Source organism: Oryx dammah, unplaced genomic scaffold (assembly GCF_014754425.2).
Source record: "Oryx dammah isolate SB20612 unplaced genomic scaffold, SCBI_Odam_1.1 HiC_scaffold_27, whole genome shotgun sequence".
Taxonomy (NCBI): domain Eukaryota; kingdom Metazoa; phylum Chordata; class Mammalia; order Artiodactyla; family Bovidae; genus Oryx; species Oryx dammah.
Window position 1 is genome coordinate 47,058,282 of NW_024070211.1, and position 144,179 is coordinate 47,202,460.

General features: G+C 41.0%; 1 non-coding gene across 1 annotated transcript; it reads left to right on the top strand.

Moving 5' to 3' along the window:
- Nucleotides 1–89,193: 89,193 nt before the first annotated feature.
- On the top strand, nucleotides 89,194–89,265 carry TRNAC-GCA. The gene has a single exon. It is a non-coding gene; the product is annotated as a tRNA-Cys (tRNA).
- Nucleotides 89,266–144,179: the final 54,914 nt, after the last annotated feature.

Genomic DNA, 144,179 nt, shown 5'->3' on the forward strand with positions numbered 1-144,179 from the left:
GATGTCAAGGTGAGCAATAAAGGCTTTTCAGAGAAATTTTTATTTCAGGTTTTTGAATTTGTTTATAAATCAACTATTCATTCATTCAATAAATATTTATTGAGCATGGCTATGACATGCTAAATATAGGGTTTATAAGGGTGGTTAAGGCAGGCATGGTCCCTGCCTTAGTCTAGACCAGGGGTTGGAAAATTATAGCCCATGGGCCAGACCGGGCCTGCTGCCCATTTCTACTCTGCTTGCAAGCTGAGAATAGCTTTTGCATTTTTCAATGGTCAAAAAATAAAATAAAATAAAAAATAAAATAAAGCACAGTAATTTGATACAGGAAAATTATAAGAAATTCCAATTTTAGTGTTCATAAATAAAGTTTTATTTTGACAGCCACACCCACTCATTTACATATTGTTTCTGGTTACTTTCACTCCAGAAAGGCAGAACTGAATAGACACTACTTGGAGCACAAAACCTAAGATATTTACTATCTGCACAAAATATTTACTGTTACAGAAAAGCTATGCCAGCCCCTGATCTGGACAGAACGAATCAAACACATGATCACACAAGTAAATATACATCTAAGCAAAATGGGTAGGTTTTGCTAATGTCTGGTCTCACCCAAGTACATTGTCTCACTACCTTTCACCCCATGAATATCAAGGCCCTTGGCTAATAGTCCCCAAAATATAGCCCTCAATGAATTGAGCTTCCCAGGATTCAGTTCTGCATTATCCTCTCACTTCAACCTGGCTAACTTGTAACTTGCCTGTAACCAGGAACATGCATGCATGCTAAGTCACTTCAGTTGTGTCTGACTCTCTGGGACCTCGTGGACTGTGGCCCACCAGCCTCCTCTGTCATGGGATTCTCCAGGCAAGAATACTGGAGTGGGTTGCCATGCCCTCCTCCAGGGGATTTTCTCAACCCAGGAATCAAACCTTCAGGTCTTATGTCTCCTGCACTGGCAGGCGGATTCTTTAGCACCAAGAGGATATGGCAGAAGTTTCAGGGTGTGGCTTCTAAACTAGGTCAGAAGAAGCCTTATACCTGGTCTTTTGGGAGGCTCACTCTGAGATAAACCAGCCATTAGCCTGAGTTCTTCACACTGTAAGAAAGCTTGGGCTAGCTCTAGGGAGAGGCCAGGTTGGGAGAGAAGTGCCTGGACAGCCTCCAGTGTTTTAGGCATCTCCAGCCTGGGAATAATCATGTGGGTAAAGAAGCCCTCTTGCATGTCCCACTAGTCAAGTTTTTGATGACCAGCCTCAGCTGACATTCTATAGCAGCCCCTCCCCAAGTGAGAACTAGCCAGCTGAAACTCAATTCTGAGAACCATTAAATGTAATAATACATGTCTGTTTTAAGTCATGCGTTTGGGAATGACTTGTTACACAGCAGCAGAAACAAGGTCCTGACCTCCATTTATTTTTCAATATTTTTATTGAAGTATAATTGCTTTACAGTGCTGGGTTAGTTTCTGCTGTATAACAAAGTTTATCTGCTATATGAAGAATCCTGAGTGGCTCAGGGGTGAAGACTCCATCTACCAATGCAGGAGGCACAGGTTTGATCCCTGGGTTGGGAAGATCCCATGGAGAAGGAAACGGCAGCCCTCGCTAGTATTCTTGCCTGGGAAATTGCATGGACAGAGGAGCCTGGTTTTGCAAGAGTTGGACACGATTTAGTGACTAAACCACCATCCTCTCTCTCTTAACCCTCCCTCCCATCTATTTCTGAAAGGACGTTGGAAGGAAGGAGGTGGGTGCATTCCTCATGTTGAAATTTGGATGGAGTTTGACAACCTTAGGGATGGGAAAGGTGGTTTTCTGGCTTATGTACTGAGCTGTTCAAGCCTATCTTGGAATGGAGCTGAAAGACTGCAGATAGGACTGATCATCTATAGGTTCACTGGTTTGACTGTACTAGTTATCAAAATATGGAAGTATTTTCATACCAGTTGGGAAATAATATGAGTAATTGCAATATCCAGTATAACTAAATAAATAATATACATCTCAGCATGTGTGATGAGAAAACCATAAAGCTCATAAAACCGTGAGCATGATTTTATCAGAGAAATTCCTTGCACTGTAGAACTGAGACTTGTTTTTCTGGTTTCGGCACTCGGAGTGCAGATCAGCAGGACTTGCCATGCATTTTAGGTTATTTATTTCAGGTGTTGAAAGGTTGCCTCCAGTTTCGAAAGTTGTTGTTATTGTCATTATGTTAGCTTTATTGAAGTGCAATTGACATACAAAATTGTAAGACATTTACAATGTACATTGTGATGACTTAATACACATACATACACACTGTGAAAGAACTCCCCCTGTCTAGTTAGTGAACACATTTCTCACTCCAGTTCCTAAAGCCTTGTTGGGGGAGGCAGCACCACAGGGCTGAGCTGAGGAGGACCTATTTTGTAAGGTCCTAAGGAATGCCTAACTCTGCCCAAGGGGAGAAGCAGGGTCCAGGTTCAGGTAGAGGTTGAATAGCCTTCTGGGGGCTGTTGCACAGACTGGAATTTGTGTAGGCAACACCACCTCCAGTGGTTTCAAAACCTTTGTTTTATTTGGTACCATATCCTTTGGTTGGGGGCAGCTACTCCTGAACAGCTCTGCTTAGGACCCTATTTATTGGCCAGGAAACTGTGTGCCCCCATAAGTGATGACATCTCTGTCACCTCTCCTCCCCTGAGCAGAGAAACCAGTCCACTTCCTCATTCCCTGGTGGATGCCACTCTCTCTTTCACCAGGGCAGATGTGCAGAGCAAGCCCCAGCATGAGCTCTACTCACCTCTATGCAATGAGAATGGCAAGCTTTTGCCCACCTGTCAATTAAGTGCTATTTGTGTGTTCTTTTCTTTTACTTCTAGTCTTTTGGTTCTCCTCTCTCTGTGTGTTGCATCTTCTAACTGCTCACCCCTCTCACTCCTTCTTCCTCTCCTCCTCTTATCAACCCCTCCATCTGGCTTGCCTACCGCTGCTAGCATGAGAGAGACTGGCAAGAGGCCTAGAGAGCAGTGGACACAGCTGAGCTGAGATGGGGGCAGCTGCACAAACCATCTCTCAGGACCTCAGAGGCTCCCCATGCATCTAACACTTACCACGGCAATGGGAAAGTCTTTGAAAGAGTTTGATGCAATTCCTGATATCAAAACATGACTCATTACAGGATACAATTCAGAGAGCATCTCAGTTTGGGTTTCTCTCCAAAGCAGAACCTTAGACAAGGACTTGGGTACAGGTAAGCTGTTTGGAAGGTGATCCCAGAGAGCAGGAAGGAAGGAGTGGAAAGAATGAGATGGGGAAGGAAGAGAAGCCAGCAAATGGGATGGTTTTCACTGTGGACACCTGGGGCCCGATTCTGCTGGGGACCCTTTGAGAAACCACGTAGAACACACCTTCCCAGAGTAGTCCTCCCAAAGGATGGGTGTCTGGAGCATTGTTTCCCGTTGACAGGTGTTTAAGCATTGTCTGAGATTGTCTCTGCGCTGTTCTCTCTGGGGGTTTCCAGGATATGAGCTGGGTGAACTGGGGTATCAGGGAGAGCCCTGAGGCAGAAAAGTGGAGAGATTAGCAGGCTCTTGTGTTGGGGTGCTGACAGTGTGCATGGGAACCAACTAGCTCAGCTGCAGTTGAAATCAGAGAGGAGCCCTGGGGAAGTGGCATGGGGAGCACGGAAAAGCTTCCTTAGACGGCGACAGCTGCAGCAAACACACATGCACGCCATCAATTGTTGTAACCCAACAAATGCTTTGGGAATTGTTAGAATGGTTTCACAAATGACTTTTGCTACAACTTAGGTTTCATGGTAAATAATTTTATACTCCAGTTTCGATAACTGAGGCAGTAAAAGGGAATCGGTTCTTAATTTTTGATTTTTGCATCAGTTTATATACTACTGAATACTAGTATCAGGTTGCCAAATATTTATTGTACCACCCCTGTCTATGTGTTGCTACTACTCCCTCCCAGGGCTCCCTGATCCCATATTTCTTCTTCACTTGGTCCCCAGCATCTCTTCTCAGGTGACAGCATCACCTCTGCTCTCCACCCGAGTCCTCACAACATGCCCTTTTAATTTTCACAAGCCTCTGTTGGAAGTCAAAAAACTAAACGTTAAATTTTCCTTGCTCTTGTCACTCTCTTTATAAAAATTCTACTTGTCCTTGAGCAAATGGATGTGTCTGATTAGGGAAAAGGTCATATATAAGTTGTGGAGGGAAGAAAACACATTTCGAGTTATTACTGCACTGTACTGACACTTAGGAGAAGAGCTGTGCAGAAAAAGTACTGAGTATTATTATGAAGCATAATGAGGATGGCGGGTTGGGAAATCAGGGAATGTCTCTGAAGAAGTAACTTCTAAATTCAAATCTAAAGCATGAGAAGAGATGAAGCAAAGAGGAAACAGGGAGAAGATTTGAGGAAAACAGCTTGTGTGAAGACCCTGGGGCACAGGAGAGAGAATCTGAAAGAAAGCTAGGGGGCATGTCCCTGATGGTCCAGTGGTTAAGACTTCACCTTCCACTGCAGGAAGTGTGGGTATGAGCCCTGGTCAGAGAACTAAGGTCCCACACACCATGAGATGCAGCCAAAAAGAAAACAAAAAGAGAGAGAAAGAAAGCCAGGAAGTGTGGGTAAAGATGACAGATGTGGCACAGGCATTTACTTTGGTTGCTCCTGAGATTCCACTAAAATGATAAACAAAGGGACACCCCAGCATGACAGCCCCTCATCAGATGTAGAAGATGGAGCAGGAGAAGAAGATAATTTTTTTTTTCTGGGCCTGTATAATTTTTTTAAATTGGAGTTTAATTGCTTTACAATGTTGTGTTAATTTCTGCTGTAACCTCCATCCCACCCATCTAGGTCATCACAGAGCACTGAGCCGAACTGTTGTGCTTTATAGTAGGTTCACAGATACCAAATAGACATACATTTCATTGTTTGCAAGTATGGAGAAGATTTTCACACACCTGAGGGGAAGCTGAGGGTTGACGTAATGATAAGAAAGTCAAGCCAGTGGAAAAAAAAGACAATTATCTAGGAAAATTAAAAGTTAGTCAGGAAAAGAAGTAATCTTTGACACTATATGGCTTAGCTGCAAATATGTTTATGTAGCCCAAATAATGTAAACACAGAGTATTGATCAGTGACAATGAGGAGGTAACTATGTTGGAAAGACAAGCGATGGGCTGGGTGGTGTTGAGGGAGGGTCTGGAGGGGAGGGGAGGAAAACGAATTCCCATCCTCCACAGTGAGAACTCAACAGACTCTGCTAAAAACACGAGCAAAAGTAGCCTTAAAATCATGGTGTTTAGAGATGTAGGGGCAAAATCCCAGAGGATCAGCTGAAATGCTTGCACGCGGTTACCTTGGACAGACGGAAGCTTGGGGAAAACGGATCTGTGACACTTCTTCAAATGGGGGCATGATGGACTTTGCAGAACTTTAAAACTCTCTTATATGCAAGTATTGTTAGTTGGATTGAGAATGGAAACTCATCCATGGCAGGAGAATAGGGCTGGGTGAGGGGAGAGTTGAGTCAGCTCAGGAGGTGGGATTTTCTCCATATTCAGGATTTTAAAGGAAATAGGAAACAAGCAAAGGAAGGATTTTTTCGCAGTTGAATTGCATGTATGCTTAGTCACTCTGTCGTGTCCAACTCTTTGTGACCCCATGGACTGTAGCCCACTAGCTTCTCTGCCCATGGGATTCTCCAGGCATGATTATAGGAGTGAGTTGCCATGTCCTCCAGGGGGATCTTCTCAACCCAGGGATCGAACCCAGGTCTCCCACATTGCAGGTGGATTCTTTACCATCTGAGCCACCAGGGAAACCCTGGTGAATTGTATGACAAGATTTATATTCTAGAAAGATTTTTTTGCTATTGTATGGAGAACGAATAGAGAGAAGGAGGCTAGAGTGGCAACGGGGAGACCAGATTGTCCTCTGAGAGAGGAGGGTGGCTTGGATGAGAGTGGGAGGGTGGGGGCAGTGGGTAGGGAGAGAAGTGGACAAATTCAAGATGCACTTGGGAAGTAGAACCACATAATCAATAACTCTAAAGGAGCTGAAGACGGGGGAAAGAGAGATTTTTCCTTTATTAATAACCACTGTAAGCAACTTCAAAATCACAGCTAATAACTCTAAAATTATTTCATTGAAAATCCATTCAGATTAACGTTGAATGTAATGTTGCAAATTGGCAAGGACATTCATTTCAAGCTGAGTGCCTCTGGAAAATATGCCGGCGAGCCCCTTCGTGGCCTTGCATCCAACAATCCCATTTTCTTCAATTAAGCAGCTATTTCAAAGACATGTCATCTGTTTACTGTTAATACATACTAATACAGCCATCCATGGATCAAGAGCAAAGCCCATCTAGAAGGTGATGTTATACTTGTACAATTTTTATATGCTTCTTCATAAGCATGTGAATTTCAATTCCAAACCAACATCTTTTGAGTGAAATATCACAGTGAAAATAAAATTTAACTCTGCTGGGGGAAAAATGTATCAAACCTTATATTACTTAAAAATCAATGTTCTTTTTCTGGCTTTTGCTTTATTCACATGTTTCAAGTGAAGAGCTTTGCAGTCATCCTAGCTCCCCTCCCCCACATTGACACTCCCCTATACTTTCAGGCCATCTGGCAGTTTTTCCTTGCTGTAATTTAAAATTTTCCTAATATTCGCTAACAAAATTTGGGTGTTATTTTCTTTCCACAGTAGTCCTTTTCATTTCCCTGGGGATGGAAAGAGACTCTGAGGTGTTCTGATAAAAGTTTAATTTAAAAAGAAAAAAAAAAGTAAGTACAAATATCTCCTTCCAAGCTGTGTCTTCTCCACAAAGGCACCTTGAATCTGCGTCCTAGTAACTTGATTTGCTGACTCATGAGGCAACCAAACATGTTAGAAAAACAAGCAGTGGTTTGTGTGTCTGGGATTTAAAATCAAAGCCCACAAGTGATCAGAATAAGATGAATGAAATTTGCTCATCCTTGGTCATCTTATTTGGTCTAATTTACTTTGCATTCATATCTGGAATGTGTTAGTTGCTCAATTGTGTCTGACTCTTTGAGACCCCATGGACTGTAGCCCTCCAGGCTCCTCTGTTCATAGGTTGCTCCAGGCAAGCATACTGGAATGGGTTGCCATTCCCTTCTCCAGGGGATCTTCTCGACCCAGGGAGCAAACCTGGGTCTCCTGCCTTGCAGGCAGATTCTTTACTGTCTGAGCTATGAGGGAGTTTCCAAATCTGGGCAGGGAATGGGATAGGAGGAGAGAGGATGATGGCATCTCCTGGTGTTTTGTAATGGACAATCTGTCCCAGGGCCCAAAATTATTTGCTTGGTTCTTTATAACTGTTTCCTCACCAAAGATAAAGTGTGTTAGTCACGTCTGACTCTTTGTGACCCCATGGACTGTAGCCCGCCAGGCTCTTCCATAGAATTCTCCAGGCAAGAATACTGAAGTGAGTAGCCATTCCCTTCCCCAGGGAGTCTTTCCCAACCCAGGGATTGAGCCTGGATCTCCTGCATTGCAGGAAGATTTTTTACTGTCTGAGCCACCATAAGCACCTCTTCCTCACCAGATCTCCAGATTAATATAAGAAGTATCTGTCTCATCCAGCATTCAGAGTTAGTGGACATTAGTGTTTTCCCACATTTGCTTCATATCTTTTATCTTAAAAATAGATTTTCACAGATACTGCAGGAGGCCACTGTCTCCTTCCATGGTCCATTTGGTCTCTCTTTTTCTCCAGAAGTAGATCACTATCCTGAGGCTTAAGTATATCTTTCTTATCCTTGTTTTACAAGTTTACTATATATGTACATATCTCTAAACAATATGTACTGTAGCCTGGAGCATATGAAAACCTGTCAGAAATGGTTTTATGCTTTACATTTTATTCTGCAATTTTTTAAAAACCGACATTTCATTTTTGATGTTTAGACAGGTAGCTCTGGTTTATTCATTTTCATTGCTGTATAGTCCTCTGATGGATGGAAACACACGCTCTATTTACTCATTCCCTTTTCTGAAGAACGTTTAGCTTCTTTTTGTCTTATTACAAACACCTCTGCAGCAAATGTCACAGATTACATTACTAGACTGTTCTTTTCTGATCCCGGTCACCACGTCCTCTGTTAGGTGACTTTGCAGTTCCTCCCCCAGAGTGTGTTTTCTGTTTGGCCATGTGACTTGCAATGGCCAGTGGAATGTTAGCAAACACAAGTGACCAGAGGCTTGGGAGGTACCTATGTGACTGAGTTGTGCTTTTGGGTCTCTGCCATTGCTGTGAAAAGAGCATGTTTTGGTTACTCACTTGACCCAACAGAAAGGTCCATGCAGGTCAGAACTGGGCTGTCTGGCTAAGTCCAGCCTATAGCAACTGGCCCCTGGATGGGTGGGTGCCACCCGCAGCTAATGCAAATAGGACAACCTAGTTCAGCTACTCGTCAACCAACCTGCAGATTCACCAGTTCCAGAAATGTTTCTTCTTGAATGCCATTGAAATCCTGTGGTTGTTATGCTGTAATCTAATTAATATGAGAAATATCATTTTAAATGAAAGAAAATTTCTAAGACTGTTACCTAGAAATGGGATTGCTGGGTTACAAGGAATGTGAATTTTTCATCGCTCTGTGTTACTCACTGAGTCGTGTCTGACTCTTTGCAACCCCATGGACTGTTACCCACCAGGCTCCTCTATCCATGGAATTCTCCAGGCAAGAATACTGGAGTGGGTAGCCATCCCTTCTCCAGGGGATCTTCCTGACCCAGGGATGGAACTTGGGTCTCTCACATTGCAGACTGATTCTTTACCATCTGAGCCACCAAAGAAGCCCAAATTCCAAAGGATTAGACTAATTTACACTGATGAACCAGTGCCATATTCTTTTTCCTACATTCTTACTAGCACTTGTTATTTTCTGTATCTTTCTCATTTCTTTCTGCATTTCCCTGCTTTCTAGGGAGATATACAGTCTTGGCTGAGCCTGTTCTTCCATGATCCCAGCTCAGGCTCCAGACATGGGAGTCAGGAACCCACCTTAGAAATGAATTCTCCAGCCCCAGCTGCTCCAGCTACCAGCCATTCAAGCCATTCCCGGTCTAGTAAGCTGGCCCAGCTGAGGCCCCAGATACTGTGGAGCAAGGAAGAGCTGTCTCTCCTTTGTCCTTTCTGAATTCCCAATGCACAGAATCCATGAGCAGAATAAATGGTTGTTGTTTTACACCATTAAGTTTTGGGGTAGCTTGTTATCCTGTGGTATATACAAGAGCCCTGGCTCATCTTCCTGACATGGGACCCTTTTAGCCCCATGATGGGGCAGAAGTTGACCCTCCGTTGCCTGTGGCTGCTTGTATGTGGATTGCTTGGCTCCCAGCTCATGGCTTTGAATTAGTTTTATTTCATATTCGAGAAAATTTTTGGTTGTGGTTTGAGCCATGTTCTTGAAATATTCTTTTTTAATTTAACTTGTATTTATTTTTTATTGCACTGGGTCTTCATTGCTGCATGAGGGCTTTCTCTGGTTGCAATGAGTAGAGGCTACTCTTCGTTGTGGTGTGCAGGCTTCTCATTGCAGATCTCTTGTAGCAGATCACAGGCTTCTGTGGTATGCAGGCTTTGGTAGCTGCAGCTCACATGCTCTAGAGTGTGAGCTCAAGTAGTTGGCTCTAGAGCACAGGTTCAATAATTGTGGTACACAGCCTTAGTTGCTCCGAGACATGTGGAAACTTCCCAGATCAGAGGATCAAATCTTAACAACTGGACCACCACCAAAGAAGCCCTCTTTTAAGTATTCTTTTCATATGTATGCCTGGAGTAGAGGTGGCAGGTTTCCAACTAGCAGTCTTACCTGATTTGTACTCTTAGTAAAAGATCTTATCAAGCAGGTAGTCAATTCAAGCTCCTGGATCACAGTCATACATATCTCTTTCACTTATTCCAAGTATTAATTAGCACCTACTTTGTGTAAGCATTTTTCCAGACACAGTGGAAGATAACAAAGAAAAGTTGGAAGCGATCCCTGCTCTCAAAGAGTTTATAGTCTGATAGGGAGGACAAGATGTACATACTTTATGTACATTATGTCGTTACGTATGGATGTTGGACCGTAAAGAAGGCTGAGTGATGAAGAAATGATGCTTTCGAACTGTGGTGTTGGAGAGAACTCTTGAGAGTCCCCTTGACAGCCAGGAGATCAAACCAGTCAATTCTAAGGGGAATCAACTCTGGATATTCATTGGAAGGACTGATGCCGAGGATCCAATACTTTGGCCACCTGATGCAAAGAGCCGACTCATTGGCAAAGACCCTGATGCTGGGTAAGATTGAGGGCAAGAGGAGCAGGGGGTGACAGAGGATGAGATGGTTGGATGATGTCACTGACTCAACGGATATGAGTTTGAGCAAACTCTGGGACATATTGAAGGACAGGGGAGCCTGAAGTGCTGCAGTTCACGGGGTCACAAAGAGTCAGACACAACTCAGTGACTGAACAGCAACAACTATAATAGCACATAGACCCATAAACTATATTAGTAAAATGATGGCGTTATAAGAAAAGTCCTATGACTCAAAGACGGCAAACCAAAATAAACCAAGTTGGTGATAGCAGAGGAGCCAGACTCAACCATCTGCTCCCATGTGTCTGTGTTTCCTTGGAGAGCACACCTCCATGTTGTCTATTACCAGTGCACAGACGACCCTGGTATCTCTGGTCTGGACTTCACATAGATCTTTCTCTCACAGCTTTGCTGCTGGTTGTGTCCTGGCATTCCCCCAAGTATGTGGAGTTGACTTTCACCTTTCCTCTTGCTTTCTTCTCCATCTAGGAAGTTCTCACATCCTATCAAATGTGCCCTCAGCCTGTCTCTGGTGTGTATTTATCCACTTATCTCATGACTACTATCTCAGTGCAGGCTCTTAACAGCTTGCACATGCACAATATATATTTAGCATCTCTAAGTGTTCACATTTCCCATATACACTGCATTCTTGGGCTAGCTTCTTCTTCTTAAATGACACTTGTATTATGCTCCTTCTTGGGCTTCCAACTCTGCAAAACCTCCCTATTTTTCTACTGTATCTCATTTAAACTCCTTGGCTGGACTCCAATACCTTCCTTAAATGAGCCACACTCTCAGTAGGGCATGCTATTTCCTCAGTACTATAGGAACCATCTCCTCTTTGTCCTGAGTACTTATTCTCATATTCATAGCCTTTTCCAATGCTGCGCATTGTCTGGAAGGCCCTTGCTCACTATTACTACTTTGGCATTTTGCTTCAATCAGTTTATATTCCAGCATATTTCATGTCCTTTAAATTTTTCAAGTGAAAAACCACTAAAAGAAGAGAGGGTGCTGTCATATGGCAAAATGTTAAAGGGTGGCCAGCAAGGAGGAGTGTGACGGAACTGCCAGGGAGTGTCCGTCAGAACTCTTGCAAGGAGATCGGGCCGTTGTTATTGTCCTCAATTCTTACTGTAATTGAGGTTCGGGGAAACTGATTTTATTCCAGGTCACAAAGCTATCCAGTGTCCAAATCAGGCCTAAACTCCACATCTTCTCACTCTGAACCCAGGAAGATCTCCGTACCATAGCAGAGTCAGACATTGTATATGTAGCCAAGGCATATACGTTTCCTAAAGATAGATCTCTGCTCAAATGAGGAATAACTTTAACAATTCAAGCTATATAATGGCAAAATGAGTGACTTCATTTAAAAAATGAGTTCTGCATATTACAAGCAAAGGTGGGAAGATGGAGAATGCTCCTGTTCGGAAGGAGGAGATGTGACGTCTAGGATCCCTTTGAAGGATAAAATTCTGTGATTCCCAGCTTGTTTTTAAGTGCTGCTTTCATCTGGCTCAGTGAAGTGGAGAAGAAAGGGGAAAGGGATGGGAGCTATTGTTTACTTAATAAGTATCATAGGTAACATCCTAGGGGATTTACATTTTTATTTAATCATTACAGCAGCCCAGTGGATTAAGTTTTTATTATCATCCCAAATTTGAAAAAAAACATTCAGGGTTAAGATAAGCTAATAAATTTACCTAAGACCACATAACTGATAAGTGGAGAAAATGAGATTCAAGTCAAGTAGAGGGAGAGAGGGATGGGAGTGAGATTGGGTATTTATTTCTCCAGCTCTCTCTATGTGAGGGTCTCGAAGACTGTCTGCTTCTCTGGACCAAAGGGTCCCTGTAAGGGACACTCTCCAAGGTTCATTTTCTTTTCACCCTCTCGTGCTACACATGATGGGACCTAAAAAAATGCTTCTTTTCTGATTACTAAATAAAAGGATCAAACGAACAGGCAAAGAAAAAGATATCTTGAGAATTAAGCTGGTGTACTAGCAGGGAAAAATTGTATTGTTTTGACCAAAGTTTTATTGCATGACTTATAGAGCAAGAGTAGCTGTCAAAGAATATTTAATACAGCATACAGGATTTAACAAGAACAAAGCATAATCATAGAAGACACTTAAATTATTATCATAAAAGTATTCTTGATCCAACATGCAGATATCTAAAGTAGCTTTAACTCTCAGTACAATATAACTAGAGTCTGCAGTAACACAGATGTATGTATATCTGTGTTAAGAGCCAGCAACTCCTCTTTCCTGGCATTATTGTGGACTCAATAGTTCTTAAATTACTTCTGAGAAACTCTGGTTGGAGTCCAGATATGTGGAACAAATTAAGAGATAATGTCAAACGTCTGCTCTTCAAGTGTCTGCGTGTATTTACGTTCACTCGTCTGGAGGCATCCGCGGACATCTGCCTTCAATCATGGCAGTGGGCCGCTTTGGATGTGGAATGCTGGAGAGGTGTGCCTGGCCAGGTGGTTTGATTTGCCGCGATTGCTTTTCCACTTGGAAAATATGGAATCCAAAATAGCCAGCCTGAGGGACATGGTGTTTTGATTGAAAATCCACTCATTGAAACTGATGCATGCTTGAAAAATGACCCATGTGAGACTTGAAGTAATTCTGTGTTTAAAACCAGTTCTTATGATTTTCTGGCTGGATGTCATCAACTGATGGTTCTCCTAGGAAACCCAAACTGGGGGGAATTTTATTACGGTCATATGAGGGGGAGATGGGGTGGAGGGGAATCTCTGCCTGTGTTATGGTGTTGGAACGGGAAGAGAGGTGGCCAACATAAAATCTTTGCAAGTACAATGCTCTTGATGGTTTCCAAGTTTGAATTTCAGGTATCAAGCCAGATTCAAGCCCCCATTCCATAAAGAATATAAGCCCCTCTGGATGAATTTTAGCATGAAATTGATTATGTGGTTAACTTTAAAGAACTAGCATTTTAGCGTAGCTTCTGACTTGGGGATTTTAGTTTTTACTCTTTTACTATAGGTGCCAGGAAAAGTATGTGTGTGTGTGTTAAAGTAAGCCCTAGATATTTATAATCCTAGTAGTGAATGTTTGAATATCCATCATTGTCTGCTGACATTAAATACCAGACTGGTTTTCTAAATGATCATTTTGGTTTGTGACTTTTGAAATAATCATGGAGTTTGGGAAATACGCAAAGTCTTTGAAATTAAAATAAAATAGGCCATATATTCAGCAGACAAAAGAAGAAAGATTCCTTGAAATCTAATTAAGGGAGGGAAAAATTGGGTTCAAAGACATCTTAATTATGTCATTAAGCTAAAAACTAAGTGTAGGGGCTGGGCTGGTGTCTTCTGTTTACCCCTTCAGATCCACTCTCTGTCCCTCTCTGCCCTGGTCTATGCTTCAGGAGTCTGACCTTGCCTCTGACTTGTAGTTGGTTTTGGTCAATGGGAAATACAGAAGGGGGCGGGAGGAAGCAGGTGTTTATTCTGCTAGTTCTCTTCTGGTGGGGTCCCTGAAAATGGAAGGGACATCCAAGGTCCTGTCAGGAGGTCCTCTCCACACAGCCCACCTTGTCTCATTAATTCCTTGCTCTTCTGCCCCTTCAGGCCTAGGGATGGTGACTCCTGGGGCTGCTGGCGCGGGTGACAGTCCTGCATTATTCCTTGTGCTTTTCTACTCTTGTTCATAACCCCTTTCTTAAACTCTCTTCAAGTTATCTGTTTCTTTTTGCATATGCCTTCTGCTTCCTACATAGTTTGAACCGTCAAAATAACAGAGAGGAAAGCAGGGAGCGGGGGGAAGGAGAGAAGAAGGAACCAGAAATCTGTGCTTTGTGGTCTTTGTGTAGTAGCTAAAGTAAGAGACAACTGTGAATGTTAGTGCTTCTGACAATTTCAGAGGGCAGGATAAAGGCTCTGGAAAAACCGCTGAGAAAGTGTCAGGGTGTCTTAGAGGTGCCTTTGGACTTGACCACAGTAAATAAGAGAGGTAGGTGTTGGTCCTTTAATAATTGTCCTCTCCAAAATCAGCTTGTTCGGGAGGTGGATGCTATTGAATTTCTCTTAGGCTCTGTGCTTGTTCGATATCTGTTTGTCACACAATTTGGAAGTTTATTGGGCAGTAGGGGCCTGGCTTTAGTTTTTTGCCCTTTTAATTATTGAGACAATAGTTTTTCTTTTCTGGCTAAATTGGATGTCCAGGATTTGAACCTCACAGAGCAGAGATTTACTAAATAATCCTGGAAGCAATATATCCTTCTGGAAGGCCTTACTTAAGGCAAAAGATCTTTTTGTTTCTTTCCTGTTGAAAGAAGATCTGTGAAGTAAATTGGGTATTTCCATCAAAAAACATAGACAAAGATGAGGAAAACAAAATCCATTTCATAAGCCATCTGTTTAGAGGTCAAATCTTAGTAATAACATTCTTCAAATATGTGTTTTTGACAACTGTTTCATAGGCAATTTGTAGAATGATTTAAGCTCAGTAATTCAGACTTTAAAGCATTCAACAAATTATCTAGGGCCCTTTGGATGTAAGGCCTCTTACTACGTAGAAGAGACCCAGTGTTGGTTAAGACAGACAAGATTCCTGCCCTGAAAGATTGTATGACGGCTGCATATAGAATGGCTGAGCCAAATCCATTGTCCCAACATGTAATGTGAAGTGAATAGAAAGCTTTTTATTATATTTTACCCTCAACTCCAACAGGTCATAGAGGATTGATCAAATACAGTTTTTTCATCATTCTTCCATATAAGAGGCTTCAATGTACCCCTTCTTGCTTCCTCAGCTTTATATATATATATATGCTACGAAGCACTTTCATTTTTTAGATGGTTTCTGTGTCAATAGCAACTTCAGGGAAACCCAGCTATACAGTTAGCATGAAATACTTGTTATACTTCTCCAGACTTCATGCTTGGGGCATGGGGTTGTTTGCACCTTTTTTCTCTGGGTGAATGCTGGATTTGTGGATCCTTCTGACAACAATACCAGGTAGCTAAGTAGCCGGGAATGACAATAACTTTTCAGTTTTCAATGAACAAGACGAGCCTGAAAGCTTTATCTGGTAGGAGTCCTCCGGTATAGCTTTTTTCTTATCTCATTCTTTGACTAGAGAGGCATTCTGCTTTGCCTTCAAATAATTTTTATGAGCCAGATGTTCAGCCCATATTGTATTTTGTAACTTTGGAAGGAAATCTAAGCACCTGGACAAATGCTAGGAGAAGCAAAATGTTTAAAGAATGATAACAAAATGCCCAACTTACACAGACTATTATAAGCATGGGAAGCACTAGTATGTGATGAGTCCTCCATTGTTAGATCAAACAAAGCAGAAAAAAACTTGCTTTGCTTTTGCCACTAATGAGATATTTTTATACATATGGAGTCTTTTAAAAGATCTCAAAGAAGCCACACTTTATGAAAGTGCTGTACACGCAATATCTGTACTTAAAAATAAAAACAAAAACTGAGCAAGATCCCATCATCTTAAAGACACTGAAAATATATCTTATAATTTAGGAGTCAATCATAGTCCAGATGAAACCCCAGTGTTGTTATGAAAATTTTAATCCAATTGTTTTGTGAATATAACTAAGCTGATGGTCACCATCAGCTGCAAGACAAAATTTTAAGTATGCAGTGTTTTGTCCATTCTACACTCCTCTTTTTTATCCTAAGCTGATTTTAGAAAAGGCAGAGGAACCAGAGATCAAATTGCCAACATCCACTGCATCATCAAAAAAGCAAGAGAGTTCCAGAAAAACATCTATTTCTGCTTTATTGACAATGCCAAAGCCTTTGACTGTGTGGATCACAAGAAACTGGAAAATTCTTCAAGAGATGGGAATACCAGACCACCTGACTTGCCTCTTGAGAAACCTATATGCAGGTCAGGAAGCAACAGTTAGAACTGGACATGAAACAACAGACTGGTTCCAAATAGGAAAAGCAGTCTGTCAAGGCTGTATATTGTCACCCTGCTTATTTAACTTCTATGCAGAGTACATCATGAGAAATGCTGGACTGGAAGAAACACAAGCTGGAATCAAGATTGCTGGGAGAAATATCAGTAACCTCAGATATACAGATGACACCACCGTTATGGTAGAAAGTGAAGAGGAACTAAAAAGCCTCTTGATGAAAGTGAAAGAGGAGAGTGGAAAAGTTGGCTTAAAGCTCAACATTCAGAAAACGAAGATCATGGCATCTGGTCCCATCACTCCATGGGAAATAGATGGGGAAACGGTGGAAACAGTGTCAGACTTTATTTTTGGGGGCTCCAAAATCACTGCAGATGGTGATTGCAGCCAAGAAATTAAAAGATGCTTACTCCTTGGAAGGAAAGTTATGACCAACCTAGATAGCATATTCAAAAGCAGAGATATTACTTTGCCAACAAAGGTCCATCTAGTCAAGGCTACGGTTTTTCCAATGGTCATGTATGGATGTGAGAGTTGGACTGTGAAGAAAGCTGAGTACCAAAGAACTGATGCTTTTGAACTGTGGTGTTGGAGAAGACTCTTGAGAGTCCCTTGGACTGCAAGGAGATCCAACTAGTCCATTCTAAAGAAGATCAGTCCTGGGTGTTCTTTGGAAGGAATGATGCTAAAGCTGAAACTCCAATACTTTGGCCACCTCATGCGAAGAGTTGACTCATTGGAAAAGACTCTGATGCTGGGAGGGACTGGGGGCAGGAGGAAAAGGGGATGACAGAGGATGAGATGGCTGGATGGCATCAACGACTTAATGGACGTGAGTCTGAGTGAACTCTGGGAGTTGGTGATGGACAGGGAGGTCTGGCATGCTGCAATTCATGGGGTCGCAAAGAGTCGGACATGACTGAGTGACTAAACTAACTGACTGACCTTGTTTTCTGTAAGCCCTTCTAGCTGTTAAAAATTGAGTTCAGGAAAAACTTTCACGATGAGATGGTAACGAGTGGGTCGTTAGACTTCCACATAATTGTGCACTTTGTTGTTGTTCAGTTGCCAAGTTGTGTCCAGCTGTTTAGGCTTCCCTGTCCCTCACCATCTCCTGGAGTTTGCCCAAGTTCATGTCGACTGAATTGGTGATGCCATCCAACCATTTCATCCTCTGTTGCTCCCTTCTCTTTCTGTCTTCAATCTTTCCCAGCATCAGGGTCTTTTCCAATGAACCAGCTGTTCACATCAGGTGGCCAAAGTATTGGAGCTTCTGCTTCAGCATCAGTCCTTCTAAATAGTATTCAAAGTTTATTTCATTTAAGATTAACTGGTTTTATCTCCTTGCTGTCCAAGGGACTCTTAAGAGTGTTTAGCTGGATGCAAAGAAGTAAATCTCCATCAAGGATATACAATTTCAGGAAAGCAGGAGGGAAGTGGAGGGACAGTGATCCTTTCTCACCATCTGGCTGACTCGCGGGATTGATAGACACCCAACCAGCACTGTCCACATGTGTGGGTGGGGATGACGATGGTGGTAAGTGTGGGATGAAGCTGCAACTGTCATATAAGCCAGTCTTTAAAGAGGTGTCTCCCAGTCCTTCTGGGATGGAACACCAAGTCGTCTGACATAGGTATTTTAGATAAAGAAAAATGGAGTTGAGAACTTCCCAACTCTGCTTCCTATTTCCGGGCTAGGTCTGCCTTTACACCTACCATAATGTAGCACTATTTGGCTCATTTGTTTTTTCCTTAGAGTAGAAAAGAATGTTTCTCCACGGACGTCAGAGAAAAAGGTGCCGAGAGACAGAGGATGAAGACAGATGGCATATAGTTATAAACATGGACTCTACAATCAGCCGTCTGGGTTCAAATCTTAACTCTTCAGTTATTAGTTGTGTGACTTTGGGCAAGTTAATTAACTTTTCTGTGCTTTAGGTTCTTCATCTGTAAAACGGAAAAAAAAAATACTAGTACTGGTGTCATATTGTTGTGAATTTTTTATGTAAAATAGTTAGAACATTGCCTGGCACTTATGCAGCCTTGTATAAGTGATAATAATAATAGTTTTAAAATAATAATATTATTAATAGGGACCACTTAGATTCCAGACCTCAACATTTCAGTCACTCTTTCTCTTAGATTCCCCATGCCCCCAGCTCCAGTCTCCTTCTGCTATATTCCCTTGGTGAAACGCCAACACTAGGGGACCCCAGCTGCCCCCCTGCTGACACTGTAGCCAGGGGTCTGGGCTGCTGAGCTCTGCCAAAGAAAGCATCACTGCGCAGCAGACACTGTCGCCACACAGCTCTGAGCACCAGTCTCAACAGGGCTCCTGACACCACCCAGAAATTCTACTTCTCATCCTCATTTTCCACAAGAACGGTCAAACCGTGCCCTGTCCCTTCCAGTCTCCAGCTCTCTGTTTCCTTCGTTCATTCTCAGTTGATAACCTTGCTTCCCAGTTCATAGGAAAAGAAACATGAGGATAAAATTCCCATGATTCTGTCTCCAAACCTACAAACCCACTAGCAACACTCATGCTGGGAGAAATGCGCTTCTCTACCACCTGCTAGGAGTTTGTTCCTTTTTTCTCTTATATATTTTTTTCTCAACTGCTGTCTTCAATCCACATCTAGATAAGCTCAGGCCTCTTACTATACAAACACAGGCACATCTCTTTCCTTAATTCCATACTACTAACACCTTTCAGTCAAGGCCCAAGCAACCACACCCTCCCTGTTCATAACCAGACTTTTGCTGTTACATTATCCTTAAAAGTATACCTTATCTTGGGGCTTTCAGGCCACAAACTTCTCTGGCTCGAATTTCCAAAGTCTTACATTTCAGGGATATTTTCCAGTAGTTGTTTTTCTCTCTGTTTTCAAAAATTCTCTCCTCTTGTCTTCCAGTTACAATCATCTGATTCTCCTTCTTACCTCTCTGACTGCTTCTTCTTAGATGTCTTTATGGTGTTTCCCTTTCTACTCATTCCTTAAATCTCTCTAGTCCCAAGAAAATCTTCTCTTGGTTATCTGATCTTCTTCACTCAAACTCAGTGAACAATGTCTTCTCCCCTCAGTTTTAGGTACCAGCCTCAAGCTGATAGCACCAAAAGCTACAACACTAGTGTAAACTCTCCTCTTAAGTTCATAGCTATATACCCAATTGCCTTTTATACATCTCTGTTTGGATGCTTAGATGTCTCTCTGATGCCATAAATTTAACATGCCAAAGAACAGATCAACTTTTCTCCTAAGCCTGCTTTCTTTCTTTCTCTCTATACACCCTCCCTACTTTTCTCTCTTTTTTTCCAGATCAGAATTTACTATCTCAAGAAATAACACCACCATTCACCCACTGCCCAATTCAGAAATTTGGGGAGTTTACCTTTAAATCCCCCATCTCCTTCTTTCTTTACTTATTGATTACCTTTTATCTTCCTCCCATCTCATAGATGTTTCTTGAATCCATTCACTTCTCTCCACGTCTTTCTGTTCTACCTGGCCTTTCTTTCTCAGCTGAATTACAGCACTGCCTTGTATCTGGGCTTCCCTTCTATGTCCTATACTCTAACCTGGAGATATTTGAATGGTCAAACTTGATCATGGGACTCTTGCTTAAAATCCTTCATTAACTTTTCATTGCCTTTAGAATGAGTATAACTCCCCTGCAAGGCCTTCCAGGCCCTGGCCCCTCACAGCCTCTCTAGCCTCCTCTCACCGCTTTCCCCTTGACTTCTGTTATTCAGGTGTATAGACTTTCTTAGGCTCTGCAGAGATACCTTGTTCATGCTCATCTCTGGGCTTCCCTGGGTGCTGTTTCTTCTGCCTTGACCACTTTCCTTTACCCTTTTTTCCTGACAGATACATTTTTATCCTTCAAGAGTCTAACCACTAGACCATTTCCACCCACCTCACATCTATACCAACTTTTAGAACAGGGTCTGCTATATGAGAAGTACTCAAAAACCATTGATTGCCTAAGTAATGAATGAACAGACAAAAATTCTGGTACTACACCTTTTCAATTGTCTCTGCTGTCTCACAGCTTATCAGAAGCTTCGTCTATTCCCTTATTCCCATCTCAAAATTCAACTTCTCTACCAACTCCCCATAATTTTCTACACTTTTAAATTTAATGAACAAGTTGGAGTTGGGTAACAGTCACTCTAAAAGCCATAGTTTACAATGGATCTTAACCACACCAGACCCACGTCATCACTAGATTCCTTTGCAGTGCCTACAGTACTTGAAAGCATCTAGTTTACAACACCTGGAATGGATTTGCTCCCCAGCAATAGATTCTCCAGGCAAGAAACTCAATCTCAGTCATGTTTGTACAGTTTCCCAAAGTGTGCAGGAAGGCATACGATGTCTGTGCTGGAGTGGTTCCCAGAGAATGGTGTCAGCACCATCATCATTGCTTTGCCCAGTGTGGGTCCCCTGCTGTCTGGGTGTGTGCTGCCATGCTGCGGGGTGAGCAAGGTAGGCTCAAAGCTATTGCCTCACAGGTTTCTTTCCATGGAACTGAAGACTTGGTGATAGAGATCCTAAGTCGTAGCACTTAAATTTCCAGTTTCCATAAGCAGCCCATAGCCATCCCACCATCCAGCCATCACTCTCTCCTGGGTCCTACATATAAGTAGGGTGCATCTCTGCCTCGCTTAAGAAGCTCTCAACTACCATCTTCTTTCAGTTCTAAGTTGCCTCCTGGGGTTACTCCAGGCCAGCATTCTAAACTAGAACACCAGCCCAAACTCTGGCATCATTTGGCGCCAGCTTACCACTGGCATCATCTGGTTTTACCCCTTTCATTCCTGCCAGGAACACAAAGAATGCTTACTGCCCCCTTGGAAGGTCTGCAAGGGAAATCCAAGACTTTCAGAGACACAGTAACGGCATTGTGCTAGTTTGTATTTTACTCTTCCCTGGTGAACTCATCATAGCAAAACAGTAACAAAATAATACACCCATCAGCATTTTTCTCAACATCTCACCCTGTTATCAGTTATTTCCATTTCCTTGTATTATCTTCCCCACTGAACTGCCAGTTGCTCAAGGATTAGATTTCTTTTATTCATCATTTTTATCTCTAATCCTTAGCACAGGTTCTGCCATATAATATTTACTCAAGAAATATTATTTCAATAAATGAATGAATTATAGGTCAGTCTTCTGAGTCTCTGAGTCATGTAAGTGGTCAATATTTAGATGAATACAAACCCTAAAGCAGTTATCTGCAAAGACCACTTTTCAAAAATAGCGTAGCTCTGTAGAAATCTGAGAATCTATGGAGACAAGCAGTTCAATTTATCCCATTCAAAGTAAATCCCCCCTTCAAACATTTATTGGTGATAACTAGAGATTCCATTTCTGAGTAATTATTTCTCTTTCAGTGAGTCAAGGTCAGGATATTTTCAAAGCTATAATCCAGACTTAGCCACACCGATTTCTGTCATTTAAGATTATCCTTGAAATAGTGAATGCACGTTTCTTACCCTGGGGTTAAAATTCATTTGAAAGTCTAGACATTCTTTGCTTGCTCTGGATGAAAGTTCACGTTTCTCTGTAACACAAGTTACATGAACAGGTAAATTAAAACAAGTTTTGTACTGTGATTTCCCATTAATCATGATTATCAATTCATGAATTCCTGATAAGCCTGTTTGGTTAAATCTGATCTTTCACCTCCATGTTTAGAAGTTGAATTAAGGATAATTGCATGCATTATGCCACTTGTGACAGTATTTGAGCTGATTAGCTCCTGGAGGACTGATTAGGTGAAGCTATAGTAGTATAAAAGTGTGCATTATAATAGGCTATGTAGATGAGCTCGTAGTGATATTGTATATGACACGAAACTAAAAGAACATATTTTTATTCAGATTAGAGACACTCTTAATTGTGCTCCATAAGCATCAAGGTGCATGACAGTCTCTGAATGACTATGTAAATTCAGCCCCACATTTTTATCAACTGCCCATCATAACTTCTTTGCTCTCTGCTAAAGAAAGAAGAAAGCATAAACGGAAAGTTTTGGCAGGTGGGATAAAATGCACAACAAAGAACATAGCCCAAATTGCTCTCCTTGTGAATCCCCACAACAAGGGATACACTTGCATCTAATGCTGAGCCTGTTTATTTTAATAAAGATCTTTAAGAGAACCCCTAGACCGTCCCACAGCATGTAAAGCTTCTTGTCTCATTTTCTGGCAACACCTCCCACTCCCACCGCGATGAAATCTCACTCAGCTCTGGTGTTTCATTTGCTTCATGCTTTTTCTTTTGACCTGTTCATCATTGATAATTTAATCATGGTTGCTTCTGGCAGCCTCTGTGTGTGTGTATCCTCCTTCATTTCTGCATGTGGCAATTACCTGATGTAATCTGGGCTTCTAATTTTCCTAGAGAGCATAAAGCATCAGGAACAGCTACTCTGAAAAGTAATAAAACAAACACGAATATTCCCCACCCCACCTCCTCTTGACAAGCCTTCCATTTGACTACATATTTTAAAATGTCTCATCTTCAGCTGAGGAAATAAAGCAAAATGTGATTCTGGTTTGGTGGTGGTGACTGAGGCCTTTTGAGTTATCTCAGCCTAGCCAACTCAGGCCATTTAGAGAGGATAAGATTTTCTTGGAAAACCACTGAGAACTTCTAACAAAAATTTACCAAATCTGTCAGAAAGGTGGCCTGTTAGAAATATTAACTGAGCTTTCTCTTTTTTGACCACATTTACTTATTTTTTAAGCTTTTTTCCCCTAAATATATATATTTTATAACTTGTATATTTTCTTATACTATAAGTGAAAACATTCTCAAAATAGTAAAACACTCACTCGGGAAGCAGTTTTTAAAATGTAGTTATCAGGTGACTTTCAAAAGTGGCTATTTGATTTTTCTGCAAGGATCACTTATGGGCTGAGGGTATAATGAAGGTCGAGAGATGTGTAACATAGGTTAGCCTGACCCTTGGTTTAGCTCATATTATAGTGGGACATCCAGTTCGTTGCAATACCCTTGTGACCTCAGCTTTTCCATCTATAAAATAACAATGACATATACCACCTATATAAAATAGAATAATGGCCCTCTCAAAGTTGCTCATGCTCTAATTCCAGGAACCTGTGTACTTACCTTTGGGGACAAAGGGGAATTTACCAGTGTGGCTAAGGATATGAACCTGGAGATGGAGAGAATATCCTGGATTAGCTAGGCAGATTCAATCTAATTACAGAAGTCCTTAAAAGCAGAGAATCTTTCCTGGATGGGTTACAGATGAGTTGGAAGAAGGAAGGATTCAGACCATTATTTTGAAGATGGAAGAGAGAGGCCAGGATCCAAGGAATGTGGGTGGCCCCTTGAAGCAGGAAATGGCTGCTAGCTGACAGCCAGTAGGAAGACAGGAATCTCAATCTCCATTTCTGAGCTTCTGTTGCTGAGTTCTGCCATCACACCAATAAGCAAGAAAATAATTTCTTCCTGAGAAACTCCAGAAAGAACGCAGCCTGCTGACACCTAGATTCTAACTCAGTAAAACCCTTGTTGGACTTCTGACCTACAGAACTGTAAGTGAAAACATTTGTGTGTTTAAACCACTAAATGTGGGGTATTTGTTACAGCAGCAATTAGAAACTAACACATCATGTGATGGGGGATTAGGAAGGTCTTAGCCTTAAAAATTTTTTTTCTTCTCCAGACTATTTCCCAGAGAGGGAATATTCTGAGATTGCTCACTTAGCTATCCCCTGCCTTCTGAAGAGCATTCAGGGTTGGTTTGATGTTTGGATCTGGTGAGGGGCTTCCCAGGTGACTCGGTGGTTTCAAAGAACCCGCTTGCCAGAGCAAGAGCTGCAGGAGACGTGGGTTCAGTCCCTGAGTTGGGAAGATCCCCTGGAGGAGGACATGGCAACCCTCTCTAGCCTTCTTGCTGGTATAATCCCACACACAGAGGAGCCTGGCAGGCTACAGTCCATGGGGGTCACAAAGAGTCAGACACGACTGAATGACTGAGCACAAGGAGGAAGTGAGTGAAAGGAGAGGAAAGAGGGAGGCTTAATAGGGACCAAAGTCTCAGAGGATGTTTTTGATCAAAAGACTGTTAGAAAGAAAAGAAACACTAAGTTCCCTATAGAGTTAGGTAGGCTAAGTCTCAGTAAGTGCCCGGGGCATGTGGGAATGTAGAGGGAGGAAGAGAGCTTTTCTAGGGGGTGATGGGCCCAGGTCTAATAGTCTGAAAAGGAGAGAGGCAGGAGGGGAGAAGGAAGAGGGAGAGAGAGAGAGACATAAAGAGAGGGAATTTTCTGGGGTTGAGAGTAGAGGCTGCCAGGAGATACAGCATTTTTAAGAGCTGTTAAGGATTTTGTCATCGTTTAGTTGCTAAGTCATGTCCGACTCTTTTGACACCCCACGGACTGTAGCCCACCACACTTCTCTGTCCATGGAATTTTTCAAGCAAGAATACTGGAGTGGGTTGCCATTTCCTTCTCCAGGGGATCTGCCCAACCGAGGTATTGAATCCAGGTCTCCTGCATTGCAGGCAGATTCTTTACCATCTGAGCCACCAGGTGACCTTGGTACATAGTAATAAGCATTTAATAAACAGCAGTTCCTGTTATGATTAGGGAAACTGGAGGATATTATTGTAATAGCTTAACCCAGGATATGAAAGAGGACAAGTGGATGACAGTTGGTAAGACTTAATAGCAATTTTCTTTGGAATTGTTGACATAAATAAATGCATGAGCCCTTGATTATACATTTTCCAACAACTTCAGTTAATTGTGGTTTCATTTCTCAAACTGTTCTCAACTCCAGGACCTGCACAAGTGAAAAATAATTAGCATAAAATGCAGAGTAAATGAAAGTAATATAGAATCCAACTGCTAGCTCCTCAGCATGCTACAATCATAAATAATGTCTTTGCTTGGAATCGCACTTTCTTTCTTGATTTTTTCCTCCTATTTATGAGAATTCCGATTAAAGCTAGGTTGCAACACAGACCTTAGTCAAAACTGAGAGGTGTTAAAAATTGGTATTTGTCATTTTGTCCCTCTAGTGTGATACTCAGTCAACTATCCAAGGCCTGTCTTCAGGCTGTGGTTGCTGCTCGGGGTGTTGACTGCTCCTACTGCACTCTCCCCATCTGTCACTCCTCTTTTCAGGGTCCTAGAGAATCATCAGTTGAAGTCTGTTTAACATGATTCTGTTTCCTCTGAACATTGCCTGCACAGACACTGTCAACTTTCGATTGAGTTTTTTTTCACTTGTTCACTGCTTACATAATATATCAGTTAGCTACAGCCACAGTTATGCTGTATAACAAATAACTCCAAAACCTTGAGGGCTTACAACAGAAATCATTATTCTTACACTCACATAAGTCTGCAAATGACTTGGGGTTCAGTTGCTCTACTAGGAGGCTTTGCTTCAGGCTGAAAGTCTGTTGGTCTCAGCTCCAGGCTGTGGTTGGCTCCATATGTATCTCATCCTCCTTGGACTAGTGACAACCCAGGGAATGTTCTTCTTCTCATGAACAGTTGGTGTACAAAGCCAAACCACATGTGCATATTTCAAGTCTCTGCTCACAAACATTCACTAACCAAAGCAAATCACATAGCCGTGCCCAGTATCAACAGGCTGAGGAAGAATACACCACCCCCATGGGGTGAGCCCTGGAAAGTGATGTGGCAAGAGGTAAGTGTGCATTAGGTTAAACCCTGTGAAACTGCTAATTTCATCACTTTTCACTTAACCAAAAATGCCAATTATATATAGTTTGATCTTATACTATTATTATCCAAGAAAGTGAAGAATTGAAACTCTGATCCAGTCTACCACAGATGTGGCTATTAAATAGACTTTTATGGTTAACTTACTGACCTTCACCATTGAAGCTTTTAGTCTTTCACATTAAGCATGAGGTTAGCTTAGTTTTCCATAGATGATATCCTATATCAGTTTGAGGAAGTTCCTATCTATGTAGTTTGTTGAGTGTTTTGATCACAAAGGAATGTTTTGGTGTCTTTAAGGTTACTTCATGTATTCTGATAAATGAGTAATGTGTCAGTGTTCAGCTCTTGCCTCTTCAGTCACAATATTGGGAATATGTCTTGCCTAAAATAGCTCTTCTATTTGTTGTAGTTAAACTACTCTATTCTAAAATATACCTATGAACCCTGACACTTTTTAACTTTTAGAAAACATTCAGAATAGGGTGAATGTACACAGACTAAAAATTTCATTAACTGTAAGCCAGCCTGCTCATGGCAAACTCTAATTCTTTCCATCAAAAGCCCCTAACCTGAAACAGGTTTGCTATTCTGCAATTTCCCCATTTTAATTAACTCTCTTTAATGTCAACTGAGGAAATTTTAAATGAGTTCATTAGTCCAAATACTCAACATCTTTTCCTCCCAACAATTGAAATAAGAACTTAAAAATAAAGTTCTTTTAAAAAATAGTTTAAATAAACAACAGAATCCATGCCCTGTGTATTTTAAATGTTTTGACCGAGTCTGAATCGCAATAGTGAAATGAGAAAAATGTCCTTATAAACCTAATATCCTTCACCTCATTGTCTTTCATCTTCTAATATAGCATCTGCTGCCTAGCTTACTTATGCTTCTTTGTGGCCTGTTCTTGGTTTAAGTATTTCACAGAACTTGTCTCCTGACTCCTAATCCCCAATGATGGAAAATGAACCTTTTGCAACTGAGAAAATAAACAGAACAGCAAATACCTTATTGTGCTGAATTTTAACTTTGAGGATCAGAGACCCTTTTTAAAAAAACGTGAGTATTGCTATGGATCCTCTCCCGGAAAAATACACACACATGCAAGGAAATAAAATTGTATGTAATTTCAGTAAGTCTTCAAATGTGTACAGAGAATATAAAAATCCAATAAGTCTTTGAGTCTGTCAGTGCAGTTAAATAAGCAAGTGTACTAGAAAATTCCAAAGAAGTAGGAAATAAGAGTATTTTTTCACATTTGACTGTCATTTTTATATCTGGTTTAGTCTCTTATGTTCCCAACCACTCATCACTCTGGATGTCCCTGGTGCTTCAGAGACCTTAGTCTATTGCAGGCAAATCCTAAAAGCGCTTCTGCCTCATAATGCAGGAGCCAAGTGGTTAATGCTCTGGCGGATTGGAGAGAAAGCAAGCAATACAGACAGGGAAACAGTATTTCATTTTGCCTAGGATCTCTTTTTTATTGAATTCCTTGCCCCTTTGTTCCTTTCTCTCCCAGCTAAGAGCTTCCTGTATTGTCTTGAGGATGGGAAAACACAAGTTGGGGGAAGGAGGAGGCTAATTTTTCAGTGAGGCTCTTCAATGCCAGTGACATGACAGATGGATTTGGAGGTTCATACAATCACTTTTTCCTTAATCATGTTGGCTACCACATGGTGCATAGACACAATTGGAAATGAAGGCTCACCCAGGAGGGATGTTTTCAGAGTACCTTATCTGTGCACAAGCTATGGAAAGTACAGACAGTTTGCAGAGCTATGGAGCAGCCTTGCGCTCTAGGTATAGAGCCCTATTCTAAAACAGTGCATGCACTGATGTGCACACTCACACACACACGCACACAGATCCCCTTCTAGTCAAGCAATTGTCTTATAAAGATTTGCTCTAAGAGAAAACATATCTTTATCTGAAAGATGCTGCAAAGAAAAGAAGACTCATGCCATCCATCAATCTCTGGTAACTGGCATTCAGCTCTCAGATAGACTCCTCTCTTTTAATTTTTAAATCACCTTATCAATCAAAGCACCACATTGTTCTCAGTCTCATTTGAGCTGTTCTGAGTTGATCCTATCTACTTGTCTCCTACTTGCTTCTTAGATTTGCTCCTATTGTCTGTGTTTTATAGAAATCATTCAGAGGCTTCTGAGATACACGCTTAAAAGAAGGTGTTCATTTTTCTTTAGTTAATAAATACATGAATTTTCTTGGGAAACTGTGTTGACCCAGTGAAGTTCACGCTATCAATCTCCAGCTTTGGGTCACTGTAACAAAAGGGCGAGGCGCTAGCAGTGAACCACAGCAAAAGCACAGAGTTCAAGTTGAAGCTGCAACAAGCAAGACCTAGAGGCAGTTTGCAGAGCCTTGGTGCCTCAAGTGTTTCAGAGAATGTCCTGGGAAATAAAGCTTTATGGTGGCTCTGCCATCATAAATCCTAGAGGAAATTAAACAGACGAATACATAAATTTTTCGTAAAACATCTCAACCTGGTTCTGATCCCAGGTGATCCACTTTCCATTCCCTTCATTTCAGAGTTTTCCTGAGCTGGGCTGTGTAGCTCTGGTCCCAGTATACTTTGAAGAAAAACAAGGTGGTGAGTATAATTATTCTCTTTTGTGACATTAGATAGTAAACCCTGTACTACTGGCAGAATGGAGCATTTTTTCCTTTTTTGCTTTTAGAGTAACTGTCTTTCTTTCTGACACTTTTGAGGGCAAGCGAAGAGGAAAAGTTATTGGTGCTTTCTTTTTTCATCTAAAACTGTTATTTGAGGTGATATTTTGATCACCTTTTATGAGCTGCATTGTCCTTTCTAATCAGAAGCCAGATATCCACACTATAGTAAAATCCTTGCCATATTTAGGAAAGCAAGAGAAAGGCAAGGGAAATAAGCAATTCCCAGGATGAGCAGGGTTGAGATACTGGATGCAGCATTGTGAAATTCAGAGCACTCCAGCAAGCCACGAAGTGATACTCCAGACACCTGAATCCGTTAACCTGCCACATTGGTTGTGTCAAACTCACTCTCAAGAAGCAGCTATACAGAAAGATAGTATTTACTGTCTAGAAATCACACTTATTCAGGGACTTCCCTGGCAGTCCAGTGGTTGAGACTTCACCTTCCAATGCAAGGGGATGCGGGTTTGATCCCTGGTTCGGGAGCTAAGATCCCACATGCCTCGGGGCCAAAGAACGAAAGCATAAAACGGAAGCCATATTGCAACAAATTTAAAAAAAGACTTTAAATAAATAAATAAAAGAAATGACACTTATTCAAAAAGGAACTAAGGTATTCCTAATGCCATGTGTGGTATTACACCTGATTTTCTGTTACAGGATTCAGAAAAATATAGAAAACATTATATTTAAAATTTAAATATACTTGATATGTAACTATTAAAAATTATATTTAAAAGCCTATTTAATTTGCTTATGTCAATTCAATATGTATCTAGACTCTATTAGGCCATTGCAGGTGGTTGTTAAGGAGAATGTCATGGTTAAAAAACATAACTCCTGCTCTCAAGGAGCTTCAACTGTGCTTTAATATAAGAATTACAATAACTTGCTTTGTCACCTGTGGTGACAGTGGTTTTCTCTCTGTTCACTGTCTAAAATACCAACGTGGGACAGACTGAACTGTAAATAAACGGTTATAGAAAATGTTCAGATGGACGGTGACCATTCCTCAGATCTTTCTCTTCTGTGCTCGTGTTCTTGTCCCTTGGTCTGTACAGCACAGATCCGGCAGCTTGAATGACACTTGTAGCTCTTGCCATTCTTGAATATGTGTACTTGAAGACTGAATGAAAAATGCTGAGTGTTCAGGCTGGAATGAATGACTTCTAATATCAGGAAGCTACTTGCCAATTGCACATGCCCTACAGGGAAAGACTTGGCTTTCCCACCATCCCTACGGTGTGTGTGTGTGTGTGTGTGTGTGTGTGTGCGTATGTGTGTCTGAAAGTCACTCAGTTGTGTTTGACTCTTTGCAATCCCATGGACTGTAGCCTGGCAGGCTCCTCTGTCCATGGAATTCTCCAGGAAAGAATACTGGAGTGGGTACCTGTTCCCTTCTCCAAAGGATCTTCTGAACCCAGGGATCGAACACAGGACTCCTGTATTTCAGGCAGATTTTTCACCTTCTGAGCCACGGCCTGAGTCCGCATGCCAGTCTCCATGCGCTCAGCATGAGGCCTAGAGAATGTCCTTTGAAATGTTTTTTTTTTTTTTCTCTACTCTTTCCAAGAGTCAATCTTAGCACTTCTGTAATTCAACCCTACCAGTTGTCCTGTGTTTACAGGGACAAGCCTCACAAGGACTAAACTCCAGCAGCATGAAATATGATTTCCCCAGTGTCCTCTGGCAGCTGGGGGTATGGTAACATTACACTCATCATGGGATGACCTGCTGACTACTTTTAAAAACATTCATCAGCACCTAGTTCAATGCCTGGCATGGAACTGCAGATTTTAGTGCACTCTGTCCCATTTAATTCTCACCTCAACCCAGGGATGTAGGCGTAACAATACCCCCACTTTATGGATGGGGGTGAGAGTACTGCGTTCCAAGGAAATTGAATGACTTGGCCGCATGGACACTTAAATCCAGATCTTCAGAGCCATTTAAAAAATATGTATAAAGCTCAACTTTGTCTCCCATTTATAACCCAAGAATAAAATTGAGCCTGAAATATGAAAAGTTAGTCAATCACACACATTTGAACCCATAACAGGAAGGGAGCCAGGGTTGTACTTTTCCCTCAAGTTTTCTAAACAATGCATATATACATATACATACATATATATATAAACTCATCTATTTTAGCCTGAACATTGTAATATAACATTTTAGCATTTTCCATTAAAACCAAGAAATTACCACATATCCTAGGAAACTAAAGAACACTATAATTGTTCATGTTACAGAAATGTCATTGGATATGTTAGCAAAGAGACTTGTCATTCTACATGCCATAAATATTGCTTGAGAGGGTAAAATGCACGGTTTTAAGATTCCTAATAAGTGTTTTTAAGCACTCCTATTGGCTCTTCATGATTTCAGTTTCACTGGGTATTTTGGTTGTTCCTTTCAACTATCAAAGAAACCTGCACATTTGTATTTCTCTAGGGACATCCTGCCAGCTCTCTGAGCTCCAGAGTTCCTGATTTCTGCATGTCCTTCCCTAAAATGTGCTTCCCTGGTGGCTCAGATGGTAAAGAATCTGCCTCAGATGGTAAAGAATCTGCCTGCAATGTAGGAGACTTGGGTTCGATCCCTGGGTTGGGAAATCCCCTAGAGGAGGACATGGCAACCCACTCCTGTATTCTTGCCTGGAGAATTCCATGGACAGATGAGCCTGGTGGGCTACAGTCCATGGGATCGCAAAGAGTCAGACGAGACTGAACAGCTAACACTTTCACATTTTCCCTATGATGTACATATATGTCCCCGCCTTCATGTTTCCAGAAAGGAGTGTCCTCTAAATAATATTCCTGGTCTCTCCCCTAGGCCCCTTTTAACCTTTTCACATGAGAGGAGGGGTAGTTATGTGGTTGAGTTTTCAAGGAATTAATATCTATTGGTTACACTCCCCAAATGTGAACTATTAAAACACTACAAACACTGAAGTATTCTTCTCTCTCTGCCATGAAGGGAGGCGGAAAGTCTAACTAGATGGTTTGCTCTGCAGACCAAAACTTTCCCTTTGGGAGGGAGTGTCTGAAAACCCAACTTGGCCACCAGATTAAAGACATGTTCTCCAGTTGGTTTTAAGTATAATAAAACTAACATTTGAATTTTAATTTCTTAAGGCTTGGCTCTCAGTTGGCTGGAAGAAGAAGGTGTTATTTATTATCTCCCAATCCATCAAAGTATTTTTTAACATACGGAAGTGGGAGCTGCTAGGTTTTCTTAAGGCTTAGACTCAGAACAGCGTTTCTGCCACAGGCTATTGGTGAAGCAGACAGATTCAAGATGAGAGGAACTGGAATTTTCACATAAGGGCATGAAAACTGGGAGGCATGGTTCACTGAAGTCTCTTCTAGAGACCAGCTACTTCATGCAGACTTTACTTTCTGTACAGCACAGGACTAGAGCCTCTTTTTCAAAACTCTTGGAGTCAGATATTTTTCATAGTTCAGATTCTCTTAGATTTTGTGTATGTGTGTGTGTGTGTTAGTTGCTCAGTCATGTCTGATTCTTTGCGACCCCATGGACTATAGCCTGCCAAGCTCCTCTGTCCTTGGAATTCTCCAGGCAAGAATACTGGAGTGGGTTGCCATGCCCTCCTCCAGGGGATTTTCCTGACCTAGGAATTGAGACTGAGTCTCTTGCATTGCAGGCAGTTTCTTTACCATTTTAGCCACCAGGGAAGCCCATCTTAGATTTTAGAGAACTATAATGTGTACACTGTGTATTATATCACCTGTCCAACAGAGTTTAGGGTCATACCCCATAATCAAGCACCTTAATAATTCTATAACAAATATATGACTCAAATGGAGTAACAGCAGAATACAAATAGCCTCATAGAAGGTCAGATCAAGTTTTGGCATTTTCAGAGATTTTAAATTGTGAGTAAAATATTATGAACTGTATTTTGAGTCAAAATAAGCTTTTAAAGGTAAAATAAATTTCTCCTACCTTGGGCATATACCTGTTGTCAGTTCAGGTCCTCTGGGAAGCAGACATCAAAGCAGAATTAAAAGTATGAGCCATATAGGGAGAAATGCCTGTTGAAAGTTACAGGAGAGAGGGAACCAGAGCAGGCAGGGAAGGCTTTCAGACCAAGAGGCAGGTCTGATCTCCATGTAAGGGAAGTGGGAGAGGGGCGGGGGGGGGGGGGGGACGGGAGGCTAAACAGGAAGATTCTTTGCAGCAGAGCAGCTCTGAGAAATTTTGGCTCATCCAATGGGGAGCTCTATCCACAGCAAAGGTTGTCTCTTTGAGGCCTCTTGCGTTGGCTGTTAGAGCCAGACCTAGTCTCCTTGCCCTGGTCAGTCACTGGCTGGGAGCTGACTGGGAAGGGAGGCTGGCATCATGCATCCCTGGAGGCAGTCTGTCAGCTCCTGGCCTTGGGCAATTTCTCTCTCTAAGGGAGAGCTGAACTCCTTCCTCCATGTGTGCCATCATCTTTCCTCCTTGGCTTCCACAGACTTAGTCCCTCTGGTTCTTAGTTTCCAGTTAACACAGTGCTCTTCGGGGATGCATCCTCCATATAACTGGGAGTTCAACTCCCATCTCAGGACTATCCCATTAGTCCATCAGCAACACAGTATTGCTTCTACACCCACTGCCAAGCTTATCCAAACAGAAGCAATTTGTATAAGGCCTCCTTCCTTGGCTTTCCTTTGATGTGAGTGGACAGTAATCTACAGCACAACTCAAGAAGGGACATCTCTGAGAGAGAAGCCCTCCAAAGGCCTAGAAGGACTGTGGGTTTGTGTGTGTCTTGGGGTGGGGTGAAGTGGGGGCCAGGAATGTGACACAGTGCCTGGCAAACATGTGGGGTGCCTTTCAGATCAGTGACTCTTTCTTGTGGATTTTAGGCCCCTGTCCCATCTCTCCATCCCTCAGCAAACCCCTACTGCACACACAGCAGTGGAGTGAGCAAGACATCAACAGTGATGCAACACCAGTTAATCACCTAGCGCATCATAGTGCCAATCCCACGACATGCACAACCATGGGTCCCTTCCCTGCTATTGTGCTCCCTGGAGACAGTCAGCTTAAGGCTAATCAAGCATATCTTACAGAGCAGGGAGCCCAGAGGAAACATGCCCCAAATCCCCAGCTAGTGACGGGATCGGGACCAAATTCCAGCCCAGCCCTTTTTCCATGGCCCCCTTCTGCCCTTCCCCTCCTCATATTAGGAAATTCACTTCCACTTTAGACCTAAGGTGCTAATGGCAGAGCTGTTATTTTAGCTGTTATTTATTTGTGTGAAAGGTCCAAGGGTAACAAAAAATTAAAGTCACACTTCTCTTTAAATAATTATTTCAAAGACCCCTTTAAAAATACATTGGCTTTTCCTGCCAGATTTAAAGTCCTGGGGAGTCTTCCAAAGATTTCTTGGCTGGCCATTGAGCACTTTGCACCCTCCCAGCTCCACACTTCTCTCACTAACTGTTATGAAATCTTCTAAGGCACTCATGCAGCACATGGCTAGGAGTTGAGAAGAGTACAAAAGAGATCTCAGAAATAACACTCACCAGATCTCTGACCAGTTTTTCTGAGATGTGGGTGGATGAGTATCCTCTACGAATGGCTGGCCGTCCAGAGTGCGCAAACTGGCATAACTGCTCTGAGTGTGCTTTTGTAGAGTTTAATGTGATAATCCAATAAAACTTATAGCAAAGTTAATCTGACACATACAGCGGTGTACATAATAGTTATTGTCTTACATGGTAATTAGGCATAAATGAAAGCAGTTCCCATAAATGCCTATAATTAGATTTGGAATCCCTCCATGGGTGGAGGAAATAGAGAATTTAGAAAATGCTATTGCATGCTTAATATACTACAACATTTTTTCTTAAAGAAAAATTGCCTTCAGCTTGTTGCTCTGATGCCCATTTTGTGACAGAGTACTGAGTCTTTCCATGCATGATGGTTATTTTTTTTTCTCTCTCTCTCAGCTGCTTCTCTAGGATTAGAGAAATAAGGAGGAAGGGACTGAAATGCACCATACGGCTGCTTGGAAGCTGAGCATACAGTTCTACTATCACAAGAGAAGGATTTTCAGAATGAGTGAAGGAAAAATGCTTTGAGTATAGAAGAGAATGGCTAAAAAGAGAATTCTTTTTAAACAGTTGAGTCAAATTTCTAGTTTTCATCTTTGGTTCATCTTCTAACAGATTCTGATCAGCGTTAGTGTTGATTGAGTTCTTGATGCTGTGAACCACTCAGTCCCCACAGCCGTACTCAAGACCACACAGGGGAAGACCCTTTTTTAGTTGCTGAGCACCTGCCCCATGCAGTACAGGCTTGGGGCTGGAGGTAAGGGTGAATCAAGCAAGGTCCCTGTTCTCCAGTAGTCTGCATCCTAGATGAGGAACAAGCCAGGTAAAGAGAAGGCTATGACATTCGTGTGAAGAGTCATAGTGGAGGCTGTTGGGGCACAGGACAGAGACTGGAAGACCTGTGCAAGCAAGGTGACACTGCGATTGAACTTGGTGACAGGGTTTTCAATACAGAAAAGGACAGGAGGGCCTCCCACCCAGGCTGAGGGGGCACAGAGAGATGGTGGTTGTCCAAGAAATAATGAGGAGCTGGTGTGGCGGAAGCTGTGGGAAATGAAGCCGGGTAGGAACTAAGCTTGGAACAGCCCTGGACATCTTAGAAAGGGTTTAGGCTTTCCTGTAAAGGTAACAGGAAACAGGGCATGCCTCTCACGATAATGGCCTGGGGCTGGCCTCCAGGAATTGGGCCCATGGGCTGACATCTTGGAGCAGCCTCTTCTGTGGGATCTGTGCAAGAGTCCAGCTGCTCCTGGCTCTCCATCTTCTCCTTTCCACCTGTTCTTCACTCAAACTTGTGTGGCCAGCTGCAGTGGGGAGGAGGAGTCAGCGCAAACAGCCTTCCATGCCAGCACCTCATCCTTCACACCACTGGTTCCCAGGCCAGAATCTCCAGCAGCTGCCACAACTTCCCCATGGAGCCCAGACAGTTGTCGTTTTTGGCATGTGGAGCTGGTAGAGATTTGCTATTCCTTCTGACTCAGGCATACCCAGCTCTCTGGCTTCCTAGGGAAAAACTCAAGCAGACTTAGGGACTGATTTTCTTTATGTCTTTAGTTGTAGAAGATATTTTCTGGGTCGATTCTGGTCTTTTTCCACAGATAGTTATGGCTTTGGCGTGCTCCCAAGAGGAGGAAAGCTCATGGTCTTTCTCCTCCACCATCTTGGCTGATCTCTCAGGAGCTAATTTTGAGGAAGTCTGAGCTCAGAATCAGAGAGACATCCCAGCCTAGCAAGTGAACCCTAATCCCCAACTGCACCCCAGATGCTTGGGATCCTTCTTAGAATAGTCAAAGCCTTCCACAGTCAGGAGCCTGGGGGAACAATTACCCACTATAAATGAGTTTTAGTCTCACCAAATTGTTTCTTTTCATGTAATGTGGAGGAAGAATGAGAATTTTAAAAGCACAGGGCAGTGACGTTGAAGGAAGAGACAATTCTCGATAGATGCCAGGCACCATTCTAGGTAACTTACATACATTATATAAATTGATTCTCACCACAAGCCCAGTGAGATGGGTGTTACTGTTCCATCTTGGAAAAGAAATTAATGCTCAGAAATTTTAGGTAACTTGTTTAAGTAAGGCTTGGGATTTCAGAGTTGTCTACCTAGATGACCCTGAGAGAGAAAAGGAGAGGTTGTATGGGCCAATTTCTATGCCATATAGGCAGTGAGAGACAGGTTGTCCCAAGGGCTTGGGGGCACTGGTGGCCTGATTTAAAGGAGCTTGCATTTCAGTTGGGCATGAAATCCTAGAAGTTAATGACATCTGGCATTTTAGTTTAAGCACAAAACTGTCAAGGACTAATCACAGAATCTTAGAACTAGAGGATTTGTCCTACAAATGATCTTATCTAATCCTTGTTTCACTGATAGGGAAACCAAGGCCAAAAGAATGGAAACAATTTGCTAGGATTAGCTCATTTGTGAAAGAGCTGTGATGAGAGCCTCAGTCCTTACCAGCTGAGTGAAATATTCACTGCCTCTGTGATAGACAATCTGCCTAATTGTACCATGCGGCTTTTATGCCATGTTTCTGCTCCCACTGGTAAAGCCACTGATAGACCCAGGTCTGGCTGGGGTGCCTGGTAGGGGAGATGGTGGATCTTGAGTGCCTCTGGCAAGGTCAGGACAGGGAGAAAAACAGGAGCAAGGAATAACAGCTTTTCCCCCCTAAGTTTTAGTCTTGACCATAAAATTTACACCAAATTAATGCCCTCTAGAAATAGTGGTAACTCTCCTCTGAAAAGTATTTAACATTAACAGAATAATTGATCAAGTTCAATTAAAAGGACTTTTGTCTAAATATTTAATATCTGTGAGGTCTAATGACCAAACTCAGGTATTCCAAGGCAGCCATGGGATATGTGCTAAGACCAATATATTATGTATATCATTAAATTTAATATTTGTATAAATTATTTATAATTGTGGAGCAGGTAAAGTTGTTTTCCCGACTGCCAATTGTCTCATGTTGTTTCTCTCTACCCCTGGGGAAATTTCTCAGAATAAGACATAAAACTCACTCATTCTAAAGTGTAAATAGCAAACAATGCTTAAAGTAATATTTCTCCTAGGAGTATTTTCATTTTAACATTTAAGTCAGATAAATTACACTTTATTGGAGAAACAACAGGCTTTATTTCAAGGTGGAAGAGAACCTTCTAGATTTAGTAGAACATTCTTGGTGCTTCTAAAATCACACTATACTGGTGGTCCTTTAGTCTTTCAGCCAGAAGAGTCCTTTCTGCTTGCAAAAATAATAGCTTCTGATTAGTTAATGTAAATTAAATGTCTAGAGTTTGCCTAATGCTGTAAATAGATAATAATAATGGGTTAAAACCAGGCATTTAAAGAAGCACTTTACATAATGAAATTAATTTCATCCTCCCAAATCACTGTGAGGTAGGTATTATTATCGTCTTGATTTTATAGATAACTGATTCAAGATAATAGAGGTGAAGTGAGCTGCTAAGGAAGTTTTGGTGTTCCCATTTCACAGCTGAGAAAACTGAGGCTCTTAATTACTCTTTGCTCCCTTGCTCCTAGATTTTCTAACAGAAAAGAGTATTTACTTCCTTTTATTGTATATTGTTTTGAGATTCTGCATTCTTTGTTATGTTTAGTAACAGGCTAAATCATTACATCAAAATGAATATAAATAAGTCCAATTTGGCACACGTTCCAAGACCAAATCAATAAGGGCAATATTCCATGAGGTTCATTTGTGGACCTATGTGACTACATTGTTTTTTAAAAGGACATGGAAATCATGATGATTATAATCTTTTGAAAAATTCACAGTTGAAACAGATCCAACTTAATTGTGAGATTTGCTTTATGAAGTTGTGTGTACAAGTCATCAAATAAAAGAAAGAACAGAAGGTCACAGAATTCACATCCGTTCAAGCATATGGATCAGTGTTTAAAACATACACAGAGAGACATTTCCACACATCTGGTTTGATCCAGAAAGACTCAGGAAACTCAAAGTTAAGATACAAACCCTTTTCATTTGCATACTGTCTTAAGAAATATCATGGAATGTTATGGAAACAAAATTCTAAGCATGGTCATGGGACAGACAGTTTAGTTAAAAGTTAAATGAATAGCAGGGCCTAAATCCTGTGAATGGTAATTAAGACCTAGGGTCTGAATCTCCTTCTACTTCCATGTCTTCCCTCTTTATACAGGACAAATGATTGAAGTAGGGTAATCACAGAGACTCAGGCTGCACACTTGTAAGAGAGACAATAACTTTTTGCACAATGTTCAGAAAGAAATGAAAAATTATAATTTTATTGTGGTTTTGTGCTAGAATCCTGACATTTTTTTACCCTGATGAACCACATATGAGGATTTCTTTATGGACACAAGGTGTTGAGAACTCTTAGGAAAAAAGTATTAACAAAGTTTCAATTTAGGCTTATTATCTGGCATATTGTAGGCATTCAATAAAATTTGTGGAACCATCCATTTGACAAGCCAGTGACTTCACAAATATATATTGAGTTTCTAGCATGTCCCAGGGACTGTTCTAGGCTCATGGGATACAGCAGAAACAAATTGGAAAAATATTTTCTCTGATGTATTGAGGGCCACATTCTAATAAGCAGTACATAAATAAATATATAGACTATTTAGTGTGTCAAATGGTGATGTGTTCTGGTAGACCGGACAATGGATCCCATAGATGTCCACATCCTAATTTCTGAAACCTATAAATAGCTATCCTATGGGGCTTCCTGGTAGCTCAGACAGTAAAGAATCCTTCTGCAATGCTGGAGACTTGGGTTTGATCTCTGGGTTGGGAAGATCCCATAGTGAAGGGCATGGCAACCCACTCCAATATTCTTGCCTGGAGAATCCCATGGACAGAGGAGCCTGGCGGGCTACAGTCCATGGGGTCCCAAAGAGTCGGACATGACAGAAGCAATTTAGCACATGCACAGATCTGTGACTATGGTGAAAGGGATACCATGTTACTTCTGAGACTAGATCATAAAAGGTGACACAGCATCTCCTTGGGATACCCACTCTTGGAACTCAGCATACAAAAAGGAAGCCCAATCAGCCACATGGCCACACCATTCATAGGTACCAGCTAACAGGCAACATTGATTATCAGGCATGTGAGCGGTGAACCTTCAGCTCCCAGCCATTCTGTCACCTTCAAACTTGAAGACCCCAGTCAATGCGGACAGAAAAAAGCCATCATCACTGTGCTCATTCTGAATTCCTGAATTCAGAATTCCACAGAATCTTTGAGCATAATTAAACGGTGGCTGTTTTAACCATCAAGTTTTGAGGTTGCTTGTTATGCCATAAAAGTAACTGAAATAGAAGGCTATGTTGAGAAAGTAACATTTAAGCAAAAGCCTAAAGGAAGTAAGTGAGCACTGACAATATCAAGTGGAAGATTATTCAAGGCAGGGGAAAAGGTCACTGTGAAGACCCCTGTGGGAGAATGCCTGGAACAGTGAGGGGGCTGCTGTGGCTGAAGCAGGGTAGGTAAGGGGGAAGTGGGGAAAGATGAGTTCTGAAACGTGTTGGTGGAGTGCAGATTGTGTAGGTACTTGGAGGCCACTGAAGCAATTTGGGCCTTTCCTCTGACTGAAATGGGAAGCTGCTAGAAGGTTTTTGAAGAGATGGTAGAATGATGTGTTACACTTACAAAAGATCATTCCAACTTCTGTGTTCAGCATTGACTATAGTGGGGCAGGATAGAGGCATGGAGAGCAGTTAGGAGGGTATTTTTCTAATTAAGGAGAGAGTCTTGGACCGGGATGGTGATAACAGAAATGGTAAGGAGTGGTTATATTTGCTATATTTTGATGGAGGGACTTCCCTGTAGGTCAGATGGTAAAGAACCTGCCTGCAGTGCAGGAGACCCAGGTTTGATCCCTGGGTTGGGAAGATCCCCTGGAGAAGGAAATGGCAGCTCATTCCACTGTTCTTGCCTCGAGAATTTCCTGGACAGAGGAGCCTAGCAGGCTACAGTCCATGGGGTCGCAAAGAGTTGGACACAACTAAGCAACTAACACATACACTCATGTTTTGACAGTAGAGTCAATAGATATTTAAAATATATCTTGAAGGTAAAGATACTGTGATAGATCAGATATAAGGCGTGAAGAAAAGAGAATGATTGCAAAGATTTACCTAAACAACTAGAAGAATAGAGTTATTTAAGAAATTGGAAAATGTTAAAAAAGAAACTCTGAAAGGGAAAATTATGAGTTCAGTTTTGGACGTGATAGGTTGAAATTCCCGCTAGCCATCTAAGGGTGGGCTATTGATGGATGGGTTTGGCATCCAGAGGAGAAGTGTAGGCTGAAGACATTAATCCAAGTGTACCCAGCCTTGAGATTGGCTGAGCCCAGCAAGGCCATGATTGAAGAAAGAAAAGAGGTCCAAGGACTAAACTCTGGGGCACTCTGATTTTGGGGGTCAGGGAGATAAAGACAGCCAGCATCAGAGACTGAAATAGAGCAGTCCAAGAGACAGGAGGAAGACCAGGAAAGAAGTTTGGTTTCCTGGAAGGCAGTTAAACTGTTTCCAGGAGGAGGGAGTAATCAGCAATGCAAATGATGAGATCAAACAAGATGAGATCTGAGAAGGGGCCATTAGCTTTTGCAATGTTGAAGTTACAGGAGACCTTCAGGAGCCTTGTTCTGAGAGAGTGGTGGTGGTAGAAAATGAATGAATGAGTGACTGAGTGAATGAATGAATGACTCTTGGTTAACAGGTTTAACATGGGTACTTTTCCTTTGAAAGAATCTGGGATATTTTTCTGCCAGAAAACAAGAAAAAAAAAAAAAAAGACAACACAAAACCCGAAAAGTACTCTGAGGTGGCCAAAAAGCATCAGTTGAGTGCATTCAGATGTTGTCAAGCTGAGCTCTAGACTCAACGATAGTCTAAGGGATCACAGTTGCCAGGAGGCTAGGTTATGATGAAAATTACAGTCTTAAGCAAGAGCCAGTCATACCCTTTGTTTGTTGCTAGTAGGTCTCAACCTTCCTTCCAAAGTGAAGATAATTTAGTCTCCTGGTTAAGAGCACCCAGCCTCTGGAGTCCATCTGCCTATATTTAAACCTTGATTTCACTAGTTACTAGCGGAGCAGGTAGCTTACTTAAACCTCAAATTCCTCCTGTGTGAGATGGGCTATTAACAATATCCACCACATATGGCGATGTAAAGAATGGGTTAGATTGAACATGAACAGCCTGATTCATGGAAAAATGTCAATGAATGTTAGCTGTTATTCCTATTAATTAATATACAGGGAGAAGAGGAGGTTTTTGTACTGGCCCAAGGTAAATCAGTGCTACACAAACAAGTGTTTAACAAGCTCGTCTTTATGAGAGTAAGATTAGCTGGTTTAGCTCTAATGGGTATTTTCTGTAATTGCAGGATATTATAGTCTCTGGTAATATGGAACATCCTTTATTATACTAGAATTGAACTAGTAAAGGGGGAGCTGCCATTTGTAACCTTTGTATTTTACTCTCAGGATCAAAATACACAATAAGGAGCTTTATAAATGGATAAGTATTATTCAGATAGGTCAGTGCTGGTTTATTGCCATGACATTGTGACTTTGATGTTGATCATTTGGAGTTCCACTGTCCCAGAATTTGACCACCCGTGCCCTTCTCCAACCCCATCATTAATACACACACCTACTGAGTATGAGATGTTTGGCTAGTGGAACTTTTCAGAAAACTTCTATACTCCAAATGGAGTGAATGAAAAATGCTTGAGAAGGCCAGAAAGGAACACCCAGAACTGCAAAAATATTTCTTTAAAAATATAAAAAGCCTGAGTCGTTTTCAAATTTAGTATCCCAACATGTCCACGTGATGTGATGCTGGCCTTTTTGAAAGTATCCATTGCCCTAATGAAAAAATGAAAAGGGAATGACAAATGCAACAAATAGAGATCTCAACTCAGCTTCCACACATGGAAACAATTGTCCAAATTATGGCAAAATCTGGCAATCTCACTTTGGCCTCATTATTCATTTGAGAACAAAATCCTAGAGCACAGAAAAGTTATCCTTGTAGGTAGGTTTTGTTGCTTTTACATCTCCAAATGACTTTTGCCTGCTATTGTATTTCTAATAAAAGCTGAACTCCCCCCTTCCACTCGAATCAGATTTCTGAGACCAAAGAAAACCATGAGATCATAATCCCAATGATTCAAATAAACCCTCTGAATTGTTGCCTCAGTTTCTTCACTTTTTCCAAGGAAGCCTCTGTAGCTGGGAGCTTTCCCAGTGGCTCAGCTTTAAAGAATCTGCTTGCAATGGAAGAGACACAGGAGATGCCAGTTTGGTTCCTGGGCCAGGGAAGATCCCCTGGAGGAGGGCATGGCAACCCACTCCAGTATTCTTGCCTGAGAATCCCACGGAGCCTGGCAGGCTACAGTCCATAGAGTTGCAAACAGTTGAATATGACTGAAGCGGCTGAGCACGCACGCACACACTCTGTAGCTGAGAGAAAAAAAGTAGGAATGAATACACAAGCAAGAATGAACAGTGTCTGCCAGCATCTCTACCAGGAGAACTGTACAAACCCCAAGATTCTAGCCCTTGTTTCCACATATGGGAAACACTGATCTCTAAGCCTTTGCAACTCAGTGTGGAAAATGGACTGGAAACATGAGTATCACGTGGAAGCTTGTTAGAAATGCAGAGTTTCAGGTCCTACCCCAGAGCCTCTGAATCAGAACCTGCATTTTAACCATCTCCCCAAGGGACCTTGTCATTTTGTGGCTAAGTCATACCCAACTCTTTTGTGACCCCATGGACTGTAGCTCGCCAGGCTCTTCTGTCCATGTAATTTCTCAGGCAAGAATAATGGAGTGGGTTGCCATTTCCTTCTCCAGGGGATCTTTCTGACCCAGGAATCGAACCTGTGTCTCCTGCATTGGCAGGAGGCTTCATTACCACTGAGCCGCCAGGAAAGCGCCCCCAAGTGATCTGCATGCACATGAAAGTCTGAGAAGTGGTCTCTGAGAGACTCTCACCCCTTGAGGAGCTTCCAAACTGCTTGTTCAGCTTGGTGTGATCCTGCATTTGCAAAACCAGCCTGAGAGCCATGCAGGTGACTGACAGCTTTGAGGACAAGGGTACAGCAAGTCCCGTATCATTATTCGTAAATGTTCCTCCTTTACCCATTAAAAAGGTTCAAAAAATACTGAGCTCCTGTATTCTACATAATGACCTTCCAGATTTCATGGCACCAATCATCTTCTGAGAGACTTCTGTGCCTGCACATATTAAATTAAACCTACTCTTTTTGCAAACTGTCAGTCCTTTGCTGCTGACTTTTAAGCCATGCCCCCTAAATGAGGTTATTGGAGAAAATATATCAGGCGTAACATAGACAAACTATAGACAGGTACTTGAGAAAATAAGATTAAAGCATCTTGGGGAAACAGGCCTAATTATTAACTGTGGTATAGTTTCTGAGTTCATTGAAATTCTGATTTTCAAATGTTCTGACAGTGTAGGGAGGAAAGTGAAGCACAAACCTGCCTTGAGACTGTATTCATACGCACACAGCTGTTGCCGTAACTATAGGGTCATGTGCATAGCAGCTTTGTTCTTCTTGCCTTCCAGGTGTTTTCTGAGGATGCATTAAGCAGAATTTCAATGAGATGGAGGGCTCTACTCAGTGTATAAATTACACTTAAATCTTCTCAAAGCAAGTTCGAGCCAAATTGTCCTCCTCTGCTTATTTCAGCCTGTTACTAAGGAAGCAATGGAAATGACACTTTTCAAGCCAGGCTCTCATAAATCAGGTGTTTCCACACTTCTTGAAATGACAATAGAAAGCCAATTGGAAAACATAATAGCGAAAGACACTGCTCCCAAACTGTCGTCAGACTTTGGAGTGAGTATAATGTTTGACAGGAAAGACTGTGTGTGAACATTATTCACTGCAACCAAGAGCCATTCAAAGGCACCTTCGGAGCAAAGATTAATGAAAGAGAATTCTCAGGAAGTAACATAACATGAAACCTCTTCCTCTCCCCCACCTACTTCTCCTTTGGGGAGATCCAGATTTAGCTTGGGACAAGATTTACGGTTCTGAAGGTGTGATGAAAGGCAAGTCATAGTTTACAATTTTGTTACAGGGTAAGGGTTTCACCTCTGGACATATAGTCTGACATTTCTTAACCTGATCTGGATGTCCCCTTGGTGTTTAGGCCCAAGTAGACAGCACTGATGAGTAAGTATCAGGTGTCACAGCTACATAGGTAACCAACACCCCAATTTTAAGTATCAGGTGTCACAGCTACATAGGTAACCAACACCCCAATTTTAATCATCCTCAGTTTGATTTGAGTTTGATGCTCTGCGGGTGCCTATCTCAATCCATCAAACTGTCAATTGTCAGACCTACCTTCTTGACACTTCATTAATATTCTTTATCCAATAGAATTGATCATGGACTCTTTGAAGAGTCAGCCCAGAGTTATTGCTTAAGAAGAAAGCGTGGAAGGAAGACTGATTTCATCTGTTAGTCTATATTCATAAGCAGCTTAGATTTTCCTCTGAAAAATGGAGAACTTAAAAAATCTTTCTAAATTCTGTGGCTGAGGCACCATGTCCCTAGGCATTCGAGGGACCCACCTCCTTAAAAAAGTGGAATGGTCATCTGAGAATGGAAGGCTCCCCATTTTCATAACTGAAGGCTACCTGACTGCTCACTGAGTAATGTGGGTCATTTTCTAATCAACAATAAAGACGATCAACTGTTCAGTCAGTTTTCAGAATTTAACCATATGCTTACTATGACCCAACCTAAAGAAGGCTGACATTGGGAGTAAGTATACTAACTACTCATTCTTTGAAGTTTGCAGTTCCCAAAGTTTTTGAGCATTAGGATTCATTTTTTTAAAATAGACCGTTTTTCAGATCAGTTTTCAGTTCACAGCAATTCTGGGCAGAAGGGACAGAGATTTCTTATATACCTCCACACGTGTATAGGGCTCTTCCATTATCAACATTGTCCACCAGAGTGGTTGCTGTCGTTGTTCAGTTGCTCAGTTGTGTCCAACTCTTGGCAACCCCATGGACTGCAGCACGCCAGGCCTCCCTGTCCTTCACCATCTCCAGGAGTTTTCTCAAACTCATGTCCATTGAATTGGTGATGCCATTCAACCACCTCATCCTCTGTCATCCCCTTCTCCTCCTGCCTTCAATATTTCCCAGAATCAGCATCTTCTCCAATGAGTCAGCTCTTCTCATCAGATGATCAAAGTACTGGAACTTCAACTTCAGCATCCAAGAGGTCCTTCCAATGAATATTTCAGGGTTGATTTCCTTTATGATTGACTGTTTTGATCTCTTTGCTATCCAAGGGACTCTTAAGAGTCTTCTCTAGCACCACAGTTTGAAGGCATCAATTCTTCGTGTACCAGAGTGGCACATTTGTTATAATTGACGAGCTTATATTAATACATCATCATTGTCCAAAGCCCATAGTTAAAATATGGTTCACTCCTGGTATTGTACATTCTGTGCTTTCAAACAAGTTTAAAATGACATATATTCACCACTACACCATCATACAGACAGAATTCCTATTTAAAATAATATTTTGTTTTTAAAAAACTTTTATTTAAAAATATTTTTAAATGCAGAAAATTTACAAGAAGAAAATAAAGAACTAGTTACCCAGATTTGATTTTATGAATATTTTTGCTCAGTTTGTCATTTGTTCTATTTCTTGCTATTTCTTAGTATTACATTTTTGTGAACCATTTAAAGATAAACTATATATATTATAATCCTTAATCCTTAAATATTTAGTGGCCATTTCATACTAATAGTGGAGATTCCCTTACATAACCACAATACAATGATGAACTTCAGTAAATTAATGTTAACATGGAACAACAGCCTGGTTCCAAATAGGAAAAGGAGTGCATCAAGGCTGTATATTGTCACCCTGCTTATTTAACTTATATGCAGAGTACATCATGAGAAATGCTGGACTGGAAGAAACACAAGCTGGAATCAAGATTGCTGGGAGAAATATCAATAACCTCAGATATGCAGGTGACACCACCCTTATGGCAGAAAGTGAAGAGGAACTAAAGAGCCTCTTGATGAAAGTGAAAGAGGAAAGTGAAAAAGTTGGCTTAAAGCTCAACATTCAGAAAACTAAGATCATGGCATTCAGTCCCATCACTTCATGGCAAATAGATGGGGAATCAGTGGAAACAGTAGCTGATTTTATTTTTCTGGGCTCCAAAATCACTGCAGATGGTGATTGCAGCCATGAAATTAAGACGCTTACTCCCTGGAAGGAAAGTTATGACCAACCTAGACAGCATATTCAAAAGCAGAGACATTACTTTGCCAACAAAGGTCTGTCTAGTCAAGGCTATTGTTTTTCCAGTGGTTATGTGTGGATGTGAGAGTTGGACTATCAAGAAAGCTGAACGCCAAAGAATTGATGCTTTTGAACTGTGGTGTTAGAGAAGACTCTTGAGAGTCCCTTGGACTGCAAGGAGATCCAACCAGTCCATCCTAAAGGAGATCAGTCCTGAGTGTTCACTGGAAGGACTGATGTTGAAGCTAAAACTCCAATACTTTGGCTGCCTGATGCGAAGAGCTGACTCATTGGAAAAGACCCTGATGCTGGGAAAGATTGAGGGCAGGAGGAAAAGGGGATGAGAGAGGATGAGATGGTTGGATGGCATCACCAACTCGATGGACCTGGGTTTGGGAGTTAGTGATGGACAGGGAGGCCTTGGGTGCTGCGGTTCATGGGGTTGCAAACAGTTCGACATGACTGAGCGACTGAACTGAACTGAATACAATATTTTTATCTAATCTATATCCATATTCAAGTTTTACCTACATCCATATTCAATTGACCCAGTAATGTCACTTATAGCACATTTCCTCCTTCCTGTAGAGGGTCCAGACTAGGGTCAGGTAAGGCATTTAGTTGTCGTGTTCCTTTAGCCTCCTTTAATTTGCGACATTTCACAGCTTTCTACTTTATGACATTAATATTTTTTAAAAATAGAATCTTGCCTCCATTTTGCATAGAATGTTCCTCATTTTGAGTTGTCCAATTAGATTCAGGTTATGCGTTCTTGGCTGGATGGGAATACTATGTATATGATATTGTGTTTGGATATCTTTTTTTAAGTAGAAAGATAATTTGCTGACTCCTATATGATCTGAGTTTTTCTTTTATTTACTTGACCCACGGACAGGGTTTAGTGTGCACTTTGAAATTTCCACGTGTTAGTGGCCTGCTGAGTGTTGAATCCTCTGTATTTTACTTATTATTAATTCAGAAAAATATTAGAAAATGATATATCCAGATCATGTTATTTTAGTCCCTCATGTTGGCTTTTTTAGTGGTCGATGCAGGAAATATTTGAAGAACGACTTCGAAAATTTTGTATAGCTATAATTAACAACATTATCTACCATGATGTCAACCCTTCCCCTTAACAGGATCTGTTGCTGCTGCTGCTGTTGCTAAGTCACTTCAGTCGTGTCCGACTCTGTGTGACCCCATAGACAGCAGCCCACCAGGCTCCCCTGTCCCTGGGATTCTCCAGGCAGGAGTACTGGAGTGGGGTGCCATTGCCTTCTCTGTAATAGGATCTAGTGACATTTATTTCTAGTGTAAAGCTTGTCTTTAAGATAACGATTTCCTTTTATTGAATAATTAGGAAGTAAAAGTCTCAATGAAATTTTTCTATTCTCTTCAGTTTTTTAGAAAGTTCAGGGCTGAATTTATTAAATATTCTAATTCAACTAGAATATATATAATTTTCCAAAGTGCTTTTGAATTTTTAAAATTTTACACTGAATTGCCCTGCCATCGATATGATTCAGTATCTTAGGACTCGTGCCTTGACAAGAAGACTGTGGGTTGAATTTCAGTCTCGTTGGTGCCTCTCCTTTGGCATCTTCTTAGGGTGCAGCTGGAAGCACGACCCCATTCCCTCCGGAATCTCCGAGACTGTCTTCCATCTCTCAGGTCCTCAGCCTTAGGATAGTTCTTGGCCTCAGTCTGCAAGGAGCACTCAGTTTCACGCTTCCTGCCACCAGGCCAGAGATGTGGATTTAGGCTTTGCTTCCAGGAGGCCTGTTCTCCCGACGCCTGTCATCCCCACTAGCTGAGCCGCTGCCTTCATCCGTCAGGGCAGGTCTCCTAGGTCACCACCCCTGCCTGTCTCACCTCTGGCTGCCTCTTGTTCCCTTTGTTGTCTGCTCAGTCGCTCAGTTGTGTCCGACTCTTTGCAGCCCCCATGGACTGTGGCCCGCCAGGCTCCTCTGTCTATGGAATTTTCCAGGCAAGAATACTGGAGTGTGTTGCCATTTCTTACTCGAGCGCATCTTCCCCATCCAAGGATCCAACCAGTGTTTCTTGAATTGGCAGACGGATCCTTGACCACTAGTGCCACCTGGGAAATCTCTGTTCCCTTTGTTAATTCACACAAACTCATGCACACATTTACGGGTTGTGATTCCTTCCATATTTTGACTTTGTTGATTACAGGGACCAGAACAACAGGGGCTGAGGCAAAATTTTCTCCCTGTTGCTTGAGCGGCAGGGTAATGTACTGGGGTATTAGCTTGGATTTTGTTTCTGCTTCAAAAATATTCAGCAAGAATGAGGACCGTTTGTGTTTTAGTCTCTCTGTTTTCCTGTCCCTCTCTTTCCTAGAAGGGGTCAAGGCCTTTTGTACTTCTTGCCTCCGGGGTATTTGAAGAGCTGAAAGCAGACAGTGCTTGAAACAACCTTTCTTTCTGCCTTTCCTGAAATTCTTGAGAATACTAAACAAGAATGTCCCCTGATGGGGAAGAGACTGGAGAGGAGGAGGTCAAAAAAATGTCAGAGAGAGGATGAACATAAAGCCAGAAAGGGTCCACGGCCTCTTATTTATTTTCCTGGAGGAGGTGGCAAGTTCCTTAAGGGGCATGTCCTCTGTGCCTAAGGAGACTGGACTCCAGGGACTGAAGCTCCAGTTTCTGTAGAATATTTCACCCAAACCTGCTTGGTATGGAGTAGCAAAGTCTTTGACTTGATTTTTTTTTTTTTTTTACTTTGTACTTTTAAAATTATCATAGAGCAAAATTAATTTTATCTTTTGGTGTACAGTTTTTTGTTTCAGGATTTTTTTTTTTTTTTTAGTTGCAGAGTGTAAACAAATACTTAGTTGTGGCATGTGGGATCTAGTACCCTGACCAGGGATCAAACCCAGCCCCCCTTGCATTAGGAGCTCAGAGTCTTAGCCACCAGAACAGATAGGGTTTCTGAGTCAGATTTAATGTGATGTTTTAAAAAGTAAAGTGACAGTTCTTGCAAACCCAGTTGTAATGGAAATTCTCACTCACTTTATGGGTATGATAGGTATCTGAAATGCACATATCCATAATTTTGTGCATCTTGCCTTGTGGTATATCCTGTGCCCAATTACATTAGTATCTCTTGATTATAAAAACTCAGCAAAGTGCTTCAAAAGGATAATTTGAAGCACATAACCACGAACACAGCTATACCCCAGAGTTCTGACTGGACACAATAATTCTTTGGACTTAGAACAATGGAAAAAAACTGTAAACTAAGCAAATAAAGACACTGGAATCTAGACCTAGGTGTTAATTAGTCAGTGTTGAGTGAATTAAAGGCTACTTATCAATTGCTGACTGATACAGACAAAAAGTCTCAAAGGTGCTAGAACTGAAAGAATCCAAGTAGTTTTGTTAGCAAGCCAGATGCCTTTCTTTGCTTGGCCCCCTGACTATAAATGTTCTCTAAAGCTTTAGATTCAAGGATTAACTCTCACCATCCTCCCTTGGGGCTCTGAGAGGCTTCAGTGTGGGAATACATGTGTCACAATCCATATTTCCCAATTCAGAAGACTCTTTATCTTATAATAAAGAATTTGTCTGGCCTTTGTCCCAGATTCCTAGTGTGGAGCTTTTAAAACCCCTGGAATTTGCAGCATGTTAGACTATCTTGTTTTTTCCTGAACCCCTTGGATTACATTTGAGTTTATACCAATGAGGTTACTCATGGTGAGTCCCTAGGTAGCTTCAGGATGGAAGCTGGTCACCTGGAAGACTCATCACATGTTTAGAGGTTGGAAATTTGAGCCGGTCCAAACTGGAGGTGGTGGGAGAGGAAAGCCTGTGACTAGGTTAAATCACATGGCCAGTGGTTCAATCAGTCATGGCTACATAGTGATGCTGAAAGCAGTTCTTTTGCCCCTTCCTGTTTGTAATATCTGTTCCCTTCTAACCTTAAAAAAACCTAATTACAGGAATGAGATCACTAAGCAATTGAAACTAACTCCTGATTTGTGCTCTCCTGAATGCACACCACACCATATCTAACCTGTTGATATTTTCCTGGATAAAAAGATGTAGGAATGAAGGACTAAGCAGTTGAAAACGTGACTAGCTCTCAACCCCCAACAGTCCCCTTAGCAATCCTGCAAGCAGATCATGCAGGCAAGATAACATCTGAAGAGCGTAAATTAGTCTGCACTCAATGGAGAATAATGCATAATCCAGCCACCTGCCTTGAAGATTCTCTGAGTTTCTTCCCCCATCCATTTTTCCCTTTAAAAACTGTCATGGCTGAGCAGAATCTCAGTTGGTCTCTGGACATGAATCCACTATCTCCCCAGACTGCCAACTTCTCTGATGAAAGCACCTTTCCTTTTCACTGACACTTGTCTCTCGAATTATTGGCTAATGAGTGGCAAACAGGCAAACCTGGGTTTGGTAACAACAGACCAATAAAAACTGTGGACTGGAAGCTCCCTGGAGCTTCTTGCTGGTGAAGACATCAATATGCCAGGAGGGTTATATGTCTTGATTCCATGGAAAGATGGTACAGACTTCTGCCTTCTCCCTACCTTGTCCTATATGTCTTTTCCTTTGGCTGGTCAGATTTGTGCTCTTTATAATAATACTGTGATCATAACACTTTCCCGAGTTCTATAAATCATTTCAGTGAATTAGTGAACCCAAGGAGGGTCCTGGGAACCCAAGTCTCCCCTCACCCAGATTTGCTGCTGCTTGGTCAGAAGTTCTGGGGCCCTGGGGACCCCATTTGTGGCTGGCACCTGAATTGGGCAGTCTTGAGAGCCTGAGCACTGTACTCATGGCGCCTGCGCTAACTCCAGGTGGTTAGTGCAGAAATGAATTGCAATACAACAATGAGGCTTGAAACAGAATGCTCTCCATCAGTCCTGTGGGCAGGTCCCTGGCTATTGTCCCCAAATCACAGCTCCTGTCCTTCCTCTTCTGCCACAACAGACACTGCCAGGCTGTTCTCACAGGGTCTTGCAACACCCTTAGGGTCTGAGCCAGACAGTTTTCTCTGATACTCTAGTAAAAGAAGTGCCCAGCCACTCCATGGGCCCCTCAGGGAAATGCAAATGAGACATGACCACCCCCTCTTTTTTCCCTTCCCGTGGCCTTTTATTTCAGACGCAGGGGGAGGGCTTCCTCCATCAGGCTCGTGATCTGCTCTTTTGCTGTTAATGCCTCCACAGAATTCGCTGCTGCTTTCCCCTTATTCTTCTGGCCTTTAGAAAAAAAAAAGAGTGCTGAATGCCAATGTCTCCAAGTGGATGCTTGCGTGGTTCTTCAGAAAGAACATGAATAGAGCCAGTGAGTCTCAGGCTCCGAGTGCTGCCCGGATGCATCTGTATTCACCAGAGAAAAGCTAGTGGCTTTTTAAGGGGAGTTCGCTAACCCTGTGTTCCCTCCTCCGCTCCTCAATGGGAGCTTCCCTGCGCCCTTTGGCAGTGTTTCCAGGCAATGTGACACAAACACCACATTCTTCAAGAGAAGGAGGCGGGATGATCAATGAAAACTCCCTAATAAGTTGCATGCACTCTGAGCAGTGCTGTCAGGCTTAAAGGTCACATATTTCCGAGGTATGAAAAACACAGAGCCCAGTGGAAGCCTCATGCATAAGCAAAGCTTCTCATTGCATTCAAAAGTAATGTAAACGGCTGGAAAACTTATCTCTATGATAAAGGCTGCACCTTTTTATGTATGTTAAACTTAAGGAAAGTGCTTGAAATCCTTCCTGGCATTTGTCTTGTGGAGCTCTTGTGGCCTAATGGGCCATGACACGATTTGAGCTCTGAGAAGAGTGTGACACAAGTGTAAATGTATTATTATTGCCATTCGGGATGGTGATCTGGTTGGGGGGAGGGAGGGAGGATTAAATGTTAAAGATAAAATCATTGAAATCTAGAAGGGAAATGTAAAACCATGCCCATGAAGTTCCATGCTTCGATTAAATTAAAAGACTATATAATGCTACATTCTAATCCTGTGTGCATAAATTAACATAAAAACAAAATGACATAAAACTGCCAGCGTCAGCAGGAAATTGAGGAGCTATTAGTCATCAGCCCCTGCAAGCCTTTCTCATTATTATTCAGTGCCTAGGAACTTGACGACTCAACCCACAGTGCTCAGCAGTCTTCATTGGTAAAAGTGCTTCCTCAAAGCGGATCTTCTCCCAGGCTCTCCTTCTAGCCATTGACCCAGGTTCCCCGCTTCCAACTCAGCCTGCACTGGGCACGGGTCTTCCTGGCCAGTTCCCCACAGCAGATGCAGAAACTCCCCAGGGCTTAGAGGTTCTCCAGGATTCTGAGGGCTCTAGTAATTAGCTGACCCTTGATTGATAAAGAGGCCAGTCCTGATCTGTACAAGTCCAACCACCTGGCTCCCAATGCCTGATGTGATGGAGGGTTAACCCTGCGGTTCCTGATGCAACTCTTGCACAGGCACAGTCTCTGCTTTGCCTACCAACTCCTAGAAGGGTTTTGTTTGTTTGTTTGTTTGTTTTTCAGAAAACCAGCGCAGCCCCAGTCCCTGGACCCCGTGATGAGTTTGGTAGATGTGTTTCAGGTCTACTGCTGTCATTGTGGTCTCAATAGCGCAGCTAAGCCCTCCACAAATAGCCAGCCTCCTAAAAGGAAATCCCAGCTCTCTCGTTAGACACCTGCCAGTGTTGGAAGAAAACAACAAATGAACCCTCTGCTGGGAGTACGAGTAGCCATTGCAGACTAAGGTAACGATTTTCCAACCAGCACATAGCTCCATAGCAGGAGTTGCGACCTGAACCAATCCTGTGTCCACTCCAGGCATGACGATGCACCCCAGCATGTCTGGTGAGCCACTGGGCAGACCTGAGCAACACCTGTTTTCATGAGGACTGAGCTGCCTCCTGAAGAGAATTTTGCTCAAGGAATTATCTGAATCCGACTCACAATGCCTCGCAAAACAGGGAAGGTATGATTTGAAGATGGTGAGGAAATACTGCTTTAGAACTCCTTGAATGGATTTAATACCAAATGGAGAAAGACACCCCCCAGATACTTTGCTATCAATTCCCATGCAGTGTGGTGCTTCAGAGCTCTGGTGTGTTGTCGGATGGCAAAGGAGGCAGAGCACCTTGGGGCTAAGCTTCCTTCTGTGGATGTATGAAAAAGCATGGAGACTCACAGAATTAAGGAGCATCTTAGGAGACCTATGAGCCATGTGACCAAGTGTTCTTATTGTTGTTTAGTGACTAAGTCGTGCCTGACTCTTTTGCGACTGTGGACTATAACATGCCAGGCTCCTCTGTCCATGGGATTTCCCAGGTAAGCATACTGGGGTGGGTTGCCATTTCCTTTTCTAGGGGATTTTCCTGACCCAGGGATCAAACCCGTGTCTCCTACATTGGCAGGTGGGTTCTTTACCACTGAGCCACCAAGGAGGCCCAAGAGAACAGTTGTGTGAGTCAGGAAATCTGGTTTGTTTTGTGGCCATAGCTTGGTGGTGCATGAGGAATCTGGAGCTGACAGATGAATAATTAACATGCTCAGTTTTACCTGTGAATTCTTTCAACACATCATTACTGAGCACCTGCTATGCCTGGTACTGTACTAACTTCTGAAATTACATGTCTCCAAATCAAGTGGTAATAAAGAGACATTAATAACTCACTCTAATGATGATTATGATCATAATGAGCAGGAAGACCATGCTGACAACTATTCATTGTGCATCAGTTATGTGCCATACACTGTGCTAAGTGTTTAATATATATTATTACAATTTTTCAATGGCCCTAAAGAGAGTACTTACTAAATCCATTTTAAAGATGAGGAAAATTGAGGCAGACCATGGGGCTAGTAGATGTCAGAAAGTGAAAGTTGCTCAGTCATGTCCAACTCTTTGGGACCCCATGGACTATAGAGTCCATGGAATTCTCCAGGCCAGAATACTGGAGGGGGAAGCCGGTCCCTTCTCCAGGGGATCTTCCCAACCTAGGGATTGAATCGGGGTCTCCTACATTGCAGGTGGATTCTTTACCAGCTGAGCCACAAGGGAAGCCCAAAGATGTCAGAGGTGGAATTCAAACATATATTTTTAGGACTCCATAAAGTCTTTCTGTCACACGTTGTTGTTTAGTTGCTAAATCGTGTCAGATTCTTTTGTAATCCATGGATTGTAGTCTGCCAGGCACCTCTGTCCGTGGGATTTTCCAGGCAAGATTACTGGAATGGATTGCCATTTCTTCCTCCAGGAGATCTTCCTGACCCAGAGATGGAACCCACATCTCCTGCATTGGTGGGTGAATTCTTTATTACTGAGCCACCAGGGAAGCCCTTCTGTCACATGATAGGAAGCTCAATAGAAAACCATCTAAAGTGCCATGGGGGAAGGAAAGGAGAAATTAATGGCTTGATGCTAACACTGGAAGAGCATGCTTCAGCTCAGATAGGTGTTTCCAGTATTCAGTCATCCAATGCATGGGAACGAGGAACGAGAGATTTTGTATTTGAGTGTGCACCATATTGTAGTCCCTCATCATTTTTCTAGAAAGAAAGGAAGCAGAAACTTAAGGTATCAGAATATTGAGCTTTCCTTAGTGGCCCCAAAGAGAGATTCTTCCAGAGTGGTGGTGGTTAAGAAATGCCTGAGACTCCATCTTGTTATTCTGGGGCAGAACGGGGACCCTTGACAACTGAGCTGTCACCAGAAGAGTGAACACTGTATTTCAATATGCATTCACAGAATTTAATTTTGCCAGTAAAAGATAAACAAGTGTATCATTTATAGGAATGCCCTATTTCAAAAACCAAACAAAAAAAGAAGGCAGTTATTTAGTTGCATAAAAGGATCCTCCAAGTTGTGAAGTTCCTTATGTTTTTAATTAATACGAAAACCTTTTTGGAAAGGGTGCTAGAGTCAAGAGAAACTGAAAGTTAAAATGTTAGAAATTAATTAAAGTTCAATCTGGATACACAATAGAACATCTTGCCAAGATACTCTAAGCCAATAGGAGAATGACTCAATTTATACACAGCCTTTCAGGAACACATTTATTTTATCACGTGAGGCACATCTGTGCAAGCAAAACACTGACTCAATCCTGTCAGGAGAAAAATAAAATGTTCTTCTACTAATATGCTGTACTTTATTATTTCCCCATAGATAAGATAAACTCAGTCAATGACCTGAAAGTAAGTATAAAATAGTCCACTTAAAATCTGAGATTGTGAAGAAAATATGCCATCATGCTAAATCAACCACTCAGTAACATCCAATCCTAAAGAAAGACAAGGCGTTCTCTGACACTTGTTTATTGTTACAATGATATACTGGGGATGAACTATGCTTCCAAATTATTTGCTCTCCAAGAAACAAAACTCTATCCTTCGAATGCTTATTATCAGAACGCTGTAGACAAATACATGAAATGCATGCAATTTCATGTAATTTTGTCTAGGCGAATCAGCGGAATTTGATGCTGTCATTTTTCCCAGGCAAAGCTGATATCATTACCATACGACTACAGCCAGCAAACGGTTCTACAGTTATCTCATATCCTCACAGAATCTTTTCCCCCAAATGTCAATGTCGTTCAAATGGCTTCCATATGAACAACATTCAAAGGAACAGTTCTATAATACTGCCACCCACCCACTCCCACTCCAAAAAAAAAAAAAAAAAAATCATGCTTACAAGAGAAGTATGAGGGGTTTTTTGGCAAGAACTTAAAACTATCTGATTTAAGTGCTTAATTCTAGCATGTTGAGCAGAGCAGAGCACTTGAGCTGTGAAAGACAGCCATGAATTTTTATTGTGGACCCCACTCTACCATGCTGTTAATTCACATTTGATTATGCATCATACCTAAAAGTCCCATTTCTCAGCACAACTGCAGTCTCCAACAAAAGCTCAGTGAGGGGTCCATTCTTTTCTCCCCAATACACATCCTCAGCTCCTATCCATGTTTATGTCACATATAATAATAGCAATATTCAAAATTCAAAAGATAGCCATTGTCACTTTCAGAGCCTTTCCAACACAAAATATTAATTTTATATAAAATATGGTTATTGGGGGAAAATTAAAAAAAGATTTACATCAATAATTTTCTTCCTAAACAGATAGACAAAAATGTATTGCATTATAATTTGAGTAATTTTTAAGTCCAGTTCCTCTTACAGGTACATTTGTTTTTTATATCTTTATGAAGTGACATGATCAACTTATTTAAACACCTCTTGTCTTAGCCACTTTGGGCTGCTATAAAGAAAGACCATAGACTGAGCGGTTTATCCACAACAGAAATTTATTTCTCACAGTTCTGAGGGCTGAAAGTCCACCATCAGGGTGCCAGCATGTTTGGGTCTTGGCAAGAGCCCTCTTCTGTATTGCACTGTCGGAATCCTGTTGTGTCCTCACCTGGCAGAAAGAGGGTGACAGAGAGCTCTCCTGTGTCTTCTTATCAGGGCATGAATTATATTCATCAGACTCACCTCCATGAACTAATTACTTCCCATGGACCCCATCTTCAACACCATCACATTGGGGATTACATTTCACCATATAAATTTGGGGGTGGGGCACAAGCATTTTGTCCTTTACAATTCTCTAAAGTCAAGCCTCATGAACCCCTATATGTTATAGGGCAGCTGGGTTCCATACAATCAATCTATTAGACTGCAAAGTCAGTGGAGGCAGGGCCCACGTCTGTCTCATCTAACACTAGTTATTTAGTAGACCCTCTGAGATTTTTCTGCCTCAGATTCACCCTTTGGACAGGGCACATGCACACTCATGTGTATGCACGTGTACTCATGTGTATGCACGTGTGCTCATGTACTTGTGTAGGGAGGGTATGAGGTGGGTGTGGAGAAACCAGGGTGTTCTAGCCCTATTTTTCCCTGTCCGGCCAGGGCAATATCTTCTGCAGTGATTGAGTCTCCTCCACGGCTCCAGCCCTGTCAGCCACGGCTCCACTCTGCTTCCAGCTTCCCCAGCACCCTCTGCCCCTGAATTCCTGGGATGCCACCTCCTCCTGCTGTCCCTGAGGTCTAGGAGTGTCAGTGATTGCCCCTTATTACAATTCTCTGGGGCTCCTCACCAATCCTTGTTGGGGTGAGCTCAGGAATTCAAATTACACTCCAAGAGAACCACTTGAGTTTTCTACTTTGTACAGACAGAAATCCGGGAAACATGAGTGGGAATGGATATTAAGGATGTGAGATAATGGGAGGAAGGGACATAAAGTTAGACTGGGCTGGACTTAGTGATATTTGCTCACTAAGCAAGGATTCTGCATTTTTGCAGCTTGAGGAGTTAGAATAGATCATAACAGTTTGTTTGGTGAAGGTTTGAATCACCCTACCAGGTAAAGAAGCATGGCAAGCTGAGGTGCTTGCTGAAGACAGAAAGAATACAGAATGGATAGTGGGGGGGGAAATAGTCATAAATATCAGCTGTAACCATATAACCAACAGAAAAATGAGGACTGGAATTTCATATGATTGTCATGAATATTTCCTCTGTATTTTGTTATGACTATGTATATGTGTATTTGTTTTTCTTTTTCTCTTTCATACAACATAAGATGCACTGACTGTATATCATAGTATTTAAATACTGTTAATTTTACATTGTAGTATCGGTATATCAAGGAGAAGAGTAAATATCACTCAAGATTTTTACCTCCTCTTTGGGGAAGGGACCAGTGCACTTTTAGTTATACACAAGACAGTTGTTTTGTGTTAAAGTAGAACTTTAACATTGTCCTTATTTGGAGCTTGATTGTGATTTAAGAAGATGTTTATCTTTGCCTGCTTCCCTCATAGCTCAGTTGGTAAAGAGTCCACCTGCAATGCAGGAGATCCCAGTTCAATTCCTGGGTCTGGAAGATCCCCTGAAGAAGGGATAGGCTACGCACTCCAGTATTCTTGAGCTTCCATTGTGACTCAGCTGGTAAAGAATCTGCCTGCAATGCGGGAGACCTGGGTTTGATCCCTGGGTTAGGAAGATCCCCTGGAGAAGAAAAGGCTATCCACTCCAGTATTCTGGCCTGGAGAATTCCATGGACTGTTTAGTCATGGGGTCGCAAAGAGTCGGATTCAACTGAGTGACTTTCACTTTCACCTATTTTGCCAGCTTGACAAAGAATACACTTGTAATGGTTGACTTTATGGGTTAACTGCACTGAGCCACGCAATGCCCAGATATCTGACTAAATATTATTTCTGTGTATGTGTGTGTTTCCAGAAGAGCTTAGCATTTGAGTTGGTAATCTAGGAAAGCAGACTGTTTTCTCCAATATAGGTGTGCCTCATCCAATCCTTTGAGGACCTGAATGGAACAAAAAGAAAAAAGAGAGAGAAATGGAGAATTTTCTCCCTCTCTCCCTCTCTTGAGTTGGGACATGAGTCTCCCGCTCTTGGACTGGGACTTACAACATTGACCATCCCGTTCTCAGGCTTTCAGACTTGAAAATTTACCATCCATTCTCCTAAAGATTGGACTTTGCACTTGGACTGGAACTATACCATGCAAGCTTTCCTAGGTCTCCAACTTGCAGACAAATATCATGGGACTTCTCAGCCTCCATGTATAAATGTACTATTTGTTTGTTTCCACCTGACTTGTATACCTTCTGGTTCAGAAATTCTGGAAAAATCCGAGTTTCAAAACATCATCCAGGTGACTCTGATGCAAGCCAAATTTGAGAAACACTGCCCTATAGGCCTCAGGGCCCTCATCCCAGTGTTGGAGAACTCTGAGCCCCAGCCCCACCAGTGCATTTGCAAGAGGCTTAAGTGTTCCCTAAATGAGACCATCCAGCTTCTTATCTATATCAATTAATAAGGCAAGTAAAACATTATACCATATTGATGGAGCTCATTAAGTAAGAGTTCTCCTTTACTAACGCCAATTAATTCTTCCCAATTATCAGCTGAACTTCAATTGAATAGCTTTTCATTTTGACTTGAAATTATCCTTTTCAGACAAGCTAATTTAACAATGCTGACAATATTCAGAGTTTAAGAACCTTCACCTAGATTAATGTGTATTCTCACAACTTAAATCCATGATTTAAAGTAGAAATGATGAGGTTGCTTTCCATGAATTTAATACATATTTATAGAGCCCCTTACTCTACCCTAGGCTTTGCGTCTACAGCAGTGAACAAATAGATGTGATCCCTGCCCTCATGGCATTTATCAAACTCCTGGACTTGTCAGGCTTCATCAGGTTACAAGGAACAGAAATAGGTTTCTTGAGATAAAAATTAGCTTTTAAATTATACTAGGGGTTTATTGTAAAGATATAGGAAAAGCTTAAGAAATTCGGAAAAAATAAATGGACACGGGGACAGTCTCAATGAGAAATTAAACAACGGTACCTCATCTTTCAGAATCTACTATGCTAGATGCAAAAGTTGTATAAAGGTAACCAAAATAGCAGTTTTCTGGGTAAAAAAATTGAGGTTGTTTTCCCCCAGTACCCATTATTGATGGTGGATTTTAACTAAGATGCTGGCCTCCAGCCCAACCATCTTTAGAAAGGAAGTCAGTGTCAAATGACACTCATCATGACCACTCTGGGAGACAGAGCTGCCTTGGAGCTGAGGGCAGGACAAGTTAAAATGTTTTTTAACTGCAAGTGCTAGCCTAGTCCAGCATTATCTAAAACCAGGACTTCTCTTGCTGCTTTCGTTTGGATTTATCGTCTTGCTTGATATGGAGAACACACCTGTGTATAGTTTGAGATTTAGATATCAACTCAGAATGAACAAGAGTGAAGGATGGATAGGATAGAATTTGAGGAGAGAAAATGTTGACATTTTGGAGATTGGCTGGCCTGAATATTTCCTTTAGACAGATTTTTTTTTTTCACATTGTACATCTGGCATATTTTTCTTACTGTATCCCATGTAGCATAGTCTTGCAGATCAGCTAAAGGGCCGATCAGCCCAGAGAAACATATTACAGATATATCCACTCAAATGAAAGGATGTGGAAATAAACTTGATGTACAGGAATACCCTCATTTCAGTTGGATCACAGTGTTTGCTCTAAGGGAGGCTGGGAATCTTCTAGAGACCTAGTAAGCTAGAAGGGCTTTTGGTGAAGAATTTTCTGAGTCACGAGAGGGGTATGCAGAAGGCTCACACTGGCTTATTTGGAAGCATTATTGGACAGCTGCTTTTTATTCCATAGCTCAACACAATGCTCTCTTTGCCATGAATTCCATGGGACTTTAGATGAAATCCTACAGTAATTCACAGTCTGTGCACTGCAGGTTACCATGACTTGCTTCCTCCCACACTCAGGCACCACACCCCGCCCTGGGGGTTCTCTACTTTTGTTACACCAAAGCTCTGTTATTAGGTAAAGGAGTAGCAGCTGTGGAAGTCAGACCTTAATTAAAATGAAGTCATATAAAGATAGCTAACATGTACTGTCACCCTCATTCTGGTTTGTTGTGTAAAGCTGTTTTATCTTGAGATCAGTCCTTTATCATAATCATTTCCTGTTTCTGAGATGGAATTTCCACTCTGAGCAGTTTATAATGATGTTTTCTCTCCTCGATCTACCAGTCAACATCACAGTGTGATAATCTTTTCAGAAATAGCATTCAATAGAGGGAAATATTTTACATATTTCCAAAAGTGTCTTAAGGGCCCATTAATATCATTGAGTCTATTCTATACCATGCTTAAAACAGGAAGCTGAGTATAGAATTACTACAATTGCTACAATTTTTGCCCCAGTGGTCTGAGCTTTCTGGTAAACAGAATGTGTGTCATTGTCCAGTATCAAAAAAAAGAATCTAAGTGCCTCAAGATCCAATTTCAGCAAATTCCAATTCTCACTCTCCAAAGTGAAAGAAAACATTGCTATTGATTTCTGACATACACAACTGGATCAAAAGAGCTTGCCGTTTTTGTTCAAGGTCCTTCTCTGTCTCTTCCTTTTATTATTATGCTCCCCTTTGCTTTACTTGCTTTTGATTGGCTGCTTATTGAATGAACTCACCCAGACATCTTTTGTTCTGGGTGAATTTTTCCCTTGTAGAATTTTCAGGCTATAAGGAACTATAATCAGATCATCCGATGATGTGTAGGTGAAGTCTGAATTGGCTATGACACCATCCAGATGTTCTCATGAGTTCTTGGCACCCAATGTGACTTTGTGGCCAGAGCCCTGGTTTGGACTCATTGCTTCAATTATTGATGGGCTGGAAACTGTCTTCAGTGATACTGCAGCTGGCAACCTCTTCACTAAATGCAGGAAAAACTGTGGGAACTAAATTGTGGTATGTTGCCATTTCATGGTGGATACAGCATTTGGAGAACTCATATTTGTTACAGTTTCACAAAGCCTGAGTGATATTTCCTAGGTATTCATTCTTTCATTTAAAAAACAGATATAATTCACCAACTAAAAAATTCGCTTTTAAAACATACATGTCTGTGGTCTTAAGTTTATGTGCAAAATAATATAACCTAAAGTGAAAGTGAAAGTCATTCAGTCATGTCCAACTCTTTGCAACGCCATGGACTGTAGCTTGCCAGGCTCTTCTGTCCATGGAATTCTCCAGGAAAAGATACTGGAGTGGGTTGCCGTTCCCTTCTCCAGCAGATCTTCCCAACCTAGGAATCGAACTGGCGTCTCTTGCATTGCAGGTGGATTCTTTACCAGCTGAGCTACCAGAGAAGCCCATATAAGCTAAACTACTATCTAATTCCAGATATTTTCATCACTCCAATAAGAAACACACACCCATTGGCAGTCATTTTCCTTCTTACTTCCAAACTCTTTACCACCATTTATCTACTTTCTGTTTCTATTCATTTGCCTATTCTGAACATTTCTTATACATGGAATCATACTGTGTTCCTTTTATGTGTGAATTCTTCCACTTACCGTAATTTTTTCAAGGCTCCTCCACGTTGTAGCATGTATCAGCATTTCATTCATTTTTATGGCTGAATAATATTTGACTCTGTTTATATACCACATTTTCTTTATCCATTCACCAATTGATGGACATTTAAATTGTTAAAGCTTTTTAACTATTGTGAGCATGAATATTCATGTACAAATTTTAGGTGGATTTATGTTTATAATTTATACTCAATTTTCTCGAGTATATGTCTAGGAGTGGAATTGTTTGGTCATATGATAACTCTGTATTTGATGTTTTAAGGAACTACCAAGCTATTTCCTAAAACAACTGCACCAGGGACTTCCTTGGAGGTCCAGTGGTTTTGATTCCATGCTTCCAATGCAGGGGGCATAAGTTTGATTCCTGGTTGGGGAACTAAGATCCCACATACTGTGTGGTGCAGGTTAAAAAAAAAAAAGTCAAAATAGCTACACCATTTTACATTTTTACCAGCAATTTATGACACTTTCAATGGCTCCACATCCTTGTCAGCACTTGCTATTGTCTGTCTTTTTGATGGTTCAGTTCAGTTCAGTTCAGTCGCTCAGTCGTGTCTGACTCTTTGCAACCCCATGGACTGTAGCACGCCAGGCTTCCCCGTCCATCACCAACTACTGGAGTTTACTCAGACTCATGTCTATTGAGTCGGTGATGCCATCCTCTGTCGTCTCCTTCACCTCCTGCCCTCAATCTTTCCCAGCATCAGGGTCTTTTCAAATGAGTCAGCTCTTCACATCAGGTGACCAAATTATTGTAGTTTCAGTTTTAGCATCAGTCCTTCCAATGAACATTCAGGACTGATTTCCTTTAAGATGGACTAGTTGGATCTCCTTGCAGTCCAAAGGACTCTCAAGAGTCTTCTCCAAGACCACAGTTCAAAAGCATCAGTCCTTCGGCACTCAGCTTTCTTTATAGTCCAACTCTCACATCCATACATGACTACTGGAAAAACCATAGCTTTGACTAGACTGACCTTTGTCAGCAAAGTGATGTCTCTGCTTTTTAATATGCTGTCTAGGTTGGTCATAACTTTTCTTCTATGGAGTAAGCATCTTTTAATATCATGGCTTCAGTCACCATCTGCAGTGATTTTGGAGCCCCCCAAAAGAAAGTCTGTTACTGTTTCCACTGTTTCCCTATCTATTTGCCATGAAGTGATGGGACCAGATGCCATAATCTTAGTTTTCTGAATGTTGAGTTTTAAGCCAATTTTTTCACTCTCCTCTTTCACTTTCATCAAGAGGCTCTTCAGTTCTTCTCCACTTTCTGCCATAAGGGTGGTGTCATCTGCTTATCTGACGTTATTGATATTTCTTCCAGCAATCTTGATTCCAGCCTGAGCTTCATCCAGCGCAGCGTTTCTGATGATGTACTCTGCATATAAGTTAAATAAGCAGGGTGACAATATACAGCCTTGACATACTCCTTTCCCTGTTTTGATGGTAGTCATTCTAAGGGGGAAATAACATTTCATTTGTCTTTGATTTATGTTTCCTTAATGATTAATAATGTTTAACATCTTTTCATGTGGTTACTGGCCATTTCTTTTTTGGAGAAATATCCATTTATATCCATTGTCTTTTTCCACTGGGACATTTTTCTTTTTAAGTTGTGCATGATACGTGCTAAGTCACTTCAGTCGTGTTCGACTCCTAGTGGATTCTTTACCACTAGTGCCAATTGGGAAGCCCCTTTTAAGTCAGAATTCTTTAAATATCCTAGATCTGTAGATGAATTCAAGATACCTTGTGTGTGTGTATACTCAGTCATGACTAACTCTTTTCTACCCTACAGACTGTAACTCACCAGGCTCCTCTGTCTATAGAATTTTCCAGGCAAGAATACTGGAGTGGGTTGCCATCCCTCCTCCAAGGGGCCTTACTGACCCAGGGATCGAACTAGTGCCTCTCTCATCTCCTACATTGGCAGGCAGATTATTTACCATTGCGCCACCTGGGAAGCCCTTCAAGATACCTTAGCAGATATGCCATGTTCAACTATTTTTTCCCGTTTTGTGAATTATGTTTTCACTTTCTTAATTATCCTTTAAAACACAAAAGTTCAAAAGTTTGATAAAGTCAAGTTTATCTATAGTTTCTTTTGTTGCTTGTGACATTTGTTTATTTTTACCAACCTTTTGAAGTCCCTACACTGATACAAAACACAAAGATAAGATACCATTTCTGCCTTCCTGTCAATTAGATTCTTGCATGAAAAAAATAGACATGTAAACAGACACACTGGGAAGTCTCATTCTCCAGACTGAAAAGCCCATTTAGATGCCAGCATCATTCTCAACAGTACTTTAAGGAAGTGGAGTGAGGGAGAGGAAACGCCACAGGACATGGTCATCAGCAGTCTTGGGGTCTGATCCTTACTTGAGTGTTAATTTTTTCTGGCCTTAGGCAAGAGTCTATGGCCTCCAGGTTTTAGCCTCTAGAGGTGGCTGATCTTTATTATGTTCTCTAACACAGGAGTCTAGAATTCCATATCAGAAAGGAGATTACCTCTTAATATCTTTATGATGAGTCATTTCTTTCCTTTTTCTTCTTTATTTCTCAGCTGAACTATAACTCGTGCAGTCATGATCGCATGTTTAAAGTGTACAACTCAATAAATTTTTATATATGCATGTACCCTTGTAATTACCCCTCAGATCAAAATACAGAGCATTTCCTTTACCCTCATGCCTCTGCTCAGTTAATAGCTTCCCAGAAGTAAACCACTATTCTGACTTCTACAAACATAGAGTAATCTTGTCTGTTTTTGACCTTCATTTAAATGGACCCATATAGTATGTGCTGTGTCTAGATTTATTTTTCATGATGATATCTTGAGATTCATTCATGTTGTTGCACATATCTGTAGGCTTTGTTTTACACTAAGTAGTATTCCATTATATGACTATATCACAATTCATTTATCTATTCTGCTGAAGAACATTTGGGTTGTTGGGCTTTTAGCTGTTATAAGTAAAGCTGCCCTGGACATTCTTGTGCATGGCTTCCAGTGAACACATTCTCACATTTTTTTCCCCTTGAACGTGCACCTATGAGTGGAATTGTTGATTTGTAGGGTAGACATATGTTTAGCTTTGGACATATGTACTGCCAAATATTTTCCAAAGTGGTTCTGTCAATTTACAGTCTTATAAATGATGTATGAGAGTTCCAATTGCTCCATATCCTTTTCAAAAGTTGTTATTGTCAGTTATTTTAATTTCAGCCATTCTAAAGTGTGTGAGATGGTTCCCTCATTGTGTGGATTTGGTTTTTAATTCTGTGATACAAATTATAATGAACTTTTCTCATGCTTATTGGCTACTTGGATATTCTTTTGGGATGGGTGACAACATATGCCTGTTCAACCCATTTTAAATTGAATGTTTGGTTTGTTAAATGGATTTGTGGAAGTTCTTTATATATTCAGTATGTGATTCTTGTCATATATGTATATATATATATATTCATTTTTACTAATTGTATGGAATAGAAGATCCTCTGTAGGAGGAAATGGCAACCTACTCCAGTATCGCCTGGAGAATCCCATAGACAGAGGTGCCAAGAGGAGGGTTAGTCTGTGCGATGCAAAGAGTCAGACACTACCAAGTGGCTGAGCACTCATATAGAATTATACATTATGCAATATTTGTGTACATATGTATGTAATTAGTTGTTATTTAGTCACTAAGTTGTATCTGACTCTTTTGTGACCCCATGGACTGTAGCTTGCCAGGCTCCTCTCTCTATGGGATTTTCTAGACAAGAATACTGGAATGAGTTGCCTTCTCCTTCTCCAGGTTCCCTTTCTAATGCAGGGATTGAACCAGAATCTCCTGCATTGCATAGGCAAATCCTTTTACCACTGAACCACCAGGGAAGCCCCCATATAATTATATATGTATATTAATATAACATGTATTACTGTTATGTGGTTTTATATATTACAGATATCATGAATAGTAGTTACTAATTTTACTAAAGTGCAATTTATCATTTTCTGTTTTAATCATTAGTGTTTTTTTGTGTGTGTCCTGTTTGAGAAATCTTTTCCAAAATTCATAAAGATATTTCTCCTATGTTTCTTCCAAAAGCCTGATTATTTTAGTTTACACATTTAGCTTTATAATCCACCTTGAATTAATTTTAACACAAACTGTGAAGTAGAGGTTCAGGTTTACTTTTTTCCATGTGGATATTCAATTTCTCCAGCACCATTTATTCAAATGACCTTTGTTTCTTCACAGAATTACAGTGTTGCCTTGGTCCTTGTATGTGTGTGGATTTATGTCTGAACTCTCTATTCTCTTCCATTAACCTATTTGTGTATTTTTGTACCAATACCATCATGTCTTAATTACTATAGCTTTAGAGTAAGTCTTGAAATCTAAGAATGTAAGTATTCCAACTTTTTCTTCTTCAAATTGTCATGTCTTTTCTAGGCTTTATGCATTTCCATATATATTTTTGATTCAATTTCTCAGTTTACACTCACATATACATGCACATACATAAACTGATGAGATTTTGACTGTAACTGCATTGAGTCTATAGATCAGTTCAGAGGAGAACTGATATCTCAACACACGAGTTGGCCAAACCATAAACGTGGAATATCTTGCCATTTATTTGTCTTTATTTTTTCTTCTCAATATTTTGTAGTTCTTTGCAACAACTGGAAAATGAAATAAATATATAATTTACAATAGCATCAGAAGATCCAATACCTGTGATTTATTATATGAGCCAGCTCAGCAGATACTGCTCTCTCAATCCACCTCTATATGGGAGGATTTGTGGACCTCACCTGTCAATACATCATGTGTAAATATGTTAATTTTTGATTACTTTATTGATAAACATTAAATTTGATTCATATTTGACCTTCTTCAAGGGCATTGACACAGTATGTAAATCTGGCTGAAAACTGCATGTCCTTTCAGAAAAATTCAAGAAAGGTAGGAAATAATGAAACTGTGGCTTTGTTTATGATTTTTTCTCTTCTAGGAATTTTAATCTCTCCCTATTAGATTCTGAGCTCCTTTACTTTTTCAAATAGTTGACTAATATTGATAAATTTCTGGGTTATTGTTGTTTATTATTATTCATGTATTACTTGTTATATTACTTGTAATAATACTACTTTTCAAAGCAGTCTTACAATTATTATTTCTTTCACTACTTAAAATAATGTCTATTTTACAGGTGATGAAACTGAGAGGTTAAGTTCTTGTCCAAGCTCATCCATCTGGTTAGTGAAATATCTAGAATGCACAGCCAGTTCTCCTGGTGGCAGTAGAGTTGTCACTGCTTCTAGCAACACTATTCTTTTTTTCTGTTCCTAAAATAGAGCACTGAGTAGAGAGATAATTGCCTCAGTACTATGCTTCACTTTAAAATCCAGAGCCTAATTTAGTACTGACTATACAAGTACAGAAAATTAGATCTTGAAAGGAAACTATTCCGTTATGAAGGAGCCCAATTTCTTCTTATTGGTATAAATTAATGAGATAAAACTACTTTAAAACTACTTTAAGATGCAGTGAAAAGTAGAGTAACTTTGACATTCCTTTTTATACTTAAAATGCAACAAAAATCCAGAGCTGACAAAGTCTTAGTGAAACTAGTCCATTCACACCCAACAGCCTTCATGTCCATTGCTATTGTTTTCATGGAACACGTAATGGCAATAAGAACCCAAAGAACCATATATGCATTCACATCTTTTAGTCCAATGATCTCATCCCAGTGAATTTATCCTGAAGACAAGATGCCCTTGATATTGATTTTTCAAAGTCAAAACAGAGTTCTTTATTAAAATATTATAACTAACTGCAATTGCTGGACATTAACAAATGTGTGTTCACAGAACAATCCATGTATAGGTTCAAGTGCCCTTCTTCTGCAGACTTTAAAAATGATTTCCTTGTGTAACAGATACTGGCTTTACTTCCTAAACTCAAAACTGAGTGCAGTGTGGCTCCATTTTCAGACTGTGTACATGGGATGGACCTGTAGGAAGTGGTATAGCTTCATGTGCCAGGAAGCCCTGTGGATGGACACATTGCTCCTCTCCTTCATCAGTCAAATATGTCTAATTTTCTGCTTCCTTGTTCTACTGCCTTCTTTACCCAAAATAGAGGTGGCTATTCTATGTTGTATATTTATAAATAAATAAATAAAAATACAAAATATTTAATAAAATATATTTATATAAATATAAATATATTTATAAATAAATAGACAACATAGAACAGCTCTCCAGTGTCTCCTTATGCAAAGAAAGGAAAGTGAAAGTGAAGGGCTCTGTTGTGTCTGACTCTTTGTGACCTCATAGACTGTAGCCTTCCACACTCCTCCATCCATGGGATTTTCCAGGCAAGAGTACTGGAGTGTGTTGCCATTTCCTTCTCCAGAGAATCTTCCCAACCCAGGAAATGATCCCGGGTCTCCTGCATTGTAGGCAGACGCTTTACTGTCTGAGGCACCAGGGAAGTACAAAGAGAGGGGGAAAACCTTAATGTGTTATCCAGAGCGTGTTGAGAATCCCACTCACTAAACAACCTGTGGAGTTGACTGTGAACTTGCAGCACCACAGAGAAAACGGAGAAGAACAATTAAAGGCCTTTACTTATTATAGAGTTGGTTTGACTTGTAGAAATGTCTTACAGAAATGAAAATGACATCAAAGAGTAAGTTGGAAAAAATTAGAGCTGATTCAAGTTTCAGATATTTTCCTGTTAACGGATGAGGTAGCCATGTTAGAATTCCTCCCTGCCCCCCACTTCTGAATACAAGCTGAGTGCATTTACATCCATTTAAACAAATAACTTGCATTGCCCTAACTCCTCAGGGCTGGACAAATGAGTGCAAGCAGCTTAAAAGGGGACCATCTGTGGTTTTCAGGTTATTCCTTAGATATGCATTTTTCGTGGTTCTTCAGTCTCAAAGCAGTGTTATAGTTTTCTCTTCCACAGACTGCTAGTATTTCTCTGCCGTCCGCCTCCTTTTTTCAATCCCACTCTTGGAATTTAGTCTTACTGGGAGGATTAAGAAAAGAAAAACATAACTCTGTGCTGAGCTCATTTTACCATATGTTGCATTATAGCTAGAAGCCAGAGAGCTTTTGAAAAGCTCAACCTGAATTCTGTCCTACTACAGAATAAGGCAGAAAGAGCCAGAGGTGAGAGACCTGAACACCACAGGTTCTAAGCCTTAATCAATCATACTTTGCTCTCTGGAGTAACCAGTTTTTGTTTCATTCCAATCTAAGATGACTCTCAAGGGGCACAATCGTTCCATACGCTTTAAGAGAAACCCATTGTTTCCCAAGGGCTTAATAACCACAGTGTGGCAAAAAATCTTTTAAGGTATTATATGGCCCTTTTTAAAGCATTTACCTCCATTTCTGAGGTAATGAAAGGGATATGAAAAGGATTTTTCTCAAGGAACAAGATCTGAAAGAAGTAGGTAGCTTGCTTCAGTCTTTGTGCCTCAAGACCTTTCTGTAGGCATAGCATGTTCGTGGTATATTCTGAGGAGCCCCAGAATGTTGCTACCATATGTTTATAGTTTGTGGATAACCTATGAGAAGAGACAATGGCTTTCAGGAATTTTTCTGTATCAACTTGGCTTGGAATGGGAAGCAAAAGAGGGAAAAGAATCCAGCACTTTGGAACATGTTTTGCTTGCTATAGAATTATGTGGTAATATGATTGTGCTGTTTGCTTAGGGAACCAAGAAAAATCTAGAAGTCTGAAATGGGATACATTTAAATGGAAACTTGTTCTGGCACTCTATTTTTTTCATCAGTATGACTTAAATGTGCAAAGAGTGCTAAGCACTGAACAAAATACACAATGCTTGTTATATCTCTCCTCAAACACTCATTCAGAGAAAGGTGGTTTAGCAGAAAGCTATATGTATAGTTCATGTAGAATAGACACTCAAAGAGGTAGTTTCAGGAAATGCATATGTGTCGAGGAAGGTTATGCACGAGTTTTGTAGATATGAAAAACGTGTATTCCAGGGATAATGCCAAAAATCATCAGCCCTTTTCATTGGCCTCCTGTAAATGCATCCAGGTAGATTTAGGAAGAAGATGAACACAGCAAAGAAGAGAAAGAGAACGTAAGAGCTGAAACAACAATTGCAGTGTTCCCCAGATGGTGCAATTTGACAACTCATTGTCAGAATTAGACCTGTATTCGTTTGGTTTGCCAAATTCAAATTTGGAATTTGAATACCTTTCGGCTGGGAAGAACTCCAGAGTTCATGACAGTTTCCAGCCCATCTGATGGTCTTATAACCTGGAGAACTTCATGTTTACTCCTGATCTCCAAAGGTATTTAGTGACCTCCTAAAGAGCTCCATTTTGCAATGAGGAAATCAAGGAATATGTGAGTTGGGAGTCAAGCTTACCAAGGCCACATAGCTAGCTGTGGCTGAGTTAGTGACAGAACCTATTCCTAATTCCTGTGACCTATTCCTAATTCCTGTGACCTATTCCTAATTCCTAATTCCTGTGACCTATTTCTAATTCCTGTGGAGCTGGGAACCTAATTCCCAGCTCAAAATAACCACAGCTGCCAGCTGTTTTGAGCTGGGCAGTGTGCTAAGAGCTTTCTGCACATTATTTTATTTAATTCTCACAACAGCCTTAGGAGGTAGGTCTTGATTATTATCTCCATTTTATAGATAGGCAAACTGAAATTTGGGATCATGAAGGAAGATACCTAAGGTCACTCAGTAGTGAAGTCTGTTATCAAAGCCTTTCACATCTATCTCTTCTGCTCCAAATTTCTTCAGCCAGGTGTTCAAGACAAGGTCCTAGGTGGCTTGGTTGCTGGCTTTCAGAGGATGGTTTTGAAGAGGCCAGATTAAGCAAAATAAGCTTATGGATGGAATCATTTCAGCTTTCTTTTCATACAGAAAGAAAGATGGAATATTTGCTCAAATCAAAAATTCAGTAACATTGCTATTTTTCTTCATATCAACCGTAGAAACTTAAAATACCTGAAATCTGACTGAAATTTTAAGTAGATTATAAACTTAAATGGATACATTTACTATGACTTAGACAAATGATCCTTTCAATTTGCTAATATAACCTCTACTCCGATTTGGATTGCCATTAAGAATTCTAGGTTGTTCTTTTTTTAAACTTCTTCACAAATAACAAATGTTGGAGAGGATGTGGAGAAAAGGGAACCCTTGTACATTGCCGGTGGGAATGTAAATTTGGGTGCAGAAACTGTGAAAAACAGTATGGAAGTTTCTCAAAAGTAAAGAATTACCATGTGTGTGTACATGCTAAGTCGCTTCAGTCGTGCCCAGCTCTTTGTGATCCTATATAAGAATAGACCACCAGTCTCCTCTGTCCATGGGACTCTCCAGGCAAGAATACTGGAGTGGGTTGCCATGCCCTCCTCCAGGGGGTCTTCCCAACCCAGGGATGGAACTTGTGTCTTTTATGTCTCCTATACTGGCAGGTGGGTTCTTTACCACTTGTGCCACTCAGAAAGCCTATGGAACTATCACATGACTCATGGATATATATCCAAAAACACCCCCAAACCCCTAATTTGAAAAGATTTATGTACTTCAATGTTTATAGCAGCACTATTTATAATAATCAAGATATGGAAGCAACTTAAGTGTTCATCAGCAGATGAATGGATAAAGCGGATGTAGTACATATATACAATGGGATATTAGTCATAAAAAAGAAAGAAAATTTGCCATTTGCAGAAACATGGATGGGAACTTGGAGGGCATTATGTTATAAGTCAAAGAAGTCAGACAGAGAAACATAAATCCTGTAAGATATCACTTATAGGTGGAATCTAAAAAAAAATACAACAAACAAGGGAATTAAAAAAAAGTAGACTCACAGATGTAGAGATCAAACTCGTGGTTACCAGTGGGGAGAGGAAAGGGGTGGGTGGGAAATAGAGGGGTAGGGGAAATGGGTTATTATGGGATTATATGAAATCAATTGTGTGAAACTCAAAAATTGTAAAGCACCACAGAATTTAAAGGCTATTTCATTCAATGTAAATATTCTTAAAAATAAAAATGAATTCTATTGTTTTACTTCTTGAAATGACTTGGGACATTTGCTTGACCGGTGGATTTACCATGTTATTTCTTTTTCTTTGATGACAGTATAAGCTGCTTTGGGATTTCAAAGAAAAGAAAGCCATGGAATCATTTCTGGAGTATTTCTTAAAAAGGTTTTGTTGAATTTGTCATCAAGGGAATATATAAATGGTTCTTACTTTATGTAATAGTTGGGTCATTCCATCTTTTTTAGGGTGGCACTGAAACCATTTTCACAATGTAGTCTGCGACCTGTGAGAAAGGTGGTGTATAATCAGTGAACCCTTTTGTAAAACAAAGAATCATTTCAAAGCCTGTCATCCACCAACATGCCTAGGCTACCCTGTGCAATGTTAGCATAGTATATTTTCTTGAAACTCAGCACAACTGCAAAGAAATTTTAAATATTAAAATATTTCCTAAATGATGGTACAACACATAAAAGCTTGTCCCAGATCTTGATGTTAGTGTATGATATCTGTAAGCAACTGAAGCAGTCAAAGAAATTGTACATTTAAGATTGTGTTCCCCCAACTGATAGATGATAGCAAAGAAGTATTGATTTTCACTTGTCCATTTCTTTTTCATTCTTTATCACATGTTTCAAAATGGTCAACTCTGAGCCATTTACTCTTTCACACTAAAAATTAGATTTTTGAAACACAGGAGAATCTCTCACTTTCTCCGCTTTCCTCTGAGATTAAACAATGAAAGGCCAAAACCTTTGGTGAGCCACAAAATCCTTTGTTTCTTCAGTGCTTTGTGCAATGAAAAAAGCCTATGAGATTCACATCAGATAGAACAAGCTCTAATAAATTAGAGACTCAACTCAAAAGTTGGGGAGGGGGTTGAAATTTAGGATGAACCCCATCTTTTTGTCATTTAGTGCTTTAATATGTTCAGTTCAGTTCAGTCGCTCAGTCATGTCCGACTTTTTGCAACCTCAGGAATCGCAGCACGCCAGGCCTCCCTGTTCATCACCAACTCCCGGAGTTCACTCAGACTCACGTCCATTGAGTCGGTGATGCCATCCAGCCATCTCATCCTCTGTCGTCCCCTTCTCCTCCTGCCCCCAATCCCTCCCAGCATCAGAGTCTTTTCCAATGAGTCAACTCTTCGCATGAGGTGGCCAAAGTACTGGAGTTTCAGCTTTAGCATCATTCCTTCCAAAGAAATCCCAGGGTTGATCTCCTTCAGAATGGACTGGTTGGATCTCCTTGCAGTCCAAGGGACTCTCAAGAGTCTTCTCCAACACCACAGTTCAAAAGCATCAATTCTTCGGTGCTCAGCCTTCTTCACAGTCCAACTCTCACATCCATACATGACCACAGGAAAAACCATAGCCTTGACTAGATGGACCTTTGTTGGCAAAGTAATGTCTCTGCTTTTGAGTACGCTATCTAGGTTGCTCATAACTTTTCTTCCAAGGAATAAGCATCTTTTAATTTCATGGCTGCAGTCACCATCTGCAGTGATTTTGGAGTCCAAAAAAATAAAGTCTGACACTGTTTCCACTGTTTCCCCATCTATTTCCCATGAAGTGATGGGACCAGATGCCATGATCTTCGTTTTCTGAATGTGAGCTTTAAGCCAACTTTTTCACTCTCCTCTTTTACTTTCATCAAGAGGCTTTCTAGTTCCTCTTCACTTTCTGCCATAAGGGTGGTGTCATCTGCATATCTGAGGTTATTGATATTTCTCCCGGCAATCTTGATTCCAGCTTGTCTTTCTTTAATATGTAGGTTAATGGTATTTCCTCCATGGTACCTCTGGGCTTATAGTGTGTATATTAGTCACTCACGCACGCCCCATTCTTTGCCACGCCATGGACTGTAGCCCTCCAGCCTCCTCTGTCCATGGAATTCTTCAGGCAAGAAGATGGACATGGGTTGCCATTTCCTTCTTCTCCAGGGGATCTTCTTGACCCTGGGATCAAATTTGGGTATCTCACATTGTAGGCAGATTCTTTACCATCTGAGGTCTCACAAATATACAGAGTCACTTAAACTTGGATCCAAGTTGTTTGACCCTGGACTAGTGCTTCGTATCTCTCTTTTCCCATGACTATAATAATCCTTCCTCCACCCGTGTCTGGAAGCTGTCTGAACCATCAAATGGGAAAACACACGAAAGGGCTCTTAACAATACAGCGGGAAAACGTGGGGAAGTGTAATTTTAAGTGATATGGATTCCACACACAACATATGGGGGATTCAGTTGCTTCTCTTTCATGACAACACCTGGTATTGTCAAACTTAAATTTTTTTGCCAATGTGTTGGCATGTGAAGCTATTTCCTTGTGGTTCTAATTTGCATTTTCTGATTTCTAATTTCATTAAATATTAAATAGTAATAAAATATTAAATAGTAATTATTCCAAACCTCTTTAGTCTTTCTCTCTCTTGTCCTCAACCCCTAGGCTCCAGCCTCTACTCAAAGTTCCCAAACTGTGTGCTTTCTCTCACCCTGGAACTTTGCACAAACTCCTCCCCTGAATCTGTCTTCCTCGTGTTGGGGTCACTTCCTCTCAATAGGATCTTCTCTTGGGCATTGTGTACCTGGCCCTTTGAGTCCCTTCTCTAGTGATTAACCCACATTACATTGTATGGAATTGCTGATTTAGTTGTTTCTCCCATGCAAGACTGAGCTCTCTCAGAGCAGGGGCCGTGCCTCATTCTTCATTTGTCTCCAACTCGTAGCACAGGATCTAGTTTACCATGGGCACAGAATAATTATTTGTTGAATGTCACTACTTGAATGACCCACAGAATATTCAAGAGTTTAAATGCTGAGAGGAACTGAAGTTGAATTTCAGCTTAAAAGAAAATGTATTATAAATTGTTGAACTGAAGAACCTAAGCTCTAAAAAACTAAGTATATCTCCTTATCACTTCCTAGCACCACTGAAACATTAGCTACTTCAACTCCCCATTCACATTGAATTTTGAGCTGGGAGGGAACTTAGAGATCTCATGGTGAGCATATGTTATCTTACCAGTAAGGAGCTAGGGGCCCAGAGATGCTGACATGAACATGGCTGCATGAGGAGATAACGCTGAGACAGCCAACCTCAATTCTTAAGTACATCTTTTTCAACTCAGAGTAGTTTACACTAACAAAGGGAGAAAAGTGGTTTTAATCTGGAATAATACAATGTACATGCAAAAGAATTCAGAGAGATTTGGCAAACTCCGTGCATCTTGATGTGGATACTACTGGTAAACCATGTGAAAACAGGAGCATAAATTGCTAGACCCTGAATTTCTAAGAGAACTTAGTTCTCTGCTAACAGTAGCCATTGTTCTGAAAACATTTGTCTGAAGGCTGGGCTGGGAGCCCTGGACTAGGCTGCCATAGGTTCTGGAAGTATTTCCTGGAGCACTGCGCCATCAAAGGCTCCTGCCCATCTCCAGGGTCCACTGCTGCCACTGCTAGGAGCCAGGGCAAGGTACAGTGATGCTGGGGATGGACCATCCTGAACTCCCCTGGCTAAGGGGAAGCCTGAGCTAGGGCATTCTGGTGTCACTCTTCTGTGCAGGGAACCTCATGGCTCACTCTCAAAACACACTCCCACACACACAATATTGTGATGACACAAAAGAAAAAACTACCCTGGCAAGATCCTGGGACCAGGGATGAATGACTCAGAATGCTACCTGTCAGCTTCTATGACATATCCATCCTTGTCACACAATTAGAGGATGTCAACCAGAAATAAGAAATTTTCTAAATTATTTAACTGAGAAACTCAAGCACAGCTGAGCTCCTCAAACATGTTCCTTTATGGCCTTATTGAAATTCATATTGTTTCCAAAGAGATACTGTCCAGCCATCTTAACCTCAGGGAAAATGACTGAACAGTAATGTTAGGGGGAAGCCTACCTAGAAAATGCCAGGGGCCCTTTGGTTGTAGTAGTATATCATGTTCTGCATGCATTTAAACAGTGAAATAATCAAGATGCAGCTCTGGTTACCTGCTGGCACTTCAGCATTAGGTGGACTATTCTGCTAATTACTCCAATTGAGTAGTGCCTACTTGACTTTTTGAGTTCCTTGATTTAGAATGTTTTCATATGGAGTGCTTCCCCTGCAGTCTCTGCCTCTGTCCTGCATCAAGCCAAGAAATGTTGCAATGAGATATATTTTGCCCTGAGGGTACCAAAAAATTGGTATGGATACATTTTTTTTTCAGCAAACACCATTAAACATGTTCATTCTTTGATTCAAGGTATCCTGTTCTAAGAAATGATCGGTAAAAACTGATAAGAACCATACAAATGTAGTAATAATATAATGTTAAATAAAAGTAATGCTTTTTTACGATATATAAATGAGGATGGATACCAAAATGGCATTACATGAAGAAACAAAAGACAAAATAACTGCATCTCCTAGGTTACATTTGGAAGTTTTAGGATAGATCCAAATGATTAAGAGTTTCTTTTTCTCTTTTTTGGACACTTCTCATGACTTGACAAGAACGGCACATCATGTAGTCATGGGCATAACACTCCTTGTCAATAGTATCCAACAGCTTTCTTTCCAGAAAAGTAAACAAGGATCATTTTTTTCATTTTAAGGCACTCTTTTGTTATCACCATGATGGTGAAATCTTTCTTCCCCTGTTGACCTGACCTCAATGCTCTCAGTGTTGCCTTTCAACGTGCATGTTCCTCTTCAAGCCAATTGGAATGTGGCCTGGAAAAAAAGACATATGGGCCTGCATGAGGTTATAAAATCTGGCTTGAAAATCCACAGCTTCTTATAAAAACACTATTTTTTAAAATAAATGTACCATTTTAAGGAAGATGGTTACTTAGCAACCTGATTTAAATTATTATGAGAAATAGGAGGAAATTCTTCCATTAGGTCTGTTTTTACTTAGGTCAAAAAGTTGTGTGGTTTGTTTTTTTTTTTTTTGGCCTGTATTGGTTTTGAATCTATTTTCCCTTCTTTCTTGTTAACACATGTATACCAGGTTCCAATTAAACAGTGGGTATGAGCTATGTGGGACGTGTGGGCAAAAAATTGTGGTGAATTATTCTACAAACCATGTCCTCGAGGAGCAAAGGTGCGTGCACATGCATATGTGTGTGTGTGTGTCTTTGGGAGCAGTAACCCAACTTGCTGAATTGGGAAGAGGGAATTTAATAGGAGTTTACAAGTCCAAGGCTGCCAGTGCACATGAGCCTCAAGAGGGCTGAGGCCAGACTTTGAAGGACAGGAGAAATCTTCTCTCTCCTGTACTCAGGCTTCAGATCTCTCTGCTCAGTTGCTTCATTGTTCACTCTTTGTGGATTGATATTTTCTGATGCTTCATGGGTATCATAGAAAAAGCTGCCAAAGTGCTCTAAATGGCTGTTTTTATTATGGTGGTAAAATACTCATTAGCATAAAATTGCTTCAATCGTGTTAAAGTGTCCAACTTGGAGGCATTAATTGCCTTCACAGTGTAATACAGCCACCGTCATTACTTAGATCCAAAACTTTGTTATCACCTCAAACAGAACCCCCATACCTATTAAGCAGTCACTGTCCATTCCCCTCTTCCCTGAGCTCCTGGCAAACACATATCTATATTCTGTCTGTATAGATTTGTCTATTCTGGATATTTTTTATAGATGGAATCATATAATATGTGGTCTTTTGTCTGTGGCTTCTTTCACTTAGCATAATGTTGTCAGTGGTCATCCTTGTTGTAGTACTTCTTCATTCCTTTTTATAGTTGAATAATATTCCATTGTATGAATATACAGTACCACATTTTGTTTATCAATCTGCTGACGGGTATTGAGACTATCTCCATTTTGGCTATTATTAATACTGTTATGAACATTCTTGAACAAGTTTTTGTTTGAGCATTTGTTTTCAGATCTTTGGGATATGTACCCAGGAGTGGAACTGCTGGTTCATTTTGTCATTCTGTGTTTAAGGTTTTTAGGAACTGCCAAACATTTTTTCCACAACGGCTGCATCATTTTACACTCCTATCAACATTGTATGAGGGTTCCAATTGCTCCACATATTTGCCAACCCTTGTTATTTTCTGTGTATTTATTATGGCCATATGAAGTGGTGTTCATTGTGGTTTTGATTTGTATTTCATTAATGTCTAGTGATGTTAGCCCTCTACTTATGCGTTTATTGGGAATTTTTATATTTTCTTTGGAGAAATGTTTATTCAAATCTTTTGCCCATTTAAAAATTGGGTTGTTAGTCTTTCTGTTGTTGTAAAAGTTTCTTATATATTATATATATCACTAAGTTGTGTCTGACTCTTTGCGACCCCATGAACTGTAACTTACCAGGCTCCTCTGTCCATGGAATTTTCCAGGCAAGAGTACTGGAGTGGGTTACCATTTCCTTCTCCAGGGGATCTTTCCAACCCAGGGATCGAAGCATGGTCTCTCACATTGCAGGCAGACACTTTACCATCTGAGCTACCAGGGAAGCTTCCCTGTAAGATATATGGTTTGCAACTAATTTCTTCCGTTCTGTGGGTTGTCTTTTCACTCTCTGGACATTGTCCTTTGATTCTAAATATATTTTTAATTCAAGAAGCTGAAGACACTTATTTGCTTGTCCAGGTCCCAATTCTGATGGCTGAGGAAAGAATGAATTTTGCCTAACTGAAGGTAGATGTCCACCTACGGCCCAGTTAGTAATAGCCAGGAAGGTGGGCTCATGCCGTACAGATAAGGCTGCTGGGTTCACCTCTGTTGGTGGTGGAGCTGGTTCTTATGGAAGGCAAAGATGCACAAATGCTTAGAAACAAAGGCATGATGACAAATAGCCAAGTTTCAGAGTTGTTCATGGTAGAGATAAGGAGAGGTTCTGCAAAACCTCAAAGCAGAGACACAGGGTTTCCAATGAGGGGATCAAAAGAAAGCTTCCTAGAGGTGGTTTTTAATGGCCTAGATGGATAGAAAAGATTGTTCACACTGGGATGGGGATAAAAGACATCAGTGCAGGCAAGAAGCACAGTACAATTCAAGATACAAGTGGAAACATACAGATTTGCTGGAGAATCAGGTTTAATACATATTGTAGTTAAAATTGAACCCATGAGAGTTAGCAACACTGCAAAGAGGAAACAGAAACAAGAAGTGAAGTGAGTCTAGGCAAGGATGGTGAGGTATGGAAAGACGGTGATGAGAATGAGAGATGGAGTCACAGAGAAGGCCTATGCATCAAGTTCAGTTTGGCCATGGGGTCTCTTCTCTTGTATGAGGTTCATTTATGCCTTTCCTCCTCTAGAATTCCTCCCACATCTCCCAAGCTCCATGAGCTCTTTTCCTCCTGAGCTCACAGAATTCCTTTCTTTAAGATTCACCTGGTAATTACTCTTGTATTACTAATACAGCTCTTGCTTTCCATTGCTATTCATTCTGCCATATTTATTCTTCATTCTCGTCTCCACAGCTAGTCTCGGCTCTTACAGGGTCCAAGAATGTTTTTAGTTCCTGACATGCAATAAATGCTCAAAAATATTTGTTGATTCAGTGTGAATACAGAATTTTAATAAGATTGAAATAATTTCATAAGCTGCTTACAGGTATGCTTCTTTAAGCTTTTTTGTTCTATCCCATTAATTTTTTTCTCTATATATCTTGCATGAAATAATTCTTATGTCCGCATAGATGGGGCATGCTACTTATGGCATAATTTTTTCAATAAACCCATTCGTTATCATTAATGATTTCTCCTCTAAGATTATGAAGAGACAGGAGAGACATGACAATATGTGTCAATGCTTTTTCAAAAGGAAAACAACATTTTCAATCTACAAGATCATTAGAGATATAATGATAAAAATAAAGCTTGAAACTTGAGATAATATATCATCACTGCTCTGAGAGGTCTAAGATAACAAATTGGAAAATTTGTCTAAAATAATTGCAGGAAAAAGATTGTTATTACCTGCTTTTGTGAGCGAAACAAAGGAAATTACTATTCTTCTTGAGGTAGATGTAATTTGTGTGCATCTGGAAATTAATGATATTACAAGATATAATTGCAGAATGTCTTAATTTTACCATGTAATTATCTCCTTTCAGCAGTGTAGTATATTAACATGGTAAAAATTTAATATATGGGGTTCAAAACAGACAAAAAATTTATTGAGTTTTTTTTCACTTTGGGGAATATGAACAATCAAAGAGAGGAAAATAACACACAAAAGTTGTTCTTGTTACAGAATAAAAAGCTCAAGAAAACAGAAATCAATCATTAAATGCTGGAAAAAATGCTGTTTTACTTCAGCATTTATCTCTCCTAGTCATTTGCCATTTATATGGCCGTTGGGTTCAGTTGCTAGACTCCTTTAGAGAAATGATGAGGGAGGCAGAACCCAGGAAATAAGGACAAAAAGAGAATTATGCCAAAGCCACCTCTCACCCACTGTAGTTCCCCCTGACTTTAAATCTGTTCAGGAATTGTGTGAGCTATTATGGGCCTCCATTTCCTCTGTTTTGCGGTAGATGCTATTTCACAAACCAACTGAATCCTAAGTGTTAAGGAGCCTCTTAAGTTTCCAAACAATATTATTGCAAATGAGCTTTTCAGGGTTCAGAGATAGTTACTAGAAAGAGCACTGGGCAAGAAATCCAAAGATCAAAGGTCTACTTTGAGCACTTCAATTGAATAAAGCATTAAAAATTCAGTTTCCAGCTTCCTCACCATTGAAACGAGGGGGCTGTCTTCTATCAGGATGCAAGTAAGATTTATCTCAAGTGCTTTGCTTTCTGGAGCACTGTATTACGAAGGATTCTGATGCTGTTTATGGGATGGGTGGAGGAGACTTGTGCAGGTCAGCATCACTGGCCTCAAGCACACAGGATGGCGAATAGCTTGCATTCTTTCCAGGGACGTGTCACTGAAACTCGGTGACTTGGGGGTGTGTCTGAAAAGACTGACTTGTGTATCTGAAAAAGCTTATTTCTGACTCACAAGTCTACAGTTTACAGAGCTGAGGTGTGACTCTGTTTTGTGACCTCTGGGGTCCCTCAATATCTCATCTTCTTTTCGGATTGTGAGGTTAAGAGGTTTGCTGCTGCTGTTTGCTAGAAGCCTGGAGTCTCTGCACTTCATGGGAATATATGCTTCAGGGTATTTTAAATGTAATCCTTCTGCCTGCCTTGCTTTAGTAACTTAGTTCAACAAATTTCCTATGTGACAGGCACCCTGCTAAGAGGCTGTGGCTGCCCCGCAGCTGTCTGGGGATTCGTCCTCCACAAACCAACAGCCCCAAGGGCTGCAGCATTGGTTCCAGTGACTGGACGTGAAGGGCTCCCCATGGCGGTTTATCAGTAATCACCTCAGCCAGGTTCACTAGGGGTCACCATCGGGAGGGGACAGGGATTAAAAGATGAGCAATAAGCAATTATGCAGAATTCATGGTGGAAACTGAAAGAGAGCTGGGCCTCTCAGAGTCTAGAATTTAAAGGATAACCAAGTATGCTCAGGCTTCCCCCGTGGCTTAGTGGTAAAGAATCTGCCTTTCAAGCAGGATACATGGGTTTGATTCCCGGGTCAGGAAGATCCCCCTGGAGAAGGAGATGGCCACCCACTCCAAGTAATCTTGCCTGGGAAATCCCATGGATGGAGGAGCCTGGTGGGCTACAGTCCATGGGGTCGCAAAGAGTCAGACACAACCTAGCAACTAAACACACACATACACACAGTTCAGTTCAGTTCAGACACTCAGTCGTGTCCGAGCCTTTGTGACCCCATGAATCACAGCACTCCAGGCCTCCCTGTCCATCACCATCTCCCGGAGTTCACTCAGACTCACGTCCATTGAGTCGGTGATGCCATCCAGCCATCTCATCCTGGGTCGTCCCCTTCTCCTCCTGCCCCCAGTCTCTCCAGCATCAGTCTTTTCCAATGAGTCAACTCTTCACATGAGGTGGCCAAAGTACTAGAGCTTCAGCTTTAGTATCATTCCTTCCAAAGAAATCCCAGGGCTGATCTCCTTCAGAATGGACTGGTTGGATCTCCTTGCAGTCCAGGGGACCCTCAAGAGTCTTCTCCAACACCACAGTTCAAAAGCATCACTTCTTCGGCGCTCAGCCTTCTTCACAGTCCAACTCTCACATCCATACATGACCACAGGAAAAACCATAGCCTTGACTAGACAGACCTTAGTCGGCAAATGTCAGGTCTATGAATCAAGGCAAATTGGAAGTGGTCAAACAAGAGATGGCAAGGGTGAACGTTGACATTCTAGGAATCAGCAAACTAAAATGGACTGGAATGGGTGAATTTAACTCAGATGACCATTACATCTACTACTGCGGGCAGGAATCCCTCAGAAGAAATGGAGTAGCCATCATGGTCAACAAGAGTCCGAAATGCAGTACTTGGATGCAATCTCAGAAATGACAGAATGATCTCTGTTTGTCTCCAAGGCAAACCATTCAGTATTACAGTTATCCAAGTCTATGCCCCAACCAGTAACAAGTTTTGCCAAGAGAACACACTGATCATAGCAAACACCCTCTTCCAACAACACAAGAGAAGACTCTACACATGGACATCACCAGATGGTCAACACTGAAATCAGATTGATTATATTCTTTGCAGCCAAAGATGGAGAAGCTCTATACAGTCAACAAAAACAAGACCGGGAGCTGACTGTGCCTCAGAATATGAGCTCCTTATTGCCAAATTCAGACTTAAATTGAAGAAAGTAGGGAAAACTGCTAGACCATTCAGGTATGACCTAAATCAAAACCCTTATGATTATACAGTGGAAGTAAGAAATAGATTTAAGGGTCCAGATCTGATAGATAGAGTGCCTGATGAACACACACACACACACACACACACACACACACACAGTATACCCTCCTGCACTTGCCTTTCTCAAATCTGTGTAGGGCAAAGCCTGACAGCCCATCTCTGACTTCTACCCCAGATGGGGTTGTTCGGCAGTGTTTCAGATGTAGAACACCACTCAGTCCTTCCCAGCACATTTCTCTCTTCACTCCAGGATGAGTAAAAGATTACCTCCTCTGTACTGAAGCTGCCCTGGAAAGCGCTCTGTCCTTGTTCAGGGTGAGGAAGTCACTTGCACCACGGGCAGTGGGGTCTTCAGGGCTTTTCTGCGCTGACCTCTCTCTGCACTCCTAGGGCTTTGGGTCCTGGGAAACCTGATCCTTGCTGTCCCATCTGATGTGCCTGAGTCATACTCACCAACCAGCTGAAAGAGAGGGCAGGACTTAGGAGGCTGCTTCCACGGGGGACTGGCCGGCATGAGGGGAAGTGGTGAAACTGGAGGAAGGGTCAGGTTTTGGAAACATTTCAAAGGAAGAGCCACTTGAGTTTGATGACTGATAATGTATTCCGAGCAGATGGGGTGGAGGGAGTCAAGAGCACCTGAGGACTGAGAAAATGTTGAGAACGGGCATGTGAACAAGACAAGAAAGCAGAAATGAAGGGAGCTAAAAATGAGAAAGGCTTGATTTGCTGTTATTTTTACACCAAATACACACACAGATTATATTTTAAATGGATTTGTATGTTGTTTTTTTAAGCTCTTCATTTGAAAGTCAATTGTTGGAACATCTAAACATGCTTTCCCATCAAAACAGCACTAGAAGAGGTTCCTAGGCTAGCTCAAATAAAGCCAGTGTGGAATCGTAAATGTGGAAGGGAACTTAGAGATCATTCAGTATTAGGGTATTAAGGCAGAGAATACAGTCATTCAGAGACAGACTCAGAAATGACACTATATTTACTGACTAGGTAACCTTATTTAATTTCACCAGGCTTCATACTCTTTGTGTATCAGACAGACTAATATTAACCTCCCAAGTTTGTGATGAGGATTAAGTCAAATGTTAATACTCAGTGTATAAAGGCCGAGTTGCTTCTTGTTCCCATCATCACATGGTGTTTATCAAGGAAACCTTGATCTGGCATCGGAAAGGAATTGACGCTTTCCTGGGTCACCCACGGGGCTAAGGGGTTCCATGCATGGATTTCTGTAACCCCAGAAAGCCCTAGACAAGATTGGGAATACGAAGGTGCCACTATTTCCTTTCCACCATCTTAAAAATACAGCATAGGGCATGTGATGCATGCTCAAGCAGAGGAACTATTATTCAGGCCAACCTCTCCTCTCCCTTTTACATATAACTGAGGCCCAGAGAGGCAAAATGATGAGGCCAAAGGCCTCCTGCTAGATGGTGGCAAAACTGAAACTAGAAACCAGGTACTCAGAGTTCACAGTCAAGATTTCTTTCTACTATGTCAGGAAATAACTCAGTGCCACAACTTCTCCACTATTCGTAGATGGGTGACTGTGAGGAAACTGGCAGCTCTGAGAGTCAGTGCCAGAGAGTATCCTTTTTAGAAGGTTTGAGGCTGTGGCTGGCTCCGGGCAGAGGGGGAAGGGGGCATTCTGGCAATACTGGCTGTCTGGGGGTGCAGAGTAGTGGTGTGAGAGACCTCCAAGAAGGGGCGGTGTGTCTGCAGTGCCCTGTCCTATGGAGCTTAGGCTGGGCCAGGGCCAGGGAGGAGTTGCCCACAGAAGTACCAGCAAGTGGTTTGGTAGCAAAGACATAGGAGGGAGGTAAAAAGGCTGTCAATGTCATTTCTGTTGACTGATTATTCCTGAGTAGAAGTTTTAGATGCAGGGAAATGCAATAGGGTTTACTGTGAAAAAGAGCATCACAGTTTAGTTAATCCATACTATTGGGGCATTCTGGTTACAGAGAGGGTGAAGAGTCACATACTTAGTGGACTTTCACTGTGCCACAGACATGCTCATGGAATGCACATACTTTGTCCCCCAGGTTGATTAGAACAGCTGACACCTCTGAGACTCAGAAGAGTTCAGTGGTTGTGTCCAAAAGACAGTGAGTGGCAGAGCCAAGGAGTGAGAGCAGACACAGACTAAAGCCCCAGCTCCCCCATGCAGGCCCACAATAATTAAGCCCCTACAAATTTGGCCCTCATTTTGAAAATCTGAATTTTATTATCTGACTTTTCTGCTTCAGAGAGTTGAACGTGCTTGCCTTGCTTCTCCATGACATTCTCTGTCATAGAATCCCAGAGGGCAGTGGGGCTATATGGGGAGGTTGGTATAAGACAAGCATTTCCACAGCTGCCTAACATCTGAGAGTCTCCACTTGGAGAGAGGTCATGTGTCTTTGGGAGATGGGATGACGGTAGGGTGTGGTTTGGAAAATATTTGGAATTCATTCTTCTACTTTCTCTCACGTATCTGGTGTCCTCACCAGTGAAGACCAGTTGTCCTGACTCTTAACTCTTACCCTCCCCACAAAAACTCCCAGTTTCATTCACTCAGTCAACAAATATTTATTATGCCCTTATGAGTGATGATAACATATGTCAAAGGCACTTAAAACATGCATTGCTTTTGAGATGTTATTTTATTTCTATGAATTTTTAGTAGGAAACAGTCGTGGATTTGGTTATAAGGACGTTTAGTTGCAATGTAAAAGATTTTAAAAGTTAAGTGAAAAAAGCATACCAATAAAACAGAATATTATACAATATATAGCATTATTAAATGAAAATGGCATATTGCCCATAATAGTATATGAATATATGAGCATTACATTATGAATTTCATACATTTTATTTCTTAGAAGAGTTTTAGATTCACAGCAAAATTGAGAAGATAATACAGAGAGCTCCTATACACCTCTCTGCTCCCACATACACACAGCAACCCCAGTATCAATGTCCAGAATCATAGTGGTACATTTGTAAAAATCTATGAAACTACATGTCATATCACTATCTCCCAAAGTCCATAGTGTTCATTAGGGTTCATTCTTGGTGTTATATAGCCCATGAGTTTTAAACAATATATGTTATAATGACATGTGTCCCCCATTGCAGGGTTTCCCTGGTGGCTCAGACGGTAAAGAATCCGCCTGCTGTGCTAGATCCCTGGGTCTTCTGTCCTTCTCCTTTGTGATTTGCTGACTATCATTAGTGTTATGTTTGGATTCCTTTCTCTCTTTTGTGTGTGTATCTGTAGCAGATGCTTTTTTTGTGTGCTTACCATGTGGTTTATATGTAGTCATATATATATATATATGTATACATGTATATATATATGAATTTTTGTAAGTTGCTGATCTCTTAAGTTCAAACACATTTTAATAATCCTGAACTTTTACTCCCTTCTTCACATTTACTGTTTTTGATCTCTTATTTTACATTTATTTGCTTAGTGAATCCTTTAAGTACTTACTGTGGATATAGATGGCTTTACTACTTTTGTCTTTTAACCTTACTATGAGCTTTATAAGTGGAGTAACCTTGGGAGCCCTGAGTTCCAGTCTCTACCTCCTTAATTCAGCAAGACTGAATCTTCCTATGCCACAGTCTTTGAAGTGCCTCCAGGCAGACACCTGGTGATTGTGGGCTAATCTCATTTTACTCTCTTCTCTTAGGGCAGTTACTTTTGTCCAGCATCTGAAAATAGTAATTATATTTCACTTTGTTTGTAATGAAAGAGCTAATTTGATACTAATTACTTCATCATGGCTGAAATGTTTTTAGTTTTTAATCATAAATGTGTTTTAAATTTTATTGAATGCATTTTTTCATCTATCAAGACTACCTTGTCCTTTTCTTCAATTTGTTATGGTGGTGAATTACTTTAATAACTTTTCTAATGATACAACGTCCTCATATGCCAAGGACAAACCCAACTTAATAATAATTTTTTAATACTTGCTAGGTTTGTTTTGGCAATGGTTTGTTTAGGATGTTTGCACCTAAATTCAAGAATTCGAACAGTCTGTGTATTTTCTTTCTCATGCTGTCTTGGATTTTGTATCAAGATTTTGCTAATCTTTAAAAAGATATAGACATTGTGTTAGTTTCTTATTGCTGCTTAATAATTTGCTACTATCTCTGTGCCTTAAAATGACATAAATTTATTATCTTACACTTCTGGAGGTGAGAAGTCCAAAATGAGTTTCACTGGGCCAAGATTAAGGTGTCAGTAGGGCCACAATCACTCCAGAGGCTAGGAGAGAATCAGTTTTATTGCCTTTTCCATCTTCTAGAGGCCACCTTCGTTCTTTGACTCATGGTCCCCTTCCAGACAGCAATCACAACACTCTGAACTCTGCTCTGTCATCGCAACTTTTCTCACTCTGACTTTTCTGCTTTCCTGTTTGACCTGTAAGGACACTGATGATGGCATGGGATTTACCTATACAATTGAGAAGAATCTCCCTATTGAAGACATTTAATTTATTCACATCTGCAAATATTCACAAGTTTTAGGGATTACGATATGAATATTTTGGGGGGATTATTCTGTCTAGCAAAATAGGAGAAAATATTCTCCAATTTTCTTTTCTATTGGAATTATCTGTTCTTTGAATATCTGATAAAATTTACCATATTGTATGCAGATGACACCACCCTTATGGCAGAAAGTGAAGAGGAACTAAAAAGCCTCTTGAAGAAAGTAAAAGAGGAGAGTGAAAACGCTGGCTTAAAGCTCAACATTCAGAAAACGAAGATCATGGCATCCGGTCCCATCACTTCATGGGAAATCGATGGGGAAACAGTGGAAACAGTGTCAGACTTTATTTTTGGGGGCTCCAAAATCACTGCAGATGGTGATTGCAGCCATGAAATTAAAAGACGCTTACTCGGAAGGAAAGTGATGACCAACCTAGATAGCATATGCAAAAGCAGAGACATTACTTTGCCAACAAAGGTCCATCTAGTCAAGGTTATGATTTTTCCAGTAGTCATGTATGGATGTGAGAGTTGGATTGTGAAGAAAGCTGAGCGCTGAAGAGTTAATGCTTTTGAACTGTGGTGTTAGAGAAGACTCTTGAGAGTCCCTTGGATTGCAAGGAGATCCAACCAGTCCATTCTAAAGGAGATCAGTCCTGGGTGTTCATTGGAAGGATTGATGCTAAAGCTGAAAACTCCAGTACTTTGGCCATCTCATGTAAAGAGTTGACTCACTGGAAAAGACTCTGATGCTGGGAGGGACTGGGGGCAGGAGGAGAAGGGGACGACAGAGGATGAGATGGCTGGATGGCTTCACCAACTCGATGGATATGAGTTTGAGTGAACTTCAGGAGTTGGTGATGGACAAGGAGGCCTGGCAAGCTGCAATTCATAGGGTCGCAAAGAGTCAGACACAACTGAGGACTGAAATGAACTGAACTGAACTGAACTGATGGTACATTTTTATGAGTGGCTTAAAAAAAATAGCCTGAAGTGTATGTTTTTAAAATAACCACAATAATACTGTTACTAAGAGTAAGATTATTACTTTCCAATAGTTTTTGACCTTAGGATATTGCCCTCTACAGTATATGGATATATCGATACCACCAAAATACTGGGTTTAAAAATCTCTTTAAATAAATTTTTATGTAATAATGCCACCAACAAGAGATATAGTTGGATCTTTTTGCTTTTATATTTCAGAATTTAGTTTTCATTTGATTTAATTTTGCTTTTTAATTATGTAAACATTTGCATGCTTCAGGGCTTCCCTGGTGGCTCAGACGGTAAAGCGTCTGCCTGCAGTGCAGGAGACCCAGGTTCGATCCCTGGGTTGGGAAGATCCCCTGGAGAAGGAAATGGCAACCCACTCCAGTACTCTTGTCTGGAAAGTTCCATGGGCTGAGGAGCCTGGTAGGCTACAGTCCATGGGATCACAAAGAGTCGGACACAACTGAGCGACTTCAGTTTCAGTTGCATGCTTCAAAACTATAAAACAAGGTTTATTCAGAGAAGCTTAGCTTCCAGAATATCCATTTCCTCTTGGCTGTCCAGATTCTCACTTTTTTCTTACTAACCATATATTCTGGAGATAACTTCATCATTATATGCAAAGACCTCCCTAATGACTTTTTATAACTTCATTGTACTCATTGTTTACATGTACCATGGTTCTTGTTTTTGAACATTTGGGTTGTTTTTAGTCTTTGTCTAATACCAACAATGTTTCAATGAATAGCTTTATGCATAAGATAATTCATATTTTGTGAGTGTATTTTTAATATAGCTTTCTAGAACTGGGACTGCTGGTCCAAAGAGTAAATAATTTCCTTGTCATTCACCATCTCCTCACAGAAAAATCTTTTGGTTTATTGCCAGTATGATAGGTTTGAAATGATACTTTTAATTTGTAATTTTAATATTATGAGTGAAACTGAGTGTCTTTCTCTATGTTTAAAGGCCATTAACATTTATTTTTAGTGAATTATCTAAAATATAAGTGTGTTATCTACACTTTTCTATAGGGCTATGGGCATTTCTTCTTATTTTTTAGATGTAGATATCCATCACTTTTGTTACATAAATTAAAATATTTTAAAATTTGTTATTTATCTTTGACTTTGCTTATGATGGGGCTTTTTTTTTTGTAATGGTCTCATTTTTTCATGCAAATTATCTTTGCTTTTTATTTATATGAAATCCAATTTATTATTTTTTTCCCCTTTTCTAGTCTGATTTTTGTCATTTGGGGGAAAAGTTTTCTTCACTTCCAAGTTATAAAGAAATTTACACATATTTCCTCTAGTACTTTAATGGTTTTATCATTTAGACAAATATCTGATCCATGTGCTATTTATGTTAGCTTTAGTGTGAGGAATGGATCCAATTTTACATTTTTCAATATAGTTATTTTGTTGTCATAACACCTCTTATTAAGAACTCTGTATTTCTTTGCTGATTTTAGATGTTGTCTTTATCATACACTAAACTTCCATTTGTACTCAAGGCTATTGCATTTTCTATCTGTTCACTGATGTACTTATGGACTCGTGAGCCAATATTGCACAGTTTTAAGTATGGAGACTCTCCAGCCTATTGTAGTGTTATACATTTAGTATTTAGCAGAGATAACTCTCTGCTGTCATTGCTTTTCTTTCTGAATGTTTTTCTGGCTCTTCTCTTTTCCTGTTCATTTTAACACACATTATAATGAACTGGTCCCAGCTTCAGGGGAAAAAAAAAAAACAAATTAGCATTAGTATTTTTACATGTAGTGCATTAAATATAATTAAATGAAAAAATGGCATGTTCATGATGTTGAGTCTCTGTATCCAAGAATATGGTATATGTTGTTATTTTTATATCTACATTTCAATCTCTAAAGAATATTTTATAGATTTCCTCAAATATAGTTTGGACACTTCTTGTTATCTGTGCTTATAGTTAAAGTGCTGCATGAGACATGTCATCAAGTTTGGAAAGCTCAGCAGTGGCCACAGGACTGGAAAAGGTCAGTTTTCACTCTAATCCCAAAGAAGGGCAATGCCAAAATGTTCAAACTACCATACAATTGCACTCATTTCACATGCTAGCAAGGTAATGCTCAAAGTCCTCCAAGCTAGTATTCAGCAGTACATTAACCAAAAACTTCCAGATGTACAAACTGGGTTTAGAAAATGCAGAAGAATCAGAGATCAAATTGCCAACATTTGCTGGATCATAGAGAAAGCAAGGGAATTCCAGAAAAACATTTACTTCTGCTTCATTGACTACACTGAAGCCTTTGACTGTGTCGATCACAACAAACTGGAAAAATCTTAAAGAGATGGGAATATCATACCACCTTACAACTCCCCTGTGTAACCTGTATGCAGGTCAAGACAGAACTTTACATGGAACAATGGAGTGGTCAAAATTGGGAATGGAATATGGCAAGGTTGTATATTGTCACCCTGCTTATTTAACTGCTATGCAGGGTACATCATGCAAAATGCTGGGTTGGATGAAGCACAAGCTGGAATCAAGATTACAGGGAGAAATATCAACAGCCTCATGTATGCAGATGATAGCACTCTAATAGCGAAAAGCTAAGAGGAATTAAACAGCCTCTTGATGAGGGTGAAAGAAAAGAGTGGAAAATCTGGATTTAAACTCAACATTCAAACAATGAAGATCATGGCATCCAATTTCATCACTAATGGCAGATAGAAGAGGAAAAATTTGAAATAGTGACAGATTTTATTTTCTTGGGCTCCAAAAATCACTGCAGATGGTGACTGAAGCCATGAAATTAAAAGATGCTTGATTCTTGGAAGAAAAGCTATGACCAACCTAGACAGTGTATTCAAAAGCAGAAACATCACTTTGTAAATAAAGGTCCATATAGTCAAAGTTATGGTTTTTCCAGTGAATGAGTGAGTGAAGTCGCTCAGTCGTGTCCTACTCTTTGTGACCCCATGGACTGTAGCCTACCAAGCTCCTCTGTCCATGGGATTTTCCAGGCAATAGTACTGGAGTGGATTGCCATTTCCTTCTCCAGGGGATCTTCCAGACCCAGGGATCGAACCAGGGTCTCCCTCATTGTAGACAGACGCTTTACCGTCTGAGCCACCAGGGTTTTTCCAGTAGTTGTGTACAAATGTGAGAGTTGGATCATAAAGAAGGCTGAGCACTGAAGAATTGATGCTTTTGAAGTGTGGTGTTGGAAAAGACTCTTGAACGTCCCTTGGACAACAAGGAGATCAAACCAGTCAATCCTAAGGGAAGTTAATCCTGAATATTCACTCTGAAGGAGATCAACCCTGGGATTTCTTTGGAAGGAATGATGCTAAAGCTGAAACTCCAGTACTTTGGCTACCTCATGCAAAGAGTTGACTCATTGGAAAAGACTCTGATGCTGGGAGGGATTGGGGGCAGGAGGAGAAGGGGATGACAGAGGATGAGATGGCTGGATGGCATCACCGACTCAATGGACGTGAGTCTGAGTGAACTCCGGGAGTTAGTGATGGACAGGGAGGCCTGGCATGCTGCGATTCATGGGGTCGCAAAGAGTCGGACACGACTGTGAGACTGAACTGAACTGAACTGAACTGATTCACTGGAAAGACTGATGCTAAAGATAAGTTCCAATACTTTGGCCATCTGATGCAAAGAGCTGACTCATTGGAAAAGACTCTGTTGCTGGGAAAGACTGAAGGCAAAAGGGGAAGGGGTGGCAGAGGATGAGATAGTTGGATAGCATCAACAACTCAGTGGACATCTCCTGGAGATGGTGAAGGACAAGGAAGTCTCTCTTGCTGCAGTACATAGGGTGGCAAAGAGTCAAACACAATTTAACGATTGAACAACTGCACCAACAATGCTTCTAGTTGTTTTAATTTCATTTTATTTTGTCTTGCTACTATAAAATAGAGTCTTATCTCTCATTATACCCTCTAAGTAGTCATTGCTTATATATATATATAAGATTATTGATTTCTGAATGTTGGTTTTTATAATTTGTGACTTTACTAAATTCTCTTATTGTTTATAATAGTTTTTCCATTGATTCTTTCAAGTTTTCTAGAGAGATAATCACATTGTCAACAGATAGAGTTTTAGCCTCCTTTCCAATCCTTATGCCATTAATTGTCTAATCACATTGTTTGTACATGTTATTTAATTTTACTCTTTTATATTACCTATGAATGTAGAGTCAAATGGCTTGTCAAATAAATTTCCAAATGAGATTACAGATTTTAATTTAAAGTATCTATCTTTATCTCACTTCTGTTAGGTAGAATACAGTCCTGCTCTTATCATTAGTATCAACATTTTCATGCCTACATTTTTAGAAAATAATAAGTGCAAATGTGATAAGCTATTACAGCAATACCTCAGTCACTGCCAAGGAGACAATTAGGGCAAATGCCACTAATTGTATGAATGTATCAATTTGCCATGAATGTATCAATACTGGGCAGCAATTTTAGCTCCCCAGTATAGGTATAATGGTCTTCTGTTTGATCTTGTGTGCAAAGGTAGATGCTCATGTAGGAAAGGAATTTAAGGATATTAAAAATAATACAGATAAGTGCAAGTGATACAATCGTTAAAATTTTCAAAGGTTGAAAACTAATTGCATCATTTTTTACACCTGAAAAATATTTGGGGTAGCTCTCTTTTTAAGATGCTAATTTTAACAAACTGATAATGTAGAAACCTTCTTTTTCCCCTATTAAAGGCTTCATATTTGGTACATGCTCATCTTGTTTCTCTAAGCCCTCTTTTTTCTCCCCATCCTAGAAGAGATAAGAGAGGGCAGCAAAAATATCTTTTTCTCTCAAAATACCAATTCTCATTCTTCTACCTAATTTATTTTAATTCTTTAACTGGACTCTTTTTTGCCATTCTACTGATAATCATCATTGTGAGATTTCCCATTAGCCTTCAGTTCTCCTACTTAAACAGAAGCTGTTGAAAATTATTGTTTCATTATAAAGCAAGGTATGCCTATAGTAAAACAACAATACAGATAGACCTAATATTCTTCTGCAATTCTGTTATCCAAATACAAATGTTGCACTTTTATTTCTTTTTATAAAATATATTATTTTACAATGGTGGGTGAAAGTAAAAGTGTTAGTCATTCAGTTGTGTCTGCCTCTTTGAGACGCCATAGACTTTAGCCTGCCAGGCTCCTTTGTGCATGGAATTCTCCAGGCAAGAATACTGGAGTGGGTAACCATTCCTTTCTCCAGGGGATCTTCCCGACCCATGAATTGAACCCCAAAGAGATGACTCATTGTAAAAGACCCTGATGCTGGGAAAGATTGAAGGCAGGAGGAGACGGGGGTGACAGAGGGTGAGATGGTTGCATGGCATCACTGATTCAACGGACATGAGTTTGAGCAAACTCTGGGAGATAGCGAACTACAGGGAAGCTTGTTCATGGGGTCACAAAGAGTTGCACATGACTTAGCAAATGAACAACAACAAAAGGAAAAAAACGGCAAGAATGAACACATGGAAGGTAAACAATATGTTACTAAACAACCAATGGGTTACTTCAAAGAAGAAACTAAAAATATCTGGAGACAAATGAAAGCAAAATCACAATGATCTCAAATCTATGGGGTGTAGCAAAGGCAGTTCTGAGAGGGAAGTTTCTAATGATCCAAACCTACCTCACCAAACAAAACAAACAATCTAACATTGCACCTACAGGAACCAGAAAAAGAACAAGCAAGTTAGTGGAAGGAAAGAAATCATAAAGATCAGAGTAGAAATAAATGAAATAGAGACTAAAAAATAATGCAGAAGCTCAATGAAAAGAAAACTTGATATGAAGTTGAAGTAATTAAGATTGTGTGATATTGTTGAAAAAGTAGCCTAATAGATTGATGGAACCAACAGAGAGATCAGAGACTCACGCTTATATAACTTGACTTTTGACCAAGGTGCCAAAGCACCTTAACACCTTTAGGAAAGCAGTATCTTCTCAACAAGCAATGCAGGAATAACTAGGCATATAAAAAAAGCAATTTTGACTTCAAATTCAAAGACAAAAATTAATTTGAAATGAGTAATTTAACTTAAACATTAAAGTTAAAAATTTAAAGCTTCTAGAATACACAGGAGAATTTATACACTTTAGAAATAAGGAAAGATTTCTTAGAACCTCTAGAAATCACTGACCCCTCGCCCCCAAAAAAGGATGAAATAGAGTAACTAAAGCATTCTACATTTCCAAAGACATTGTTAAAAAATGAATAGGCAAGCTACATACTGGGATAAAATATACTATATATATATATATATATATAAAATATATATAAAACAAATAAAAAATGCTCAACATCATAATGGAGAAGGCAATGGCAACCTACTCCAGTACTCTTGCCTGGAAAATTCCATGGACGGAGGAGGCTGGTAAGCTGTAGTCCATGGAGTCGCTAAGAGTTGGACTGAGCGACTTCACTTTCACTTTCATGCATTAGAGAAGGAAATGGCAACCCACTCCAGTGTTCTTGCCTGGAGAATCCCAGGCATGGGGGAACCTGGTGGGCTGCCGTCTATGGGGTCACACAGGGTCAGACAAGACTGAAGCGACTTAGCAGCAGCAGCAACAACAACATCATAAATTAGGGAAAATCAAGTGAAAAGTACAATGATATCACTGCACACGTACTAGAAAGTCTGACATAAATAAGACTGATGACACCAAATGCTGATAAGAATTCAGGACAACTAGTATTCTTATACCTTTCTGACAGGACTTTAAAATATTACAACAAATTTGGAAATTTGTCTGGAAGTTTTTTACTAAGTTAAACATAAATCTGCTATGCTGTGCTGTGCTTCGTCTCTCAGTCATGTTTGGCTCTTGCGACCCCATGGACTGTAGCCCACCAGGCTCCTCTGTCCATGGAGATTCCCCAGCCAAGAATACTGGAGTGGGTTCCCATGTCCTCCTCCAGGGGATCTCCCCAACCCAAGGATCGAATCCAGGTCTCCCACTTTGCAGGGGGATTCTTTACTGTCTGAGCCAACAGGGAATGACCTAGAAATTCTACTTCTAGGTCATTTTCTATCTTTTTTGTATAGTCTCTTTAGCATCCATGTCCATTACATCCATTAAAAGAAACATGGAAAATATTTCTAATAAACATAATGGACACAAGTGATTAGGCAGAATACACAAAAACCTCCTATAATTTTTTTTAAAAAGACAACTCAAGAGAAAAGTAGTAAACAATATTAACCAGCTGTGCTCAGAAGACCCTACTGAAAAGACTTTTCTATCTAACTGGTAATCAAGGAAATGCAAATTAAAATCATAGAATTTAAAAGTCTAAAATACCTAATATCCAAGCACCTAGTTTTAAATCAATACCTGGTTTTAGAAATAATGTGAAAAATGGAATCTCACCTGCTGGAGGAGTGTGAGTTAGTACAACACTTTGGAGAATAATCTGGCAATATGCAGCCATGAAATTAAAAGACACTTACTCCTTGGAAGAAAAGTTATGAGCAACCTTATTCAAAAGCAGAGACATTACTTTGCCAACAAAGGTCCGTCTAGTCAAGGCTATGGCTTTTCCTGTGGTCATGTATGGATGTGAGAGTTGGACTGTGAAGAAGGCTGAGCGCCGAAGAAGTGATGCTTTTGAACTGTGGTGTTGGAGAAGACTCTTGAGAGTCTCTTGGACTGCAAGGAGATCCAACCAATCCATTCTGAAGGAGATCAACCCTAGGATTTCTTTGGAAGGAATGATGCTGAAGCTGAAACTCCAGTACTTTGGCCACCTCATGCGAAGAGTTGACTCATTGGAAAAGACTCTGATGCTGGGAGGGATTGTGGGCAGGAGGAGAAAGGGACGACAGAGGATGAGATGGCTGGATAGCATCACAGACTCGATGGACATGAGTCTGAGTGAACTCCGGGAGATGGTGATGAACAGGGAGGCCTGGCGTGCTGCGATTCATGGGGTCACAAAGAGTCGGACACGACTGAGCGACTGAACTGAAAGTTAAGTATACCCTTTCATACAGCAGTTTTTCTCTTAGGCACATATGCTCAAGAAAAACAGTGCATGTGTGCCCAGCAATCTTGCACAGAAATGCTTATAATCAATTCAGTCAATTCAGTTCAGTCGCTCGGTCGTGTCCGACTCTTTGAGACCCCATGAACTGCAGCATGCCAGGCTTCCCTGTCCATCACCAACTCCTGAACCTTGCACAAACTCATGTCCATCAAGTTGGTGATGACATCCAGCCATCTCATCCTCTGTCGTCCTCTTCTCCTCCTGCCCCCAATCCCTCCCAGCATCAGGGTCTTTTCCAATGAGTCAGTTTTTTGCATCAGGTGACCAAAGATTTGGAGTTTCATCTTCAGCATCAGTCCTTCCAATGAACACCCAGGACTGATCTCCTTTAGGATGGACTGGTTGGATCTTGCAGTCCAAGGGACTCTCAAGAGTCTTCTCCAACACCACACTTCAAAAGCATCAATTCTTCAGCATTCAGCTTTCTTTATAGTCCAACTCTCACATCCATACATGACCACTAGAAAAACCATAGTTTTGACTAGACTGATCTTTGTCAGCAAAGTGATGTCTCTGCTTTTTAATTTGCTGTCTAGGTTGGTCATAGCTTTTCTCCCAAGGAGCAAGCATCTTTTAATTTCATGGCTTCAGTCACCATCTGCAGTGACTTCAGAGCCCAAGAAAATAAAGTATGTCCCATTGTTTCCCCATCTATTTGCCATGAAGTGATGGGACCAGATACCATGATCTTCGCTTTCTGAGTGCTGAGTATTAAGCCAACTCTTTCACTCTCCTCTTTCACTTTCATCAAGAAGCTCTTTAGTTCTTCTTCGCTTTCTGCCATAAAGGTGGGGTCATCTGCATATCTGAGGTTATTGATATTTCTCCCAGCAGTCTTGATTCCAGCTTGTGCTTCATCCAGCCTGGCATTTTACATGATGTACTCTGCATATAAGTTAAATAAGCAGGGTGACAATATACAGCCTTGACGTACTCCTTTCTCTATTTGGAACCAGTTTGCTGTTTCATGTCCAATTCTAACTGTTGCCTCTTGACCTGCATACAGATTTCTCAGGAGGCAGGTCAGATGGTATGGTATTTCCATCTCTTGAAGAATTTTCCACAGTTTGTTGTGATAAACACAGTCAAAGACTTTGGCGTAGTCAATAAAGCAGAAGGAGATGTTTTTCTGGAACTCTCTTGCTTTTCTGATGATCCAACAGATGTTGGCAATTTGATCTCTGGTTCCTCTGTCTTTTCTAAATTCAGCTTGAGCATCTGGAAATTCATGGTTCACATACTGTTGAAGCCTGGCTTGGAGAATTTTGAGCATTACTTGGTTAGCATGTGAGATGAGTGCAATTGTGCAGTAGTTTGAACATTCTTTGGCATTGCCTTTCTTTGGGATTTGAATGAAGACTGACCTTTTCCAGTCCTGTGGCCACTGCTGAGTTTTCCAAATTTCCTGGCATATTGAGTACAGTTCACTTTCACAGCATCATCTTTTAGGATTTGAAATAATTCAACTGGAATTCTGTCACCTCCACTAGCTTTGTTCATAATGGTGCTTCCTAAGACCCACTTGATTCCCATTCCAGGATGTCTGGCTCTAGGTGAGTGATTATACCATCATGGTTATCTGGGTCGTGAAGATCTTTTTGTATAGTTCTGTGTATTCTTGCCACCTCTTCTTAATATCTTCTGCTTCTGTTGGGTCCATACCATTTCTGTCCTTCATCGTGCCCATCTTTGCATGAAATGTTCCCTTGGTATCTAATTTTCTTGAAGAGATCTCTAGTCTTTCCCATTTTATTGTTTTCCTCTATTTCTTTGTATTGATCACTGAGGAAGGTTTTCTTATCTCTCCTTGCTATTCTTTGGAATTCTGCATTCAAAGGGGTATATCTTTCCTTTTCTCCTTTGCCTTTTGCTTCTCTTCTTTTCTCAGCTATTTGTAAGGCCTCCTCAGACAAAGATTTTGCCTTTTTGAATTTATTTTTCTTGGAGATGGTCTTGATCGTTACCTCCTGTACAATGTCATGAACCTCCATCCATAGTTCTTCTGGCACTCTGTCTACCAGATCTAATCCTTTGAATCTATTTGTCACTTCTACTGTATGATTGTAAGGGATTTGATTCAGGTCAAACCTTAATGGTCTAGTGGTTTTCCCTACTTTCTTCTATTTAAGTCTGAATTTGGCAATAAGGAATTCATGATCTGAGCCACAGTCAGCTCCCGGTCTTGTTTTTGCTGACTGTATAGGGCTTCTCCATCTTTGGTTGCAAGGAATATAATCAATCTGATTTCAGTGTTGACCATCTGGTGATGTCCATGTGTAGAGTCTTCTCTTATGTTGTTGGAAGAAGGTGTTTGGTATGACCAGTGTGTTCTCTTGGCAAAATTCTGTTAGCCTTTGACCTGCTGCATTTTGTACTCTAAGGCTAAATTTGCCTGTTACTCCAGGCATCTCTTGACTTCCTACTTTTGCATACCAGTCCCCCATAAAGAAAAGGACATCTTTTTTGAGTGTCAATTCTAGAAGGTTTTGTAGGTCTTCATAGAACTGTTCAGCTTCATCTTCAGTGTTACTGGTCGGGGCATAGACTTGGATTACTCTGATATTGAATGGTTTGCCTTGGAGATGAACAGAGATCATTCTGTTGTTTCTGAGATTGCATCCAAGTACTGCATTTTGAACTGTTTTGTTGACTATGAGAGCTACTCCATTTCTTTTAAGAGATTCTTGCCCACACTAGTAGCTATAATGGCCATCTGAGTTAAATTCACCCATTGCAGTCCATTTTAGTTCACTGATTCCTAAAATGTGAATATTCACTCTTGCCGTCTCTTGTTTGACCAGTTCCAATTAACCTTGATTCATGGGCCTAACATCCAGGTTCCTATGCAACATTCCTATGTTCTTTATAGCATCCAGCTTTACTCCAGTACTCTTGCCTGGAAAAATCCCATGGATGGAGGAGCCTGATAGGCTGCGGTCCACGGGGTTGCGAAGAGTCTGACATGACTGAGTGACTTCCCTTTCACTTTTCACTTTCATGCGCTGGAGAAGGAAATGGCAACCCACTCCAGTGTTCTTGCCTGGAGAATCCCAGGGACGGGGGAGCCTGGTGGGTTGCCGTCTATGGGGTCGCACAGAGTCGGACACGACTGAAGTGACTTAGCAGTTACTTCCATCATCAGTCACATCCACAACAGGTCGTTGTTTTAGGTTTTGCTCTGTCTCTTCATTCTTTCTGGTGTTATTTCTCCCCTCTTCTTCAGTAGGATATTGGACATCTACCAACCTGGTGAGTTCATCTTTCAGTGTCATATGTTTTTGCCTTTTCATACTGTTCATGGGGTCCTCAAGGCAACAATACTTAAGTGGTTTGCCATTGCCTTCTCCTATGTTTATAATAACAATGTTTACAATAGAAAAACATTCTGGAAACCCCTGAGTGTTCATTGATATTAAAATAAATAATTCTGTCTGTTCACATCATGATCAAATAACCAGCAATGGAAATGAATGAGCTAAAACTACCTGCAGCAACGTGAATGAATCCTATAAACATAATATTGAGAAGCAACTTTTTACTTCTTTATGCATACTGTATAATGAAGAAAATACAGACTGGATAATGGCATTATGGGCTTCCCCAGTGGCTCAGTGGTAAAGAATCCGCCTGCAGCACGGGAGATGCCAGAGACACGGTTCAATCCCTGGGCTGGGAAGATCTCCTGGATGCGGGCATGGCAACTCACGCCAGTATTCTTGCCTAGATAATCCCATGAACAGAGGAGCGTGGTGGTTTACAGTCCATAGGGTCACAAAGAATCAGACACGACTGAAGTGACTGAGCATGAACTATGTTATGATGAGCTGAAATAGTAAGTGCTATTTAGGGTGAGATAGGTTGGTAGATATATAGAGAGAGCGATAGCAAGAGGAAGCAGAGCTTAGTAACTGGTAGCACAAGCTTGAGATACAGGATCCTTGATTTGTGTCCTATCTTACCTATGTAATTTGGTTGCTGTGTGACTCTGGGTGAGTTACTTGACTTCTCTGTGTCACAGTATTGTCATTTGTTAGATGAGAATAGCTGTCGTATCCAACTCATTGGAAGGTTGCTTGAATTAATGAGTCAATATTTGCAAAGTATTAAAAATTGTGCCTGTCAGAGTGTCCATATCTGTTTTAATACATACAAATCATAAACATTAAATTCTAGAGGGTGGTCAGTAGTGTGGGAGGATAGAGGCATCCGAGGGGCTTCAGTTTCACTTTGCATTTCTTATTTCTTAAGTTGGATGGTGTTCATACATTATATTTTGATGGGTCAAAAATATTTCAAAATTTTAAAAAGGATGCATAGACTATTTCAATATATTGTCAAACTTTGAGGAAAAAGACAAGTTATAATGAGAGACTGATATTGTGAAGGATATCTGGAAAGAGAACCTCCCTTAAAATGTCTAAGTTTAATTAGTGCACCTACAATTTTGGTAACATTTTCTGGAAGCATCCCTAAACCTAGGGAAGAAAGCACTGGCCTTGTAATCGGAAAACCTAAATTTTCTTCAAGCCTCTGCTGTTGATTCATTTTGAGTCTCTGGGCTGGTCTGTCTCCAGTGACATCCTCGTGCTTCATTTTGTTTATCTTTAGAACGGATGTGTTGTCTTCCACCTCTTCCAAATGGCCAGAATGGAAGTTTCTTTCCTTATCTTCAGCACAGAAGGGAGAGTTAGAATTTCCTTCCCCACTCTCCCCCACTGCCTTTCAGTAACTAGCAAAGAAGTTTATTTTATTTTAATGAAGTCTGTGAAAAATGATTCATGCTTGAAAGCAGCCTTTTCCCTTTACTTAATGACAGCTTCAGCTTCTGAGTGTAAGCTAAAATGGAGAAAAATCCCATGTGGTTTTCAGAATGTACATATGAGCATATGTGCTGTGCTTTCAAAAATTTCTCTGTTGGTGAGTCTATTGTGCACATAAGCAAAAGCAGTCTAGACCCTCAGAAGGGGAGAATCGCAAGAAAGCCGTCTTCTAATTTCCCAATAGTTTGTTTCCAGATGGTTCGCGTTAGAAAGAGAAGGGACAACAACACAATGGTAACAACTGGCGCCCTTGTTAGGTGTGTACTGTTGCGTTTCTGAGAAGGCATGTGTAGTTGTTTTCTTCCTGCTATGCCTGATTTCAGACTCCCAGACTATCGTTTATTTGAAAGTAAAACAACAGCGAACAAAATGACTACTTACCCTTTCCCATGCCAATGGGAATTGTATACTGGTAACCAGGGGGTCTGGCCTTGAAGGCCTATTTTAAAAATAGGAATGGGTCCCCCACCCAGCTGGATTAACTACTGCTTTTTTCTCTTATTGTAAAGGAGACGAAAATATCTGGCTTCAAAATTTGTCTCGGCACATCCCTTTCTCTGGTTCCTTACGCTCAGCAAGGTGGGCCCTAGATGTGTCTCTGGTTGACTGACAGTTCTGAGCTTCCCTCTGAAAAGAGGTTCAATAAAGCTCAGAGCTTACTTTGCCAAGCATGACTGCTCTTTCTTTTTAAACCCACATACGCTTGAAGGGGGATTTAATCCTTGCATTTCTGATTGTTTACACTAAAGAGTTGTGTTGTGAGAGCGATTTGATGTCTGTGAGACTGTTTGAACATTTTAATAAAGCTTGTTGAGAGAAACATTTTCTCTCAAAACAGGAAGCTAGATTTTTGCCATGTGTAAATAAACATAAAATACCAGCGGGCTCAGGGCTCCAAACCTGGAGATTCTGAATGAAGCTTGCACTTAACCAATCAATGTGCTTTTCATCTTTATTTAAGAGTGAGTGTGAAGTCCCTCAGTGTGAATGCTCTTTCTCCTTTTGCAGACATTTAACATGTCTCTGCATTAAAGTTGGGACCACGCCATTAAAGTCGTGGCATCACATGAGACAGCTTTCAGGGTTCACTCCTCCAGCATTCAGTGAGCATATCCAGGTAACAGGACTCAGTTTTGTATTCAAGGAGCCCATGGTCCACAGCCTGGTTCCAGAAACAGACTTATGCACAAATTATTATGATACAAGATGGTAAGTGTGAAGGCAGTGATGTGTTACAGATATTATGGGAGCCCAGACTTTGGGCTTTTGAGTCAGCTAGAATTAATTCAGGAGAGGCTGACCTTGGGCACCCTCAGCCTTCAATCGCTTGGAGTAGGGCTTGGGTTCCCAGCCAGAGACTGGGGCTGGGTCATGGCGGTAAAAGCACCCAACCCTAGCCACTAGACCAGTGGTCAGTGACAAGGGCCCTGGCAGAAAAGAATGTCCAAAAGACGGTAAGGAGTGAAGTAAGTCAAGTGTTTATTAAGAGGAAAAAGAGGACAGTATGTGTGGATAGACACGGAGCAGACTCAGAGGGAGAGTCCCTCCTCCTGGACCTCCAAAACACAGGTACACGTGCACATGTACACACATGCACACATCTGCCCACACACATGTACACACAGGCACATTGTGGCATTTCTAGGCTGGAGTCCCCCTACCCTTTAGAATGACAAAATTGTTCTCATCTTTAAAGATTAAGGAGACCAAGAGGAAGAAGGATAAAACCTAAGCAGTTCAGCATTGCTAGAAGATTAAAACATAGGACAAATGAGCCCAGAAGGTAAATGGGAATCAGATCAAGTTGGTTAGCATGGAGTGATTTGATACTGGGATGACGGATAATGTTTGCTTTTTAGACTGATCACTCCAGCTCCATGGATGATGGACTGGGCCACGCTGGAAGGTATCGTACTGTTCTTGTCCTTCACGGTCACTTCAATCTTGGTCCTTCTGCAAAGGAACCAGCAAAGGACAGTGATGTATCCAGAAGTAAGGGGACCCTCTCTGGGAATCAAGCAAAATCCAAACACACCAGGAGAAGAGACGAAGGAGACTCGGCCAGAGGAACATCTGCTCAAGCCCATTCTACTCCCTCCCTAAATGCTCCCTAGGTTTCCCACCATCTCCCCACCCCCAACCCCAGCCTCTCTGCTTCTGCACCTTTAACATTCAGATTCAAGTGGAAAAGAAGCCTTTTTCTCCTTCCTTTCAGCACAGCTGAGACAGGCAGTAATTTTCAGAAGGAACTTCATTTGAAATAGCACCACCACAGAAAACACAAAGGGAGAATGAAAGGGAAAACAACAAAGAAAGCAGAGAAAGCTGTAAAACAATTATGCTTACAAAATATAGATTTTGTGTCCAATGACAGCCTACATTCCTGCCAGACCTACAAACCGTTTCTTAAGCTCTTTGCTCTCTCATTCTCTCCCCTGCCCCTTGAGAGCCTGAGCTCACAGATGTGGGGAAAACTGTGAACAGTCAATACTGCAAATGCACTCCCCCTCACCGCCCCCCCGCTGTGGTGAGGGCCGCAGCCTCTCCAGGGAGTCAACATCTTCCAAGGAAAACATTCCTCCCCAGAGACACCCTCTGACTCCTTGTGGGGATTCTGGTCTAATTAAAGCCCCTGGGCAGAGTGAACAGAGTTCTGGTGTAAGTCTTGTCCCCACAGGTGGGAACACGAGATCCAGCATTTCAGACGTGTTTCTTGAATGATCCTCTCCTCCAACCTCCGTGTTCCCACCCAAATTCAGACCTTTGCTACCTCTTGTTCAAACTATTGTACTGGTCTGGTCTATAAATGCTCTGACATTTTCTCTTTTTAAAGTTTAGCTTGGACCTGATCATCTTTCTCCCACGGTCTACCAGATTAATTGAGAATTTTTCCAATTGATGGTAAATGCCAGTCCAACTCTTCAGCCAAATACCCCTTACACACATCCTATGCTTCTGTCAAGCCACAAGAACTAGACATTATTTCTCAAATGTCCTGCCTTTGTTCCCACATGTCCTCCCATGAAGTATTTCTTGTTTCTCCAGTTCAATGGGTTGACAATCAAAACTATCCTTATAAAGTCAGCCCCAGTGAGTGATTCACTTGGTGAACCCTTCATCTTTCTCTTGCACTTATGTTACTCTGATTTGTATCAGAAATAATTGGAGAAGGAAATGGAAACCCCCTCCAGTACTCTTGCCTGGAAAATTCCATGGACAGAGGAGCCTGGTTGGCTACAGCCCGTGGGGTTGCAAAGAGTCAGACATGATTGAACGACTTCCCTTTCCCTTTTCAGAAATAATATTTTACTCTCATTTACCTCACTCTCTTCCCCAGCTTAAACTATAGAGTCATTGAAGAAAGGAATAAAATACCTTAGAGGTCAGTGTGGAGAGCAAATAAGAGACTCTGTAAATTGCTAGTAAGGATATTGGCAAATGGTAAGCTCCCCACAAATGTCATCAAGATTTGGAGTACAATTCTGGAGTCAAATGAAACTAGATTTGGACCTTGACTCTACCACGGACTAGCTTGGTGACCTTTAGAATTACTTACTTTCATGGAACCTCAGTTCTTTCATCTATAAAAAGGGTTGCTTACCGTTGTTCCTTCCTCATGGGGTTGTAAGGGTAAATTAGATGACAGATTAAATTTGATCATAGATATAAAAATACTTAGCAATCTCTTAACAAACTTGTGCTATTATTACAGGACTTGAGAAAAGTGCTTTGTCTACAAAAGTCCTTAGGGAAAATTTGGGTTGGAGGTTTTGTGCCTCAGATGCAAACACATCCTACATTTGTGAATCTGGATTCTGGGTGAGGGTCCCTGCTATCCCTCACAGCCCTCCTCCCTCCTTGGGGTAGGCACCTCCTCTTCCCACCCTGCACTCTGTGACTTTGTCCGGGATGGATCCTACTGGTTCTCATGTTGGACAGTAGCTGGCCTGCTGGGAGATCCATTGTCGAGTAGCCCTTCTCCAATGTGCTCACTATGGTTTTCTGGGGAGGACGAGATGAAAGAGTATTAAAATTTTGGCCATTTTGAGGACACTGCCAGGGAGCTAGACTTAGGAACTTTGCATATATCTATTTTAAACTTACTGGTTAGACTTAAATGGAAGACTGGTTAATATTGCTGATATGAGTAAAGGAAGGCTGTTTCCATTGTTAATGTGAGAGGATCCATACAACTGAATGCAACCAGGAAGACTCCAGAAACTGCCCTGCCCAGTTGCTTTGCAGGCTGGTCCAGATTTCGAGTCCTGGAACACCAGACGCACACTGCTTGTGTATATTAACCAGCCATCCAATTGATAGTCTTGAGTTTCCATCTCTGCTCTGTGGCAAGTAGACACAATGCATTGCAGGAAGCCAAGCAATTATTTGCAAGTGGGTTACATGATATCATCTCCAGCACTTCAACCACAGCTGAAATCCAATTCCATCAGCTGGCTTGGATTTGAGGGGAAATGAAAGTCACATTTTGGAAAAATGGGATGGATTCTGAGTGTTAGAACTGATACTTCGGCAAAAAAAAATCCAACCAAACAAACAAGAGTTCAATCATAGAGACATTCCCTGATATCCAGTCCTGTTTATCAATCCCCAAAAGTCACAGATGAATCCATGAGTTTAGTAAACTTTTCATAAATTTGTAGTACATTTTGATGACTCTTATACAGACTGTTTTCTCATTTGTTAATAGAGGTAATTTTATACCCCATGGTGCTGTTTTGAGATTAAATTAGATAATGCCAAAGTGAATTCCCAGGAAGCCAGTAAAGTTTAAGCCCTTCATTGGCATGGACCTCTTTCAAGACCTTGTACCTGGCTTCCTATTTATAATTTGCATCTTTTTTTCTTCAAGAAGATGCAAAGTCCCATAAGCCTCAAACTCCACAAACCTGCATCTGCTTCTATGCAGATGTAGGGCAGGTGCTAGGATGGAGGGAAGTGGCTGATAAGGTCAGGGGCCTGGTAGGGGACTTGGAAAGGAGATGGGAGTCTCTCTGGAGATTTGTAGCTTTATTAAAAGGTTTACGAAGTGCCAGAGCACCTGACTGTGAGCAAACTGCTAGGACGTGAAAGAGAGCTAGTAAAATATCCTCTAAAAATTATGACTTGACCGTGGCTTCAGCTGTTACCTCATTTAGTGGGAACTGTGTCCTAAGCAACTTGCCTTCTCATGGTGACCCTGGGGCAGGTGCCTCTCAATTCATGTCAGGCCAGTAGCCTGCAGGGCCAATCACAGCTGATTCCACAGAGCCTCTGGGAGAACTGGGACAGACCCCAGTTGGCGTGCAGTGAGGGACATGGTGCTTTTCAGCCATCAGCCTCCCCTTCGACAGTTTCTTCAGGCAGATGCAAGGGGAATCACTTTCAATTCCCGGCCCCTCCCTCCTTCCTCCCCACTCCTCTATCGTTCTTATCCTCCTGCTTTTCTTCTTTTCCTTTCTTTCTTCCATTTCATGAATCATGATACAAATTTCAATCCAAGATAAAAACGTATTTTATTTCACCCTTTCGGCTGTGATTAAGTTCTGTCCACAGCAAGGACATTGCCGTTTCCATGGGAACCAATATACTCTAAAGCTGAGAAGGATGACAGTGTAGAAAAGTAGAAAGAAGGCAAAGAGGTTTGCTCGAGTTGCTTTTCACCCGCCACGGAGGAAACAGAATTACGGAAGCCAGGGGCTGCCGAGGAATTTACGAGGTCACTAAATCATAGGCCCACTTCCAGAAGAGCCAGTGAAACAATTCTGGAGATAAGCGAATATCCTTTATTTAAAAAGAGCCAGAACAGATTCCACAATCTTCTTTGTAAAGGCATTCAGTTGTTATTTTTTAAGGGCAATTATTCAGCAGCTGATGTGAGCAATGCCTGGGTGCCTGAAATGATTCCTTTGCATTGCCAGCTGCAGAGAGACCTTGCCTCATGCACCTTCTTACCCAAAACTGTCGTGCTCCACTTTCGTACCTTTCATCCCTCTAAGCACTCTATCAAAGTACCCAGAATCCATCTGATTAAAGCAAAAATCTCTTTTCTCCCTCTTTACTATTTTTTCTAAAGAAGAAGAAGAGTTTATTATTCCAGTCTTCCTATCATTATTATAGACAACACTTATAATGGTTTTAAGCATATGAAGAATGTTAGAGAGGCATTAACATTCACTGTTGGGAGTGAATATTAATGCCATGACTTTAACAGAAAAAAAATAAACAGAATAATTCTCTGGTAGGTGACAGGGAATACGGGAGAGTCTAGTTCAAGGATTCTTTACCCTAATGTCTCAGGAACACTTAGCCCATGTTGGATTGGTCCACAGGAAGTGAAACAGAGCCGGTGGTCAAGATTCAGTGAGGTAACTATTCAGATCATTCAGGGACGAGAAGAGGGGAAAACATTCTGCCCTTGAACAACTCGGAGGGCCTGCTGTACTCAGTTACTGGGCTGTGAGCACAGAATGCTAAGAGGATGCCTGGCTGTCATCATACTGAAGCCTCAGCTAATGATAACTTTCAAGCTCTGGTTCTCCTGGTTCAAGGTTGTACCAAGTAGTGCCAAGGAGCTGACTACACACAGGGACTCACCCAGGTGACCTCCCTCGGCTTGGCTCTTGGCTTGCCACTTGCCAGCTGTATGGTCTTGGGCAAAAGAAGTCCTCAATTTTCTTATTTCAAATAATATCTGCCTCAAACCTGTGATGAGCTGAGAAGTGTATAAACCTTTTTGTGTGGTGCCTGACACATAGCCAATGAACACTGCTCAATAAATAGTAGCTCTATTTATTATTCTGTCATTTTGCCCTCCTTATGGAAGCTCCTTGAGGGAAGTGGCTCAGCTTCCATCTTATAGATTCTGTTGCTTAAGCTAGAAATTGAGGCACCCGCTCCGACCCTTGTAAACTGCTGGTGGGAATGTAAATTGGTGTAGTCACATATGGAAAGTATGGAGACTCCTCAAAAAATTAATAGAGCTACCCTGTGATCCAGCTCTTCCACTTCTGAGTCTTTATCTGAAGAAACTGAAAACACTAATTCAAAAAGATAGATGTAGCCCTAGGTTCATCATGGTGTCATTCATCATGTAGCTAAGATATGGAAACAATCTATGTGCTCATTGGTAGAATAGACAGAGATGTGGTGTATATATACAGTGGAAGATTACTCAGCCATAAAATAGATGAAATCTTGCCATCCAACAACATGGGTGGACCTTGAGTGTATTAAATAAGTCAGAGAAAGACAAATACTATATGATTTTGTTCATATGTGGAATATGAAAAATAAACAACAACAAAGAAATAAATGAACAAACCAAACTAAACGAAAACAAACAAATACCTATGGAAAACGGAATAGTGGTTACCAGAGGGGAAGGGGTGGGGAGGGTGAAGAGGAAATGACAGTCATCTGGATGGGGTGGGAGGAAACTAGACTTTTGGTGGTGAGCACCTTGCTGTGTATACAGAATTTGAAATATAATGCTGCACACATGAAACGTAAAAATATTATAAACCACTGTTACCTCAATACATTAAAAAAAAACTCATACATACACACCCCTCATTCTTCCTGCTTTGACTTCTAGGGGAAACAAACTGCAGCAAAGTGCCAATAGAACAATGCTGTTATTACTCACAATGGCATGGCTCTTTAGAGCCAGTTTGCATTGAAACAGTATAGATCTTAGAGACTCTGCAGTTCTCTAACACTGACTATTTAATGCTTGTCACAGAACTACTCGTGATGCTGCAGAATGCAGCCTACAGCCCATGAATCTGTGCTTCAGTGGCTCTTTCAAAAGTTGTTTCTGCGCTTCATTGATGATGACCAAACATACAAGTCTTACCCAGAAAAATGTGAACAATAATTCATTTTCTAGCCATATAAAGCTTTCCTTTTGGAATTTTATAGCATAACCATAGTACATCTCTCTCTGGTGATAATCGCTGTGTTTCTAGAATGTGATCTAGAATGCAGCCCTGAACATCATCACCAGAGAGGGACAGAGGCAAGCAGCTTCTGAGCTGAGTGAGAAGAGCAGCCTTGTTCCTTCAAGAAATGCTGGCTTCCCATTAAGACTGGTCCTGATGATTGAGGTGTCATCACAGTCATTGAAGGCAAGAGAGTGCATCACTCAGAAGGGCCCATAAGGACTCTGGAGCAATAGTCTCCAAAGCTCTTGGAACATAGGTGCAATCACCTGGGGAGGGGAAGGGTGGGGCTGTTTAACAGGTGACATGGAGCCTGCAGAGAGGGTAAGGTGACTATCCTACCTAGGGTAGGTGTCCACAGCAGAAACGGGCATTCAGAGTAAAGGACATCATTGCCACCTCTCCTCTGCAGGGTGCATTGGACTAGGTGGCACCACGGTCGGAACACAGAGGCACAGGAGACAACCGGAACTCACAATGCAGCCCAAGCCTAAAGGGGAGCAACAGACCCTCCAGAGCTCAGAGCCCTAAATTTGTCCTGTGTCCAACATCCGTAGAGTCCCCCCAAATCAGCATGTAGGCACTCTTTCCGTGGCCCCACCCTGCATGATTCTGTAAAAGAAATACTTTTAGTCCAGTGGCTGTGATCTGCTGGCTAAGTGGCCTTCCCAGAATCCCACTGCTCATGGACTGGGACAATTCTAGGGACAAGAATCACAAAACTGCCCAGGGCAGCTGATATATTGCATGCAATGAGTTGGGAGAACCTGATGGGGATAGCCTCACAGTGCTCCATTGAGATGGTGCTGCCTATTTCTAGCTGGTCCCCTGAATTAAGGCAGGCCTCTTCTGAGGAAGGTTTGTGGAAGTGCCTGGTCCTCTGAGGCTTGACATGGAGTAGAAAAGACAGAGAAAGACAAGATCCTCTGTAACTCCCATTAGAGAGAGCAGGAAGGTTAAAAGAAACTGCCTCGTAGTCAGGGGCAATAGTATTAAAGCACAATGGGTTGAATGGAAACTCCCAAAGGATGCCCCATAAGTCCCATCACAAAAGCCCTATAGTTATGAAAGAGAGACCATGATTTCCTTCAAGGATTTTGAATTCTGGTTTCTCTACTAAGTCATATTAAAAATCAATGAGAAATGAATTAAGCATTCAACAGAGCTTAGAAGTGCAAGAGTCATAGAAAGAAAAATCAATGAGATACAAGGACTCAGTGGTCCAACATTTCTCTGGTAAGTAGATGTACAGAAATAGTGGACCAGAGCTGTGGAAACCAGCCTTCTCTCCTGTCTTTGTGGATTTCCCCAGTTGACTAGGATTAAGGTTGACCAAACTAATCCCATCTACTTCAGCAGAGTAGATCTCAAGCATTTCTTTGCATGCCCACAGACACAGGATCTGCCTTCTAGACAATACTCCAACAATTAATTAAAATCATTTAGACAGAGTGATGAATGTTAGTCAAACCCAGGAGGGCACAGGAGCATGTCTGGACTGATCATTGGAATTCACTAACCCCTTGCTCACCACGGGGGTCTCCATTCTTGAAACATACTCTCATTGGCACACTGGAGGATTTATGACATCTCCTAGAAAATAGAAGAACTCATAGGAAAAAGAAATGGTGCTAAATATTTAAACGGAAAACAAACAAGCAAAATTCTGGATTTGCTGATATTTAATATCTTCTCCAAGAAAATACTCCTTATTAAAAAACATTTTTATTTTGTACTGGACTATAGCCAACTAATACTGTTTGTGATAGTTTCAGGTGAACAGCAAAGGGACTCAGCCATACATGTATATGTATCCATTCTCCCCCAAACTCCTCTCCCATCCAGGCTGCCACATAACGTTGAGCAGAATTCCATGTGCTAGTAGGTCCTTGTTGGTTACTCATTTTAAATATAGCAGGGTGTATGAATCCTCTTTATCAATTGTTCAGGAAAGATTGACATTAAAATGTGTCTACTGAGAGACAGTTCACCAAAAGTTTTATTCTTGAAAGTCTAGATTCTTTTTAAAGATTAAAACCTGCCTCTACTGAGTTACAGAGAAGGCACTGGTGACCCACTCCAGTACTCTTGCCTGGAAAATCCCATGGACGCAGGAGCCTGGTAGGCTGCAGTCTATGGGGTCGAGAAGAGTCGGACACGACTGAGCGACTTCACTTTCACTTTTCACTTTCATGCACTGGAGAAGGAAATGGCAACCCACTCCAGTGTTCTTGCCTGGAGAATCCCAGGGACAGGGGAGCCTGATGGGCTGCCGTCTACAGGGTTGCACAGAGTCGGACACGACTGAAGTGACTTAGCAGCAGTAACAGCTACTGAGTTAAAATGTAATGTGCTTTGAACTTGCTTTGGCTTTATTTTCTTTTTGAAAGATTCAGCAAATTGCCCATGTAACTCACCCTGGGTTTTTCTGATCCTTGTTGCCTTGTTGAAGGTGGAAGTTAGAGGCATTTCATATCCCTGCATAATCGATAGTGTAAGGATGGAACAAATGTAATTTCTTTTTTATGTACTAACTGAATCATCCAACACATCTGTCTACAAACTGTATGAAAGTTATTTTCTTTGGTTTTTAGGATATTGGACTGAGTGAACATGCTATAAAGATCTGAAGATTTAAAAATTTTAGCACAGAAATATGAAATAAAAGCTAAGGTTAGTATAAGGTGTGTATATCCTGGCTGGTTCACTGCTAACAAGTATAATGCCTTTGTGAGACTCGGGAAAAAAGCTCCCTTCTTCCATTTGGGGGCATTTTCAGACTGGTACAAAGTCACACTGATCACTTTGCCCAAGCACAACCAGCCCAGCCTTACATGGGCACCCTGACAACTCTCTATGACTTCTGTGCAACTAGCTCCAGCCCTGCTTCAGTTCTTTCTCTGTCCAAAACATTTGTATCACATTTGAACATTAGAAAGCCTTTTTATTCTTGGGATCAGCTACACTACACGACAATACACTGCTCTACTGGAATTTCAGATTTAGAAGAGAGTATAAAATGACCTTGAAGATAGAGGCAGATTGTTAAGTGTTAATTTCTAAGGGTTTGAAGTGTAGAGGGCCAGAGATCAAGGAGACCAAGACAAGAAGTCTGCCTTGCTGATTTTCTTTTTTCATCTTCTGAGTGGTTAGTATTATGCTTTGAAAGAGTATAATTTAGGCTTGGCAGCAATCAGTTGCAGAACACCATTATGCTAACATTTCTAGAGGAAAAAAAGTTCTAGGAACTTGCTCTTTAGAATTTCTCAAGAGTCGGTTGGAGCCTACACAGGATTTAAAGCAAATCTAACTGGTATGTATCTTTTCCTTCCTTTACTAACTTTATCACCCAAAATCAAATATCCTAAGATGTTAACAACAGAAAAAGCATAGAAAAGACACTGACGGGCTGTAAACAGGACTTGGTGGAAAGATAAATCAGATGGCCTTGAGACTCTTGTATGTCTTATTTCTATGACACCTTTGGATCTAATAGCCTGTTCCTGTGTGTAAAAAGGAAATTTTAGTTTTGGTGGAAAAGCAACAAATTCTGTCCATTTCCATGGGCTGGAGTCCAGCCCAGGTCCGTTCTAGCAGGACTCTGCCTCTGAGGCCAACCAAAGCAGTTAGTACCAGCCCAGGGCTGGTAGGTGCTTGGGAAGCTGGCCACCTAAGCTACCAGCTTCATAGAACACGCTCCTGTACACAGAACAGGGACCTGACTGAAAGGAGCAAAGTGTTATCAAACACTTGCAGCCATTAAAGCCAAAACATGCAGTTTCTTCACAAATTGACCACAACTTAATTTTCTGAAACTAAAGATTCATGTTCATTCAACTCCTGGGTCAACAGTCACCCAATGTGTTGAAATAATGACATTACAAAAGCAACCCAGAAATACCCAGATTTTTTTTAATCACTTTATTTCTCCTCATGAGATAGAAGGTGCGTTTCTATTCCCTTTAAACTGGATACACGTTAAACCAGGCTCCCCAAAGAATGAAATATCATTAACAGGATTTACCCAAGAGCTACCCAAATAGAGAAACGGTGCGCGCAATGAACTGTTTCACGGAACGAAGCTGAATCAAACATCTGTTAGGTTTTCCTCCCCTCCTTCTCCCCTCCCTGATGGTTAATGACATCTGAAGCGCTTAAGCTTTGCACATTCCTTCACTAATTAAATTCCTGCAAAGCTGTCTCATGAATCAGGTGCTTTGTGGAGCAAGAACACAGACCCCGATTTTTTTGTCGCCAGCGCCTGCCACAGCACAGGTAGGGGCCGAACACACACTCAGGCCCACTCAGGACCCTTTTCAAAAAGATCTTAAGAGTCCTGTTTTTCCCCAAAATTCTTCCTTTGCCTTTTTAATTACCTGTTCTGTCAAAGCTAAATGGATGAAAATAAATGAGGGATTAAGTGGCACAAAGATTCAAGAATGTGCAAGTACTAATTTTTCAGGGGATAGGGACATTTCAGTAATCCAAGTGGAAGTAAAGGGAAAGGGAGCTGCCTTTTTCCAAAGAGAAGGGCTGCTGTCTCAGATGCATTCATTCATTGGACAAATAAATATGCCTTCAGCACCCCTTCCCACTATTGTCCTTGCTCTATAGGCACTGAAGTTAAGGACAGGCTCACTCCTACCCTCATGGAGCTTCCATTCTACATCTCAGACCTTAGGACCTTTGATCCAAAGCCAGAATGAACAGTAGGATCCTTCCATGATCAGGAGGTACTCGGTCATTATGCAGGCAGGAGTCCTGTAGAAAGAAATTTCCAATTGATGATAACCTTTGAACAGGGACCTGGGGGACTGGATATACCTTAATCAAGAGGGATTATTAAATATATACTATGTAACAATAACCTCAGATATGCAAATGACACCACCCTTATGGCAGAAAGAGAACTAAAGAACTTCTTGATTAAAGTGAAAGAGGAGAGTGAAAAAGTTGGCTTAAAACTCAATATTCAGAAAACTAAGATCATGGCATCCGCTCCCATCACTTCATGGCAAGTAGATGGGGAAACAATGGAAACAGTGACAGACTTTATTTTGGGGGGCTCTGAAATCACTGCAGATGGTGACTGAAGCCATGAAATTAAAAGATTCTCCTTGGAAGAAAAGCTATGACCAACCTAGATAGCATATTAAAAAGCAGAGATATTACTTTGCCAACAAAAGTCCATCTAGTCAAAGCTATGGTTTTTCAAGTAGTCATGTATGGATGTGAGAGTTGGGCTATAAAGAAAGCTGAGCACCGAAGAATTGATGCTTTCAAACTATGGTGCTGGAAAGACTCTTAAGAGTTTCTTGGACTGCAAGGAGATCCAACTAGTCCATCCTAAAGGGAATCAGTCCTGAATATTTCCATCCTAAAGGGAATCAGTCCTGAATATTCATTGGAAGGACTGATGTTTAAGCTGAAACTCCAATACTTTGGCTACCTGATGTGAAGAACTGACTCATTGGAAAAGACCCTGATGCTGGGAAAGATTGAAGGCAGGAGAAGGGGACAACAGAGGATGAGTCATCACGCGATGGACATGAGTGAGTAGGCTCTGGGAGCTGGTGATGGACAGGGAAGCCTGCTGTGCTGCAGTTCATGGAGTTGCGAGGGGTTGGACACGACTGAGCAACTGAACTGAATTGAAGGAAGTAATGCTGAAAGCTACCTCTTATTAAATGCCTATTATACACAAGGCGCAGTGCTAAGCTCCTCATATGAATTCTCTGAATCTTCATATCAGCTCTTTAAGGTAGTGATTTTCCCCTCATTTTGCAGTTGGGGAAGCTAAGTTTTAGAGGAGTATCTCTAAAACTCTTTCTACTTTTATTTTTCTTATTATGCTTGAAGATAGGGTTGGCTCCCACAGCTATGACACAACGCAAAGCAATGCACGTATGATGAGCAGAGAAGACTGTGCCAGCACTCTGGGAAGTCTTAGCAGTGGAGGTTCAACAGGAGGGAACTGAAGCAAGTTCTGGATTGGGTGGAAAGAAGCACGAGTGAAACTATGAACTCATTGAAATTAGGGGAAATTAGATAAACAGGGACACAAAGGCCTAATGACCAGAAACTGTTTCAGACTTCCTCCACTCTCCTGAAGCCCTTTCTCCTCCAGGCTTGCTCTCTCCTTCTTCACAGAGAAAGCAGACACCATCAACTTCTCCAGAATAGAAGGTCTTGAACACACACCTTTACTGGCATCTGCCCGACCCTCCTCTTTCCATCCTATTACTTCACAGGTGCTCTCTTTTCCTCACTAAGACGAAGGCTCCCACCCATGTTCTGGGGCCATTAAGTAAACAACAACCCTCTGGGGTGGCTGCGTATTTATGACTAAAGCACTAGATGTATTCGAGGAGGTAGCTGGCCTAAACAAGAGTAGCTGCTCTACTCTCTCACCTTATTGGTTATAACTTCAGCCAGGCAGAGCTGCCTACAAGTCCCTTCGTGCTCCATGCACCTCTATGCTCCTGTGGCTTTGACAAGGTTTTTCTCTCTGCCTAAAAAAATACCTCTGCCTCTAGTCCACCTTGCTGACTTCTACTAATCTGTCAAAACTGAACTCGGTGGGCACAATATAAGTTAGCATTAAGAAAACTGAAAATAATAGTAGCTAAGATATATGGATTTTAGTTTTCATATAAAGGGAATCCAGAGATAGGCAGTCCAGAGCTGTACGGTGGATACTCTAATCATTAGGGACTCAGATTCAGGACTCAGGTTATTTTTATTGTTCTGCTCTGATATCCTTGGTCTTTGGATCCTATTCTCAAGTCTACCTAATGGTACAAAATGGCTGCTGGAGCTCCAGCTCACATGTCCATATTTCAGATGTGAAGGAAGAAGGAAGGAAAGCAAAGAGGACAAGTTCTAGTCTGTTTTCCCTTTTAAGATCTCTTCCAAAAAACTGATTAAAATGTCCATTTACATCTCACTGGTCAGAATTTAGTTGCATGATCATTAGGGAGAGTAAGAAATGTAATCTCTATGGTGAGCATATTGCTACACTGAATAAAAATAGGCATTGGGTTAATAAGGAAGGGAGTGGACTGAGTAGGCAACCAGCAGTCTTTGCCTAAATTCCACATTCCTTTGTAAGCCTTCCAGGGTCGCTTTCTTGTTCCTCCAGCTATGAGGCAAGTGTGTGTGTGCTTTTTGCACCTAAGGCGTGCCTCTGCAGTAATACATATCACATCATGTTGTCATCATCTGGTTGGCTTGTTTCTCTCTTCTAGTAACTGTGAACTCTCCAATGACAGGTACCATCTCCATCATATCTGAATTTCCTAGCACAGGGCCTGGGAAATTAGTCCCTAAATAATTGATCATATTGTGCCATATTGCTGAGTATCTCTTGGGTATGGATTTTCCATTCTTGTGTTCCTTTTTTGGAACATTGGTATTTTCACAAAGAAAACACTAAAAATATCTGGAAGGTTATTCCAAAGTGCTACAAGCTACCACTGTGATTGGTGCTAGTTTTAGAGGAAGGAGCACATGGTTTTGAAACCAAACTTAAAATAGTATTGAAATGCTGATTTCAGTTTTCACTCAAATAGGTCATTTATTTGGTATCTGTTACTAGGGAACCACCTGGAGTGTAGTGGGGTGGGGCCGGGGCCAGGACAGTCTGGCCAGGCTGCTACAAGTGAAAAGGGCCAGAACATGAAATTTAAACCAATCTTCTTTTAAATTACACTTCCATTTTTTACAAATGCAAAAGGCTGAGGGATAAAAATGAGATGGCTGCTAAGAACAAGATGGAAGCATGGTCTCATAGCTCTAATGAAGTCACATTTTAATTATACTCATAAGTCGAGCTCTGTCTTTTTGTGGGAAGAGGAAATAAAGAGAGAACGTTTTAAATGAAATATTGAAAGCCAACACACAAGAAGTCATACTAATGTGACATAAAAGCTTTAAGAAGTATGGTATAAGATGCCGACTAACACCACAGAGTCCTCAGGGACTTCCTATCCGTCTTGATCTTTATGTCCTTCTCTCAAGTCTGTTTCCTTCTTCTGATTTTTGCTGTCATCAGTTTGCACAGGCCCTTAAAACAATAATCTGGAGGCATCAGATTATTATTACCCTCCTCCCTAACACACCCCCTTGTCTCCTGTCCTTTCCACCTGCCCCACACCTCTCGCTGCCTCGTGTTGCATCTTGGTCTCTTACTTGTCTATGAGTGAAATTTCCTTAGTTCAGTTTGCATCGTACACTGCATCTTACACTTCTTCCTATTCCTCCAGGTCCTAGTCCAGACCTCAGCCCAGCGAAACATTTGTTGACTTACTGAACTCAGGAATGATGACTTCATTGAGCACAGCAAGCGCTGACATACGACGCCCCGACCTCCCACTTCTAGAGGGCTGGAAAATGGTTTAATTCTCATTTCATAAAGTACAGTATGAAATGAAATACATTTCATAAAGTAAGAAGAAAAAACTGACCATAATAATGACTGTGTAATAATAAATTCTTTTCCAGTGGTCATGTATGGATGTGAGAGTTGGACTGTGAAGAAAGCTGAGTGCCGAAGAATTGATGCTTTTGAACTGTGGTTTTGGAGAAGACTCTTGAGAGTCCCTTGGACCGCAAGGAGATCCAACCAGTCCATCCTAAAGGAGACCAGTCCTGGGTGTTCATTGGAAGGACTGATGCTGAGGCTGAAACTCCAGTACTTTGGCCACCTCATGCAAAGAGTTGACTCATTGGAAAAGACCCTGATACTGGGAGGGATTGGGGGCAGGAGGAGAAGGGACGACAGAGGATGAGATGGCTGGATGGCATCACTGACGTGATGCACATGAGTTTGGGTGAACTCTGGGAGTTGGTGATGGACAGGGAGGCTTGGCGTGCTGCAATTCATGGGGTCGCAAAGAGTTGGACATGACTGAGTGACTGAACTGAACTGAATAATAAATTCAGCCTGGATTTTGTCCATCTCTTTACTAGCACAGTCATAAAATAGATTTTTTAAAATATATTTTTAAAATTCTGGAATCAGCACATGAAGGTAAAGGTACTTAGAACTCCTGAAAGTCATAAAGAGACCCTGGACTAATTTTTCAGAGCCTAAGTCAATCAAGGTCAAAGTAGGCACACAAAAAAATGATTTTTGGTATATTTATTTTCCATGTGAATTTTCCTTGAACACTCTCCATTTCTCAGATTTTTATGCTGGTTCACCACTGATCACTAGTCCAGAAACTGTGAAGGCTTCTTCCTGGATCTGATAAATCAATGTATATGGAATGTGACATGTCACTGTGTTATTTTGTTCACACAGTTACCTCTTTGATGGCTCTGTATAAGGTGGAGGAGAAAAACTTCTGATATCTCTAAAATATACACCATGTTCAGTCTGTGTGTTTAAAGACATAAAGTTCCCTTTCCAGTTTCTAAAACTCTAATTTCTGTGTGTCAGGGCCAAATGGAACGTGTTTTAGCCAGCTCTTGGATAAACAGAGAAACGTAATCTTTCCTCTCTTAAAGCCGAGCCTGCTTCACACACTGCATCTGTGTGTCTAATGTTTATTTAAGCATGCAAGGATTAGGACTTAAAACTGGTTTTAAAGCACTGGTGGGTGTTTTTCTTAAAGCGCCTAATGATTTGAGAATTTACAATATTTTTAATCTTCACAAATAATTTTCCCTTCCAGGTAATTTATATTCAACTTGAGTTGGAAAGGAAATAATAACTGTACTTTCTTTTCTATTTTTTTATAGAGGGGGCGGTGAACAAGATATTCTGTAAAGCACTGATATTATCTTGCAATTAGGAGTTTCACTTCTTTTTACCTAAACACAATTATCACTAACCCAAATAAAATCCAAAAGATAAGCTGACCTTTTCCTTTGTGCCATAAATTATAATCAAGGCCATCAATTGCTGCTTTATTCCATTAATTAATTTGCTTTTTTCTGTCAAAATGTCACCTGCCCCTTTTTAACATTATAGCCAATTTGCATAATTTGAAGCTACTTGTGCAGGTACTGAAATGGTCACTTTTGTATCTTCACAGACTCTCTGGGATTTTCTTCTCTGTTCTTTGTGTTCTGTGTGTCTTCCTTCACATGGTCCTAGAACTGCAGCATGAGGGTGATTTTTGAATATCACCTAGCCTAGTCTCGTAGTTTCGGGTGGTGAACGTCCTGCGGAAATTCATCTGAAATGAAGGGATGACCCTTCTCCTTCTGAAGGTCAAGGGCTCCAACTTCACCACTTCCCTCCATGGCACCTTCTCATTTTAACTCCCTTGATCATCAAGAAGAGCCCTCCCTTGGGCTCAGCCAAGAATCTCTCCTGTCCTCCTCCTTCCCTGGCTTTCTTTGAATTCATCCTTCACAAGTGTGGAGAATAATTTCTCAGCATCTTGCTAAATAAAGACTTCTTAAACCAGAAGTCCAGATGAAGTCGTGCTTTAGCTTGCTCTTCTCTGGCCAATTTCTTGTCCTACTAGACTCATTTTCTACCTTTAAAGAATGTTTAAATGGCATAGTGAAACAATGGACTATTATTCAGCCATAAAAAGGAATAAAGTGCTGATGAAACTATGCTAGGTGAAAAAAGCCATTAAAGGTTATATATTACATGAATCTATTTATGTAAAATACCCAGAACATGTAAACCCATCGAGACAAAGGCTGGAGGCAAGGGGGAATGGGCAGGACTGCTTAATGGAGTCTGAGTTTTCTTTGAGGTGATCAAACTGTTGTAGAATTTGATGGTGGTGTTGATTGCATAACAGTATGAACATACTAAATGCCACTTAATGATCAAAATGAGGAATTTTATGTTATGCATATTTTAACACACACACACAAAATGCTTAAGCAGTTCTCTGAGGACCTTACATTTTCACTTGCAACTCCTTTTAAATATGGTGTTTAAAATGATAGACTTCTAAAATCCTGACTGGGCATTGCAAAAAAAAGATTACATCTCAGGTGACCAGAGATAGAGTTCAGTGGACAGAAGACATGGCCAAGAACAAGGCACTGCATTTCATTTATTCTGGTTTAATGTTTTTTTCATAACAGTACTGCATTTCAGTTAAGAAACTGGTGTGGTTGTCTCTTTAGAACATTCACTGGTGTTAGGGGGGCAGGCTTCCCATTACAGATATACTATATGTCAACTGTAGGAAATTAAGCAAATCCATAAAAGTACATTTTAATTGGCTGTTATCCTCCCCCCAGCTATATCCCCCACTAGCACTCATGGACAGAGGAGCCTGGTGGGCTATAGTCCATGGGGTCACAAAGAGTCAGACAAGACTGAGCGCACACACAGCATTTTAGCATGTGTCCTTATTTGGTGATAGATCATTAGGTCAGAGCAAGGATGCTACTGGAGATAAGTTCTGTCTCTAATTATTTAATGTTGGGAAGGCATCTCACATCTCCAAGCCTCGATTCCTCATCTGTAAGATGGAGGGAAAAGCTGGCTGAAAACTCAACACTCAAAAAACTAAGAGCATGGTATCTGGTCCCATCACTTCATGGCAAATAGATGGGGAAAAAATGGAAACAGTGACAGATTTTATTTTCCTGAGCTCCAAAATCACGTTGGACAGTGACTGCAGCCAGGAAATTAAAACACACTTGCTCCTTGGAAGAAAAGCTATGACAAACCTAGACAGCATATTAAAAATCAGAGACATCACTTTCGCCGACAAAGCTCTGTATAGTCAAAGCTATGTTTTTCTAGTAGTCATGTGTGGGTGTGAGAGTTGGACCACAAAGAAAACTGAGCACCAAAGAACTGATGCTTTCAAACTATGGTGCTGGAAAAGACTCTTGAGAGTCCTTTGGACTGCAAGGAGATCCAACTGTAGTCAATCCTAAAGGAAATCAACCCTGAATATTCATTGGAAGGACTGATGCTAGAGCTGAAGTTCCAATACACTGGCCACCTAATACAAAGAGCCTACTCATTTGAAAAGACCCTGTGCTGGGAAAGATTGAAGGCAAGAGGAGAAAGATGACAGAGTATGAGATGGGTGGATGACATCGCCAACTCAGTGGACACCAGTTTGAGCAAGCTCCAGGAGATGGTGAAGGACAGGGAAGCCTGGTGTGTTTCAGTCTATGGGGTCGCAAAGAGTTGAACACAACTTCGTGACTGAACAACACAATAGCTATGAGGATTAAATGAGATACTCAGTGTACATCATTGACAGGGTACTTAATGCACCATACACACATCCACTGTTGTTGTTTTAGTAGTTAGGTTGTATCTGACTCTTTTGTGACCCCATGGACTGTAACCTGCCAGGTTCCTCTGTCCATGGGATCTCCTGGCAACAGTACTGGAGTGGGGTGCCATCTTCTTCTCCAGAGCATCTTCCAGAGATCCCGAGATTGAACTCACGTCTCCTGCACTGGCAGGCAGATTCTTTACCATTGAAACACCTGGAAAGCCCACGTACATGCATATGTATATATAAATATATATGATATGTGTATATATATATATATATATCATATGTATGTCATACACACATGTGCACTCATAAATATAAAATTTACTGTTTGTTTCTTATTAGTGAGGCAGGAATAAACACATCTATCTCAATCAGTGCCTTAGCTCATTAAGGAACTACTTAAATGAGACTCCCAAGTGTATTAGAGTGGAACTTCTTTGAAATAAAAATATTCAACCCCTTCAAAGAGCAGAAGATTTTAGAATCTGTGTACAGAGGTTTTCAGATTTTGTGCTGTTTATAATTCTTTTTTTCCCTGTAATAGGGTGAAAACATTTTAACAGATGACCCTCTGAACTTCTTTTAGACAGAGCTGTTTGTTTTCAGCAAAATTCCTTGATGTGCATAGAAAATGACCTCTCTGGGGGTAGAGCTTGAAAGGATAGTGAAACACACCATCCAAACAAATTTTGTAAGAAATTTAAAGTTTCTTACAAAAGTTGCTTTAAAAAAAAAAAAAAAGAATGGGAGGAAGGAGCAGAGGAGAGGAATTTGGAGAGGAAAAGCTAGCAGGCAAGCAGAAAACAGGAGAAAGGGGAACAGGCAACAAGCAGGACTCTGGGTTCTGATAAGAAGTCATGAATGAGAAATTTCCAGGGGTGGGGTTAAATAAACGATGTTTAAAAACTTGAACTCCAAATAGTCTAAGCTTATGTGTGTACTGCTGAAAGATGAGCACCATCCATTACTCCAAAACTTCAATAAAGTCTTCTATGCCTATAAATACCTTGAGTGAATGGATTAAGGGCAGAGGGGAGGGACTGAACTCCACATCCAGGCTGATGTGTAGCAAAGAAAACAATATACCCATAGATAATGAGATGCAAGATTAAGATTTTAGGATGAGCAGAAATTCCGAGCCAGAGCAAATCATGAGACTATGGTTTGGTCCCCCACCCTTGTCCCCCCAATAAATTCATGTCCACTAGAAATCTCAGAATGTACCATGATTTGGAAACAGGGTCTTTGTAGAATGTAATTAGGAATTTCCAGATGAAATCCTCCTAGGTTTAGAGTGGGTCCTAAATCCAGTGAATGGCATCTTTATAAAAAGAGAGGACAGAGAGACACAGAAAAAAGAAAGTGACATAAAGATGGAGACCGAGACTGGAGTTATGCCCTTATAAACCAAGGGATGCCTAGGGCCAGAGAAAATTGGAGAGGCAAGAAAAGCTTCTTCCCTGGAGCCTTCAGAGGGAACACGGCTCTGCCAACACCTTGATTTCAGACTTCTGGGCTCTAAAACTCTGAGATGTAAATTTCTGATGTTTTAAGCCACCCAGTTGGTTGGAACTTTGTTACCACAGCCCTTGGAAAATTAATACAGCTCTTGGAAACTTGCCAGAATCTTGGGGTAGGCATTGAACTTTCCATAGGACATGAACAACCTGAGGATGAAACTGAACTCATTTAATTTTCAAAGGGTAGGATGACTTGGGCTGTCATCTCACTTTATGCAGAAATAAAAGGAGATTTATCTTTTGATTAAAAACCATACCATGATCTTTCCAGTTATCATTCACAAATCTGATAACTTTCCCTTATCAAATAGGCTTTTTTATTGTTGTTTCCCATCACCTAGAACATATATAGCCTAACTGTTTAGCCTCAACTTTTGGGAGTCCTATCACTCATTTCTTGCATTTTAAGCTTCTAATTTATAAAGCAAAACTAAACTCTGAAAATGCCATCCTTGTTTGCTCCTCCCTGCCTTTCAACCTATGTTTACCCTGTTGGTCAAGTTCAGTTCAGTTCAGTCGCTCAGTTGTGTCAGACTCTTTGCAACCCCATGCACGCCAGGCCTCCCTGTCCATCACCAACTCCCGGAGTTCACTCAGACTCACGTCCATCGAGTCTGTGATGCCATCCAGCCATCTCATCCTCTGTCGTCCCCTTCTCCTCCTGCCCCCAAATCCCTCCCAGCATCAGGGTCTTTTCCAATGAGTCAACTCTTCACATGAGGTGGCCAAAGTACCGGAGCTTCAGCTTTAGCATCATTCCTTCCAAAGAAATCCCAGGGCTGATCTCCTTCAGAATGGACTAGTTGGATCTCCTTGCAGTCCAAGGGACTCTCAACAGTCTTCTCTAACACCACAGTTCAAAAGCATCAATTCTTCGGCCCTCAGCCTTCTTCACAGTCCAACTCTCACATCCATACATGACCATTGGAAAAACCATAGCCTTGACAAGACGGACCTTAGTTGGCCAAGTAATATCTCTGCTTTTGAATATGCTATCTAGGTTGGTCATAACTTTTCTTCCAAGGAGTAAGCATCTTTTAATTTCATGGCTGCAGTCACCATCTGCAGTGATTTTGGAGCCCAAAAAATTAAAGTCTGACACTGTTTCCCCATCTATTTCCCATGAAGTGATGGGACCAGATGCCATGATCTTCATTTTCTGAATGTTGAGCTTTAAGCCAAACTTTTCCACTCTCCTCTTTCACTTTCATCAAGAGGCTCTTTAGTTCTTCTTCACTTTCTGCCATAAGGGTGGTGTCATCTGCATATCTGAGGTTATTGATATTTCTCCTGGCAATCTTGATTCCAGCTTGTGTTTCTTCCAGTCCAGCATTTCTCATGAGGTACTCTGCATAGAAGTTAAATAAGCAGGGTGACAATATACAGCCTTGATGTACTCCTTTTCCTATTTGGAACCAGTCTGTTGTTCCATGTCCAGTTCTAACTATTGCTTCCTGACCTGCATACAGATTTCTCAAGAGGCAGGTTAGGTGGTCTGGTATTCCCATCTCTTTCAGAATTTTCCACAGTTTCTTGTGATCCACACAGTCAAAGGCTTTGGCATAGTCAATAAAGAAGAAATAGATGTTTTTCTGGAACTCTCTTGCTTTTTCCATGATCCAGCGGATGTTGGCAATTTGATCTCTGGTTCCTCTGCCTTTTCTAAAACCAGCTTGAACATCTGGAAGTTCACCGTTCACGTATTGCTGAAGCCTGGCTTGGAGAATTTTGAGCATTACTTTGCTAGCGTGTGAGATGAGTGCAATTATGTAGTAGTTTGAACATTCTTTGGCATTGCCTTTCTTTGGGATTGGAATGAAAACTGACCTTTTCCAGTCCTGTGGCCACTGCTGAGTTTTCCAAATTTGCTGGCATATTGAGTGCAGCACTTTCACAGCATCATCTTTCAGCTCAACTGGAATTCCATCACCTCCACTACCTTTGTTCATAGTGATGCTTTCTAAGACCCACTTGACTTCACATTCCAAGATGTCTGGCTCTAGATTAGTGATCACATCATCATGATTATCTGGGTCGTGAAGATCTTTTTTGTACAGTTCTTCCGTGTATTCTTGCCACCTCTTCTTAATATCTTCTGCTTCTGTTAGGTCCAGACCATTTCTGTCCTTTATCAAGCCCATCTTTGCATGAAATGTTCCCTTGGTATCTCTAATTTTCTTGAAGAGATCTCTAGTCTTTCCCATTCTGTTGTTTTCCTCTATTTCTTTGCATTGATCACTGAAGAAGGCTTTCTTATCTCTTCTTGCTATTCTTTGGAACTCTGCATTCAGATGCTTATATCTTTCCTTTTCTCCTTTGCTTTTCACCTCTCTTCTTTTCACAACTATTTGTAAGGCCTCCCCAGACAGCCATTTTGCTTTTTTGCATTTCTTTTCCATGGGGATGGTCTTGATCCCTGTCTCCTGTACAATGTCACGAACCTCATTCCATAGTTCATCAGGCACTCTATCTATCAGATCTAGACCCTTAAATCTATTTCTCACTTCCACTGTATAATCATAAAGGATTTGATTTAGGTCATACCTGAATGGTCTAGCGGTTTTCCCTACTTTCTTCAATTTGAGTCTGAATTTGGTAATAAGGAGTTCATGATCTGAGCCACAGTCAGCTCCTGGTCTTGTTTTTGTTGACTGTATAGAGCTTCTCCATCTTTGGCTGCAAAGAATATAATCAATCTGATTTCAGTGTTGACCATCTGGTGATGTCCATGTGTAGAGTCTTCACTTGTGTTGTTGGAAGAGGGTGTTTTCTATGACCAGTGCATTTTCTTGGCAAAACTCTATTAGTCTTTGCCCTGCTTCATTCCACATTCCAAGGCCAAATTTGCCTGTTACTCCAGGTGTTTCTTGACTTCTTACTTTTGCATTCCAGTCCCCTATAATGAAAAGGACATCTTTTCTGGGTGTTAGTTCTAAAAGGTCTTGTAGGTTTTCATGGCAAATGCTCATTTCAAGCCTCTGGGTCACTTAACTGCTCCAGTCTGACTTCTCCCGTGTATCCAACATTATATACATGAGATATAGATAGATATAGATATGAATATGGATATAGATGTCCATTGTGGTAGATTTCAAATGGTGTGTCATTTGCTTGTTCTTAAAACTGCTTCTCACCGCCTCAGAGGGTGAAGATATTCATCCTTGTGTCCCAGTGCTAGCATAGTACCACCATGGTAGGTGGTTCTATGTAGTGGCAAGTAAAGTGGCCTTGACGTCATAAGACCCAGTTTGAGTCCAGGCGTCTCTGTGGTTGTCCATGTGTCTGTGGCAGATGTTGGTAACAGAGTCAGTCCTCTAGCTTTCCTGCTAACGAAGTCCCCATTTTGTTCAGGGGTATGGCAGAGGTTCTTTTATCTCAAGAAAGGTGGCCCCAGCTGCTATTCCAGGAGTGGAAATTATAACTCATTTGTGGACAGTGAGATGAAAGACGAAGTCTGTGGGGTCTCCAGTACAATTTTGATGTTTCTAGTTCTCCTTGCAGTTATATCAGTTTTTGCTTCATATATTTTGAAGCTCTGTTATTAGGTACATAAACACTTAGGATTCTGATAGGTCTTCCTGATAAAGTGACAATTTCATCCTTATAAGATGATTCCTCTTTTTTCCCTGGTAATATTTTCTCTCTGAAATCTATTTTATCTGTTAATAGAGACCCTCAGCTGTCTTTCGATTATAGTGAGCATGATATATCTTTTCCATACTTTTACTTTTAACTGTGTTTCTATCAAAGTATGTGTCTTACAAGCAGCATATAGCTGAGTCTTGCTTTTTCTACCCAATTTGAACATCTCTGCCTTTTAATTGGAGGGTGTATTAGTAACCAATTGATATGTAACAAAATGCTGTTAAACTAAGCCTGTTAAAACAGCAAACATTTATCATCTCGCAGTTCTGTGTGTTGGGAATGCAAGTGTAGCTTAGCTGGATGCCTCTGTCTCAGGTGTTCTAATACGGAAAGAAATGTATGATTCTTGATTTTATTAAAAGAATACTAATCAATCAATCATTCTGCTTTATATTCTATATATTCCATACATGTCTAGTTTGAATTGTTCAGTCAAGTTAATTAACTTGCAATTCTACCATCAATCATATTGCTTTTGTCTTTCTTATAATCCTTACTTTTGATTCATTTTTTCACTCCACCCAAATAATTTTTCTGAAAATTGTAGATACAAGGTGCCCAGTAGCAGAACTCCCAAATCAAATATGTGGAGTTCTATACTGTAGAACTCACCCTTCTACTATTGCAACTGAAAAGGCAGATACCTGCTTTCCTCTCTTGGTCAGCAGAGGTATTCCCCTGTGAACTTGACTCAATCAGGTATGTGCACCCACTGCTCTTTAACTTTGGACAGTGAAGAATTCTGATTGGGTGGAGGGGGCAGCAACCACACCCACTATTCAGAGACAACAGATGGCAGCACCCAGAGCCCAGAACCTGCTGAGCCCTTGGTGACAAGTGGCGGCAGCAGTGGTGTCCATCCCTAGGCTGAGTCTCTGGCAGCATTTTGGCCATGATTCTAGCTGGCTATCCTCTCAGTGTTTCTCCCTAGTACACTGAATTATGGCCTCATCCCTTCCCCTTTTTTGTAACCTTCCTTGTCTGTATCTTCCTTATCCATATCTTCCTTTATATCTCATCTGGTTATAAATTCTTTCATAATAAGGATTCTTTGGTTCCAATAACCAGAAGCCCATTCTGGTTTATTAAGCAGGAAAAAAAAAAAAGAAAGAAAGGTAGTAGTAACTCACAGAATTGAAAGGAAGGCTGAAAAACCAGTTTGGGAAAAAAACAGACTGAGAAGGGCACAGCAATCAAGGTAGTTCTGGAGGCTGTGGTGGCAGGGTTTCATCTGTAGCCCCTAATTAGAGCTTAACTCACCAGGAGCCCAGTCTGGGAATGGATCAGTGCCAAGCACTTTATTTTCCAATCAGCTAACTCAAAATTGGTCTAACCTAGCTCATGAGCCTGTGCTCTTGCTTGGAGACAGCGACCTGTCTTGATTGATGGTCTTAGCACAGGCCCACAGAAAGAGGAAGGGTATTTCACCAAAAGGACATCAGGCTGCTGTTGTCCACAAAGGAGGAAAGTGATTCTAGACAGCCAAAAAATATAAATAAACAATACATCATAAATGATTAAATGTACAGACACACAGCACTTTAAAAACATTGTATATATAATCCTGGGTATCTATTCTTTTGTTTCCAAAGATGAAACTCTCTAAATCAAGTTAATTTTCATATGATTAAGAAAAGAAAAAAAAAAAAACTTATTGAATGAACTTTGTAACAAGATGAATGGGCTTGTAAAGGGTGAACCATTATCTCTCTATCCATGGGCTGGGAGGGACAAAAATCAATGTCACAGATACCTAGAGTCACTGTAAGACACTGGGCATCCCAAAATGCTTTGCAAGAGCATGACACACTCTGAAGTGTGGGTCAGAGAGAAAAACAGAAACTCAGCAGACAGGTAAATACCATGCATTTATTTTGGTGTTTGCAATCTCAGGTAGCTTAGCAGAAATTAAATTTTGCAGTAACTCACCCGAGGCTGTAAAGGGATGATTAGTTTTTCAAGGATTCAGTAAATTTTCTTAAAGCCCTCTGGTTCATTTGGAAGAGAAAAAAAAAAAAATAGCATGAGAATATTTTGACCGAAGCTTGAAACCTGATTTAATACACAAAGGTCACCTCACTGTTTTATTGGAGGGAACATTTCACTTGGTGTTAAGAAGAAGCTACTGGGTAAAATGAACTGCATTTGGGACAGCCCTGATTGTGGTGGTCTGCTATTTGGGCTGTCTGTCCTCCACAATATTGTTTGTACTGTACTAAAGAGTTCTGGAATGAAACCTCATGACAGCTGTTTCCCTTGAGAGCTCTCTGGAAATAAGATAGACATCTCATGTGACTGTCCCAGCAAAATGCATTTAAAATAAATAAATACCCCATCTGTTGCCATCCATCGAATTCTCCAATCTCTTGTGCTTTCTCTGTGTCCTTTTCACACTGTGTACTGGCATGTCTGGGGGTTGAAGATATGCCTAGAGCACCCTGGCCCATTTCCCCTGACACAGTAGACCTTTCAAATCTCTTTTGTTCAATGTTAGGGCAATACATCTCTTTTGTACTGTGCTGAGCAAAGTTGTGAAAGATGTTGTTTAAGGGAAGTTACTAGTCCAGGATTTGGAGAGAAAGCTGCTGGGAGAAAGGGGGATTTTAAATTGGATCATAGGGACCAGTGAGGTTCGCTGGCAAAAGTGAGGGCAATGGGGATGGAAAATGGGGCCACTTTATGAGGCGGGGGCGGGGGAGTCCAGCTAGTGCTTGAAACGATATGAAAGAGAACATGGCCCCTTGTGCAGTCTCCAAAAGTTCAGTGTGTGTGTGAACATAGTGAGTAGTATGTGTGTGTGTGTACATGAGTGTGTATATACATGCGTGTGTGCATATGCATGGGTATATGTTTGAAGGTGTGTCTGGGGGTCTGGCAAAACACCAAGCTAGAGAGATGAAAACTTTATTGGTACGAATCTGGTAATGACTGTGATTTTAGTTCTTTATCCAGAAATTAATAAATTTTCCCACCCCACAGCACCCCTACTCAGTGGACAAATGAAACATTACAACTTCAAAAAGACTTCAAAAAGCAAAAGCCTTTTCAGGGAACACTTACCAGTCTCCTGTTAGCCTTTGTTTTAAAACATCAGACTTTAAAATCAGACCACCCACTCACTCATTTGAATCTAAAATCTTGAGCCTCCTAGCAACTGAGAGCTGTAGTTGTGTGTCCCTTCTCTCTGTGACAGTGTGGTCCAGCCCCTTGCAGGCCTCACCCTCTTGAATTCTGCTCCCTTAAAAAAAAAAAAATTATTTAGCTTCCCTGGGTCTGACTTGCAGCATGTGGGACCTAGTTGCCTGATCAGGGATTGAACCCCAGGCCCCCTGCATTGGGGGTGCAGAGCCTTAGCCACTGGACCACCAGGGAAGTCCCTCTGCTCCCTTTCTAACTGACTACTACAGAACTGGCATAGGTCGTTTCCGACGTGCTAATTTACTGAATTTTTTTGTAAGGTGACTGCTCGTAACTTATAAATGTATACAACCACTGTACCTATCACTCTCAAAAAAATATAGTTGTGACTTAATGTCTTTGATTAAATTTTTGAAGATCAGTGGTCCGAGAAGCAAGAAGATTTTCCACAGATGTTACAGACACACTTACTGGTTGCCTTGCTTACAGGGAGAGTTATGGAATTTTTCTTTCATACGCCTTATCTGGGTTGACACACAGCTGCAACATTTTCCTGAAGCGAGAGCGCAAGTCTTCAAGGGATGCCTGGATGGAGTAGCCATGGTCTGGCTCATTTTATGTCCTTTCTTTGTTTCCTCCTTTTGTTCTTAGCATATTTCTAATTTATGCAATCTCGCTATTTTTTATGTATCCTTTCAAAGCCCCTTAAATCCATTCTGAGACGAGCTAGAATATAAATTTTAAAAAATAAGTACTATGAAAAAACATAAAATAAATCATGTGCAATATATTTAAAAACAACACAGTTTTCTCAGCACTCTGAGGGATTTTAGTTCTTTTTATAGTTAAGGGGCTCAAGGCTGAGAAGGGAGGTACATGGCCCAGTCTCCAGAATATCAATCTTATATTCTTTCGCTACATCACAAATTTGAAAAGATGATTTTCTTCTTGAATTTGGAAAAATATCTACGAGCATCTCTCAAGTAAGATACTATGGTAAAGAAAAGTGAAAGTGTTAGTCGTGTCTGACTTTTTGCAACCCCATGAGCTGTAGCCTGCTAGGTTCCTTTGTCCATAGGATTCTCCTGGCAAGAACACTGGAAGAGGTAGCCATTCATTTCTCCAGGGGATCTTCCACACCCAGGCAGTGAGCCCGGGTCTCCTGCATGCAGGCAGATTCTTTACTGTCTGAGCCACCAGGGAAGCCCAATGAAAGAGAGTGTTTTCCCTTTATTCCAGTTTCATTCCACAAGAACCCATGAGTGCTTCAGTCAACATCAACCCCAGACAAGAAAGGGGCTGCCATGTGCCAGTAGGCTCCCAAGAGAGCAGGACCCCAGACCATAGCTGCAGTAGGGGAGTACCCCAGGCAGCCAGCCCTTCTGTCAGGCAGGTTCAAGGTTCAAAAAAGAGAGAGAGAGGAAGAGTTTGGCTCCAAGTCTGGGAAGTTCAGTAACTCCTTCCAGGATTGCAGGGTGACCAGGCAAGCAGTCATTGGGAGATGCATGTCCACATGGGTTACGAAGTGGGACAGTGTTTAGGGAATGAGGCTGTGACACCTACTAAGTAACTATCAGGGGACAGGCAGGTTTGGAAATGACAGGGCAATTAGATAAAGAGTTCTATTTCATCCTATGGGTCTCAGTTCAGTTCAGTTTTTCAGTTGTGTCCATCTCTTTGCAACCCCATGGACTGCAGCACACCAGGCTTCACTGTCTATCACCTACTCCCGGAGCTTACTCAAACCATCTCCATCGAGTCGGTGATGTCATCCAACCATCTCATCCTCTGCCATCCCCTTCTCCTCCTGCCCTCAATCTTTCCCAGGATCAGGGTCTTTTCAAATGAGTCACTTCTTCAAATCATGTGGCCAGACTATTGGAGTTTCAGCTTCAGCATCAGTCCTTCCAATTAATATTCAGGACTGACTTCCTTTAGGATTGACTGGTTTGATCTCCTTGGAGTCTAAGGGACTCTGAAGAGTCTTCTCCAACCTCACAGCTCAAAAGCATCAATTCTTCAGAGCTCAGCATTCTTTGTGGTCCAACTCTCATAACCATACATGACTATGGGAAAACCATAGCTTTGAGTAGATGGATCTTTGTTGGCAAAGTAGTGTCTCTGCTTTGTAATATGCTGTCTAGATTGGTCACAGCTTTTCTTCCAAGGAACGGGTATCTTTTAATTTCATGGCTGTAGTCACCATCTGCAGTGATTTTGGAGCCCCCAAAAATAAAGTCTCTCACTGTTTCCATTGTTTCCCCATTTATTTGCCATGAAGTAATGGGACCGGATGCCATGATCTCCATTTTCTGAATGTTGAGTTTTAAGCCAACTTTTTCACTCTCCTCTTCAGCTTTCGTCAAGAGCCACTTTCTGCCATAACGATGGTGTTATCTGCATCTCTGAGGTTATTGATATTTCTCCTGGCAATCTTGATTCCAGCTTGTGCTTCATCCAGCCTGGCATTTTGCATGCTGTAAGTTAAATAAGCAGGGTGACAATATAGAGCCTTGATGCACTCCTTTCCCAATTTGGAACCAGTCTGTTGCTTCATGTCCAGTTCTAACTGTTGCTTTTTGAGCTGCATACAGATTTCTCAGGATGCAGGTGAGGTGGTCTGGTATTCCCATCTCTTTCAGAATTTTCCACAGTTTATTGTGGTCCACACAGTCAACGGCTTTGGCATAGTCAATAAAGCAGAAAGAGATGTTTTTCTGGAACTCTTGCTTTTTTGATGATCCAGTGGATGTTGGCAATTTGATCTATGCTTCTTCTGCCTTTTCTAAATCCAGACTGAACATCTGGAAGTTCACAGTTCACATACTGTTGAAGCCTGGCTTGGAGAATTTTGAGCATGATTTTGCTAGCATATGAGATGAGTGTAATTGTGCAGTAGTTTGAACATTCTTTGGCATTGCCTTTCTTTGGGATTGGAATGAAAGCTGATCTTTTCCAGTCACGTGGCCACTGCTGAGTTTTCCAAATTTGCTGGCATATTGAGTGCAGCACTTTAACAGCATCAACTTTTAGGCTTTGAAATAGCTCAACTGGAATTCCATCATCTTCACTAGGCTTTGTAGTGATGCTTCCTAAGGCTCACTTGACTTTTCATTTCAGGATGTTTGGCTTTGGGTGGGTGATCACACTTAGGGTTTTCAAACTTCTGTCTTTTGTTTTTAAAGACAAAAAATGTTGTCATGAACACTTGAGAATAGGTTCATTGATGACAGTTTGAAAACATTGATTTAGGTTGTACTTTCCTTGAGAATCAGTATCCATCTTTGGGAAAGGGTGTGTGTGTGTATGTGTGTGTATGTGTACATGCCTTCATGTCACACTACACTGATTCCCTCCTACTCAGTGATTCCATGACCAAAAGCTGGCTTGTAATGATTCCATGCACTCACAGCCCTCTGCTGAGGATGTCACATGAGACCCAGCAGCACATGGAGACGACTTCGAACAGCCCTGCTTCCAGGGGTAAGTGCAGCGAGGCAGGTGCTATAAAAGAAACACCCCAGGGCTGGAGGGGTAAGGAAGTGGATGACTCCAAAACAGAGGGCAGACAAAGCTTATTTCTTTCCTGAATATCCTAGAAAGAACTGACCTTATAAAGAAGAAAACTAACCTTTGAGCTGCAGGAACACATCTCCTTTTAGGGTACAAAATGAGAGAGGTAAAGAGCATTACTGCATGGTGAGCAGAGCAGGTGTACACTTTGGACAGCAGTGAGACAGGTTATGGTTCATCTTGCAGATGGCAGTGAGGGGTTTACTCTCCTCGTCTGAAGCCTCTTCATTGTTGGGAAGACCAGTAGTAACCAGCACACAATCAAATGCTGCCTGATTCATTATTATTGATTTTTAAGTCACAGTGAAGAGGGAGCACCATGAACATCAGCTCTAACTGGGAGTGCTGGCATGATAATGACCCCTCAGGCACCGTAGAAAACAAAGAAGCCTTGATGCTCCCCTCGGAATTAATAAAATAGCTGAGCAGTGTGACAAAGCAAACATCCTTTGGAAGAACCACAAAGATGGATTTGTTTGTGGATTATTTGCTTGTATCATGTAGCTTGGCTTTACCAAATCTGGGGTATAGTATTCCCACAGAGAGGAAACTGTTTGTTTATGATAGGGAAATGTCATTTTAGCACTTTGATGGTTTGAAAGACAAATTTATGTTACCCTGTCCTGCTCACACACTATCATAATAAAGAAATTAGGCAATTATCCTTAGCACATTACAGTTCATGTCTTAAGTTTAGCCAAATAACTGTCATTGGTTCATTCATTCATTCAGCGAATATTTATTAAATGTCTGCAATGTGCCAGCTGCTACTTGAAGAAGTAGAGATTTAGTCATCAACAAGAGAGACAAAGTCCCTGACTATGAAGTATTTCCTACACTGAAAACCGATGAGCTTTTTTAGTCTGATACACAACTGGTTGATTTATTCTCATGTTTACTCATGAAGATTTTTCACTTTTCACAGTTTTAAAAACTCTTAAATAGAGAACACTGGGTGAAGAGAAATGATCCTGGGTAAGGCTCAAAATAAATAAATAAATAAATAAAACAAACCCAAACCTAAAACCCAACAATACAAAACATGATCCTATTGGCCAACTGTAGCTAGGAGCTTAATTCCTTTCATTCAAGACTGTACTCTTTCAAGAGGCAGTTCCCCAGCTAATCAAAATTTCAAAGGACACAGAAGACCATTTAATAGGATTATACGTAAACCTGTTATAGATTAAATTCTCTGACTGTTTGACACCGTAGTAACTAGCCCAGATTTGTATTTATGAAAAAAAGAGATGATAAAAATTCCCTCTTGATAGAACAGAGAGAACACACTATCTTGGCCCACCCCCTTTCTTCAAAAAGAAAGGGGTGGGGAGGGGAACAAGTGCTAAGAAATAGAAATCCCGATGCCAGGGTGCTGTTGGAAAAGTTCAAATGCAACAGGAAGGACACAGAGAAATGTCCCTCTTGATACAAACCCTCTTCCCCACCTTGTTTCCAGAGGCCCATGGCCAAGATCTAACATATCTCCTTGAGCTGCAGAAACAATAAATATCCACCTCCAGGTGACACCAGTGGTTAAGCGTGACAGAATTTGAAATAGAAAGCACTAAAAACTCTCCCTCCAGGTTGCAACTACTAATCTTACTGCACCTTCTGAGTGTGAGGACAATGGCAACTGACACTAGAAACCCACCAGCAGGAAAATTATGTGAAGAGAAAAAATACTAACACACATTTCCACCTTAAAATGGACGGTACTGGAGGAGAAATAGACTGGATAAAATGAGAAGAAGCAAGCAATATTCTTTAAAACATGATGGATAATACCTTTACAGAAACAGGTGTTCACTCCCAAGCTAATTAATGATCAGACAAAGTTGTCGTTCTAATATCAGGAGACAAAGGTGTTCATAAATAGAAAACTATGTAAGTGAGAGTTTAAGCAAATAGCTATTCCTGATATCTATGAAAAGTCTTAAACTTTTTCTGTATTGGACTTTTACCATCGGGGAAGATATTCTATGGGTAATAAAGTGGTTTTCCAAATGATTTTCTAATAAGGGCAAGTCTCCTAGAAGGGTAGAGAGAAGTCTTAAGAGTTAATTCACTTTTAGCTGAGGTTGTTGATTCCTTCTAGATGGTTTATATGTATACAAGTTTAGTATCTAATTCCCATTTGCAGCACTTTTTAACTTGACTTTATACTTATTATTAAGAGACACTTTTAAGTCAGTTTATTTACCACTCAATTGATTCTGTGAGCTACTACTGAAAGTATGGATTTTAAAATACAGTAGAACTGCCACTGAAAACTAAGATGGAAGCTGGTGTTTAGGCGTTCTGATGGGGAGAGAAGGTTACTCTCTGCTCCACCCTCAAGGGGACAAGACAACAGAATCTGTCACCTCAGAGGGTGCTCTGTCCCACTTGTATCGGTTAGTATACATACATTTCTACAAAGATATCTCTCATCAGACAAAAAATACTGGCATTTGACAGGTCATGTTTGCAATAGGCATTCATATTTATTATTTATAAGCATGGATACATGCTCACACTTGCTTAATTTGATTTTCTCATGATTTTAACAAGACAAGCACTAAAATGTATCACTATGTACTTGGGAAAAATTTCCTCAAAAACATCCCTGTCCCAAGAAATTACAGTTGCTTCTTCTTTTATGAAGTGTTAACATCTTAGGTTCTGATTCACTCAAACATTTTAGTTCTGCCAGTAATTAACCTCTCTAAACCTCACTTTCATTAGCTGTAAAATGAAGATAATCATAGTCAGCCTACAGAGTTTTTTGTTTTTTTTTTAAAGAATTACATGAGATTGGGCACATAAAGTGCCTTGGATAGTGCCTTGGAAAAATAGGGCTCAATACAGGTTGGGTGTTTGGTTCAATTCAGCTGCTCTGTTGTGTCTGACTCTTTGCAACCCCATGTACTGCAGCATACCAGGCTTCCCTGTCCATCACCAACTCCTGCAACTTGCTCAAATTCATGTCCAACCATCTCATCCTCTGTCTTCCCCTTCTCCTCCTGCCTTCAATCTTTACTAGCATCAGTATCTTTTCCAATCAGGTTACGTGTTGTTATTACCATAGCTCATCAAATCTAATATGTCAGTGACTGCAAGATGCGCCATTATGGAGTATACCACTATGGAAGAAATAAAAACACTATCAGTTCAACTATAAAATTATAATGCAGTGCTTTTTTATTACTCAGAATTTTTATTTTACACTTATTGAGACAGACTTTTTAGATGCAGACAGAGGTTCTATTATAAGAACACTTATGCATATACAAAAAGGGAGATATGAGTTTAAAAATGGTTATTTCTAAGTTTCCTCACATTTTGGGTCTGACTCCCTGAATCTTTTTTTGACTCATAATTGCTGATGGCCATGTTTTTCCCACACAGTATTCTCAGAGCATCAAAGGCGCTACAGATGCTGGATCATCTTTCAAGCCACTGACACTTTTTATACAAGTTTTCATGCTGGTGCTTCTTGGACCTCACTGAATGACAAGAAGAGGAGGTTTTCATTCATCAGCCAGAATGAATAGTTCTTTCTCAAATGACAATTGAATTACTTGTTGACTAAAACATCAAGGAATTGCCTTCGTGTTGTCACACCATCAGGAATAACAATCCAGTTGACATATATACACAGCAATGAAACCCAAAATTGGTAAATCAGAAATGATTAACTACAAAATTTTCTGTTACCTTTTCCCCTTTCTCATATAAGTAAAATAAGATGTGCAAATACTTAGAGTCAAAATGAAATAGAAAGTTAGATACTTTCCTATAAAATATAAGTATTGATTCTAACAGTGTCCACAGAGATCCAACATTTATTTGTTTATTCACTTAGCAAACATTTATGGATTGTCTGTTCTATGGACACATATTAGATAAGGTATCAGGAATTCAGAGAGATTATCTTCATCACTAAGACAAAGTGAGGGATGCAGCTCTTGGGCAATGAGAGAAAGCAAACAGGTAAGCACACAATGAATGTGGTCATAAGAGATACATGCACAAGATATGCCCGAGGCACAGGGAGATCTTGATGGATTCTCCTTGGACCAGAGTTGGGGAAAATACAAATGAGTTTCCAGACCAGCAGAGGAGGAAAGGGCATTGAGGCAAAAGGGTCTTTCCTCAAAGGAAAGGATGTGGCTTATATTTTTTTCAATTTTATTTTCTATGTCCTGTCTGTGTTCCTTGCTCTAAAAGGCTGAAAGCATCCATTTCTCTTTTTTCTCCTATGAATTGTCCGTTTGTAACTTTAGTCTATTCTCTTCTCGGATTATGTTCACTTTTGGCCTGTAGGAACTTTTTACCTATTATGAACCTTAAGTTATTATAAATTGTATATTTGGCAAGCATATTCTTCCATTCTGTCACTCGTCTTTTAATTTTGTTAATAGCAACTTTTATATTCCAACAAGTTTAACTATTTCCCCAGTCAGATCTGTCAATACTTTCCTTTACAGTTTTTGGGTTTTAGATTTGCTTGTGAAGGCCTTCTCTACACTAAGACATATTCTAAAACTTCTCATATATTTTATATATTTTCTTTCATCTTAAGGTGTCTTTTTCACAACAAAGTCTAAAGCTAAAACTTATTTTTAAGTATTGGATGTGGTTGGTATATTTTCCCTGAAAACACATATTGAATTTAAACCTATCCTTAGATTTTCTGTTAGCTTTTACCAGATCATTATTAACTTGGAAAATTCTAAGCATACAGCTGTTAATAATCCATGCCAACAAAGAAAAGTAGTGTCACAAATGAAATAAAACTACTCTTTTAGTTTCAAGTGTCAGAAATTTCCATCAAAGTAACTTTGGTAAAACAGAAGTTTTTTGTTTTTTTGGCTTTCATAAAGCAAGAAAAGGCTGGGCTGGATCTGCCCTCTGGAATGGGTGGATCTGGGGGTTTTAAAGTCATAAAGATCAAGTCTGCCTGTCATTTCTGCTGCTCTCTTTGTGCTGTTTTCATTTTTTTCCTCCAATGGCAGACAGGTTTTTCCCATATGGTAGGAGAAATGGGTGCAAAGCATTCCAGACACACATTCCCCCCATTCACCAACCGGAGAGGGAAATCTGTTTCCCATCAGCTCTAATAAAAACCACATCTCAGGATAGGGGTGTGATTATTCTATCCTTTAGACACTGGTTATTTCTTTCCCAAAGAAAACAAAGCTAGTGGAGCTGATGGAATTCCAGTTGAGCTATTTCAAATCCTGAAAGATGATGCTGTGAAAGTGCTGCACTCAATATGCCAGCAAATTTGGAAAACTCAGCAGTGGCCACAGGACTGGAAAAGGTCAGTTTTCATTCCAATCCCAAAGAAAGGCAATGCCAAAGAATGTTCAAACTACTGCACAATTGCACTCATCTCACATGCTAGTAAAGTAATGCTCAAAATTCTCCAAGCCAGGCTTCAGCAGTACGTGAACCGTGAACTTCCAGATGTTAAAGCTGGTTTTAGAAAAGGCAGAGGAACCAGAGATCAAGCTGCCAACCTCCGCTGGATCATGGAAAAAGTAAGAGAGTTCCAGAAAAACATCTATTTCTGCTTTATTGACTATGCCCAAAGCCTTTGACTGTGTGGACCACAATAAACTGTGGAAAATTCTTCAAGAGATGGGAATCCCAGACCACCTGACCTGCCTCTTGAGAAACCTATATGCAGGTCAGGAAGCAACAGTTAGAACTGGACATGGAACAACAGACTGGTTCCAAATAGGAAAAGGAGTACATCAAGGCTGTATATTGTCACCCTGCTTATTTAACTTCTATGCAGAGTATATCATGAGAAATGCTGGACTGGAAGAAACACAAGCTGGAATCAAGTTTGCTGGGAGAAATATCAATAACCTCAGATATGCAGATGACACCACCCTTATGGCAGAAAGTGAAGAGGAACTAAAAAGCCTTTGATGAAAGTGAAAGAGGAGAGTGAAAAAGTTGGCTTAAAGCTCAACATTCAGAAAACGAAGATCATGGCAACTGGTCCCATCACTTCGTGGGAAATAGATGGGGAAACAGTGGAAACAGTATCAGACTTTATTTTGGGGGGCTCCAAAATCACTGCAGATGGTGACTGCAGCCATGAAAAAGCCATTAAAAGACGCTTACTCCTTGGAAGAAAAGTTATGACCAACCTAGATAGCATATTCAAAAGCAGAGACATTACTTTGCCAACTAAAGTCCGTCTAGTCAAGGCTATGGTTTTTCCAGTGGTCATTTATGGATGTGAGAGTTGGACTGTGAAGAAAGCTGAGCCCCGAAGAATTGATACTTTTGAACTGTGGTGTTGGAGAAGACTCTTGAGAGTCCTTCGGACTGCAAGGAGATCCAACCAGTCCATTCTGAAGGAGATCAGCCCTGGGATTACTTTGGAGGGAATGATGCTGAGGCTGAAACTCCAGTACTTTGGCCACCTCATTCGAAGAGTTGACTCATTGGAAAAGACTCTGATGCTGGGAAGGATTGGGGGCAGGAGGAGAAGGGGACGACAGAGGATGAGATGGCTGGATGGCATCACTGACTCGATGGATGCAAGTCTGAGTGAACTCTGGGAGTGGGTGATGGACAGGGAGGCCTGGTGTGCTGTGATTCATGGGGTCGCAAGGAGTCGGACTCGACTGAGCGACTGAACTGACTGATTTCTTAATGACCCATCACCAGAGTCATCCCTGTGGCCAGGAAGATTGAGTTCTATGCTTTGACTGAGAAGACCTGGGTCATGTTCCCAGCCCAGTGTCCAAAGCAGTAGGATCTGATAGTAGAAGAATGAGGGTGATCATGAACACAACCGCCAAGAGACCACTAACAATCTGTCCCTTCAATTTGTGATTTGCTGCAATACAAGCATTTACATCTCTCTATTCATTACAGTAGATTTTAAGACAGGTTGTCTATTTTTTTTCTGACTATCTTCAGTTCAGGTCAGTCACTCAGTTGTGTCTGACTCTTTGCGAGCCCATGGACTGCAGCACGCCAGGCCTCCCTGTCCATCGCCAAATCCTGGAGTTTACCCAAACTCGTGTCCATTGAGTCGATGATGCCATCCAACCATCTCATCCTCTGTCGTCCCCTTCTCCTCCCGCCTTCAATCTTTCCCAGCATCAGGGTTTTTTCAAATGAGTCACTTCTTCGCATCAGGTGGCCAAATCTTAGGCTCATATTAAAATTAATTTTCAGATTTGAAACTTGAGTTTTCACTATTTGATCCTTAAGACAAGTTGTTTAACCTCACCTAGTTGAAGATTTTTTCATCTGTAAAATGAGGTCTTTGGTTTTATGATGTAGAGAAAAGGAAGGAAGAGAAAGGCATTTGAGAGTCAATATTTGCCACAAATGATTCCTAAATCTACAAATGTATAATAAGAGGTAATCTCAGCTCAGGGCATCATCTACTTCTATCCTCTACACCCTTCTCTAATCTGTATGTGTTACTTAAGGAAAAGATAGAGCTCAGAATCAGAATTCTCTGTATATGAATCAGAAGCTCTTTCAGGAACAAGTAATAGAAATCCAAATCAAATTAGGTCAATGGAGCTATAAAAAAAAGGGGGGGGATTTGTCAGTCCTTATAACTGCAATGGGGATGGCACAGCACCCAAGGAAAAGCTGCAGAAACCAAGGGCTCAGAAACTGTAACACTGGAACTCAATGCTACCAGTGTTCTGGGTCTATTTTGTTCACTGCTTATCTCTGCTTCTCTTTGCATTTTTACTCACATTATTTTGTAATGGCTGCCAGAAACCTCAGGTTAGCAGCCGTAGCCAAAGGGTAAGTCTTTCCATCCCAAGAAATGACTCTGGTGCTAACAGAGTTATGTGTACACAATTTGGGACAGCCTCTGTTGGAATGGGAATTGGGCACACATTTACTTCTATAGCCAGAGAGAAGGCAACTATTAACTGAAAAATGGGGTGAATAGGAAGGAGGGTTGCCAGACTTTGCAAATAAAAAGCCATCCTATATTGAATCTGGCAAGCTTAGGTGGGAGAGTTTTCTGGCAAAATGAATAATCACCACAGCTTACTCCACTGTTTCCTTAAGAACTTCCCCTTGTGTCCGTTGCCATTTGATCATACCAGTAGACAGATTCGCAAGTAGACAGACAACGGCTGTCATTTCAGGAATTTGGCTCACCGTGAAGTGCGGAGGGCCTTTGCTAAATTATTGAATCCTCCTTGAAAAATCCTTTCTTGGTTTTTCTTAAAGCTAAAGTGACTCTTCCAGAAGCATCTTGGTGACTGTGAACTGTGCACTTGATCCAAGACCCAGAGGTCCTGGCCGATCCTCTTGCGATCCTCTCTTGATTTGTAACTTTGGATAACTTGGTAAACTACCCAAGAATTTCATGCCTGCTCATTTCTAAATGAAGAGTCCTTACCAACTATGTTTCTGGAGCATAAAGGAGAAGGAGGAGGAGGAGAAGGAAGAAGGAGAAGATTTGGGAAGCAATGCAAAAGAGCTTTGATTATTGAAGAGCCAGCAACCATCTCCCACAGAGGAGCAGAAAAAGTCAGGCTGTGTTTTAGACAAACAACACATGGTTTGCAGACTGTGAATGGAAGGACCAGACGGAAGTAGCCTGATGGGGAGCAGTTTCACTGGTCTCGTTGAGTGGTTTGGTTAGAGTAGTGGAAGCAGATATGGAAAGAACAGAGGGTAGAGGATACCTGTTAACACAGTTCAAAGTGAAAAATCAGCTCAATTAGTGGCTGGTATTTTCCATATTTAAATTCACTCCTGCTTTTAGCTTTAACCAATGACATATGGTCAGTTTCTCCCACTGTCAAGAACCTACAAGCAGCACACACATCGACTTTGTAAAAGACCACATTCAATATTTACTGAAGATATTGCGTAATCTGCAAGTTCGTCATGTTCTCACCATTTTAATGATGTTTTTAAGGGAAAGTACTTCTCATATATCTGTCCTCTTAATGTTTATTTTTACTGAGGGAGTTGTATGCACAAGATGATTCTACCTTGGTGTCAGTTTAAGTGATTTTTAAAAAAAAATATGCATGATCCACCTTCATTATTTTAGGTTACATGATTCCCATTTTGACCTTATCTCCAAAGAGATGAGGTAGAAAACTGTCAGATCAGTTGTTAGCTGACCTCTTCCAGACCTGCCTCTCACTGGCACAGGTCAGCCAAACAGTCACAGGATGGGGCAGAACCTCTGATTCTCCACCTACAGTGGGAGGGCTCTTAGGCCAAGTGGTCCCTCAGCAGACTTCCAAATCTAGTAACATCAGATTCAGTAGCCGAGGAAATAATAACTGAGACCATGAAAAGATGATGACATTTTGCTGAATGTGACCTCTTTTTAAGTAAGCAGCACTCTCACATGTGGATTAAGAATGTAGGTCTTGGAATCTAGCAGACCTGGGTTTAAATTCTGGTCCTGACATGTCATATCTTCCTTAGTCCCCACTTTTCTGAGACAGAAAAAGAAATACCTGCTCTGTTGTGTCATTATGGGGTCTTTCCAGGTGACCCAGTGGTAAAGAATCTGCTGGCCAATGCAGGAGGTACAGGTTCGATCCCTGGATTGGGAAGATCCCCTGGAGGAAGAAATGGCAACCCACTCCAGTATTCTTGCCTGGAGAATCTCATGGATGGAAGAGCCTGGCAGGGTACAGTCCATGAGGTCACAAAGAGTAACAATGAGCAACACGGACACAACTGGGCAACTAAGCACGCAGTCATTGTGAGGAATCCATGAGAAGAAGAGGTGAAGGAAGCACTCTACAGAGGATCAAGACCCTCTGTAAATCCTCAGTACCCGGGGGCTAGCTCTGCTATTGATGACATGGTGCATCTTCAGTGTTATTCCAATCACCCAATCATTTGTTCATTCATTCTGTTATTCATTCAAAAATACCATATCTTCCCAAGAATATTGGCATGGGTATGCCAATAGACATGGCCTCTGACTACAGAATTCCCTCCAAACATTGTTATATTCTCACTTCCTGGCTCCCCACAACAGGTTCCAATTGCAAGAAGCATTTTGGAATGGTTATCATTATGGTATCTTTGAAAGTAACCAGCTCCTGGTTTTAATTAATCTTGGTCCCGAACTTTTTTTATAACAAGAAAAGTCAGTGAACTCGTGCTGCAGCATTTATTTCCAGAACTGATGTGTTTAGTCATTTGTGTGAGAAAGTGCCAAAGGCAGGCTGGGTTACTGTCCCGTGGAACATCTGCACAGTGTTTGTCGTCTTGGCGTTTGAGAACTCCGTCAACACGCGCAGACCCGTGACAACCTCAAGATTTTGTTTCCAAATGTGC